Here is a 143799-nt window from a genome sequence, read left to right on the forward strand (position 1 = left end):
TGTTCTGGATTAATGGTGCCACTTTTATCACAGATAATAACATGAAAAAGATGTATATGTAGTTTGTATTTCTAGGTCAGGAGCACCTAAAGTTATTAAAATATTCTCTTGTCAATTGATAACTGTACATGTCTTTCAGCCATTATTCTTAAAAGTAGGCTAATATCTACTTAAGAAAACTAATTACTGTCATTATGGGGAGAAAAAGTAATCAGTGTGATGGGACTCTACAGTGGCCCTTGGTTTGTCCTGCAGATGAAGCCCTGAATCCTGGTTCTTCCAGGTGTACACACAGATTTTGGTGTGCTGCTACAATCTGGTTTTTTGATGACCTCACAATAGCGTCAGGTTTTGTCTTCTGGAGTAACTGCTGGGAAATGGAAACATTTTCAGTCTTGCGTTATTTTGACCTTTTCTCCCAGTGGGATTTGGTTTTCATGTGCAACTTTAGTTACAAGTTTTGAATTGGAGGCGATTAAATTTGGTTTGTTAAATCACTTCCAAATACTTTCTTCCATCTCTCCAGGAAATAGTAAAAGAAAAAATATTATAGCGTAATAATAATAAATGCATCTATGTAGTTATTCTGAATCAGTAGGATATTGGTCTATAAGCAGACTACATCCCTTAAATTGTAGCACTGACCAGGTGAGAGCCTTTGTTAACAAAGCTGTTAGTAAATCTGCTGTTGGGTATTGCTAAACTTCAGCAAATGCAGGATGCAGTTTTTGGGGTAGAATGTTAAATTCTAAACCAGATTCTCTTTGACCATTTGGTAGAATGTTCCTGGATGTATAAGCTTCTGTGTGCCCAAGTGTGAAAGTGCCATTTACTCTATTATCACTGCCTTCTAGAATGAAAAAGATACTACGGGTGACAAGGCTGTCGTGGTATTTCTTCTTGTATTTCACATACTGCTTTATGAAACCAGGTGAGTTGGGTTTGGGTTTGGTTGGTTGGTTTCTGCAGAAAAATAGATTTTCAAAACTTATAATTCTTTTTTATCTTTACAATGAGTGAATCTTTATATCTTTATAACAAGTGAACAACAGGCGTCACCCATTTCAGTGTTTGTGTGGTACTGGACTTGGTTTTGGTGGTCCACTCTGGTTTGGTCGCGTGGGGAGCCGGAAGTTTACACACCACAACCCCAGGCAGCGGAGCGCTGCAGCGGAGCTCTGCAGCCTGCTTACAGAAGCACGTACCTCCTTTCCTTCCAAACAGGGATGTATTCCAACCCTCTTCCTGCAGATTTTAGTATCTGACTGGAATGTAGAAGCTGCCAGTACAAGCAGGGAAAACTGTCTCAGCACGCTTACGTGAAGCTGTCAGCGGCGTTTCCTTATCTGGTTTTAAGACGCTCTGGGCTGAGTGAAGCTCTAGCTGGCAGTGTAACCGGGGTGTTGAGCAACACGTTCGATAATCTTCATCTAGCTTACATTGTTCAGACCTTGCTCTCTTCGTACTCGGTACCTGCGAAACCATCTCCAACGCTTGCTTTGAGTCTTGACTCATGCTTTGAGCCCGGTGCTCCCTCTGAGGAGCGGGGTCATCCTGGTGCTGTTGCGGCAGCGTGGTTGGCCCCGCGGGGTCGCTCTTCGTACGGTGGGTGCCTCGCGGTGCCGGCGCTCACTCGGCGGTGCTGAACTCGGGCTCCGGCGGCGATGGGCGCCTGCGGGCGGGGCGGGCCCGTCCCCGCTGCCCCGCCGGGCTCCCTCCCTCCCTCCCTCCCTCCCTTCCGCCGCCTCGGCCGTGGCGTCACCCCGGGGCTGGCGCCCCCTGCTGCGCGAGCGCGTCATTGCACTTTGTTTTGAAGTGATGTCACGGGCATCGCCGCGTGACGCCAGGCCCCTGCCGGTGATGTCAGCCGCACTCCAACCAATCAGAGCGGGGAAGGTTGGGGCGATGACGTAAACGCCCCTAGCAACAGGCCCCGTCGGAGCCGCCCAATCAGAAAATAGCTGGGGGCGGCAAGGAGCCAATGGGAGCCGGCGAATGAGGAAGGCGGCGGGAGGCAGGCCTCTCTCAGCCTCCCGCCGATAAGATGGCGGCGGGGTTGGCGATGGTGCTAACAGTGGCTTTGTCTGCTCCCAGCGCCTGAGCCCGGTTCCGGCCCGGCCGCACCGAGCAGCGGCGGCGGAGACATGACCGCAGAGCCCGTGAGGTACGGCCCGGGGCCCGCCCCTGCCGCCCGGCGGGGACAGCGGCGCCCGTTTTCGGCGGGCGGCCTCCGCTGCTGCGCCGCACGGCCCGGCCCGGCCCGGCCCGCGGCGGGGGTGGGGCGGGGACGGGCCCGGGGGGTGGCGGGCGCCGCCGGCGGGCGGGCAGCGCGGGGGGAGGCCGCGGCGGGGGCTGCGCTCGGCTCGTGCGGCCGCGGCGGGCAGCGCCTCCTCCCGCGCGCCGCGGGGCCGGGCCCCCGCCCGGGGCACGGGTGGGGCTGGGCAGCGCCGTCCCGTCCCGTCCCGGTGGAAAGCGAAGGGAAGGCCCGGAGGGGCGGGGCCGCTGTCCGTCCCCCCCCCCCCCCCCCCGCCCCGCCATGGGCCGCCGAGCCCCGCCGCGGTCCGTGTCCTCCGGCTGCCCGCCGCGGCCGCACGTGTCTGTGCTGTAGTAAAGTGCGTGCCGGCCCGCTGGGCCCCCCGCGAGGGGTGTGTTTTCACGCGGGTTTGCAAACGCGTCCCTCCGCCCTCGGAGCGCTGTCTGCTGCCGCGGTGGTTGTTAGGAACGGCTCCCGTTCTGCTGCGTGCAGTGAGTAAGCTGACAGAAACCCCAAATAAAGTCGGCGTTAAGGAAGACGCCATATTAAACTATTTATCAATAGTTGACTTTGTGTGCTTTCGATTTATCCGTGGTTTAAGGGGTCTGGTCAACGCAGTCCGTCACCGACAAATATTACAGATGCCTGAGGCGCTGTATAAACAATAAAGCATTGTCACTTGACCCCCACGAATGTCTCATGTATCTGCAACAACAGACAGTGTTAAGGAAGGGTAGCGTCATCCTGGCTCCAGTACTGGGCCTACGATGAAGTTTTTCCTGTGGTCGTGTGTGTGTATCCTCACCACCCAGTTTCAGATTGATTTTCGAGTCGTTAGTAGCTACTGTTTAGGTTCAGCTAAAGGGATGGTAGTTTTTCCTCCTCTTGGGTATTGCTTGACTTTAAAGCCGTAATGTTTCTCAGGAAGCAATGCATGTGTAATCTAACAAAAAGATTTTACAAAAGAGTATCATCATTGTCGATGATCATCAATGTGTGCTGTGTGTAAGCCATGAGTATTGCAAATGCACATTATCTGGTGTGTGACTTTCCAAGTTTGCACGTTCTTCTGCATGTGTTTTCTTCCTTATTTTATAAGACAGGGATTGCACCTCTCCCCTTTCTCACTCCCACTTTCTCCTCTCTGGGTTCTCAAAGTACTTTGACAGCCTGAACCACTTTTGTGTTGGATCGATTATTTCGTGTGTAGACTGAAATACTAATTAAGGGGCTTTCTCCTCCTTCTTCCCCAGTCTCTGAACAGCAAGAATACAGTTTGAGTTTTGTACAGCAAGCACATCTGGCTTACTGCTACTTATTGGCTGTTTTATGGTCATAATTAGTATTGCATAGTCTGAATAACGCGCTCCCATTTGGTCCACGCTGTGGTTTATTTTACAGTGACTGTTGTATTTTGTTCCCCATTTTTCCATATTCTGCTTTGTCTCTTTTTGAGCCACTTGTGCCTGGGCTGCATGATGAAGGTTTGGTACTTAACTCTTTCACTATTCTTATGTTGTCGTTAGTGCAACAATTAATGATGCTACTAAGGGACTGCTTTAGTTGGTGCCTCAGTGGAAGAGGATACAGAAGCTCATACGTTTTCCATGCAGTTTTTCAGCTTGCCTGCAGACAGAAAGGTAAATTGGATTATTTCAGGTTATTTGTAGTTGTGAAGATGAAGAAGTATGTGCAAAATCTGTCTGAGATTGTGTGTAGTCTTTAGGTTGGATCTGTCCCACCTAATAGCAGGCCCTGTGGCAAACTGCTTCCAAGTGGATGGACGTAATACTTTTTTTTGGTGCTCCAGACTTTTGTTCATGAACTCAGTTCTCATTCAAAGTGCTTTTTATCATTCTCATCGTATTAGAGTTCATCTTGAGCAGTCTGTTTTCATTTCACAGGAACAGTTCCATGCCAGGAACTAGGCATGACATTGTTGAGTATCACAGTTTCAGGGTTAGAAGCTGATGAATGCGTTGCAAGGGCTTTTCCTTATATTCTGTGTTAATTTCATTTCTGCTTAAATTAGGAGTAGGAGAGAATGGAAAGGAAAAGCAAAACTCACACATCCTCTCCCTCTCTCTTTTGTTCCTATTCCCCACAAGTCCTGTTGGCCTGTCAGCTGCCTGCATTGCTGTCACCCTGCACAGTCGCCCTCCATGTTCATTTCATCTGCTGCTCTCTGCAGTTTTGCTGCTGTAAGACTTGTACAGAAATAAACTTGGGAGGTTGTTGTTGTTAGAATTCTTTGGAAGACAGACAAACAATAGAATTCTGATGGAAAAATCTTTTCCCAGCACTTCTGGAAGGATAACCTTACAGTGTTTAAAAGGAAAATAATCAATACTAGTCTGCTGGCTATGAAGTTTTAAACTTCTGCTATAAGGAGTGCTTTTGTTTAACATTAAAGGCTAGGATGAGAAGCTTAGAATGCTGAAAAATATGATGAAAACTGGAATAGCTGAGAAACTTCAAAATGAAATGCAGCCTCTGTAAATGTTTATAAAGATTTCGCTGCTACTTTTGCCCCAAGAACTTGATTATTATTCTTTTTTTTTTTTAATTAAAGTGGAGGAATCTTTGCCATAGTGCCCTGACCTCATCCTGCCGCTCAGCCCATACAGCGTACAAAATCAGCGCAATGATAGAACAGTTTTGATCTTACTCATCTGACCCTGTAGTTAGTGTAGTGAGAGTACATTTAAGTTGGCAAAATAAACTATTTTTGTTATGATTCAGACTTTTCACCTTTCAGTATGAAATTTTGGAACCTTGCTCTTAACATTTTGGTTAAATTTTTTGCATTTTATCACTACGTAAATTTGTTCCGAGTGGTGGTATAGAGTTGTTTGAGGCATGTCATCTGATGCCACAATAGTCAAATTGGAAGTAAGTTAATAGCAGTCTTAAACTGGAGCTTCAGAGGACATGGAAGTTTGTTGTCTTTCACACAGTCATGTGGAATGGGCACAAGCAGATGTTTTGACTCATCTAGGGAAAGCAAAACCTGAGGCTGTCAGGATGTGCCCCAGAGCCAATGTGTTTGCACTGCTTAAATGAAGGTCTTCACAGAGGAACTTGTAGCAGTGACTTCAGGATTTCTGTTTTAGTACAGTCCTGGCTCTGTTAAGGTTTTCTAAACTTTGTGTCAGGGTCTATGTAGGGCTTAACTGATGGTATCTTCATTTCCTATGAAACAATTTGGTGTGACACAGGCTGTATAATGAAACTTCTGCAGTAGGATGGCCTGAACCTCGTGGAAATGTGAAATTTCTGGTTCTGTTATAGGTGAGCACCTGGCACCTTCTGCTTGAAGGGAGGAAAAGTTAGTGCTTTTTACATGATATACCTCACCAACAGCAAATACCAAAAATTATACTACAGTGTGCTGTGTTCACCTTAAAAACAAATGCCTGCAGCCTGTGACAGGGCACATTTTTTAGACTGGATCACTAGATGTACCTTCTATAAACGGAGAAGCCCCAGAAACTGCTGAATCTCATGAAATCTCATTTCGTCTTACTGGAGCTCAGCGTGTGCCTGCAGGTGATCTGGAAACATGGATCGGTTCATGGATAGGTCAGTGGCAAGTTGTTCCACTTAGGAGGAGGAAGAAGAAATTGTACAAATTCAGTGGCAAATACGGTGGAAAGTTTTACGTTGGCTTGAGAGGATGCTATGTAAAGTGTCCTGATTTACTAAAGGAAGAAGATACAGCTTTCATGTTTTGTTATCACGTGTAGCCACCAGGCAGTTGTCATTTAGGATGGATGATGGATTGGTTGATGTTGATTTTTTTTCTTCGTTTTCTTGTTTTCTTTAGAAAAGGAGTAAAGTCTTCAAGGAATCAAGAATTTGATTATACAGGTTTGATTACTTCAGTGCTATTTAGGCAGTGCATTTACAGGTCTGAAAGCTGCACAATTATAGGAATTTCTATCTTAGTAGGTCCAAGTGTAAGTCTTAATAGGTTCAGCTGTAGGAACCACGTTGGGCAAATACATCCATCATGTAAAACAGAACCAAAAAACAGGCAGAAGATTCAGGACTGACAGTGGGGCAAAATGGGATATCTTGTGAAATATAAAGCTGCACTTCAGGTGCACCACAACTCTGCAAACCTGATTGGGAATATGTGGGAGACTTGAAGGGACACGCTTTAATTCTTAGACAGAGTTTGTAATGAGTGATATCTCGTTGAAAATCTGTGGAAAAACTCCAGGAAGCAAAAGGCAAAGGAAGTAACAGGGCAGTTTTAGAGTTGGATGGGCATGATGCTGTTGGATGTGTTTTCTGTTATATGCTAGTTTGAGCTTTCTTTCCTGTATTAGCATGATAAGGTATTCAGTTTGCCATGAGTTTTGTCTCATAAAGGTGAATATACTATATTTAGTTTTTCAAGTGGTTGACTTCAGTCTTTTTCAGCTTGCAAATTGTTTTGGCATTGATGTTAGAAGACTTCTGTGTACTTTGAAGGCAACCTAACAGTGAGATTGTCTTAGCTTTTTATCTTTTTAAGCTTCCATTAAAGAAACAGGTAAAAAAACAAAAAAAATTACCAGTTTTTATTGAAGCATGATAACTATCAGCCAGAGCCTGATATGGTTGTTTGGATACCATCTCAACAAAAAGAAACTGTAATCTTCCTTGAACAGAATAAAGGGTCTCTCAGTGACTTTGAACCATTGCTTTCTCATTTCCCTTGTGTGTCTGGAGGAAAGTAATTCTGTTTACTTGTCTGAACCTGTTACGCTGTACTTAAGCTCCAAAGTTACTTCGTCCTTATCATTGAGTGTCTTCAACTGTACAAGGTACCACTTGATGAAACCCCTGTGGATTTCAGGTCTTTCCTAAACAAAGTAGAGGAGTGAATCTGTGTTAACGAAATCTTAAGTGTAGAATGTCTTGAGTTTGATGAAGTTCTAGATGCCAGTATCTCTTTTCAGTCAGAGCTTTGGTGTTCAGGTATTTTGTGGCTGTATCAGATTTAGCAGGTTTAATGTGGTCCAATTCCATCTAAACACAGAGCTTTCTTACTCTGAGCATGGTCAAAACCTGAAGCAGATCACTCAGAGGGGTTGTGGAGGAACTAGGAGAGTGACTGAACATACTTCTGGGTGCCTGCCTGTAGCTGTTGCTGCTTGTGCTGGGGGTTGGAGTAAGGTTCCTTCCAACCTGAATGATTCTGTGGTTCTTGGTGTCATTCGCCTGAGCAGCTCTTAATTTTGCTGACAGTTCAAGCGCACATGGCGTATTGCTGCTCCTGAAGTTACGGTCTCTTCGCCTTCAGATCAGTGTCACCACCTCTGCTTGCAGAAACATTCATGCCAGTGAGTAGTGAGCTGAGATAGGAAAATCACCTGGATTCAGTAGGGTAAATGGCTGCTTCTGATGTGGATCAACTTCTGTTCATAGGTCAGACAAATCCTTGTCCTGACGTAGAGAAGGGGGAGACCTGGCATCGTGTGTGTGTGTTGATGAGTGGGGGTTTGCATCCTTTGACAGTAGAGCTGGTTAATGCCAACTTGAACAGGCTGTGTGAATCCTCATGGTAAAGCCTCACTTCTTTTGGAGTAATTGGTGTATCAGTATAAGTAAGTTACAAAATACTGATCTAATTTAGGCTATACAATGTCACATTGTTTTGCTCTTGGAGAACAATTATTGTGTTAAAAACCATACTAGGGTAGAAGTGTGTTTCCCCACCTTTATAAAGCCATATTCTTGTTCAACTGATAAAACTATAGCGGTTTAATTTTTTTTTTTTATTTTTTTTTTATTTTATATATTTTTAATGAGAGAAATAAGGTTTTTAGGATATTCCAGGTGTGTTCACACCTTTTTTTTGATTATGGATAAGAAAATTAACAACTTCCATTGTAGGTTTTATCATCTTTCACTCTTTCCAGCAGTCTTAAGCTGTTTCATTCACACGTGTTCAGCCACAAAATTGACACATTTTGTATGGAACCACTGTGTAAGTTCTGCCCTTGTAACTGACATCTTTGACTAGGGTTAAGTCCAACACTTTTCTTTCTTACAAGGGAGGACTGGGATGAAGGTTTGCAGATGACAGAATTCTGGCCTGGTTATAGCAAGGTTTGGGTAGTGCATCTTCCCACTGTCAGAATTAAAATAGTCCAACTTTTGCTGTGGATTGTTGCATTTCTGTCCTTTACAGTGGGATACAGCCTGAAGCAGAGGATGGCGGTTGCAGGCTGGCAGTTGTTTGAAAGCACATCCAGTTTTGGTTTTCTCTATTTTTTTTTCCGAAGGCCTGTTTAATTTTGTCTGCTCAATACTTATTGTTCTGCAGTATTTCATTTCAGCCTCAGAAGAAAAGTGATGGGGACTTGAAGCAACTGTAAAGATGAATTTAAAAACCTTGTGCTCTTGAACTGTTGTAAAAGTTCAAACATAGACAAAATTCAGACAATTGAACTTCAGGTGAATTCTTAGGAATTTTGCAGAGGTGTCTTTGTTAATATTGAGATGGATGAAAAGCCGGAAAGCTCCTGTTTCACTGACTTTCAGGAGCCACTTGAAATTCAGGTGAGGGGCGCTTACTTAGACTAAAAGTTGGTAGGAGCCTCTTGAAGAATGAGAACTTCATTTGGTTAAAGAAAACAGAGTTGAAAGTAACTGGGACATTCCCACCTACATTTTTGAAGTGTCTGAAGAAAGTAGATAGAAACTGAGCACGATAACAAGGTTTATCTGGTGCACTTTCACAGTATAACCCACAGCGTGACCTGGATTTGCCGCAGAAATGAGTGGTCCTGCTTTTTCCCCTACCCTCATCTGCCATCAGAGAGAGTGGTCATGTAAATGTGTGGCAAGTTGAAGCCAAATGAAAACTGTTTCTTAAGGTTGTATTTGTCTGTGGTTTGACTCACTTTGATTCATCGTGCTTCTGCAAACACAAGTCATGAAGTAGGGTGGTGGGTTGACCTGCTTGGATGCCAGGTGCCCATCCAGCCGCTCTTATCACCCCCTATATGAGCTTCTGACAGCTTCTTATAGAACCCACCCCTGTAGCCTCTCCATTATCAAAACTCGCCATGCAAGCCCAGTACAGGTAAGCATATACAATGGGACAGTAGTCAACAGCCACAGGGAATTGTGTTGTGTCTACATTAGGATACCACGTGTCCCTTCGTTTCCCTCTTACTGTATTCTATTGATTTGTAGAATCATTTGGCCTAATACGAGGTTTGCCTAATGTGTATATATATATTTTTATCCTTGTAAGGGCGAGGCATTTACTGTTTAAGATTATAGCCCTTGCTCTGAATTTAAGTAAGAAATGGTATTCTTACGAGATAGTTTCCCAAGGTCACAAATCAGGTTCATGGCCAAACCAGTAATAGTAGGCCACCTTTCCTTTCATTCCTGTTTTAATTAGGCTAAACTGTGTTGAAATAGCTCTAGACTGAGGGTGAAGTCATTTGCTCAGAACATGCAAGCCCCAAACCACTAATAAATAGCGTAGGGTGTTGCTGTGTGGTAGAGGGAGGCTGTTTCCTTCACTTAACTGCTTCCAAGATGGTTCCACATTTTTAGGCTCCTGTGCTTTAAAAAAAAATACACATTTTGTAGGTTCTTATCACTTTAATAGTGGATGGGTCTGGTCATTTACTACAAAGAATAAGGATTTTGCAGTAGAAGCTTTAAACAAGATGTTAGAGAATATATTCTCAACTATAAATGCATGACATGAAATTGCTTTTGTACAAAAGCAGGTAAAACTTTGCCCTAAATTAAAATTTCTTTGTGGTGAAGTATAGTAATACCTTTACTTACGTTTGACCTGGTATTCCTTAATGCAGGCTGAGGGTACAAAATGCTGAGTAATGGAGAGGAAAAGCAAGTTGAGAAGACTTTTTGCCATTAGTTTGTGTGTTATTTTTTTGGCTGTTGTTTGTCAGCACGGACACTTTGCTCTGAAAATGCTAATTTTAGGCTCATTAGGAGAAGAGTTAATAAATGGTAATAATGTTGCAAGTGTTAGTCACAAAGACACGCATACCATTGTGAATTTGGTTTGTATTGAGGACAATAATACTGTAACTCATCTGTAGTTCCCATTTTCTAACGTGCTGTTACCAAACCAAGTTATTTATAAACTAAATGAGCAGAATTCCATAGGAAGGGGTTTTTTTTTTGGTTTTGTTTTGTTTTTACTACCAAAACTGAACTTTCTTGTGGCCTTTCTTAGTGCACGTTAATTCTTCCAACCATCTGGAATGAATATAAAATCTCTTTATATACTTCTACCATCAGATAATTCTGAACAGTTCTTTAATATTTTTTTTTAACTTCATGTGAATAAATGGTCATTAAAATCTCCTAAAGGAGAGCACACAATCTGTTAAAACTCAACTATGCCATTACCATCTTTTGTAATGGTTTTCCAAGCATGCCCTGCGTCCATGACAAAAAGGGAAGCCCAGGTTGATGCACTGACAGTTGTGTAGCAGCATGAGTCCAGCAGTTAGAGGGAAGGACTTTCAGACAGATTGAGAGAAGAATTTTAAGATACACTTGAGAGTCAAGCAGGTTTTGTTACACTCTCCTTCCAAGTTGCTCAGGTGATTGATGGTATGTACGTGGTCTCAAAAGGAAAGTGTCCTTTACTCATGCAGAAAAATCTTTCCATTACAAAGTGCTGTTTTGTTTTATTTGGAGTACTTAAAGAGATTTAAAGAAATTACAGATTCTGTTTTTAATGGATGTTTTATGCTGCTTTGTATGTGGTTATTTTCACTGGTTTGAATCACATTTGCATTAATGTGATGGTGCCTTTTCACTCACCGCTCAAGAGAGTGCTCACCTCCATGTCCTTCTGATAACACAAGTGGGGATTTTTTTCAGCAATAACAGCTAAGTAAAAAGTCTTAATAAATTGATGTATTCAGAGTAGTAGAAGAGATGGGAAAGGTGAGTGGATTGAGCTGATAAATAGTGAAAAGTTCCTACAACCCATAAAACAGGGATGGAAAATCTTATTCCTTCTTGTTGTCAGAAGACTTAACTTTGAAAGTAATGGGGAGATCTGAAGTAAAAAGGATGGGAGGCTGTATCCTTTAGCTGAGTTAGCTTATGGAGGGGGTGGTGTAGCTGAGCAGTTTGGAAACCCGTGTCTCCCAGCAGAAGAGATAGGGTGACTCAGATGTATTGGCTGGCGGATTTGAGAGGCTGGATGGTGTCCAGGAGAGAAGTGGTGACAAACAGCTGAGAGGGGTAACCTTGGGTACAGGGGGTCCGGCAGGGTGACAGCCTTTGGCTCAGTCAGGGTGCTTGCAGCTAGGAAAAGGCACTTGTCTTAAGAATTGTGGAAGCTTTGGGAGAGGAAAATCTGAAATAAACAATGTGAAATGAGAGGGAATAAGATGTGGGTTATGGAGTGATACAGCTCTTTAACAAAAGCACAGGATAAAGGTGTTGCCTTTTTACTGTAATGGCTATATAAAAAAGACTAACAGTTCATGGTATCCAAAACTACCTAGTGAAAATTCCCAGGGTAATGCCCATACAAACAGATCAAGAAAGGATCTGATCCTACATGGTTAGGGTTTTGACAGAATTATGCAGGACACACAGTGTTTATGTATATGGCTGATTTAATAGCTTTGCATAAACATGTAGATCTGTCATACTCAATGGACCTGTTTGTTTCTATGATTGTTATTTCTAGATATTCTCTTGCAGAAATAAATATATAAGGATTAAGTGACTTTCTTTTGTAGGTGTGTATTAATTGAGATTAAATACAGTTTCTTTCAATTGTGCTAAATTAGCCCGAGATGTATAGGTAACTTCAAGTTTTACTTGTGTTTTTTGCAGTGAAAGCAAGTTGAATACGTTAGTGCAGAAACTTCATGACTTCTTGGCTCACTCATCAGAAGAATCTGAGGACGCACACTCTCCTCCAGCATTATCTAGAACCAAAACCACAGGTAAAAAGACATTGTATGGTTTTCTTTTCAATGTAAATATGATTCTAAAGTCAAATAACTTTTGTGATGTTATTTTACTAGATTGCACTGCACTGGGGCCATTGCGCAAAGGCTTAATGTAATTTAAGTGGTGATATCTTAACAAATATACAATAGGCCTTTGATACAAAAGATCTGAATCTTTTCCTGAACATTAAAAGAAGCTAATCTTTATGGTAATTCACTTTCAGTGGAGCATGAGATGGCAAACTTGCATGTATTTGCTGTGCTAGGGGTTCCTAGTTGAGTTTTCCTTGATGTGTAAGTGCGGTATCTTGTTTCTTCTGCTGCAAAAACCTACAAGGACTTCTGCAGTCTTCAAAGGACTGAATAATCTGCAGAAGTCCTTGTAGTTGTGGAAGAAGTTATGGAGATGATGTTTTCATAATTATTTGAAAAAGGTTTCTATGTGTCATCTGGAAACATTTGGAACCAGAACAATACTACTGTAAAAGCTTGAGTCCTAGAGCAAGGTCAGATTCGGTGTTGGAAATTTTTACTTGGAAGTTAGAAATTTAAACACTTCGTTTTGATTACAGTCATAAAAAGTGAAATTATTTTGTAACAGCACTGAATAAAATCTGTTTCCAAATTTAATTATGTTAAATCTGTTTCCTAGTTAAACTGGGACTGGATACAGGTTCAAAGCCTTTCAGTCTACTGTTAATGAGCTAAAAGTTATGCTGAAGTGCTAGAGTACAGGAGAATGAGAATGCGTTGGGTTATGTGAGTGAATTCTGAATGAATGACTCAGTGAATTCCTCAGTGAATTTTGGAACTCTTGTTGTCCTAAGTGATAAATTTACACAGATTTTCTGGGGTGCGGTTGTTATCTTTAGTGTTTTGTCTTGAGAGAGAGTCTGCTGCCATGTGGTGCCAACCTCCTCGTGTCAACATCAAACTGAACCGTTAGCATAGGAAAAAGAAATTAATTCATGTGGTACTTCAGCAGCACAATAAACTGAACCGTGATGTGGGTGCTCCTCGGAGTGGAATTTTGTTGAGGAACATGCTGGGAAAAAGGAATCTTTTCCCTTTATCCTGTGTAGTTATTATGTAGTTTGGCTCCTTCGCTTAAAATACAGATTTACTTTGAAACAGGAGCACGTTAGGAATCAGTAGCAGGCATGTTTCAGTGTTGGTTTTGAGATCTCAGATTTTATTTCTTAAAAAGGAACGTGTTAAAGTTAAAAAGTCAAGAATTAAACGCTTCAGTATTAGGAAATGCCAGAATTAACACTGCAAACTTACTTCCCTTCCCAATTTCCTGTGTATAATAATAGTGCCTTTAGCCACTGTGCTGTGTTGTTTTTTTTAATTCACATGATGTTCATTCAGTGTAAAAGTGATAGACATGACTGGGGCCAAATTAGGTTTATATACTAATGGATCTCATTTTATTCTATCATTTGGAGGATATGTGAGCTACTGGATAGTGTAGGAGGGAGATGATGATGAAGATGTTTAAGTGTGGCTCAGGAGAGCCACATGGCCATTGCACACACACAGGTCAATTAAAATATGAAGCAATCGCTTGCTGAGTTATTCCATCTTGTGCGCTGCTGTGGTCCTGAACTGTACCATAATGCTGTGTGCAAGGAATGATAAGTAAAATGAAATTGCACCAGAAACTTTCATTCGGGCTTTTCTTAATTCTTGAGTACTTGATTTTACAGCTTTAGTAATGTTTCTTTACCTTTTCTGAGCAACCTGGTGTAGTGGAAGGTGTTGCTGTGTCTGGCCAGGGGGGTTGGAGCTACGTGATATTTAGGGTACCTTGCAACCCAAACCATTATGTTATTTTATGCTTCTGCTTTCAGATTGGGTGTTTCCCTTCTCTACATTGCATGCATGCCAGCAGGAGAATCACTGGGGAGCAGGAAGTCAGTCTCTCCTACGCTCTGTGTCAAATGACCAGCCCCTGTCCCAGAGCAGCAGTGACAGGGGAGCTCCTGTGCTCTAAAGCTCTGAAATGAATGGAGCATGGGAGCTGGGTCAGCACTGGGAGCTGGAGGGGGATGCAGTATCCTCAGCCCTTCTGCAGGGGTGGAGCATCCACAGCCTGCTCACACGTAGAAACTGGAGCATGTTCAGTTGCTTTTGGAGGCAGTGCACATGCAGTCTGGTTCGGAGGTTGAATGCAGAGTCAACAGAGATTGGAGCTGCCAGTGTCAGAGATACCTCTGCCAAGCATGTACAAATTGGCATTTTCCATGGATTTGTCACTTGGACAAAATTGGTTAAGAGTAGAAGGTGGGCAGCATCCAATCTCCAGAAACAATGTCACCCTTCTGACAAATTTCAGGCACGTTAATCAGAATAGGGGAATACCTATTCCACAGGAGAAATTTCAGGTACTTAAAAGGCCCCAATTTTTTGTCTGTCCCATTTCCTATTCCCCCTACCTTAGCTTCACATGCTTAAGTGGCTGGATCATTTTAGCTGAAATTCACCCAAACAGTTCAGCCCAGGTCAATACCCAGCATCAGATTTTCTAATCAAAGTGATTTATTTTATTTTGTTTTTAAGTGTAAAAAAGAATGATTTGATTTTCCCAGAACTGAAGTTTAAGAATCATCCAGCAAATTGCAGTGCTTATGTTAAAGATACATCCTGTGATAATACTAACACTTTACTTGCATGTTTCTCAGTAGTGCCTCCATTAAAATACTGCTATTATTAAGCTGTTTAGGAACTTAGTGCAGGTATCACTGAATTTAAAATCTTCCATCACCTGGACTGCAGATGGATCAGTTTTAGGTTACGTGTCTTTAGTTTTTATATTCCACGGTTCCCAAGATGGAGAAATGGCAGTTCTGTGTCTAACCCTGCATCAACTGGGATTTTTGTCTGTGGTTCCATTATACCAGATTTAATATTGTGGCTTTAATGTCAAGATGTGTAAGAGAAAATACTTAAAGCTGCTTCTTAAAGATGAAAAGAAATGCACTAACTCTATTATTTCTGTGTATACTGTTGCACTTTCTTCAGTATTTCTTCACCAGTGGAGAAGTTTCTTGGAGCATATTAGCAACTTAGCTGAAAATTAAGACCGTGTTTTGTTGTACAACAGTTTGTCTTTACTCCCGATGGTGAAACGTAAGCAATGCTGTGATGTACAGTGTGATGAACTTGTAGCATTTCTTGCGTTTCAGTGGATTTCTTTAATTTCTCTCCATAGGTAAAAGTAGAGAACCTAATAGTAGTCCAGCATCAATGGAGAACAACAGAGAAGAGGTAAGAATAAAAATGTGTTTTAATTTAATTGCATGACTAATGCAGAATGGCTGGCATAGGAAGCGCTGAGCTGATTTTGTTGCTTGTTTTGTTGCTTGTTCAATGAATACTTAGAGTATTGTCAGAACCATGCAGTAGATGTCATCCCCTCTGCTGACTAGAAACTTTAGCTGTAAAGTGTTGCAAAAGAAATGTATAATTCAGTTTTAAAGTTTGAATTACTTTGATTCAGGCATATGCAAGTGTCGTGGTTTAAACCCAGCCTCGCAGCTTGTTCTCTCACTCCCCCCCTTTCTTTCCGTCCCTCTACTGCCAGAGGGACGGACAGGAGAATCGAAAAGAATGCAACTCCCACGGGTTGAAAGAAGAACAGTTTAGTAACTAAGGTATAATACAAATCACTACTGCTACCACCAATAGTAATAATGATAAAGGAAATAACAAGGGGAAAGAATACAACACCTCAGCACCAGCCAACCAATAACTCGCCCCACTCCCCCCAGCCGAGCACTGACCGATACCTCGTCCAACCCTGCAGTGCACCAGCCCTTCCAGGTAACTCTCTGTTACATCCTGGGCATGGCGTGCTGTGCTATGGAATACCTCTTTGGTCAGTTTGGGTCAGGTGTCCTGTCTCTGCTTCCTCCCAGCTTTCCCTCCTCCCTGGCAGAGCATGAGGCTCACAAAGTCCTTGGTCAGAATAAAACATTCGTGTTATCAGCTCTGTTCCCAGGCCGAAAGTCAAAACACAGCACTGCACCAGCAGCTAAGAAGGAGAAAAATGACTGCTGCTGCTGCTGAACCCAGGACAGCAAGCAAGCCTCTTCCCTCTCCCCTTCATTTCTAACTTACTGGAATACATGAATTTAGTTGGACAACTTCATTTTCTTTCTGCTGCACAATAATTCTGGGGAATAATGTCTGTATCACAGTTCAGAGAGTTGGGTTTTGCTCACCTGAGGGATGCAGTTGCTCTTTGGTTAAGAAATGCCAAGTGTTATAATTGATTCAGATCACAAATATTGCAAAGTGAGTTTTTTAAAGAGGTTTGGTTTATTACTCTTTTATTCTGTTCTTTGGCTTATGTACAAATAGGCTCTAGCCTTTGGTTTAAAAGAACTGGTCTCTACCCCTTATTTACACTTACACCCTGTTACTTAGATAGCAGGGGGTATTTAGTTGTCCTTTTAGGCAAATATGCTTCTTTTTTAAAAAAGACAAAAAGATGGAGATGCAGGATCTTTATTAAACATGAGCAGATTTCTTCTGTATGCTGTTGTATACATTAAGGACATACTTCATGTGGTATGTCTTATTAATACCTACTGTCTTATTGGAAACGTTCTGGATGATAGTATGTTAATGTGTAGAGAAAGCACAAATGCCAGTGTCCTGCCTTACTTTGTCTTTATTGCAGTAAATTCAGGTATTTATTTGGTACTGCTCAAACCTCATTATATATTTGCACAGACCTTTGAAAAATCAGTTTTCCTGTCAAGACAGCAGCCCCTTCTGGCATATGAGCCAGGTCACAAGTGTCTGTATTTGGCTGGCAGTTCCTAGTAGTGATAGCTTCCTTCAAGAGCCCTTTGTATCTGCATGTCAGAAAAGATGATGGTTTCTTCACACAGTGTGAAAACCAGTCTTAGACCTGCGTAATCTTCTGTAGCACTAAGTGCTGTGAGGAATCCTGGTGAATTGTAAAGAAGTCAAAAAACAGCATGGAGACAGGCGTGACTAAGGCTGTTCTTCCACATGCTATTCATGAAGTTAACATCGCAGCAAAGGTACAGAGAACAGGAGATCCCAGGACTGTTCAGGATTAGGACCAACCAGTGATCATGAGCTGTTCTCAGTCCCTTGTCCAGAACACTAAGGGAACTTTCAGCAGGTAGGGAAAGTTGAGGATTGCAAGGAAAGAAGATCCTTAATTCTATGAAGACTCAGCGCTTGAGATACATGCAGTGTTTCTCTCTGAACATGTCACCTTACGACAGTGCCCTCTCAGTTTCTTTTAAGATACGTGCATAGGGGGGTTAGTGAGCATTAGTGACTTAGTGTTTAGTTATACCTGTTTTTTAAACTCCATAGATTTAGTTGGACTGAGCTGTTACGACTTTTGAAATTGTGTTTCACATTTTCTAATGCTTTTCCTGCTGTTGTTGTTGTTGTAAAAGTGATGGTGGCTTCTGAGATGTGTTCTAGTTAATGTCAGAAACTGTTTTTTGTTGACAGGTCACTTGGTCACAAATGTGTTGACTTTGACTTTTTTTCTTGTTTTTAGGGCAGTAGTTCTTCAGAAAGAACCAAATCCTTGGGGTCATCACGTTCAAAAAGGTTGGTTTGGAAAATAAAGATACTACTCTTAGGCATGTGCAACTGTAGAAAAGACCATGTGTTGTGGTAGTGACTTTTAATATAGACCAGTATAAATCCATTAAGTTAGCAGAGTGCTGGCAAAACAAATGCCTCATAGTACACTTAAAATTCAAATCATCTTTCAGGTTCAGGATCAGAAAGCTTGATTTTTATTGACAAAGACAACAGGATTATTCTGTATCTTCAGGACAAAGGTGTTTGTACAATTGTTCCTTCCTGCTATTCCTATACAGGGTTCTTCCAAAAATGTAAATTGGGTCATAGGGAAAAAAGGCTTTTTCTGTACCTCACTGTTGGGAGACTGAAGAATAAGAATGTGCTATGAAGCTGTCCTGTGCAGAAACTGCCATCTGTTGTCTCTCTGCTTAATCCCTTTTTGCTCTTTGATTTTACAAAAGTATGGAGTTCACTGTTTACCAACCAGTTTGAACCTACAGGAGGCAAATTGTGTGTGACCTAAGTAATAGCAGACTCATTGTAGCAGAACTCCTTTTGCTCTCAGCTGATGCTCATTCATGTTACATCCTTCATGACATTTTTAATCCTAGTCTCCTGTATAGATAGGTGAGCTCCTCTAATGCACAATTTCAACAGCTGCTGTATTACTCCTCTTTACAGGCGTGTATCTCTCTTCACACTCCCTTTTCATCCTTGTTTGTTATTTTATGTATACTGGAATTGAATAATATTCTTTCTCCCTTTTTTGTTTATGTTGATTCCATATTTGCACGTGTGGTTCTATATATGCCTTTAATTTCTACCTCGTCTTCAGAATCCAGTGTCCTGCTGAACCCTTTTTCACCAACATGATTCTTCATCATTTTTGCAGTCTTGTTTGGGGTTTTTTTTTTCTGCTTCCTGTCTATCAGTGAAGGTATTTCCACTCATACACCTATCATACTGTGCCTGAGACTGACAAAAGCAGTATCCTGCAGTAGTTCATTTATTACCTTCAGACCACTGAAAATTATGCTCAACATACCTTTTTCTTTCTTCTTTTAGAAGAAGAAAGAAATCTAATCTAATCTTCTTTAGATTAGATTTTCTTTCTTCTTTTTTCCTTCCCTCCCTGCTCTGACATTGTAAATTCATCCATTTTAATGGATTCATGCTCAATTATGTTCGTGTGAAATTCTGGCAACTGGTCCTTTTATTCAACAGTCATTTTTTTGTGCATTTCTTTCATTTCCTTGCAAGCATCTTTTCTGCCAGGCTGCTTACTGTCATTTGCTAATATCTGTGTGTTCTGTTTGCACTGCTGTTAAACTTGAAATGATGTATAACGTTTCTGAGTGGACATTTCACTTGTGTTTCATTTCAGCTTTTCCCTAGAGGTGTGGTTTTCCTGCATTCCTTCTTAAAAGCACAGCAAACCTTGATTTTACCAACAATATAATACAGCAAGCCTGTGAAACAAAAGTATTTTGTTAGTATATCATTTTATTTCAAATAGGAGAGGAGAGTTCCTGTTCCTAACAAGAAAATTAGTCTACAACTGATTACAGTAATTGAGAGCATCCCACCTCGTAATGTCTTAAATGAACTTAAAATGAACATAGGTTTCCCCAGTTAGAATGGTGTTTTGCTTGCAAAGCTCCAGGCTCATCTGCATTGCAATATGTCGTATTTGTCATGGTGTGGGTTTTTTTTTCTGTCTATGCAGGAAACCTACAGTTGTAACAAAATACGTTGGATCAGATGATGAAATCTTAGATGAAACTGCAAATGAAGATATTTCAAATGAGAACTCGGAAAACGATGTTGATATGCAAAGCTTGCCTAAAGGTAGTTCATGTCTGTCTTTGTTTCTGAATTCAGCAAATTAGCCAAGATGATGATGCAGCACAATTAACTAGAATGCACATGGATTAGTAAAATACCTGTCTTGGGTTCTGTATCTTTTATATAGAAACAGATGCTAGTGCACACACACACACACACACACACACACACACATCCCCTGTGCGCGTGCATGTACAAGAGGAAATCAGGCACCTTTAGTTTTGAACCCAGCATGCTTCAGGCTGTGGGTACACCAGGATGTGCTGGTGGCTTTGTTTCAGATGCCTGCTGATATCTGAATAAAACCAACATGAAACAGGGGAAGTAATTTATTTCAGTTCTTTTGTACAAGTCTCAAACTCTTGTCACTCACAAATCTTATTTTACTGTAATTAGATCAACAAAAGCAAAACTAAATCAGGAGAGCAATGTCATTATTTGATCTATTTTTAAACACCCTATTAAAACAGTTAATGCTATAAGCCTACATCCCACTCTTCTTAACTGCAGTGTGAGTTTGATTAATCTAATCTCTTCCATTTCTTAACTAGGAATGTTATAGGAAAACTTCATAGTTTTTATGAATACCACTGTGTACTGCGTAAGTAGTGGTATTTAAAGCATTTGAAATTATCTTTCCAGAATGTTAGATTATTTCCAGTGTCCTCACAACAGGAGTGTTAAATCTGAGCTCTTAAGTAGGAAAGATGGTTTTTTATTCACATAAGTTTGATTAGTATCTGTCTCTGTTTAAAAACAAAAGGGGATTTCTGGGTTAAAGACAAAACAGGTTTTATTCTATTGCTTTTTCATTGATTTCATGTTAAAATAAATTAAGATGAGGGAAGCTGGATAGAAGGGGAAAAGAGAGAGAGAACAGTAGTTACTCTAAGGCTTTCGATAGATGTGACCTAACCAAAGTCCTTTATTTGTAGCACTGCACTGCAAATTCCTGTACTACGCACACCAGCAGTATGACAGTCTTGTTCTGCACCACCACATCAGGACAGAGAGAGCAGGATTTGCTCCTCACAGCCCGTTCAGTCTTTGGCTTCTGTCCTGTGACTGCAAAACAGATGTAGATAGAAGTGTGTGGTGGTTTGGTTTTGGTTTATTTATTTATTTTGAATTTCTTTTTGCTGTGAACATCTGTGCATTCAAACTCGGAGTTTTAGTCAACAGATTGCACATGTTTTAAAGTACTGTGTTGGTCTTTATTTAAACAGGACTTTTGCACTTCATTTGGATGTGTAATGGTTTCCAATTTCTAAATAAAATCATTCTAGGTACAGTGGTTGTACAGCCTGAGCCAGTGCTGAATGAAGACAAAGATGATTTTAAAGGGCCTGAATTTAGAAGCAGAAATACCGTTAAAATGAAACCTGAAGCTCCCAAAAAGCGTGGAGGTAAATACAACTTAAAGCATTTATTTAAACGTGTTTCAGTTGTTGCTTATGACCACATTTGGTACATCTAAAAATCATTCCTATTTCTAATCAATTATCCTAAAAATACCTCCACTCTTCTGGCTTTTTGTTCAGTGAGGATTCTAGCTGACTGCAGTTAGCCTCCATTGCTGCCCCTGCAATGCAGCAGTGGAAGCTAAGATTAGTTCTCGTTAAACTTCATCTTTTCAGTAGCTATAGGATGCATCATTAAGTGCTCCATATGGCCCCTTCTTGCTTTGTATTCAGACCAGTTGCTTGGTTGCCATCAGGTGTTACAGGTATGCCTTTATTTTTTTTTCAGGATTATGTTGGAACACTGTTAATACATTCAGGAACATTCACTGACTCACCAAGAAAGCAACCATATTTGAGCAGGGTATAGGCATGTTATCAGTCAGTGAGCTAACAAGAAACCCCAGAACTCTTAACAATTCGGATACTTTTTTCTTGTTTTTGTATTGTGGGAAGTTGCATGGCCCTTCTAAGGATTATCTCTGAGGAGCTGCTGTGCCAGCTGGTTTTCCATAGCTGCTGCTAAAACCGAGGAGAAGTTAGGTAAATTATAGTGACAGCACAAATTAGTAGCTCATTTATTTTGCAAAATGTAAAGGAGAGGGAGGATTACCTATAAAGTAGCCTATAAGAAGGCAGATACTTACTGTACTGGGTTTACACATCTACAGCATTACCCAGGATGTTCAAACAGCTCTGGTCCATGTTAGGCATTCTCCCCATTGTACCATTTGAGGTACTTGCTCTCTTTTAAAGTCTTACTATAATTTAGTAAGTGCTGTTTCTTCATCTGTGGTTGAGGAGGAGTAAAATGTGACTGTGTGGAAATGTGCTTTTACATACCTATGGGCTCGTGCATGATTTTAATCACATTTTGAGCACTGATGTTTTCTGTCAATTACTAATCTTTAAAGTCAGATCTGTTCTGTTCATGCAAGACATCCTTGCAGCTTATAGGAGTGCTTTTTCCATTTGAATTTATAGTAATTTTAAAGAGGGCCAACAAAGATCTTCACGGGTGTAGTGTTAAAAAGATAGGACCTGCTTGGGCTTTGTGGCCTGTGTCTGCATCCCCAGGACACTTCATATGACCTGCCCTTCCCGCTTTTTTTCCTCCATCCCTAAAGAATTTTCAGGCTTTCCTCTGTGTAATCTGGAATGGTTACTCACATACTGGTGCCTGATGTATTAGTTTTGAAAGTGACATCAAGACTTTGTTTAAGCCATACCTTTATCCAGGGTAAGCTCAGTTGTATCTGTGTCACTACAGATAATCTTTGGCTTGATTTTTAATGCTGTTCAAGTCCGTGTGTTAAGCTCCTGTCAACATTCAGGGAAGTGGGATAGGTACTGCCTCCTCCTGTGCTGCGCCTGTTTCCAGACCAGAAAGGGTAGCCAGGCAAGGGACTCTGACTGCAGTCTACCTCAAGAGCAGCTGGATTAGGAATGTGTCAGACCACTTTCACTTGGCAGCGTGCACAGCAGAAGTAATGCAGATTCCTTTACACTTGTGTGCAGCAAGTCTGGTTGCATGAAATGGCACTTACCTTTCTCTTGCTGTTAGAACGAGGTGCCAAGCCTGTGCACAAGGCTAAGCACTACTGCTTTCAGCAGGTAAGCGTGTAGCCCTAGCTACTTGAGATCCTGAATTCTAGGCACAGTGCAAGTAGATAAATAATAGAATAAAAAATGCCAGCCTGTCTTGTTCTTTGTGGAGTGCATCTCCACATTTTTACTAGGAGTTACGTGTCCTGTGTATATCAGAGATAGTAGTAAGAACTCTCACCTTTCTAGCATCCAGATGCTCTTATCCAGGACTGTAAGAGGCATTGTGTCAATCCTTATTTTCAAGGTTCGTGTTTGCAGGATGGGTATGGCACTATTTTTGTTAATGAACTTGTAGTTAGCAATGTTTTTTGAGTAAGTGTTTTCTCAGTATTAGTAGTTGTTCAGCGTCTTTTGCTCACCATCATTTGTGGTAGCAGCATGGTTTACAACAGTTTGCCTCATAAATTATCCTGTCATTTTTTTTCCTGGTGCCAGTTGGCCGATTTTAGGAAGCAGGCAGTAGTGCTTCCCCTTAAAGTGGTAGAGAAGGGAATGTGACTTGGGACTTGGCAGTGAGCAGCTTGTTCTTTGGTTGGCTGTTACCCTCTGATCCTTCACCCATTTAAGGACTGTGATGTTTGGCAGAGCCTGGGTAGGTTTCTTAGCTGTTTAGTGTACTAGAATGTGATATTCTCTTCCAAGTAGTGTGATAGGATGGATGTGTTTATTTGAGGTTTGACAGCAGCATTTGAAACAGGCGTTTGAGCTGGTTTTGAGGTCATGAGAGGTGCTTTGCAAGTCCACAAGCTCTGCAGTGCGTGCACTCATGCATGCATTGAAGTTGGAAACAACAAATCTTGTATTCCAAATTTCAGACTGTTATTTCCACTGAATTGTAAGGGTGTATTAGTTGTTCTTACTGGTCTGTAACCTGTTTGAGATGGTGCTTCAATAGGAAATTGCTAGTAGCTTGTGTTCATAGAATCATAGAACAGTTAGGGTTGGAAAGGACCTCAAGATCATCAAGCTCCAACCCCCCTGCCGTCGACAGGGACACCTCACACTAAACCATCCCACCCAAGGCTCTGTCCAGACCGGCCTTGAACACTGCCAGGGATGGAGCATTCACAACTTCCTTGTCAAAGGGCAAGTCACAGTTAAGTGATCCCAAATTGAACCTTTATCTGCTTGATTCCAAATTAAGCTTGTACAAGTGTATGAACTGAGTGTATGAGCTTTCACACATGATCTTCCTCTTCTTGAAAGCATCACTACTACTGAAAACAAAATGGTCTCATAGTGTTAATGAGTCTGGTTAGCAGCCTGGCATGTAGCGAGCCTCCCAACCTCAAATTCACCACCTTTGAAAGCAAATTGGGCGATTGACATTAAAGGGAAGCTTTTCTGACCAAATGTAGATAGAGGAGCACAGTAGTACACAAAGTGTGGGAGTAATCAGGAAGATGGCAGGACTGTAGTTTCAGACAACGCCAGACAAACAGAAACAACCCCAAGCAAACAGAAACAACCCCAAACAAACAGAAACAACCCACCATCAAGAAGGGCATAAAAATTGGGAAAAAGATATTTTTTTTTCCAGGCACTACTAGAAAAATTTAATGCATTTTCTGTAATGATTTCCCATCTTTCTCTTTGAGAAACTAAAACTATATGTGAAAGAAATACCATTAATACAAACATGAATTCCACTGGCATTTTATGAGTAAAGGTTAAATGAGGAAAGTTGTACAAGATATCAGGGCTGTTCTGAAACAGTTTTAGTGATGACTCTTCTTTAGTTGTGTTCTCATGATGTGACCAGTTAATCCAAATTAAATCTCTCAAAGGAAAAAAGCTGTATCTTGGCCCCAAGTGGAGTGTAGAAATGAGAGGAAAATTATTTCAGTCTGTAATTGGTGAGTGGTTACAGAGAGATTTCCGTAATGCTGGGTGGTAAAGAAAAGGCATATGAAAAACCTGACAGGCCAAAACACTGTAAGAAGATGAAATGGTTATAGAGCGATTTCTTTAAGAAAATTAAAAACCAAAGCAATTAATGTGTGGTTTATAATCCTCTCTGTAGAGGAAGGACTACATGGAATTGTAAGCTGTACAGCTTGTGGCCAACAGGTGAACCATTTTCAAAAGGATTCAATCTATAGACATCCTACACTGAAAGTTCTTATTTGTAAGGTATGTGGTAAACTGTTCTGCAGTTTATTCCTGTTTGTTTGCATTTGAAATGTCATACTAGCTGACTTGGGTGGGATCTCTGTGGGAGTAGTTGTTGTTTATTAGCCAAAAAGCTTTTCAGTTGTTAACTGTTACAATTAAGGAAACTAAAAGCAAAAACCAAAAAGGCAAATGCAGCTTACAAATTGCTGTTCCTATTTTTGTATACCCCAGGTAAACTGATTGTGGTTTCTTTGTGATTTATTTTTACAGTGTTAAATCTCTCATGGTATTTTTTTAATGTTAAATGATCTATCTGAAATTTCTGCCTACTCATAATGTATTGTGAGAGCAGATTCAGTTCTGGATCTCAGGGTAAAGCATTTCACGTAAAATGACATTGGAATAAGAAGTGGGAAAGTAGCTTCCAAGCTACATCAGTTTCACCTGTGTACAGCTCCTGGACTTTTTGGATTCCCAGTTGCCTGTGTAATGATGATCTAGTACATAATCCCAAACCAACATCTAGGTCTTCAGCTATACGGTTTCGTGGTGGCTTCAGTTCGCCCTAAGTTACAATGGGAAGGGGTGGGGAACAGGAGGCAAAGGTGACATCCCTATCTCCTGTTATGGAGACCTCTCAATGTTCAAAGAGATATAGAGAGATCTCTCTCTTGCTTATCTCTACAGTTGTAAAGATCCTGTATTTCTAAGGATACCTCTAAAGGCAGATCCAAATCTGCATTACAGTGCACGTTTAGCATTCCCCTTCTCTTCCTGCTTCTCCCCCAATTCCCAATTGATGTTTCATATTCAGCTGATAGACTGTCTCAGGCATGTCCTTTTAGTCTAATGTTCTGGCTCATTTCTTCTGTTCATTCTGGCTTATTTCTTTTATTAGATACACTTCAGAATAATCAGCTCACAAGATGACTGTTTTCAGTCTTCAGTGCAGTCCCAGCTCTTTCCTGGACTTGGGAATCCTTAACACGTAGCTGCATGTGTTCTTGCGTTACATGCAAGTTACCTGGTTCATTTGGGAAACCTGTTTAGGGTGTTGGACTCAGTAGCAGCTCTCAGCTGTGCGCTTTGCTAGAGAATTACATCATGTGTTGTGTCCCATAAATTTTCTGTATCTTAATTGAATATGTCCTTATGTTAATGTGAGAGAGAGCAATGGAGATTCCTGATCTGAGTACTCCAAGACTTCCATTGCTCTCTGTGCCTAGTTCTTCCCTTATTTTTCTCCTGCTCAGGTAAACAGGTCCAGACTTGAGAAGCTGTTTTCCTTTAACTGTAAATGCTGTGTCAAATGTCCAAATGTCTGTTTTTACTGGCCTTTTTTTCGTTTGCTCTTACTTGTTTGCTTAGTTTATTTGGACAGTTGTATAACTCTGCTCAGGATCAAGAGGCATCATCATTTTAAACTCAGGTGCTGAAGCCTCTTCTGGATACTGAATTCACTGGGGAGAAGGACAGAATTTAGCTAATAGCTTGGGTTAGTCCCTGTTCAAGTAGAGCTTCAAGTCTGGGAGAACGTTCTTCACTGGTAACTGGAAGAAAAAAACCCCAAACCTTAAATTTGGTTTAAAGAATTTAGAAACTGAAGCCACTGCTGTGATAGCCAAGTTGTGTGTGTTTTTCTTACTATTACCACTTCGTCAGTGCAAATGCTTAATTTGTACCTGGTAATTGAAGCCTGGATGTTAACATCAGAATAAATACTGAAGACCTTTTTATTTAAAGACTTAAGCGATCAATTGCTAACACAGGGAGCATACAGCTGAAAACCGTAATTTATGTAGGATTAGTTGTGTCAGGGAAGGTGTGATGTTGATTTACCTGGGAAATAGATGGAAAAAGATTTGAAGAGAAACATTCAGTCGATATTCTAAAGCATGCAAATGTGCAGCCATCAAACAAAAACCTACATGATTTTTAAATAAACCTTGAGGCATCTAAATAAAAAGTCATGGTTTAGGACCTCTTGTGTCTGTGGAAGGCGTTTGTTAGATTAACATGAATGTAGAAGGGTTAGAATGCTGAACGCCTTGCAGCTGCTGCTTTTAATGACTTGCTTCTAAGACATGCAGAAACTTATTACTGAAATGTAATAAGAAGATTCCCTGACATACCTCTTTTCTTTACAGACTTGCTACAAATATTACATGAGCGATGACATTAGCCGTGACTCCGATGGAATGGACGAGCAGTGTAGGTGAGTGCACAAAACCCCATAGCTCTTCTGGTTGGGTTTGTGGGATTTTTTTCTCAAGAAACTATTTACAGATGTAGACCAGTACCTAAGAGTTTAATCAACAGTTGTTTATCTCCAAGAAATGCTCAACCAACCCCAGGGGTTTTGTCAATATGTTATTGCTGTTCTGGTAATTAACAGGAAAGCATTTTATAAAGAAACCCAATAGCAAATGCTTGTAAGACATCACATTTCTAGTTAAATGGCATTGCCACCTTACAAATGCTTTCAAGGTGGGTATAACATTCTAAATCTTGTGAGCCACAGAAACTTAATTTTCCAAGATTTCCACTTTTGAGGTACTGAAGTACTTCTCTGCCCTTATGTCCAGTATCTAAATACATTATCCAGTCAGAACTGAGCAGGCTGTGATGCCTGTGAGTGAGCTTGTCAGCCACTTCTCAGGTCTTCATCAAAGACTATGCAAGCTAGACATAGATCGAAACCCATTTATTTTTTCGTGTATGTCTGCAGTAGTGATACACCAGTTAAGGCTAGAAAGACTTAAGCTAATTCATTTTGCTGTAAAATAAAAGAAATCACTCCTCCATCCCCTCAACCTCCACCAATTCTCAGAAGAAACACTGAAAATATAATAAAATCTTACTGTATTTTTCTCTGATTCTAAAATCACTGCTGAAGTTGCATTTAGGTATTACTGACCTCTCTGTGCACTTAGTCTCATACATTTCCTGACTTCCAAGTTCTCAATTGAGTGCTTTCCAGTCGTGCTTTTAATAGTGTAGTGATAGAACAAGGGGGAATGGGGTTAAGCTTAAACAGGGGAAGTTCAGGTTGGATATAAGGAAGAAGTTCTTTACTGTGAGGGTGGTGAGGCACTGGAACAGGCTGCCTGGAGAAGTGGTAAATGCGCTATCCCTGGCAGTGTTCAAGGCCAGGTTGGATGGAGACTCGGCTGACATGGTCTAGTGTGAGGCTTACCTGCCCATGGCAGGGGGGTTGGAAGTAGATGATCTGGAGGTCCTTTCCAACCCTAACTATTCTCTGAGTCTGTGCTTTCCATTGGCAAATATCTGCTTATCACTTGAATTTTGAAAATGCAAGTCCTTTATCAAATAGTGAGAAACAGGTAAACTGATTTGTCACTTCGTTAGTACAGAGGTAAGACACTTCCGTCTTTTCTGTCTCGTTGCAGGTGGTGTGCTGAAGGTGGAAATCTGATTTGCTGTGACTTTTGCCATAACGCCTTCTGTAAAAAGTGCATTTTGCGCAACCTGGGTCGAAAGGAGCTATCGACTATACTGGATGAGAATAACCAGTGGCACTGTTACATTTGCCATCCAGAGCCTTTGTTGGACTTGGTCACTGCATGTGACAGTGTCTTTGAAAATCTAGAACAGTTACTGCAACAAAACAAAAAAAAGATCCGCGTTGAAAGTGACAAAAGTAAAATCTACGATCACACAGTCAAGTTCTCTCCAAAGAGAAACAATTCCAGTTGTAACGGAGAAGAAAAAAAAATAGATGATTCCTATTCAGGTTCCCTAACGTATTCTTTTAAAGCACTTATGGTGCCAAAAGACTTGCTTAAGAAAACAAAAAAGCTGGTGGAAACGACAGCAAATCTCAATTCCAGCTTTGTAAACTTTTTGAAAAACGCTGCAGAAAATGTAGAAAGAAGCCCAACTATGCAACTTTGTCAGCTGAAAGCTTTTAAATCTGTACTCAATGACATGAAAAAAGCTCATCTGGCACTAAAAGAAGGTCTGAACCTGGAGATTCAAGCATTGAATGTTAAACTCAAAGATAAAAATACCAAAGAGAAAAAATCTGATGTTAGATCAGAAAAAAACGAGGTGAAAAAAGATGAAGGAAAGGAACATGTGGCATTAAAAGAGGATGACATGGCAAAGACGCAGAAGAAAGTTGTATCAGAAGAGCCTGACAGTGAGCCCATGGATCAGAGTGTTCCAACAGTGGAACAAACGGGTGACAAGCGTACTTCTGGTGAAGAGAAAAAGTCTGGCAGAAGTGAAGAACCTCAGTATGAACCTAATAGTACAGAGGCTTTAGACATGGATATAGTGTCCATTCCCTCATCTGTTCCCGAAGATATTTTTGAGAATCTGGAATCCGCTATGGAGGTCCAGACTGCATCAGATGAACAAGACAATGGAAATACAGGCACTGATCACGAGACTTTAAATGCAAATACAAAATTGAACACTCCTGTGAAAGATGCCAAAGGTGGTACCAAGCTAAAGTCATCGGCTAAAGGAACAAAAGAATTGATTGTAAAATTGACTCCTGTTTCCATTTCAGAGTCTACAGTTAAAGCTGAAGATCAGGACAACAGTCTAGAAAAGGGAAGTAAGGATGTGGATGTAGTACCTAAAGCAGAAAACTGTGATTCTGCGAAACAAAATCATAATGCTGGCAGTGAGCCTTCCACGGAGAACGAAACCGTCTCACCTGTAGAGGAATCTGATCTCAGGAGATCGCCGCGGGTGAAGACCACACCGCTAAGGCGCCAAACAGACATCAGTCCATTAACATCAAACTCGGAAGAAGACAGCAACGACACGTGTAATGAAAAACGCAAGAGAAAATCATCAAAGCAACCAAGGAGGAAAAATGACAAAAGAAACTCCTCTGACAGTACTGCTGATGGCCCCAGGCCTAATAAACTTTCTAAATCCAAAAAGCCATATGTATCAGATCACAGCTCAGACTCTGATGAGGTGCCAGCTGTTCTTAAAGAAGTAGCTATGATGAGTCGCAGCTCTTCAGACATCGATAGCAATAGTGAAACACCAACAAATGATCAGAAGACTTCAAAATTTCTAAAGAATCAGCCAGTGAAGGATGAAAACGGCAAGCGAAAAAGAAAAAGCTCCAGCTCTGGTTCAGATTTGGATGCTAAAAGAGGCAAATCAGCAAAAAATTCTGCTGCTGCTAAAAAGAAACGTCAGAACTATTCGGATTCTTCCAACTACGATTCTGAGTTAGAAAAAGAAATAAAGATTTTGAGTAAAATTGAGGCTGCAAAAAAAGCTAAGAAAAAATGCTCACGAAAAGATGATAGTTATGATTCGTCTGAGGAAGAGCAGAGGAAAAAGGTAAATAGTAAGAGAAAGTTAAATCTGAAGAAACAGAGAGCTAAATCTTCTGAAGATGACGATGCTGAAAAGTCTTCCCCAGAGGAGACGAATCATTCTTCTAAAGATGAAAAACTTGGCAAGCGGTCAGCTGCTAAGGAAAGGACGAGCAGAGACTTAAAAGAAAACGCTGCAGAGGGAAAGCATGATGAGTCTTCTGATGTTGAGAAGTCTTCACTGGAGAAAGAGGAGAGTTCTAAAGGTGTGAAGCTAACTGAAGTTAAGAAGGGCAAGGATTTGAAAAAGAAAAAGGCACAAGAAGATTCATCTTCGGAGAGCACGGAGAAATCTGTGAAGAAAGAGCACGATTCTGATTCTTCGAAAGACAGATTGAAGAATAAAAAGGAATCCGAAAGCAAAGCGAAGAAATCTGAAAAGCTGAAAACAAAAAGTTACAAGAAAGAACAAGATGATTCCTCTTCTGATGCTGAGAAGTCATCTCCAGAGAAAGGAAGTTGCAACTCTTCTGAGAGTGACAAAACGAAGAATAAGCCAGTGGTGAAGGATAAGAAAAGGAGGAATTTAAGAGAGAGAGTATCTAAGAGAGTGCAGCTTGATTTGTCATCTGATGCTGAGAAATCTCCCCTAAAAGAGGAGAGTTCTTCTGAAGATGTCGTGAGGAGGAAAACCCACGCTGAAACTAAAGAAAAGAAGAAAATCAGTCACAAAAAGAAAATTTCCAAGAAGGAGCAGAATGACTCGTCCTCTTCTGACGAGGAGTCTTGTGAAGACAGTAAGAAAAAGATGAAAAGAGGGTCAATGAAACAAAGTAAAAAGGGTGACTTAAAAAAGAAAGTGTCAAAAAAGGTGGTTGTCACTTCCTCGTCTGATAAGGAAGAAAATGATGAACAGAATTCAACAGGTGATGGAAGCAGCGATGAGCAGAAAATTATGCCAGTGACTGAAAACTTAATGCTGTCTGCTGGTGCAGGATTTTGTCAGTCATCAGGTGTGCAAGAGATGTTCATTTACGTGTGCTAATAGATAGGTTTTCTGGTACTGATTTGGAAGCACCCCTTTCAATTTGTACAGCTTGTCACTCATGGAAAAGAGGATGTCAGTGTAAATGGAGAGGCTCGGGAGGCTGTAGCCCGTAATGCCAGCAGGTATTGCCTTGCAGCGCAGCTTTCAACAGCCTGTTCCTTTGCTCGGTTGCCCAGGTACTATTCAGCAGAAGATGGTTATAAGCAGTAGGTACCTAGTGAGCTCCAATCTGTCAGCCCGTAAGTTTAGTAGTAGTAATTCTTGCCAAGGTAGAACTCCTTTATCAGTGTGTTAGCAAGTTAACTTCTTAGGAAGTTAGAAATTCAGAACTGCTGAATTTGAACACTTGGTTTTGAAGGACTTAAAATAAGGAAGGTTATTTTCCACATTGCATGGACAGTGCACATCTTCAGCAAATGAATTTTGAACTAGAGAAAAAATGAAAGCTGTTTTCTGTTTTAATTACCAGGACAGGTAACTTTTTTACTATTTGTTTGCTTCTAAGAGTGTTTCATAGAACTTTACGCACATGTTGCATCCTTGTAGAGTAGCATTTGGGATGTAAGTTTTCGTGCTCTGCATAATATACAGCCCTGTAATGTTTGTTTTCTAAAGTCCCAGGTTTAATTGTGTCTCTCTGTGTGTAATACTGTGACCTCTGTGTCCAGAGGTCTCTTCCAAGCTTAATTATTATATGATTCAGTGAGAATCTGCCTTTGTCACATTATCTCAAAAGGAGGCAAACTTGCCCTTTCTCTTCAGTTTGCTTTTGGCTTCATAGGTGAATAAATGAAGAGGTCTTTCCTGTGTCTGAACGAGCTATGCAGGTTGATTGTTGAATAAGACTTAGAATCTGGTTCAACCAACAGGATATTACTCTTTATCCAGGCTTAAGAGTGAGGGACTTCCTGTGGTCACCCCTTACCACAGTCCTGTCAGTCATCTGGCTTGGTAATTCCAGGAAAAGCGTATGTTAAAACAAGTTGGAACCAACCTCTCGCAGCCTAATTATAGTCCTCTCCCTACAGGTAGAAGATAATCAATAGAGGTTAAGAATGAGGTGGTCTCGGGTCTTTAGGATTTTGCTTAATTTTGCTAAACAGCAGATTTCGTTGACTGATAACGTGAGTTAGAATCATGGGAGAAAAGAAAGGGGGAAAGGCCTGGGAGTGTGCTAGAAATAATCTGAGTTCCTCTCAGTTCAGCCAGTGGAGCGCAGAGGAGCTTAAAGGCAGGTATTGTACTCTGCTGTTTGCTCTAAGACGTTTCCCATGCTGTTGGTTTTGACGAGGTTTCCATCAAGACAATATGCACATTGTGCACCTGTGTTTTGATACTGGCAGCAAGGATAGCACATGTAGTTTCCAAAACGTAAGTCTTTACACAGGCAGAACAAATGTACATGCATCGTATTTGATACCCAGAAAGCAAAAATGGGCAAGAATTACTGTTCTTGAGTACTCCTTAATTAGCAGCAGGTAGCTTGTAGGTTTGGTGAGTGATTCTGTAATGCATTTTTTGGGGCCTTTTCAATTTACACGATTTCAGTAGTGGAGCTTTTGACATGGAGCAGGAACTTCTTAGGAAACTTAATTTCTGACTCATGGGTGGAGTATTCAGTCTCCCTATGTTTTGGTGTAAAAAAACCCCAATCTCATAGTGTGCAATAAGGAAAGAAGTGCAAGTTTTGTGTAGTATCCAAGCAAGTGCTGCTTGAAAAGCTAGAGACTTTTAACAATACAATATTATTTTAATAAAAATATATATCTAAAATATGGGTTTATATGTCAGGGCAGCTGGGTTCTTTGCTAGTAGAAAAGTGGTGGTATTACCAAGCTGGTTTTATATGGGAATTCTTGATGGAGACAGTCATTCATGTGCTGTGTTGTTTATTGCTGGTTTACATATATTAAGTGTTCATGTCTCCTGTTTCTTTGTTCCCCCTTCCTCCTCCAGGAGATGAGGGAGAGACTAAATCAAGGGCTGTTCCAATGGAGGAGGAGGAAGATGATGATGATGACGATCCTGAGAATAGGTATGATACCATCCGTAAGGACTTAAAAAAGATTATAACACACCCTAGGCGTGGGCGCAAACCGGCACAACGGAAGAGCAAGCAGGTTGTAAAAACCACGGCTGCCTGCCTTGTAAAGACTCGCTCACGGGCCTCCCGCAAGTTTGAACAAGGGGCCAGAAAACAGAGGCCAAAATCCAGAAATGCAAAGAAAGTATTTAGAAGTGTTAGCTAACACACCTTGCATAGGGTGTGTTATAAATGCACTGCAGCACTGTCCGGTTTATGTTCCCATTGAAGGTGGCAAGGATTTCACTCAGGCAGGTAAAAATCTACTTCTGATAAATGTGAATTTCAGCTAGTTACATGGTAAAAGTACCTTATAGAAGGTAAAAACTTGCATCTGTGCAATATGCAGTGCTAAAGATTTTTCCGACTGAACTTCGTTTTATCACTGTTACCTAATTTGCTTTTTAAATTGAAACACCTTTTCTCAATAAAGAGAAAACACAAATGTAGGGGAAAACAGGATTAGATATTTTCAGTTGTTCATTAAACTGAGTTTTCATCCACTAGAGCACATCTGAAGCAACTAATGTGAGAGTTAAGGCCCTGATTCTACAAGCACTGTGCATAGGCTTAACTGGTATCAGAGGCTAATGATACATACACACATTTTAAGTCTTTGCATAGGCATTTTCAGAATTGTGGCTTATGCGTGCTTCAGTTTCAAGTTCAATAAAAGTGAAGTGCCGCTGTAGCCATTAAAATTAGCCCGGTTAGAAAACATAGAAGCTTCGTTGCCTGATGCGTGAATGCACAACATGAAGTATCTCTCGATTCCGAGCCACAGTTTCTCTTTTTAGAAGCTATTGTAGTTAGCTAAAGAGTTGTTCAACAGCTTTTTATGCAGTATTTCAGAAACTGATTGATTTTTCTTGGCCGTATTGCATGTGTGGGACCAGCTTCATAGCTTTGCACAGTTGCTGCTGAAGTCTTTTTCTGCTTCTGAGCCATACTAGTTTAGAAGAGGGAATCTTTGTTTCACAGAGTTGTATGTTTTGATCTGTGGCTGAAGTAAATTTTCAAAACGCTGTTTTATATCCTTCACGGACCTCAGTTTGGCATCAGAACATTGCTGCTGATGTAGTTCTTGCTTGGTTTAAGTCATCAAATTTAATCCAATAATTCAGTTTTTAAAGAAGGATGCTCTTGAGGGACTTGACAGCACAGGGTCATAAGCAGAACATGTAAACGTTGGTCATAGAAGATTCTGGTTCTTTAATTTCAGTCCAGAACATGTAAATGTTGGTCATAGAAGATTCTGGCTCTTTCATTTCAGTCCTGTTTTGATTTTTTCCTTTTTTTTTCTTTTCTGTTTGTTTTTTAAGTGTTTCTTGGTTGATAACTAAGCAAATACACTTGTCAAAGTTCAGTGTTTACAAATGTCACTGACAGATCTTAAGTATTAATTTAAGAACTATATTGGGAAATGAATTAACCCAATTGATAACGATCAAATCATTAATATGAATTTGGGGTTTAAAAACCAGTTTCTGTACTTTGTTTTTAAGACGAATCTCTGTTGAAGTTTTTATTTAGGGAGTACTTTGACTCTATGAGATGGGGAGCTGTTTTGTCAATAAACAGTTTTGTCAACCTTCAGACATGTTAACTGGTAACTGCAGTCTGATTCTCAATTCATCATGCGTTGTACTTGGCACCAAAATCAGGTACATAAACTGTAAAAAGATGGCACAAATTTCAAGAAGTTAAAAGCTTGTTCTGTTTACTCAACACAAAGTGTTTAAATAGTTTACCTGCTATTCAGATAAGTTGCCTATTTTCTTCCAGGCCAAAGAGGGTACCTAGTACCTACCGGGTGTTTGTAGTGTGGGAACTCTCATGTTTGCAAGTCTCTAGTTTAGATGTTCTGTTATTTGAATACCTTTGGATGTGCATGACATGAATATTAATAGTCTTGAAATCATCTTTGCCAAAATGCAATATCCAAGTGGGTTATAATATGACATACAGTGCTGTATGCTTTCATCTTATGTTGTGTAATTATCTATTACTGGTCCTTCTGATCTTTTAAATGGTACTGTTTAATATGTTTGCAGTAGTTTTGTTTATTAAGAAGTCAATAGTGTATTAAATGCAGAATGCCTTTAAATATTTGATGGTTGCAATAAATTTTTGTAAAACGTTTTTCTTGTCCCAGCATTTAATTTAATACAACTCTGACAGCTTGAAAATCGGACTGTTTCAACAAAGACAGCACAGTATTTAGAAGAAGGTGTTTGGCAGTTCTCACTGTTTTCTTTCGGTTGGTTTTTTTTATTAACATCATTTCATCCAAATATTCGTCTCTGAAAGTATATTCTAAATTTTTTAGTAACATACCAAAGGCCCATTTAGTTCAGTAGTGCTGTGGCTAAGAGAAGTGGCTTTTATTAGCCACATAAAAATGTCCTCCCTGGCCCAAAGGCTTGTTTTGGGCAACCTGATTGCTACAGGTATTTAGTAGGTATTTATGAACACTACGTGCGAGTTGACATAATGCAGTTGGTCATAGTGCATCATGATCATTTACTAACATACAAAATCATGACTCTGAGGAGAATTACAGTTGTAGCATTGTCTCGCCAAGATTTTTGACAGTGTGTTACTGAGTCCATCATATCGGCACTCTCAAATTCCTGAACAAGAATGGGGCAGATTATGGTGTGAATTTAACTCCCCATCATGAGAGGCTGCACCTACTATTACGTTTTTGCTGCAGTGTCTGAAGGATAATTGAAAATAGTCCTGTACTGGGACTAAGCAACCCCTGGGTAACTTCCAGTTTGCTTATCTCTCTTTAAAAGTGTTTTCTTTGAGCATAAGTTGAAAAATACATAGTGACAAATTCATTATTTATAAATGTATATTGTTAGTGTCATTCTTACAAAGCTGAACTGTATTTAAATCCCGATTGATAGAAAATTATATGCTGTTATTTTATTGTAGGCTTGTTTTTTTATCATGTCCTGATTGAGATTACAGTCCCAGTCTGCAAGGCACTGTATAAATATGTGTTGAGAAAATGCCCTTTTAAGCAAATCTGACCATATGTTTAGAAAAGATGGAGCAGGGCAACATGACATGCTCGAGGTCACAGCAGATCAGTGACAGAAATGAGTGAAATGCAGGGGGGTGTCTGTTTGTTTCACTACCTGAAGCCCTGTGCTGGAGGTCATGCAGCTCTCTGTGCTTCTTAATTAAATTTGTTTATAGTGTTCAACTGTTACATCTGGTTGGCCAAGAGTATCTTTTACGTCCTTGACTCGAGTAAATAGTACGGTATCTTTTGACTGTTGTGGGTTTCTCTGGAAGAATGTGAGCGAGGGAGTTTTCACACTCATAGCTTGTTTTTCTTGGTACTTGCAGTTGATCTTAATGCAAATACTAAAATATTAAACCTGCCATATGAAGTTTCTTAGCTTAGAAGCCTGGTCACTTTAAATGGGTTTGTATCTTAAAATAGAAATGTGATACATCCTCCTGAGCCACATAGGATTTAATTTAAAACCAGTTTCAGGAGTCCAGTGCTTAATTTTTCTAATCCATATAAACCATGTGTTCTATCAGTCGTTTGTCATGTGCATTAACAAGGCTTAATCTGTTTGCTACTAATATTGCTTACACTTTAAATTCCTGTCAGATGTGTAGTTACATTAAAAATACGAATCTTTTAAATTCTGAATGTCTCAACAATGTCTTACATTTTTAGCCTAACACTGTACCAGTGGAGTGCATTGAAGAGAATGTGGCTTCTTTCATTGAACAGACAGTTCCATCTCAGTTTGGTTCAAAGGGATTGAATCCTTATCCTAGCTAAAAAAATACTTCTTAATTTTCTGTTGCAGAGTATAAAAGCAATAACTTCTTAATGTTGTTATAAATAATTAGAAACTAGTAAGTTTACCCAGTCTGCTTGGGGTTATGATGGTGATTAGTAGGAAAATAACAGCATCTTCCGGTTATGGGTAGTGCATTTTGTGCATGGTATTTTTATGTGGATGTTGCATTTGCTTTCTTTCCCCCCCCCCCCCTTGAAAAAATCTTTATAAAAGAACAGAGAAAACCATGTGTCTTCTTTTAAGAACCAAAGTCAACCTTTGTCTAAAAATATGTAACCAAATTTTGAGAGGTGACTGGTATGAGAGGTAAGTATCGTACATACACAAGTTGTGTTAACTTTGCGAATGCATTTGAGGACAATCCAAAGTAAGTCAGAGGCTGTGTTTCTAGGCAGGGCTTTCAGATTGAATGCTGAAATCTTGCAGTTCTTTTTAGTGTTTCTGCTTTTTCGTTTTTTTTTTTTTTTCTATCTCTTCCAAAGCAAACTTTGGTGGGAATATTGTTATTTTTGTAAACAAGAAAAGTAGCCAAATTGCTGCCTGGAGTAGGATTCAAGGTTACTAATTCACATTGAAAGCTCTTAAAGAGAAGCCAACTTGTGACATTCCAAGCAATTTCAGTTTGAAGAAGTTGTGACCATTAAGAGATGGAAGGAGTCTCAGTTTCTTATCTAAGGAGCTGTTTATTCTTGTTGCTATTATACACAATGTGATGGGTTAAAAAAAGGACAAACAAACAACAAAAATAACCAGGTCCCTTTTCCAAATCCTCTGGAAGGACCTAATGCAGAAAAGCATTTGGAAGAGGATGGTACTTATCTATAGACTTTTAAGTTTTCATTGGGTTCACACTCTGATCTGTTGATGTGTATGGAATCAAAGCTTATAATGAGTACTGCATTTTATAGGTTTAATCAGCTGTTTCTTCACAAGCCACTGCTCAAAAGGGGGGGGGGGGGGGGTGTTTCAATGCTGATGGGCAGTCTGTGACTCACTGAGCAATCCTTAATCTTTATGAAACCATTTTACTTCCATCTTTTAATAATAACTGAATATGCAGTAATTCTAGAATGTTTTGTGTGTTTATACTCCTGCTCAAAAAAGTAGGAAATAAAACGGCATTGAAAAGCTCCTGTGTTTTAGGGACACGTTACATGCTGAAAAATGAATTTGGATTTCTTAAAACCTATTTTACATGTGCTATATAAAAGTAACAATTTAATTTTCAGCTGTGTAAGAAGCTGTATGTACAGATCACTGTTCCTTTGGTGTTTCCAAGTGAAGCCTAGGTTGTGGTTCAGTTTCATGGGGTTTGGCTGGTATAAAATCCTTCCTGTTCTCCTGAAAGGCAAAACAGACCAGATTTGATCATTTAAAACTGATGACCATGGGATGAAAACTATAATATTTCTGATGTTTCAGTGAGGAAGTCCTTGTTTCATTCTTTCAGGGTTTTTTCCCCCTGAAAGTACAGGTTCTCAGAAGTCCACTATTTTCCTGGGCATTTGACATGTTTTATATCTTGCCTTCGCTAGATTGGTGTAAGATTATGTTGCAAGAGCATGAAAATCAATCATTTTTCCATAGTAACTACTTATACGTTAGCTGAAAACACTCTTGTGCTGAAATGAAACTGCAAGAAGCTGAGAGATCGCTTTGTGGAACAGAAAATAAGATTGTAATTTTTCTTTGAAGTTCAGGTCCTGTAACGTTCTATAAAATGTTTTGATGTGTCTGAGTATACACGCATATATTTTTTTGCTATAGTTGCTCTTAGGCAAGGGCTGGTAGTTACCCGAGGCATTCAGTGTGGGTTTTTTTCCCCTGAGGCGTTTAATACCAGTGGGGTGGGCCCAGGCAGCTAGAACAGTGGCACGGTTGAAAGTGCGGTATGTAGAGATAGGGCAATATACTCATTTTTGTTTCGTTTTTTAAACCTGTGAGTTAATGTTTACTGCAATAATCTTTTTCTCCTTGTTGAAAACACACGTTCAGTGATGCACTGATCTAAAAACTGTTACTGTGTATGTGTACACCAGTCAGGTAGATTCTGCGCCTCAGGAAATGAGTCTCATTGATTTAAATCAAGTAAGCATAATCATTGGTGGAGGGGGGAATGGTTTGAGTGTTAAGATTTGGTCTGCTGCATTGTCATGTTCATGAGCAGTTAGAATTCATTTATGTGCCGATCCCAAACTGACAAGTCTATTCAAATAGACCATGAATAAAATGAAATGTTTAGCTCTGTACATTTTATAGTTGTCTCCAGTCTTGCTGTACAGCCTGAAACGTTTTTTTTAAGAAGCATTTACACATGTTGCTTTCTAAAGTCAAGTTAACACATTACACTTGCGATTCTGCTGATAATACTGACTTAACCACAGTGATTCTTCATCATGTGTGTCTCTTTTGTTCAGCTTTCAGCCCCTTTTTTTTGACGTTCAGAATGGTATAGGATTACACTTGTCGTTCATAGATTGCCTTGAACAATGGAATAAATAGTTTTTTCTGTTTTACTTCAAAGAATTGCCAAGAAAATGCTTTTAGAAGAAATCAAAGCCAATCTTTCCTCTGATGAGGATGCATCTTCAGATGATGACTCGGATAAAGGAAAAAAGAAAACTGGAAAGCAAATTGAAAACACAGGAGACGATGGTGAGCACCAAAAAGCATCTGGGAAAAAAGTGGTGCTGTGTTGCCTATTGTCATGTCAAAACTTACTTGGGAAAATTATAATTTCTAAAGTTTCTTCAGTTTTCACCAAAAAGATGTCATTGATGTTAATTGGTAGTTGCCAGATAGAGGCCGATGTAGATGCCACGAAGATGATCATCCCTTTTACTCTCCTGCAGGTGTCTTTTGTTTTTTTTGTTAGTAATCTGATTTTTGTCACTAATTGAGAAGTCCTAGGGATTTGTGAGGCGTAATCTATACACTAAGATGTGCAAACACGCAGGAGAGAGATGACTAACATACGCAGTCATTGGAGCAGACATTCCCAGTGTAAAATACTTAAAATCTGAGGAAACAATAATATGTTGTTGCCTGGGATTTCCTGGAAAAGCGCAGAATTGAGCCTCAGTTAATTCAGCTTTTAATTCTTGCCACATTTCTGTAAGAAAAAAATGACCAGTGTGCATGTGTTACTGACTCTTATCTCTGACAGAAGAGAATGAAAAGGAAGATAATTCTGAATCAGATTCAGAGGAAGAAGAAGAAGAAGAATCAAAGAAGCCTAGATACAGACACAGGCTGCTGAGGCACAAGCTGACAATGAGTGACGGAGAATCTGGTGAAGAAAAAAAGGCAAAACCAAAAGAGAAGAAAGAAGGGAAGCGCAGAAATAGAAGGAAAGGTACGTAACCCAGATGTGCTTTGTCACAGCAAGTACTTGCTTCTGTAAAGTAAGTCCAAAGCATGTCCGAATGGAGATCTGGAATTCTGTAATTCCACAATGTGTGCATGAGCTTCCTGTGTATTAAATCTAGAATTCTCTTATCTGGGTTTAATAGCTTTATTTAAGATGTTGAATACAAATGCAGCTGTCTCCACTTACTGTATCCTCTGAATTGGATTAAGCTTGTTGAGTCTTAGAATATGAATCTTAAATAACAGAGGCCAGCCCAGTATGTCCACTTTGTGAAAGTCAGTCTTGTCCTTTGTGTAATTTCTCCCTTTAACGTGGACTGTTGGTAGGCCCCTTGTGCTTCAGGAATTTCTCGAGCCTAGAATTTAAATGTCACAAGCTGTAGTTGAACACCAGATGGCACTGTGAAATGGTGCTTGGCTTGGAGATTTCCATCCTTGCATGCAGGAACAAAGAACGTGTCAGCCCCTTGCATTTAACTGTTTTGAGCAGGGGAGTGGAGCGATAGTAAAGATAAATGCTTTTTATCAGTGGTCAACGTGGTTGATGTTGATGGTGTGTCATGGCATGTGGAAGTAAGGGTACATGGTACTACTTCCCTGTGCTTGGTGTTGCAGTACTGCCAGCCATCTTTTGTGGTGTTCCATAGACTAAAAGATGCAATGTGATTTGTTTGCCATTTTCCTTCATGAAAACTCTCATTTTTATCTGAATGTATATTCGTGCTTTCCTTCCTATGGAATTACAACTCTACCAACAACATTTCTTCCATGAATACTAATTATAAATTACAGCGGCAAATAAGATGCAGCCAGATTAATTCTCAGGATTCTTTAGTGTAAGTCTCTTAAGTTCACTAGTCTCAAGTAGAACAATATACTTATTTCAGCTTGATGGTTTTTGTCCCTGTGTCATTAATATTACATTTCCCCATGTATATAAAACAATGCTTGGTTTAAGCCTTGTTATTCATAAAACAGTTAAACTTTCCACTGCATTCAAGGTCAAAGAGAAACTATAAAGGTGCTAAGTGGCTTACTGGTCTTAATTACTTATAAATGCCAGTGATAGCTCCTAAAAGTAGTTACGGAAGTATTACCTAATGCTGCTAGTTTAGATGTATTTTTAATTGTCTCTTGAGTCCAGTTTAAATTTGTATTACCTAAAGAAACTTCAAGCCATAAATATGGTGATATAATTGCAGATGCTGTTAGTAAGTAAGGGTTGTTGCATGAATTGCAAAGTGTGATTATAAAATTGTATATAAAACATTCAAAACAACAGCTTCCACTTAACTAAAAATCGTATTTTGTTACCTGAAATTCTGTATTGTTCCCCATTGTGTTTTCTCCTCCTTACCCACTGTCTTTGAAATGTGTTACTTTCTAATGTAATGCTTTCTGTCATTTGCTTGTAAACTATACATAGACACATAAAGACCTCAGGTCTTTATGTTGGCATAATATGCTATCTGTCAGGGCTCAGGTAGCGCTTACACATGAAGCTTTTCTACTCTACCCCTTACATTCCTGTTGCTTATTATGTTTACTGGGTCCCGTCCTGTTTGAAATGAACTCTTACAGTGCTTGTTGATTGTAAACAGTTTGTTGTGTAATCAGAAGATACATCGTGTTGCTAACTTTGCAGTAACATTGAACATGAAATCACCCTTTATTTTTAAAGTGAGCAGCGATGATTCAAATGACTCTGAGTTTCACGAGTCTGCAGTTAGTGAAGAGGTCAGCGAGTCTGAAGATGACCAACGTCCAAGAACAAGGTATAAATAAAAGATACCTATGCTCATCCTGCTGTTTGAGTTTTGGGTTTTGATAGTGCCATTTAGGTAGTGAGATAGAAAAAGTTAAAGACTTTGCATCAGACCTTAAAACCTTTGATGATACTTGTCTATAATTTGGTATCTGCTTATTAACTTTGCAGCAAATGTATTTTGAATTCGTACCACACTTTGTGGTATGCAGTAATTTAGTGAGCCAGAACACACAAAAGGTTAGTAAAAAATGAGCATCTTTATGCCAAATGTGTCAGTACCAGTTGAGGAATGATGGGTAGCAGTAGAAGCAATTCTGAGATTCATCAGGGTTGTCTGGAATAGGCTGTTGCTATGTGTGTCCGGAGAGTTGAGGGGGAGGAGGGAATTTGAAAGTAAACACCTGATGCCATAAAAGGAGCATATATTCTATTATTTAGCAATAGAATTCATGTACTTTTTACCATTATTTTTCAGTGAGGCAGTGAGTTGTTATTACTAATAGTGCTTTTTTCCTTCTTTTTATAGATCTGCCAAGAAAGCTGAGGCAGAAGAAAACCAGCGCAGTTACAAACAGAAAAAGAAACGAAGGCGTATCAAGGTTCAGGAGGATTCTTCAAGTGAAAACAACAATAAGGTACTATATTGTGTTTTGAATTGATAGATGGGAAAAGGCGTTCCTGTCTCTTCTGGCTTAGGGACTTGGGTAGCTCCAACAGCTCTGTAGAAAGTACAGTCAAAAAATACTTTTCTCGAAGTCAGTTCTGTGCTAAAATTTGTAAAATGGCTCCATTATGGAGAAAAAACCATCACATATAACTAAAGCCATTTCCTGTCTAGTTCTTGATTAAAATGCGCGATATCTTTTAAATAAATGGCATTTTTAAACTAATCATAGAAGGTGACACAGATAGTAGATTAAGGTTTTCCTAGTATTAGGGTCTCTTTTCCTATGTGTGGAGTAGGTGATGGCTGATCCGATCTAGCACCACTAGAATAGAAAACTAATTCTTTGTTCATCATTAGTTGCTATCAGATTATAACAGTGCCTTCAGTACTCAGCTGGGCTTATCTTCCATATCTCAGAATACATTATAGTTGAGGTGGCACTTTTGTCATGCCGGCTAACTTGCTTTTTAAAGAGAAGAGTTATCTTTTTTCTTACAAGCTGAACTCCACCTGTGTGCGTAGAAATTTTTGGAAGCTTGTCTAAAACTAAAAGATTTGATGGTCTGTGCCATAATTTTCTTGCTAATGCTTACTTTGCTTAATTTGTAATAGAGTAATTCTGAGAATGAGGAAAATGATGATTCCAAATCTCCTGGAAAAGGCAGGAAGAAAATAAGGAAAATTATTAAAGATGATAAGCTTAGAACGGAGACACAAAATGCTCTTAAAGAAGAAGAAGAAAGAAGAAAACGTATAGCAGAAAGAGAACGGGAGAGAGAGAAACTGAGAGAGGTATGTTCTGTTTTCTTTGCAGAATGCTAGGAAGTTGAATGTTGATGTTTAAGATGATAGGCCTACCTCAATAATTTTAGAAGTACTTACATGTAGCCTTGTAAACCACAAATTTTATTTGTAGTCTAGTGCAGGTTAATATTGCTAAGTTTGAAGATTACTGACATCTTTAGAAAGCTGTTTCAATTGCCTACCGCTTTCCTTTCTGTGGGGAAAAGCATTCTTCCAAATGCTGGGTATTACTCATGCATGAAGTATTCCTGTGATGACCTGTTTCTGCTTTTAGGTGATAGAGATAGAAGATGCTTCGCCTCTGAAATGTCCGATTACAACTAAGCTGGTTTTAGATGAAGATGAAGAAACCAAAGAACCATTAGTGCAGGTTCACAGGAGTATAGTTACCAGACTGAAACCACACCAAGTAGATGGTAAGAAAATAAGAGCTTTAAATGTATTTGTTTTCCCCCTCCACTGGTACACAATACACAACCTGAATTAGAATCATGAGAAAAACTCCTTGGCAGGCAAATGTCACGTTTAATGCTTTTTTTTCTTGAACATCTGAACAAGGTGTATGAGGCCAGCAGTACATAGTTCTGTTTTACAAGCAGAGAACCTTAGAAATATACAACTGAAAGGGTCCTTAGAATCATCTAGTTCTCAGTGCTGAGGCAGAATCAAATACATGTTTACCCATTCTAGTGAGGAGTTAGTATATTCACTTTTTATGGTTTTCAGTGAAGATTTCAAAATCTCAGTGTTTTCCTGGTACCTGCCATGACTGCAAATCAGCATGACTTCTTTCCATACTTGGTTTCTAGTGCAAGGGGAAAGGAGAAGAGGCAATCAGAATTTTCTTTACAGCTTTATGCTGTTGTTTTACATTTTCCTCAAAGTTTGTAACCTTTCCGTTTTAGTGAGAAACTTAAAGGGAGGTGCCTTGAACCAGATACAAGAGGATAAGTTGAAGCCTCATCTTTGCCAAGTATAGCAGAGTAGAATACAATTCCCAGTAAATCTATTGCAAAGAACAAAAAAATCACCCAGCAGACCCTCATGTTAATGCATTTTGTTATGTAGCATATATTTCCTTTCCTTTTTTTTCAGCTGTCACAGTTCTTACATGACTTTTTTTTTCCCTCTTTAAGTATAGAACTTCACATCTGATGTGTCTGGGCAGAAGTTCTTACAGTTCGTTTCAGATAATTTTGCTATTATACCAGGGTCATTTTAGTTTTTTCATTAAGTCCATTCCACTTTTCGATCTGTCTTCCTCTTTTCTCCCTGTCCCCAAAATCAGAGTCATCTGTAGTCTGCACTGTAATAGCTTCTCACCCAGTTGCCACATACTCAATGAAAACTGTGTGACTATACAGTTTTGTGACTATACTGAAGTTCAAGACAAAGATCCACACACATACAAATCATTGTATCAATATTGTATTGTAATCAATAATTATCCTGAGCACTGCTTTTCTAAGAGCTACCGTGATGTTACAGTGCTCACATCTGTCTTTTACCAGGTGAATTTTAATAAACTGAGTATTTCATGAGAAAATTCTCATTTTCTTCAGGTGTTCAGTTCATGTGGGATTGCTGTTGTGAATCTGTGAAAAAAACCAAGACATCTCCTGGTTCTGGCTGCATTCTTGCTCACTGTATGGGTCTGGGGAAGACGTTACAGGTAAGAAACAGAAGTCTTGTTTTCTGGTCTATAGCTTGCTCTCAAATGCTGGTCCAGGAAAAGCCAATTTTAATGACTTTCTGAACATAGTAAAACTGACTGCTTCCTAGGCAGTGACTCGATGAGGAGGGTTGCTGGGGGAAAACATTTTGTAAAGAGGCCTTGAGGAAGAAGTTGTGTTTTGTAGCACGCGCCTGTGAGAGTTCTGATACACACTTGTGCCCTCTCCACTTCTCAAATCTCAAAAACTGAATTAGCTAATCATGATATTTATGTGAAAAGGTCATATTTAAGTGTAAGTGGTATGTAGCTCCCTTGAAACTCAGAACAAGAAAATAAAGCTAATAGGAGGCAGGCTTTGGGATCCTGTTTCCTAATCTTAAGCAGGTTGTTCCTTAAAGTGATTGTTTTCCACAGGGGCCTTTCAGTTCATTTGTTGCATTGATACAATAGAGGTTTATCAGGGTTGCTTGTTTTATATGGGTTCTTCATGCCAGACTTTAGGTGTCTAAAGTCAGATGCTTTATGTTTTAATATAAATGTGTTTGTACAGTTTGGGCTTTTTAGGGGGCATTTGTTTTCTATTTCAGTAATAGCCCACGTGTACATTGATATTTTTAGGTCATTGTGCATCACTAATAGTTGAGACCAGAAGCTCTCATTACTTTCAATCCCTTTTCACTTCTTTGGCTTTACAATTCTTTCCTTCCCGAGAAGGTTCAAGCCTCCATTGTCACTTCAGCATATGTTCCTTCTCCTTTACACTGCTGAAGACTGCTTTGTAAAAATCTTTAAAGCAGAATATTGTAACATTTCTTAAAAGTAGATTTCCATACTTTGTGGTCTGATACAAGTGGCTCTTCTGCCATGTTAAAAGGTGCTCAGTGAACAACTTGCCTTTTCTATCAGTCTTTGAAGTCTGAAGCTCATCCCCATCTTAAAATGTTTCTTCTGAAACTGATCACCCAAGCAGTTGTGAAACTCATGGCTCTTTTGTTTGGCCTCTTCTAATCATTGCAGGCTGCAGGACAAGTTTATACCCTTGACCTTCAAAACTGATTAAAGATCAGTACCAGTTCTCTTCAGTTCCCTGCGTCTCAGTATGCATGCTGCTACCTTCTCAGGGTGGTCAGCAGTGTTGAATTCCTTTTGTTGCTTGTTCCCAAGTATCTGTCTGTCTTCATAAATTTTGGTTTTGCATTTAGCCAGATGTAGCTTCCCCATGAATACTGTGAGCAGAGAACTGGGGTGACTTGCCCAGCATCTTGCTGCTCTGCTGCCGGTCTGTTCCCAAGAATTCTTTAGCGGAAGTCATTTGACAGAAGAACCTTTCCCTCTGATTCTGGGAAGGAGAAAGGGAAATTTTTGAGAACTCTGAAGAAGAAAGGAGGAAGGTAACAACCTTATCTGTGCTTACAAAGGCCCTCAGAAAAGCAGGGCCGCTTTCATCTTCCCTGTTGTTGGCCTTCACTGATGCTGTTTCCTCATTTCTGGAGGAGGAGATACTCTTGTATCTTTATCAGGACAAGTAGCTAGTTGTCATGGTTTAAACCCAACCACAAACCTTGTTTGCTCACTTCCTCCCCTTCTTGCCCTCCCCCTGCTCCTGGAGGGACGGACAGGAGAATCGAAAAGAATGCAACTCCCACGGGTTGAGATAAGAACAGTTTAGTAACTAAGGTATAACACAAATCACTACTGCTACCACCAATAATAATAGTGCTAAAGGAATTATTTCCTCTTTCCAAGAGGAAAGAATACAACACCTCAATACCAGCTGACCAATAACTCGCCCCACTCCCCCCAGCCAAGCACTGTCTGATACCTCGTCTCCAACCCTGCAGTCCCAGCCCTTCCAGGTAACTCTCCATTACCTCCTGGGCATGATGTGCTGTGCTATGGAATACCTCTTTGGCTAGCTTGGGTCAGGTGTCCTGTCTCTGCTTCCTCACGGCCTCCCCTCGTCCCTGGCAGAGCATGAGATTCAGAAGGTCCTTGGCCAGACCAAACATTCGAGCAGCAACTGAAAACATCGGCGTTATCAGCACTGTTCCCAGGCCAAAAGATCAAAGCACAGCACTGCACTAGCTCCTAAGAAGGAGAAAAATGACTGCTACTGCTGAACCCAGGACACTAGTGGAATTATTTACTGGGAACCTTTCTGATCTCTGGCTTGAGCTGAATCATTAGAAATCTAACCTGCAGCTTCTGCAGACACTGGAATTGATTAGGACTGTTTTCAACTAGGGATCAATCAGGACTTTCCTGTTCCAGGGAAAGTTCTTAGCTGTGAAATGACTTGACAGGGGATCTGTCTAGTGCTCTGGTGAGTTTGTGACTGGCAAAGTCTAGGTCATGTTAGCAGACAGCACTTGCACAACACTTCATTATAAATTCTTCCTTCACATGCTCCAGATATGGATGCACTTTACTCATTCCCTGGAGTTCAGTCTCTTCAGCGTGGTAATGATGGTTCTCAAAGAGGTTATTTTCTTCCTACAGTGAGGATGGGATCCTCAAAGCGTCTGTGAGGAAATGCCATTTCACCATCCTCTTCCATCTTGGTCAGTTGTGGTAGAAGCTTCCCCATTGGTTTGGGAAGCCCTATCACCTGATGTGAAGGCCCAGGAGCTGTTCATTCATAGAGAGGTCAGTATATCAACGTACTGGAATTCCAAGCTGTATAAAAGATGTCTCAGCGCTTTTGTACCATAGCTAGATTCATAGTCTGCAAGGAACAACAGCCAACTTCGTAACCTTGTTAACCACTTGGCAAACAAAATGCTGTAAGATGCTGTTGCCAAGCAGTCAGTCACTGACACCTCTGTGTTTGGAATGAGGCATCTCAGTAGTTTTTACTCTCTGTAGTGCTCACATCTGCCTTCCTAGCTGGTGTTTGGTGTGATCAGCACATCTGGATGCTGCTAGATAGCATGCTTGACTTGAAATCTGTCATTAGAGACTTGAAATGTGCTTCAAGAGAAAATCTTCAGAGAGAATCTAGCAGGAGTTATCTGTTACGCTTTGCTAGTGTTAGCTGTGCCTTACTGGGTCAGATGGTTTCCTTATATTCTTACGTCTTCCCTCTAAACCATTGCTGCCTGGGTTCTTCAAAAAGTGAAGTTGTTGCCTAATCCTGCTCTTCTCAAATCTAACTGAGACAGATTTCATTTAGGACTGTCTGATCCTGAGTCTTCTTTCTTGACCTGTGAATTGCAGGATATGGTCATGGAGCACTTAGGCTGGCATAATGTCTTCAGATTCTTTAGATCCTCAGATTCCTCTGCAAAGACGAGCTCAAGGGATCAAGAGAAGTTTGGGGTTTGTGGTTTTGAGTCTTCTGGTTTTCTGAGTTTGGGGATTTTTGTGGGTTGCAGGGTTTTTTGAGTAGCACAGAGCTGAGGATGGTCAGAGGGACTGTGGTCACTCACTGTATACTGTGTGGGTAAAACCAAGTGTATTCTTGGTCGGTGGTGGTGCATAGCATGTGGACAGTATGTTTTTAAGAACTCCAGCTGCAGTGTGTGTAGCTCTGCATTGTTCATGGAAGCTGGGGTGACAGACACAGTATTTTGACAATCTACAATCCTGTAGAAGAGGAGTTTTATACATTGAGAATCACCTTTGAAGAGTGCATTTTTACATGCTTAAATTCTAGCTCAGTTGTTACAGTTCTTCAGGTGTTATTTACACCTTTTGCTGTGTTTTGCTTTCATGTAGCAGTGCAGTTGAGATGACTTTGTACGCGTTTACACTTTATACAATATATATATTAGTTTGATGAAATATTTCACAGTAGAAGGTGTTTTTGTGTGTCATCTGGATGTGTGAATGACATTTGTTCTGGCTGTAACTTCTTGATAACTGAAGACATCCACAGTTACAAATATGTATATTGTATGCATAATAATACAAAAAATCTGCGTGTTTTTATGGCCAGTGTTTGTAGCTTAGGTACTTGTTTCTTTCTTTATGAGGTCATTTCGCAGTCCTTCTACTGTACTCTGCAATGCCATTTGTTGTCTAGCTTGTGTTAAATCAGTAACAAGTTTTAGCAGACTGTACACTGCAGAGAATTTCAGTAAAGGATCAGGGAAACAGAGTGATTAGGGTCCTCCTGGTTTTCCAGGACATAGGACTTCCGTGCTTAGTGTTCATGGGTAGTTTTTGCGTCTGAACATGAGATGCTTTTGTCTTGATTGCAAAACCACTAGGAATTCCTTTTGTGTTGCAGCACCTAAAAGCAGTTGGTTTCCCACTGTTCCAAGCAGTCATGCAGTTTGAAATTACTTTGAACAGTGTATTAAATCAGAGTTGCCAAATACCAAGATCTGAACCAGAAACAACTTCCTGGGTGTTGTATAGTCGCATGAAATAGAGTGCAGTCTTCACCATTGAAAGGCTGGTGTGAGAGCTGGAGCTGCCATGGGATCTGGGATCACTGATTCTTCCGCTCCTGGGATTTTAGAGGTCACCTCTAGTCCTGTCTTTACGTGCTGCAGCTCAAAACCAGGCAGCCCAGCAGAATCGCTGACTGACATCCAAAGATTTAAGGCTTTTTTTCCCAGCCCTCCAGGAGGTGTCACCATCTGCAGCATACAGCCAGCCTGGCTACAGTGTGAATACTTGGAAAGCATTTCGGTAACCTGCTGCAGAGCTCTTCTGAGAGAATTTGCCAATAAGCTGAAAACATTTGGAAAACACTGATTTAAGTCAGACTGAAGTTCACTTTCAGGAAACTTGATACATTAATGAAGCCCAAAGAGGTGAACTTATTTCATGTTTGGGGCGAATACTGGGGGAAAGCTTCAAAATGACCTCATACAAAAACTGAGTTTATGAAAATGATTGGTGAAATGTAGAAGGAGCATTCCTTATTTCTGAAATCATTCAGCTATCTGATGCAATTCCAAACTCTGCATATCTTAGGGTGTGAAGCACATATGCAGCCATGTAACACCAGATAATAAATGTATGACTTCAAAATACTCATGTATTAAATTTTAAGCAGGGAGTTGTTTGACAAACAGAAAGGAATGTTTCAACAAGAGTGTTGTTGGTAAGATCTAGATGTGAATATATACTTGCAGGTTTCTTTTCTAGTGTTTAATACTCAGTGTTTTAATGGACATTTTGTCTTTTTCCCTCTTGCAGGTAGTGAGTTTTCTTCACACAGTCTTGCTGTGTGACAAGCTGGATTTTCGGACAGCTCTTGTAGTGTGTCCACTGAACACTGCCTTGAACTGGTTGAATGAGTTTGAAAAATGGCAAGAAGATTTAGAAGATGATGAAAAACTAGAGGTATGAGGCTTTAAAAGACTTCTTTAAAATGAAATAAGTGAATGGTTTACTTAATCGGGGAAACTCCACCACTCAAAATATAGGCTAAGGAATGCACTTAAAGTATGTGAAAAATCTTCTTGCATTAAAAAGCCTCAGGTATTTGAAAGTTCCACCAGTACTTTGGCATTTTAAGAGAAATTCAAGCGTGTTTTCCCTGCTTTGAAAGGTCTGTGAACTGGCAACTGTGAAACGCCCTCAAGAGAGAAGCTACATGCTCCAGCGTTGGCAGGATGACGGAGGTGTGATGATAATAGGCTACGAGATGTATCGGAATCTTGCACAAGGGAGGAATGTGAAGAGTAGGAAACTTAAAGAAATATTTAATAAAGCTTTAGTTGATCCAGGTAAGTGAAAATAAATAAAAGTATGCACTACGTATAATGTGCTTCCTGGTTTATATATATGAGCTAAGTAATCTTGCAAATAGAAATCTTGTGGGCAAATCACTTTGAACAATAACGTTAAGATTCATCAGACTTTCTTTGTTGTTTTTTGCCGAGTTACAGAAATGGTTTTTCAGAAGCTACCCCATCTGCTTTTGTAAACAGACTTCTGTAACAGTCTTTTCTACCAAATCAAATATAGAAATGACCACAGGAATATGTACTTAACTTTTCCTAATAGGTATCCCTTTTGCTAGCATTGCTTTCTTTGCATGCTAATTTGAAGTGACTCCGTTGGGAAACTAAGGTTATTTTAACCTGCTTGTTAGTTAAAACCACAAGTTGCTTCATCCTTGGTAGGAATCTACTGTTAAGGGAACAACTACAGGTGAAAGATAGCTGAGAGTGTACCTTGGAAGAGTGAACAAATAGGTGTTAATGCAAGTGCTAATGAACTGATTGCAGATAAAGCGCTTAATTGATTTTTCCAGTCTTAAGAGTTAATCAAGCTCAGAAGATGCAGCACATGGAGCCTTGTAGGTTTTGAGTAATTTCATATGAATGTGGAAAACCTGTCATTCTCTTCATGGACTAGCTGGTTGGTAGGATGGAATTGGACCTTTAGGAAAAAATAACTCCATAATTATTTTCATACTTCATATCTTTCTCTATTTTAACTAATTACAAAAAGTCACGAGGTGTTCATCTGTTGCTATCCATTAGTTTTTGGAGACATTCAGATTGGCTAAACTGAGGAGAAGTATCTTGCAATGACTCTTACTTGTTTCTTGCTATCTTCAGCCATCAGCACTGGCAATATAACAAGCAGGCTGCCAGGAAAAGCGTTATGAAGCTTATGTGCTGGCTTACTGCTGTGACTGTAAATAGGAAAACCTTTGCCTCTGGGAGCATTTTTAATTTAAAAAGCTGCAAATTTGGTACTTGAGCGATAATTTAATGATACGTGTCTGTTGAAAATGAGTACTGCTAAGGTAGGCATATTATGTAGTAGAAGCATGTATTGAAGAGGGGACCAGAAAGGGAAGGTTTAGCCAAAGTTTATGGGTGGAGAACTGATTTCATTAATTAGCTAGCTCTGCTATGTGAAATAATAGCAGGATTATATACGCAAACAGAGCAACAAATGGTTTCCCATAATGCTCCATGCCACTGTTGAAATGCTGTTTGGTTTATTGATAGCTGTTGTGCTTTGCTTGCAGCATTTCAATAACTTTGTATTTTCTTACTTGTTGCCACTAATAAAAATTCCATCACTGTTTAACTTGGAAACTGCTCTTTAATTGGCAGTTGTATAAAGCAGACGTAAGTTCTTGTAGACCTCAGAGGAAAAGAACTGTGTATATCCATATATCACTGAGTATGTTTTATGTACATAAATACATCAACATGTGCAAGTAAGTACGGCAAGAAGGATAAGCAGATGAAGACTGTCATCTTTGAGGAAAGGTTGAGGGAGTAAGGCATTTTAGCCTAGAAAGAGACAACTCAGCTAACAGAGTTTCCACCATGGAAGAGATGGTTTTAGAAAGGACTGTTACCAGTTGGTTTTTACATTAGTTGGGGAAAGGAAAGGTCAGAATTTATTCTGATGTGCATTAAATTAAGTATTGTATCAGTGTTTTAGATAAGGACAGGTCATGGAGTTTCATACGTCTGTCAGGGAGGACATGTCCCTTTCTCATAACTCTTATCTCAGATGAAGAAAATGGACTAAGTGATGTCTTGAGGGCCCTTCAAGTTTTACATTCCTCTATAGTATTTGGAGTAATGTTCTGTCCATAATGAATTGCATTCATGTTTTCTAAGAACAAGGCAAAACCCCACAAATACATGAAAATCCCTGCCATTGAATTATAGCCAAGATGTTAGTTGTAGATACCAGTGCTCCATGCCTGCCAAACAAACCACAAATAATGTTCCTAAGGTAGTGTTTTCATATTTTTACTCTCATTCACATACTCTAAACAGAAGGTTTTGAGGTGGGTTTTTTGTTTCTTGTTTTGGTCTTTGGTTTTCTTTTTTACCATGTTAATGAATCACAGTCTTGACTGAAGCTGGTTTCTGGGGTATTTGCACAATTCTGATTGCTATCTACCATTTAGACGTCATTATGCTTGTTCTCTGTGATTCTGATTGCAAACACAATGTACTAGACCAAGTCAGTTTCTGAGAATGGTACATTAATGTGCAGGCTGTCACATCTCATGGGGAGATACTGCAAATCTTTGCAAATGCTTTGGTTCTGGAAACTGGTTCCGAACCATCTCAGTAGTACTGCACACTGCATGGACAGCTTCACTGCAGGGTCCTTTCTCTTCAGGAAACACTAGGCTGAGGACTAGAGGAAGGATCTGTCACTATGAAGAGGTGTTGGAAATTAAAGGAAGGCTTTGTGTGGAGCCGCTCTGTTTTGCATGAAGTCAAAACTGGGGAAGATACAGAAGCTGTGGAGTCATATGGGAAAATGTTTCTGTAGCGGGTGTGAAAATCCAGAAAGAAGTAGGCTTGGACAAGTCCAACTGTGTTTGGAATTAATGTGTGGATTTCCATAGTTGTCTTCTAGACTTGGTTAAAAAGACGTTATTTTTCTGCTTGGAAAAGATTATCTTCTTGATGCCTTTTCTGTTAGCATTTGAGATTCTAATCACTTCTTGACACTTAAAATGGCACTGGCATTAAATCCTGCCGGTGGTCAAAGCTCTCATTGATTCTCAGTTGTTGATCACTGCCCTAGAAAAAACTGTTCTTAGATTATAAAAGATGAGCTGGTACATGCTGATAAATACTTCTTTGCCATCTCAATTATCAACCTATTTAGAGCTGAAGAGATAAACCCAGCTCATGGTTTTATCTCGCATGTTTCAAAGGTGCATAAACTTGACTTTGTGGTTGATAGTACTGGAATTGAGGTCAGGTTTAGAGCTGGTAAAACATTCTTTCTAAGTTACTAGTTGGATCCTGGAACATATTTTACTTCCCCTTTCAAGGAAAGAGCTTCCAGAAATGGCCCCAAATCTGAAAACCGTTAGTGTGTGTAAGTCTGTGCTGCCAAGTTTAGCATTATTTGTCTTAAACCTCAAATTGTAACAGTTAATAACTCTGTTAGAGTTGCTTTGCATACTGGTGGAAATGTCTTGTGGTGTGTCTTTGACATTCCTTGTGCAGCTCACCTAAAGAAGCAGTCTAGAATCCTTGGGTTGATCTTCTGGAATAAAGCTGAGGACATTTCTGTGGTGACTTTCAGCTCCAAGGTGGCCATTCTCTTGTCTTTAGTTAAAATCGGATTTGATTGTGCCTTACCTTAGCCAAGACTGTTGATTGCGCTGGTTACCACTGTTGATACTCACCTGTTGCATTAAGGAAAACTTAGTGGTTACCCAGTTCTTGGTTTACTTCAGACTTGACCAAGTACCAGTAGATGGCAGCCTAAGGTGGAGTTAAGGAAGAGTTTCATGGCGATTTGACAGGGCGAATGGAGATGGAGCCATGCACATGCTAGCTGCATGGTAGAAAATGTTTACAGGAATATATTGCAAGGCTGTATTTAATCCTTCCCATGAAGACTTTACAAGCACCACCCTGTAGTTCACCAGAATGGCTACTGTGAATGCTTGTGCAAAGGCTGAGTGAGAACCTCAACTGCACTTAAAAAACCACCACAAAACACACACAAAGTTAAAAATGAACAATAACATCAGTAGAACAAATGTTGGATTCTTTAGGCTGCCACTTTCTGTGTGGTTATAGAAGATTGGAGAGATATAATCTTATTTCTTTCTAGGTCCCGACTTCGTTGTTTGTGATGAAGGGCACATACTAAAAAACGAAGCATCTGCTGTTTCTAAGGCAATGAATTCTATTCGATCCAGGAGAAGAATAATTCTTACAGGAACACCACTGCAAAATAATCTTATAGAATGTGAGTAGCTGTCTGGTGTTTATTTCCTTGGATGTACTTTTGCCTTTCAGCAACATCTATATAGATTTAGTTTGACGAGAAGAAAATAATTTCATACACTGAAGCTGTTTGCTAGGTTTCTGTGTCTGAAACAAAAAAGCCTGACGGTCTGGTTTTGCATTTTAAATCATTGTGTCAAGATGTGGCTCCATCATGGTTTAAGCCAAATGAAAATGAAGCTTTTGGGAATCTGGCCTTCCCTTCATCCTTTCCCTTGGCATGGCCTTGCGTACATTGGTTCCACAGGGAGCCTGTGTGAGGAGTATCAGAAAATTCACAACTCAGAAGTGAATAGCTTTCTGACAGTTTGGTTTTTTGATCTGGTGAACCAAAGGATCAGATGAGTCTTAGCATGTCAGAAGGGGAAGTGAGAATGTTCAGAGGGAAAATGGGTGGACCAGGTCTTGCAACAGCATCAATTTAAATTGTTTTAACCCATTGTAGAGCAGTATTTTTAGTGAGCTTAGGGAACACTGATTTATGTTACTGTTTTGGGAGTTTCATTCTAAACTAGCCTGTAACATTTGCTCCCATTTGCTAATATGCTGGAGTGATTTTTCCTATTCATTAGTATGCTGTTGAATCTACTTAAAAATCTTCGCAAATATAGTTTTCTTATATGATTGCTTTGGTGCACAGCAGCTTTCCAACTGTGTGTAACAAACACGGTGAGGTAGTTTTAAGTCTGACATTAAATTTAGATGTTACCATTGTGCCTAGAGAGTGTGTCAGTTCAAGATGTCCTTCCTGAAAATACTAGGGTTGTTAGGGTTTATTCTCAGTAGAAAGTCCGTAGTTGTAGATGCAACACATTTGTTTCCTGATGGAAAGTATAGCACTGGGATTAATTCTATTTTGAACACCTCACTTCTGACCTTTCTCTCCTAGATCACTGCATGGTGAACTTTATTAAGGAGAATTTGCTTGGTTCAATTAAGGAATTCCGAAATCGATTTATAAACCCAATCCAGAATGGTCAGTGTGCAGATTCTACTCTGGTAGATGTCAGAGTAATGAAGAAGCGTGCACATATTCTCTATGAGATGTTAGCTGGATGTGTTCAGGTAAGAACAGTTTTACTATAACTAATTACTTGAATTAGCTGCAGGGAGGGGGAGGGATTATTTAATCTTGTTCTGATAAAAGCACTTAGAAAAATGTCACAGCTTTTATCCAAATGTCAGTGCTTCCTAAGCGGGGCATGCATGTACCTTAGAGAATACAGCTGTTAAGAGACTAGAAAATTATATGGTAGAGTGGGACGTCAGTTACTTTGAAATGTTCTGTTTTAATTGCATACGTACATTTGAAGAATACAATTCAACCGCCTTAAGAACTGCACAGAAAGTTGGTGAACCACAGTTTGTTGCTTGGTTCTGAACTCCTTGTTCTGATCTGTGAGAATCAGAACGATGGGGATGAGGTCCAAAAGGGTGAAGAACCCTTAAAGACCTTAGATGAAGAAATCCAAAACTGCTTAGAATTTCAGAATGCGGGCTCTTCAGTTAACCTGCTATGGTACTGCACCTTCTGTGCTGTCAGCATGATGTTACTGCTCATCTGCTTTATAAATCCAGTCACCAGAAGCCTGGTTGAAGCCGTGACACTGTAGGCAGTGAGTGCCTCTTCTGCCTGTGCAGTTGTTGGTAGTTGATGAAACAGTCCAAGAGGGCGATGTGTAAGGCTGGTAGAGAACCTCCTCTCATAAAATTCTGAGGAAATATGAATAGTAGTGAGAGGATAGCGTGCACAATTCTGCACGTTTATACAGCAGTACAGGAACACAAACTGAAAGAACAAGAAGAGAAATGTAAATAGCAAGTAAGACTTAGATGCCTTCAGATGCTGGGCTCCCATGTTTACGCAGCGTTGGAAGGGGCCCAGAGAGATTTTCTCACATTGAGCTGCACAGAGCAGATCCTGTCCCTAGAGAGCAGCCCTCCCTTTTGGTCATTTGAGATACTATATAATTTTTTTCCTTAGAAGAAAACAACTGTGTTCCTAAAGGATGCTCTCTTGAATGCTTCTTGCTGCACTTGTAGATAACAGCAAGGCCATGCAGGTAGTGTAGTCACTGGTACCAAGTGGGAGCTACCTGCAGGCTCCTGTGTTGCAGTGTGCTGGCTGAGGTTATTCTGCGGGCAGCCAGGGAGTTGCGCAGGACAGCACAGGCAGGTTAGCTCTGATGAAGGCCACTTAAGTCAGAAACGCCAATGGCGTCTCAGTCAGGATCAGTAATACACCGCTCACTGTTTGCATGAAGGGGTGGGTGGAGAGAAGTAGACCACCATAAGACTCCAAAAACTGAGGCTAAAAGTCAATTGTGCATTGCCCCAAGCAAGTATTCAGAAGAAACTCTGTATGCTAAACCAGAAAATAGTTAACCTGAGTGTGAGTTCATCTGTGATACAGACACTGATAATTCGCTGCTTGACTTACCCACGCTTTCACAAACAAAGGTTTTAGTACTTTTAAAACCCCACAAAAGTAGTTACCAGAGCAGCTACTGAAGTTGCAGTCAACTGTGCAAGGACTTGGAACTAGGACATGGGGTTATCAGGTCATTTACTTTTAACCAGACAAGTGCATTTACTAGGTAAGATGGCCTTCTGCAGACAGTGCCTGGAATTGAATTGTATTTAGTGGGCTACTTATTTCCCTTTGTGGTTGGAAAGCATCTGAATCATTGTAACTTATGCATGGTGCTTTGTCGTTTAAGAGTTCTTAAGCTCTCCTTAGATGTTTTCATGTTTATGTGACTAAAGTACTGTTTGTAAAATTACAGAGGAAAGATTACACAGCATTAACAAAGTTCCTCCCACCAAAATACGAGTATGTTCTAGAAGTTCGGATGACACCTATTCAGTGCAAACTCTACCAGTACTATTTGGATCATTTGACAGGTATGTGCCTACAATTCCCTCAGGTAACAAGATCGATGGTCATTTAGTAAGGAGCTTTTTGCCATAGTTGGTAGGTGGGGTTTTTTTGTATCTATTATTTGCTCTACAGATGTCTTTTTCTGCTTCCTGTAAGATTCACCTTCACTCTGAGACTTGAATTGTAGCAAAAACCTTTGTTTGCAGATGAAAAGATAATTTTAAGGAATAATAATATTTGCATCTCTTAACAGTAGCCCTCCTCCGTGTTTTGGTTCATCTCTTTTTCTTCCTTTTCTAAACATAAAATGTATTTGATTTTATGTCTTACTCTTCCAAGAAACAAGCTGTTGGCTGTAAGACTGGAAGGAGAGAATGCAGAATTGAGACGCACTGATGTACGCCACTGCCAGGCCTTGCAATTTGCTTTAGTCATCATGCTAGCTGAAGCTGTGATTTGTTAAATACTGGCTCTTTTGTGGAACTCTCTCTTCTTTTGTTCTCAAACCCCACAAGTCTGGTTTTCACAATGTCCATGCTTTTCATCAGCTCTCAGTGGTGTCTTGACTGGTCTGTCCTCGGGGATTTGCATCTTCCCAATACATTGTAAATTTGTTTAATTGAAAAGGTGTGTAAGGAGAAAACTCATAACCCCAGAACATATTACTGTGGGCAGGTGTGCTGCTCACCTCTTATTATTGATAAGCCACTGCAGCTCATAACTTCAGTATGTCAAAATATCGGAATATCAGTACTTCTAAATGATACACATGTATGTACCATGTAGACTATTAGAATGGAAATCTCAAGGTTTTCTGTACCACTGTGCTTCAAAGAGCCAGATTCCTCAGCAGCAGCAGCAGTTTTTGGGCTCTGGAGCAATTCAGATTGCTTTGAATACCATTTATAATAATTGACTTAATGATGTGGGGTTGAATTCCATAGTCAAGAATGTTTAAGGCACTGCTGGTAGGATTTTGTCTGAAGCTTGAAGCATGTATTCACTTTTTGCAGTGATTTACTGTGTAGTCTGTTGTGCCAGTTTACTGTATTTTTCTTGCACTTGCCGAATCACCCGTCTGAAAATGCCTGTCTAGTGCTGAAGGATTTGGGGGTTTAACCTGTTCAGGTTACTCTTCCAAGTTTAATTACAAGAAAGATTAATTGTATTTCAAATTAAGCTATGATTTATAGCAGTATGAAATTCACTATGTTCTCTTAATGACTTCAGTTTCTGGACAGTGCAGTTTATGATCTCCTACATAAACTGCCAGCTAGACTTCATTTCCACATTTCTGTTGTCGATAGTGTCTCTTGGGTTAAGTTATAGAAGTAAAGAGTTTTGAAGGACGAGGGAAGAGCGCCAGTAATAATTGGATGCCTAAATGCCAACTGCCCCCTTTGCCCTTGTACTCTAAAGGAGTAAAAACTTTGTGTTTTACTGAAGCAAATACAGAATAACCAAACCAAACAATCTAGTAGCTTAAAAATGATAAGCATTAGCTATTTGCTTATTATCTTAAATGATTTAGGTTAAATCTTTGTGGCTCTTTATAGGAACTTCTTAATCACAACAGTACAGTAGTTCAGTAGGTTGTCTTTGGCCTATCTCCAGTACAGAGCCGGGCTGGTTTTGTAGTCTCAGGCTGCCCCAGCACTGGCTTTGTTGATGTGCCATGCGTTCAAATGGCAATATAAACCTTTTACAGATCATTGATCATTGTAAGAGCTTGTGCTGTGTGTTTACAACTGGTTTTACAGAAGTCTTTACATACAATGGCTTTCAGCACTTCCTTTCTTAATAAAGCAGGCAGCAGGTAAGAAGTAGGAGCCCTTAGTTCAGTGTCTGTTAAAGTTACAGGCAAGGTTTGCTTTGGCAAAAAGCCTGTTGCAGCGAGCTTCAAATTTGCTATGTCAGAGCCATTAATTTATTAACTGTTGTGTGTAACTAAGAAAATGCACTGCCTAGCAGGTAGTTTAATTAATCTGCCTAGATTCAGGGCTCAAATTCAGGTTTAACTAAGTTTGCATTTGTCAGAAGGCAGTGTACTGTTTCATGATTTACCAGCCCTTTGTGGGCTTCTTCTACTCCCTACAGGAGGAGAAAGTGTTACCTGCTTTCTCTGTCTTCATATTGGGTTAGTGTCCTGCCAGTTTGGTCAGCTCAGTGCCAGAAACAATATGAGAAAGAAGAGGGGAAGCAAGAGAAAGGAAAGATAAACGGCGTCTTTAGAGGGGAAAAAGCTGTCTAAGCTCCCCATGGCTCAAGTCTTCAGAGCAAATCTCTGTTAGTTGCTGATGTCCACATTAATTCTTTGTATTACTCTTCAAAAGAAGATTTCCATTAAATAAGAAAGGGAGGAGTCTCACTGCTGAAGATACAAAAGGGGATTTGCTGTTTCTTGTAGGGAAATGTTTAAAATAACTTTTTTTTTTTTCTGTGCACTGTAACAGGCATAAACTAAAATTCACATTTTTAAATGAAATGTTACCAAGTTTTTCCTTCCTTGAATGAAAACGATGCATGTTTTCTTTCACGTCTGTAATATAGAATATTAAAAAGTCTGTAGGACTTGTTGAGATGTGTTGACAGCAGGTGTCTCTGTGATGTTAGCTCAGGTTTAGGGAAGTTGAATCTCTTGCCTTTACAATTCCATTTCCTCAAGTCCTAGGAGAGCACAAACAGGAAGATAGTTGAAGCTGCTGTATGATTAAAGCATAGCAAGAACTTGCCTTGTTAAAATACCTATAATCTGTAGGCATTTACTGGATGCACAGAGTAAGTTCGTGCCTATTTTGATGTAGACATTTGATGATTATGATGCCATAAATACTATTTTCTTGCAGGTATACATGCCTTAAATTCATAGAATAAATATGAAAACAAATCTGTTCCAAGAACCTATGGTTAACGTGCTGCTTAATGAGAAATGGAGACTTCAAAACAGAAGTGTGACTCTCTGCACATTATACTACTTTGCACTAATATGTGCTTAGACAATGGAAAAATAGGCTGGGCTTTTTTTAGATTCTTTATTGCAACAGAATACTGCAGCATTACAGCCATAAAATAAAGGTAGCTCAAAATAGTAAGCCAAGTTCATTGAATCCTAAATGCAAATTGTATTTTGTGTTTTCTACCTTGGGCTGCTTTTGTAAAACCTAAATAGACAAGACTGCCATTTTAAGAGGATTTGGATTCATTCCTGTGCTGGGGAGAAATGTGCTTTTATGTAAAAATGTAATCATGTTTCTCATTATCAAGAAAAAGGGGAAAATCTAATTTTGACAACTTTAACTAGGAAAAAAATTCCTGTGACTCAGTAATTTGACCTCTTTTACAAGAGACATTACAATATGATGTGCATCTGGAAAGAACACGCAGTACCGCGCTAACGGGTTGTTCAAAGGGGGAATAGTATGCGGCAAACTGGCTTCAAGGTTTCATTCTAAAAGCTGAACTTTATTGTCAGGTGTAGGTGGTAGCAATGAAGGTGGAAGAGGCAAGGCTGGAGCTAAACTATTCCAGGATTTCCAGATGTTGAGCAGAATCTGGACTCACCCTTGGTGTTTGCAGCTGGACTATATTAGCAAAGAAAATAAGGTAAATTAGATATATCAAAATACGCTCTGTTGAGAACTTTCCAAATAAGCTTTGCCAAATGCTAGGTAAAGTTTCATCAAATTAATGGAAATCTTTGTTGCTGTGGGGTAATTTTGCTGCTGGTTTTGTCATATTTTTGTTTCTGGGATATTGTCATTCTTGAAACATTTTGCAAGGCCAACTCTTTGTAGAAGTTACCATTGTTTAAATGAAGAATGAGCAGATGGCTAAAGGTTTAAGAAAAGCTTCTGGACAAGCAGACTTAGTAAAATTTCTGTTTTTTCTCTTTTGAGGGCTATTTTGATGAAGACAGTATGGATGACTTCATCGCTTCAGATTCCGATGAAACTTCAATGAGCTTAAGTTCTGATGATTATGCCAAGTAATTGAGTTTTTATTCCTTGTTGTTTGTTGAATTTATTTCCCTAATAGAACTTCAGTGATTTCTATAAGCGTTTAATTTCATCTGTCTGTTAGAATACGTTCTCCAGCAGTAGAATTTGCGCAGACTAATGGTGCACGACGTTACCTTTCTAGGAAAAAAAAATCCAAGGGGAAAAAGCCGAAGAAAGAGTCTAGCTCAAGCGGAAGCGGCAGCGATAATGATGTTGAAGTCATTAAAGTCTGGAATTCAAGATCTCGTGGAGGTGGAGAAGGAAATGCAGAAGAACTTGGAAACAACCCTGCATCTGTTATAAAATCAGAGGAAGGTGAGTATAATGTAAAATTGAATCAAACACAAGGCAGCCTCATTTTGCAAAGGCGATTTGAGAGGGCTCTGTGGAATTCTGCTTCATTGCAAAATGGCAAATTCCTTAATTCCACAAACTGCTTCTCTCCATACAGCTCCCACAGCTGCTATATGCTTATCCTGGAGTAACAAGGGACATCAATTTAAATCTCAGGGGTCTTGGGTCAGGGAAGCTGCATAGTTAATTTGTTATAATTTGTAAGTACTAAATGATACAAAGTGAACAGTGGAACTGTGCTGCTTTTCATCTCTTTTTAAGCATATTGGTGAAAGATTAATGGATAGATTAAGAAATCTGCATGTCATTCGGTGTTGCACCTGGAGTTTGAAATGGATGTTGAGCAGGCATATACAATGCAACAGGAGTATGAGACCTTTTTAAGAATTTAAACTACTTACATCCGTACATTCCAGTTTTGGATTTTCCTTTCATTATCTAGGGTTTGTCTCTAGTATCATAGAGCAGGTTTTCTGATTGTATCGTTTCTTGTGTGTCTGTTCACTTTCCCTAAATAAATAATTTGGGGGGAACAGTTAAGGTGAGGAATGTTTTTATTTTGGTCCCCATCCAAATGACAAGCATACTGTAAACGTGTAAGAGGAAGAGTGTGAGTGTGTGTGTGTCCTGGGTTCAGTACATACACATGGTGTGTATAGTAAAATACATACGCATACAGATTAAATGTGTTAGGGCGAAGATTTGCATTATAGGCAGGATGACTTTGGATCACTTTAATGTTCACCCCTCTCATGCAGCCTTGTTCAGTTTAGTGCAGGTACAGAGTTTCTAAGCAGACATTTGGTGCTGCACCATCTGAGGTTTGTGGGCAGACTTGCTATCTCGCTGCAGCTCTTGGAGGCCCTTCTGCAAAGTTTTGGGGTAAAGACAGAAACAGATAGGTGGTGTGTATAGGATTTTCCCACAGCACATCTAGGTCTCTTACTCGGTTAATTTGTCCATTTTTCCTTCTGTTACTGAAAAATACATTCTTTAAAAGCTTGTATGAAGGGAAGCTCAAATGTGGGTTCTGTCAGCATCAGTTCTGTCTTGAACATAAGCTTTACTGTTGTGTCATGATTGATTTGCAGTGCGTAGTCTGAAAATGTAAATTATTTGAATTGTTCATGAGATAGAACACTTCTACTGTTTTAAGTAGCAGATCCAAGTTTCTATGTGAAAAAAGTTAGTTATGAATCTAATCAATCAATTTTTATCATTCTAATGGAAAGCAGGTTAAATTGAAGATCACAGAAATACCATAAAGTAACTTAAATCAAGAAAGCCATGGTTCTCGTCTGCCTTTCTGATTATAATGTTGAATGCGTGCTTTCTCCTGGTTGAATTCAGAGTGAACGTAATGGGATTATCATTAAAGATTGCCATAGTCTGCATCAGACACTGTTGAGAGGTGACCCAGACCCTAGAATGGTTGTTTTGCTTGGTGCAGAGTTAAGTCAACAAAATAAACTTACAGTAACATGTTAAAAATGGGATTGTTCACAGGTGTGTGTTTTACAGGGTTTATTAGTGTGTTAGCAGATGAGCAGACAAGAAACTTCCTCGAAGAATCATAGAACCATGTAATGGTTTGGGTTGGAAGGGACCTTAAAACTCATCCAGTCCCAGCCCCCTGCCACAGCAGGGACACCTTCCACTAGAGCAGGTTGCTTCAAGTTCCATCCAACCAGGCAGAACTTTGCATGAAAGGCAGAATATGATGGTGCAGTTTATTTGGGTGTTTTCCTCTATTGTGAGTTAATATAAAAGGCAGGGAGGAGTTGTTTTATTTTAGGGTTGAGGTATTTTTTTTCCTATATGCTAATGTTGTCTTTCAGATTAGTTTAGGGAAAAAAAAGATCCGAGATCTGCGCCTAACAAAATTAAGCTGCTTTTCACTGATTGCAATATTTATGGATGGGTTTTCAAACATGCATACTTGTTGGAAACAAAGCTGTTGATAAGTACTCTTGGGGAAAAGATGGAGGTGGTAGAAATATTTATCCTAATATCCTGCAACACAGAAAGGGGATTTGTGACTCTTACTGATGACTTGGGCTGTTGATAGCTGCTAATTTGGTAGTTGCTAATAGTGCAAATGCTGTTTTTTCTTTGCCTGTTTAACTCTTCTCATACCCGTTGATGAGGAAACAACTACGTAGTTCAGATGTCCAGAGCATTTAAATGGAGACCATGCCTTTATCTTTTGAAATTACTTCTATGTTGTTCTTTATAGGCAAAGCAACATCCTCTTCCAACCCTGGCAGCCCAGCGCCAGATTGGTACAAAGATTTTGTCACTGATGCAGATGCTGAAGTGTTGGAACATTCTGGGAAGATGGTGCTTCTCTTTGAAATTCTTCGAATGGCAGAGGAGCTTGGAGACAAAGTGTAAGGCAGTTTTTAATGACTTTATAAATGTGTTACTCGGACAGTGGTCTTCATTCAGTTTTCATAATGCTGAAGCTCAGTTTTCTGAAGCAAACATGCATGCTACATTCATTTTTTATCAGTGAGTTTTCCCGTACATGTATGTGTAGTCCACAGAACTCTTCCTCTGTGTCTGGAAAGGCTGCCTGTTTCAAAGGTAGTCTCAGAGTGAGGAGGGAAGAAAAATAAAGCAATGCAATAATTCAAATAACCTCAGAGGTCAATTTTATGTTTCCCTGTTTGTTTTCAGCCTAGTGTTTAGCCAGTCCCTAATATCTCTGGATTTGATAGAAGATTTTCTGGAGCTTGCCAACAGGGAGAAAACTGAGAAGCCCATTTATAAAGGTGGGTGTCACAAGTCTTTCTTCAGTCCAGAGGGAATAGATCTGAAATAATTGTTTTCATCAGAAGTACTGTATGCTCTGTACTATTCCTGAAGTTGGCAGGATTTTTGGTCTCCTCTGCAGGTGGGCTCTGCTGTCCCATTATGGGTTCACTTTTGATTTCATTCTCTATCATCCATGCCTAATATGGCCTAAGCAGATTCAATGTTCATCATTTGAAAGGAGAGAAGGCATTTTGTGATGTTACATGCTGATGCATGGCAAGTTCGGATCCTTCCTACTGGGAGAGAGCTAATGAAAGAAAGTCAGACTGCTTTAAAACAGGGTGTAGAACATGCAAAATGTGAATTTAGGCTTCAGGTGTTCTTCAGGAGATTATTTTATGTATTTCAAAAGGAAGCAAAGTATTGTATTAATTATTATCTTAGCGGTGCTCACATGGCAAGGAATTTCTCACTAGGGAGCCATGTCCTCTGCATAGGATGTTTTTTCGTTTCACTCTGAGATCCTTCCAGAGCTCCTGATGTTGCAGTTCATCCTTATGTAAAGTTTCAGTTCCCAGTACATCTGGAATGAAAAATTCCTTTGAATCTGAATTCCTTTCAAATATCTAAGTGTAAACATGTTGAACAGTTGTGTAAGAGCAGTGTGGCTTGGTGATACCAACACTGTCATTTGGTGAGGATCTCCACTGTCCGTCACAGATCTGTAGTTTCTGTCTGTTGCTTCCTTAGCTTCTGAACATTTGTCATCTTCAGATGTTATGAGCTGTCTGTATTCTATGGAGTTTGTGCCTTTAGTGTGATACAATGTTTTAAGGGGTAGGGGTTTTTAATCTGTGATTGTTCTTTTGTTAAGGACTTAGACCGTGTATCATAGCAAGGTTCACCACATAGAGGCTTTCCTGATACAACTCAACAATCTGTCGTAACTTGATTATATTGAGAAGTGCTGTCTCCTAAAAAATGCTATTTTGTTACAATTGATGGCACGGTGGGGTTTGTGTTTCTGTACCTTGATGGCTGATGAAAATGAGAGGTTACGTGTGAACTGGGGAGAGGATAAAATCCTCTGTCAGCTGTAATTATATTTTCCCCATCTGGCAAGAAGTATCCGTAACTTACAGGGTAATAAAGAGATTTTTCTGAATTTCAGTTCCCAAATGATCAGACATCGACTTTTGAAATGCCCTTTTCAGCATTTACTTCTGGATGCTGTTTGTGTGGGAGAGGCTTACTTAGACTAATCATGTAACGTCAAACCACACCGATCAATTTTAAAAGCACAGTTAGTACTATAATGCCTAAAGAGTACATGTAGTTACATTTTGAAATGAACATTGGCTCCAAGTTAAGGTGTATCTTTGCAGATGTGCATCTACAAGTAGGAGTAGTGAAAAATAAGAGGAACTACCCCAAATAAGCTCAGGCCTTTTCAAATACTTCAATTTAAAATTAATCTTGGGACATAATTTGATCATAAATTCATATATTTAAATTCCAGTCTGTATAAAGATGCTTTGAGGAGTTTCATTTCGTATCAGCTGAACTTTTTGTAAGAAATAATATCTGAAGAAGAAATGAATAGGGATAAATGCTGGATACTTTTTGCAACCTGAAATAATATTGACAACATCTATCTTAGTCTTTTTTTGAATCATTTTAGACAACGTTGGCTTAGGGTTTGTAGAAGCTATTGAGGGCTTGTGGATGATGATTGTCATCGCAAATGTTGTTGCTATTATTTTCTGTCATGTTACAGGTTTTATATATGTCACCTTATATACATTTATATACAGCTATGCAGGCTGTATTATTATCATTTTCAAGGCATGCCTGTGGCAAGCACCTGTATCCTCCAAAAATGTTCTCTATCTTGAATAACCTAGAGTCTTCCATTGTTTTAAAATGCCAGAGAAAAGTGCATTTTATGTTCCATGTTTGTTCTTTTACTATTTGGAGTTGTGTATATCCAGTATTATCAGTCTGGTTATGCAATCAGCACTTTAATCGTTTGACTATTAAATCTATAGGTGAAGGAAAATGGTTCAGAAACATTGATTACTATCGCTTAGATGGTTCAACTACAGCTCAGTCAAGAAAGAAATGGGCTGAGGAATTTAATGATGAAACTAATGTGAGGTGAGATCTCTTCTGAGATATATATGTGTGTGTGTATATATATATACACGCTTAATTTTCCCATTTCTCTTTCTTTTGTTCTGTTGTTCTTTGCTGTTTGTATTAGCATAATAACCTCTTAAGGCTAGGGAGCTAAATGTCACAATGTTCTCCAGTGCAGAACGTGCATAAACAACAATAGGTTTCTGGTTTCCTGAGATTATATCCATTTCTACTGATCAGTACTTGTTCAGTATTTCCTTGCTGTTTTCATTCTTACTTAGCTTTTAAACACTTTGGATCAGAAAGAATCTTTTTTATTACAATTACCTAAAAGGATATGAGGAGCAAGGAAGGTCAGAGCCCTGTGGGGTCTGGCCAGGAGACAGCAGTCAATTCGACAGTCAGAAGCATATAACTCTCCTAGCTGTCTCCAGAATTATCTCCCAGCCATCCACTGCTCATACAAGATGGGCCTTTCAAGTCTGATCTGGATAGGTAAATAGATACAAATTTGTACAAGTTTAATGAAGTTAAGGAGTTTCGCCTTTCTAGATATATTTAAAAAATAAAATACATAGTTATGTTGCAATCATTTATAATGGTAAGAAAATAATAATAGTAAAAGTTAAATGAAACAAGTAATTCAGTGTTAATACTCTTAAATAGTTTGTTCTGTCAGGTACCTGTCAAGAGCTCATTTGAAGTTAAACTTGAGATAATATTAAAAAAAAGCAGATAAATCAGAAAGACGGTGTCATTCCAGAGTTATCCTGAAAGTCTGCTGGCCAGGAAAAAGCTTCAGTAGCATGGGATATGCCTGTTTAAAATTATGCTTTAATGTGATATAACTAATTTTATTAGAGTTTGAAAATGCAAACCCAACCATTTTTTCTCCCCCCCTAGTAAGAGCTGGTTTGCAAAAGGCCCTGATCTGCATCTCTGGGAGTGTAGATTTTGCTCAAAGTGTTGTCCTTGTAAAATCTACATCTGTTTTATGCTTAATGCAGTGTTTTAACAAAGTCTTTGAGTTATTCCAGTGTATGAACAACTGCACAGTAACACAGCAACATGGGAACAATAACTGGTTTCCAAAATACTGACATTTTGCAACTTTTCTCTGTTCCAGAGGCCGCTTGTTTATTATATCCACCAAAGCAGGTTCCCTTGGAATTAATCTTGTGGCCGCTAACAGAGTAATCATCTTTGATGCGTCTTGGAACCCATCCTATGACATCCAGAGTATTTTCAGGGTTTACCGCTTTGGGCAGAACAAACCTGTGTTTGTGTACAGGTTTTTGGCTCAGGTAGGTTTCTGTCTGCTATTTTTGTGATACTCTGGTCCTGCAGTCAGATTTGTGAACTGTAACTGCTTGGACCTGTGTTGAAGCCTGTAGCAGTCCACACTGAAGCAGTGATCTTCCAGCCCTAAGCTGACAGCAGTATATGGCCACTGAAAAAAGCTCTTGAAGGAAAGATGGGTAAAATAAATCACAAGAGAAATCATTTCCTGTTAAGCCCACATTGGCTTTTGTGTAACCCAGATTCTGGAATTCTAGCAGTGATTCACACATCCAGACTCAGAAGAGTCTTCTCAGCTTTTGTCATTTGCACACCACTAAAAAGTCTAAATTGAAGACACTGTAGAGGATGTGAGCCCCTGACAGTCCAACTGGAATGAAAGCAGGGGCAGCTAAAGGATTTGTTACAAAGAGGCATCCAGCCATGATTTGAAAACCTGTTTCACCTGCTCTGTCACCAGTTGAAGATGTGTAATGATTCTGGGTTTTTTTAAAGTATAATGCCATTATTTCTGTTAGGAAGTACCTTGTGTCATCGTCTAGTTCTTCAGCTATTACAGAGTCAGCTGCAGACCTTTTCCCAGTAACCGTACTTAACTCTTGATCAAGTCACTATTTACTCGCCAACTTAAATGGATTACTTTTTGTGACACACTACTGTCAGACATGGGTTTTTCCTTCAGGCTTCAGTCTATTTTTGTACTTGTGCACTTCTGAACCGTCGGGATCCTTTGTAAATTACCATGTTCAGAACAGGCTGTGCTGTTCTCATACTTCTCACAGTCATCGTCTTTTTAGGAAAAAAAGAGAAAGTAATTTTCCTTTTTTCATCAAGGATCTAATTTTCTCATACACAGCTGTGGTGAATTAGACTTGACTGCTTCTCTTCCTTCTCCTCTCCACCCCAGTGATATGGTATCTGTTTTCCTTTATACAGTCTGCTCAAAGCAGCAAAATAAGGTACATGCTGAGGAAATTGCCGTTTTTTTTTGTCATAATCCTACTTCGGGGAATTGAAGCAAAACCAGATTGGTTCAAAACACTAATGAAAAAATACATTTCTCAGTCAGATGACATATGTCTTTGGGTTTTTAGGGAACAATGGAAGACAAGATCTATGATCGTCAGGTAACAAAGCAGTCATTGTCTTTCCGGGTTGTCGACCAACAGCAAGTGGAACGTCATTTTACTATGAATGAGCTTACAGAGCTGTACACCTTCGAGCCAGATTTGCTAGATGATCCTAATTCAGAAAAGAAAAAGAAGAGAGTTACACCAATGCTGCCAAAAGTAAGTTGATGCATATCACTAGGAATTCTATGCTGCAAAAATAACTTTCATCTGTTTAAGGACATGGGGTATTTGATCTTCGAAGAAGAGTGCTGTGTTTGCGCTTCAGCGCAGTGTTCTTCACTTTGAATGGAGGTGAATAGCAGGAAACACAGTAAAATATGTAATAAATACAACGGATGGTATAACGAGCTGGGTAATGAGTTTCCCTTCAGTGCAATTAACTGTGTGAGAAAAAGATCCTCAGATAAAAGACAGTTTTAAATCGGAAGAAACAAAAATACTGTTTCACACAGTTTGAGTGAATAGAAGTTTTACTGCAGGAAGCTGTGGAAACCAAGATTCCATTAATGTCTAATGTGAGTTGGTGGTAAATGAACTTTGAAGTTCACAGTGGTTTGCTTTCAGTGAGGCCTGCCTAACTCTATTTGTAATGGATGTGGCATGTGTAGTAGTGGTTCATTGTCACTGCTCTGGATAATGAACCACTATGCAGCAGGATAGTGGTTCGTTATCCTATGTGATTCTTCAGGAACTGAAAAAAATTCTTAACCGAATTTAAAACTAAACCCTGTAAGTTTTACAGGAGGGCAGGAGTAAACTTCAGGGAAAATAATAACTGTTTCAGGAACTTCATTCGTCTTTTCCAAGTCAGTTTGTATTTAAGATGAGGCTATGCTTTTGTACTTTGTCTAGTTTATATATTCTTGTGCATGTGGTCTGCTAAAGACACAAGCTGTTGTGCAGTTATCTTTGCTTCTTTTACTGGGTGAATAACTAGTAAACAGTAACACGTAAATGTGTGGCCCATAGTTAAATGGTTAAATTTCTAAGTTACAGCTGTGTTTAGGTCGTTATACAGTGCATGTGGGGAGGGTTTCCAGTTTGTAAGTCTATTCATTTCCAAGGAAAAATGTTATATTTTCCATTCTAGACTGTCTGTAGACGACTGTGATACCATGTAATAGATTGTGGTCAGGCATCACATTGGCCTTCTTAATAGTTAAGCCATTCTCTGAAACAGTCTCTTGGACCACCTACAGCGTCAGTGCAGCTGCCGGGGGGATTTAGGAAGTGTTAGCCCTCTAAGTGTTAGTAGCTGTTGCACATGCATTTTAAAGCCTTGAAAACAAACTTTAATGACTATATCTAAGCCTCTTTTTATTGCAGTGTTTCTCACTGTAAGCAGGAAATTGTAGATAACAGAAAAATTGATTCTACCTTTTTTATACTATGCTGTACATTTTTATTTGGGCAAATTGATTTTTTTTTCTTTTCCTTCCTAAAACATCTTCCTTTAGGTTGTAATTAATAGTATTTTGATTTTATGTTCTTAGTTCTTTTATGCCATGTACATCTGTGATCCACAAACTCCTAGATAGCGCATCACCCTTTGCTGTTACTGCTGCTTAAGAAAATAAAAACAGATTGAAAACCTGTGAAGCAGCTGAGCGTGTTCACTCAAAGCATTGATCAGTCCAATGCAGTAATTCCATTTGAGAGTTACTTGTTTTCTTTTACAATAATCAATTAATGATTGAAGTATAATATAAAAGAGAAAGATTATAAACTGCCAACTCCTATTATCATTGTTTGAAATATTAGATTCTATATTAATTCCCTTCCAACCATCAGTGTGAGATTAGTGTAAGTGAAGATCAATGCAAGCTTTTAAGCCAAGTCCCTGGCTGGAAATAGATCAAATCTGTGTACTGGAATTCTCTGTTTTTTACATGGCTTTAGCAAATAGTGTTGGCTGAAATTTTGTCCATTTAAAGATGCGTGTCTTTGTACACACTGTGTACGAATTTCTAATCCCTTTTTTAATTTGTTGGTTGAAAAGACTATAAATCATCTTGTAGATTAATCTTATTTTAGCAGTCCTAATAGCCTCATGGAATATGGGAAGCCATCCATTAACCCCCAAATACTCTTTCCTTTTCTTTGTCCCCCGAATTAGTCCTGGTAGTGTAGAATCATGCTGGAGTTGAAAGCTGGAGGTGTGAAGTGGTGGAGGATGTACCTAACTCCCAGCATGGGTTGGCAGAGTAGCCTGTGGCATGCAGTGTATCTGGTGTTTTCATGGGTCATTGGTGTAGTTGTGGTGAAAACCTCTCTAAAATGTCAGGGGGGGAAGTGTTCCTGGGAGTGAATAAAAACCAGGTGTCATCATGTCAGGTATTGATTGTGATCTGGGCTTTGGGCAGGGAGTCTGAGGCAGGAGCGGAGTGTCCCCTGTAAGGCCATCAAGTACACACGAGTGGTGAGTTACCATGAATGAATCGTGGGTAGTTCAGCCCAGGGGAGATGCCAAGTGAATAATTACATTCAGGGTGACTTCTCTGCTCGTTGGGCATTGACCTGCTTTGCCTGGATGGACAGTGCTTAGTGCCAAGGTAATATATGGTCACAAAGGAATTGATAGCAGAGAACTCCATTTCATTTGGTGCTTATGTTTACTATTTTGATGATCCTGCTTTTATTGTTACTGGTTTTGGCTGTGTTTGTCTTCCCTGTGCAGTTCAGCTGAGTGGGATAATTTACTTTCATTTTATCCACAATTAAGATTCTTGCTCTGCACACAAAACCTGAGCTAGCCCAGCAGTTGCAGTGACTCCTTCTTGGATTCCTGTCATCTGTTTAATTGAATTCTGGCTCATACCTTATTTATAATACTGTAAGTTTAACTTCTATTTCCTATTCTGTCTTTTTCTGATCTATCCAACTCCCTAAAATCCTACATAAATAATCAAAAGCAAGTATCAGCTGTAGGAAGTAGTGCAGTGGATGTTATTCTTAAGGTTATTGATCCAGAAAGTTGACTAATCCTTATTTCAGTGTAATTTTAGCAGAGATGCATGATTTACCTTTATAAAACTTTTTAACAATTAAATGAATTTAACACACTCATAGCAAATAGTCTATTTGTTGATATGCTTATGCGAACATTTTATTGTAATATAGATTAATTTTACAGCATTTGGGGATTAAAGCTTTCTTTTCATGGTGGTGCATGACATTCTGATGCTTTGTTCAGGGTAAGTTCAGCACACCCAATCTGATCTCTGCAGCTCTAGACTGGAAACAAAGGCCACTCCAGCTTTACCTGTATTACTCTTCCATCACTGAGCTGTCTATCCCTTGCTTACAAAGACTGAGCTCTTCCTATATAATTACCAGCAAAGCGAAATAGGCATTTAGGCTAAAAGAAGACTTTAGTTCTGCCTTTTACAGGTTTTGTGTGTAATTGTCTCTCTTTGTCTTCAGGCTTCTTTTTACATCTTCAAAGCATAGTCTGTTGAACAGTGTTATCATGGTGTAATTTTACTGTTGTGCAGACAGTAAAGTAAGGGATTACCTTTGTAATCCTTAGCATTGGTCTGAAATGCACAGTAAAAAGACATAAATATACTTAAAGCGTAGGTGTGCTCTAATGGTGGAGATGCAGCTAGGCTCTGAACAGGTATTCTCAAATACCTGTTCTTTCAAACGTTTTGAATGCACGTTAACCCTTGGAACATGGGTGCAAAGCTGTTTGAAAATAGCATTTTAGAATTGCCCACTTTGAAGCATAGGAATTCTGAATAGAAACAAGGTGAAATGTTTTCCGTCTTTTCTCCAGCCATCTAAGCATGAATGTGAGAAAACTTGACGGGAGAATAGGTTTTCTGCTGGATGTCAGAGAACGTCTTGACTTCAGTGACACCCCACAACAGGAAGGTTCTTTAGGTGTGCAGCCGGGAATCGTATATGTGGAGAAGGAAGAGGAGAGAGGTTGAATGTTTCATGTAGAAGTCAATGGCAGATTGTCAGTGTGCAGTTTTCCTGGAAGTTTATCAAAGTTTCATGTCCAGTTTTAATTTCAGCAGCAGTTTTCTGCCCTTTGTGGTCCGAACAAGACCTTCAGGTTGCCAACGAGTGCTGAAGAACCAGTGTGTGTGGTTCTCAGGGGAAATGCCTGTTGCCCTACAGCCATAACTTCATAGTGCCTTTTCTCTGCCCTTACCCTCTGAAACACCCTTAAATAATGTGAATATTTGGTTTTAACAAAGTATGTGTATTAAGAATGTTGCTCACATGAATTATTAAGTTGGTCTTAACTTCCACTGCTTGATCTCATTCATCTGCAATCCTTGCAGAGTTGAAAAGCACTACTTTAGAAATTCAGTCCAAAAAAGGTGTAACGGGTGTCTTAAATCCGGATAATCAGGCGAATTTGCTGTATTTAAGTCTAGAAATAATTAGTGTATATGGGCCATGAGTTCTATGCAGCTGTGGTGACTCATTATCTAACACAGACCACAGGTATAAGCAGTTTGTGTTACTATTTCTGTAGAGTAGCAATTCAAAAGGAAAAGATGGCGTAAAGTGAGAAAATCGCGTTTATTATGATTGTATTTTGGGCACTACGTTTTGCTTTGAATTTAACGGTGGATCTCAGGTGCCTTTTTTTAATCAGTCTGATTTATGACTGGGCTATTGCTTTGTTGTTTTGGTTTGGTTTAAATTCTTAACTTCGGCTCTCACAGGCTCTTAACACTCAGCTCCCAAATGATTGTGTGCTGAGGGAGCCTTGGCTGGTGGCAGCTAAGAGGAAGAAGGGTTTTCACCACAAGCACTGATAGCTGGACTCAGTGATCAGTGCAATACTTGTGGCTTGCCTTGGCCAATGCACTACATATTTCAGACCAGTGTGGGTGAGGTAGGAGCTGGGCAACGACAAAATGGGGCACTGCCTGTCCCTCGGAGCTGGCACTTTGCATCCTCTGTTCCTTGCTTATTCTTCCCCACATCAGTGTGTTTGGAGTCACAGTCACATTTTTATGTGGAAGGAAAAGTTGGCTTGGTTGAGGTCATGTAATGCAGATGGGAAAAGCAGATTAAAATAATAGTTGGGATTCAGTTGGATATAGGATATCATTACTTTATACTACCTCAGGACATAGCCAGGGCATGTGTTTTACTGTAGTTCCGTACTGGGGGATAAGTCTGTGAATTTGGAAGGCTGTTGATCTCAATCAGAATAATTGGCTGCTTATTTAAATTCATTTTTATTTTTAACCCTGGTATTAAATATTCAATTGGTTGAGGAAAAACTTGTTTATGAATTACAGCACAGCTCATAGTCCTTCATGGAAGATTTCCTTTCTAATACATTTGTCTCTCCATAGCATGTCCTTTCCATCAGCATTTAAAAAAGACAAACCTCGTTTTAAAATTCAACCCCTTTTTTTTTCACTATCTCTTCATATTTTCGTTCATCACCAGGATTCCATCTGAATAAACCAGTTGATAACCATTGTTCTATCAACAGGCTACAAAAAGGAAAGGGAATACTTATTCTGATGATTTTTTTTGTGTGTGTAAGGTAGAATTTATTGGTTTTATCATTGTAAAATTAAACAAACTCAATGGCAGCACCTTCCACATCCCAGTTTTCAAGCTCCATCATTAAAGTTAATGCAAAATAAAGTTTAGACAAAGAAAAGCAAACACACAGTTGGATGTAATGTAAACCACATTTTGAAGGCTGTGCTGGCTGGCTGAGTGTGGATTATATTCCAGTATTGTTTTCAATACTAGTGTTACCATGGAAGTTAATGCATATGCATGTCCGGGAGTGCTCACACGCTGATGTACAGCTATGGTATGCTGAGAGCACTTCACTTGTGTTAGCTTGCTTGACTTCTTCACCTACTTCCTCTAAATGTTTTCGTCATATCCTCTTGCTGCATCTCTTTTCTTGCTCTGCCTTCTCTCCCACCACCCCAAAGCCACCATTACTTGTCCTTGTGCCCATTAGTCCTGCAGATACTACATTGAATATTTTGCTGAGGAGCTGGTGATGAAAGCATTGAAAGCATCAATTCAGATTTAGTGAGACCAGATAGAAGGATGAAACAAAGACAATGGGTTAACACAAACACATGCAAGAAACCAACATCTGTAGCTGTTGTGACAAAACCACTGGTCAGGACTAGAGCATGCAGTTCCCAGTGTTGCAGAAATCTGTTTGCTTGTGGGTACAAGCCATTCTTACCAATCATTGTTCTGTCTAGATCATAAAATATCAGGGTAGGACAGTTTATATTCCTGTTTGCACAAATGCCTTGCAGAATAGGGGCACCGTGTGGAGTGCGTCCATACGCATTTGTGTACTGCAAAAAGTGTCTTCAGTGTATTCACTGTAATTCATTTCAGGGGTGGCCCAAAAGTTCATTGAGGTAATGGTTTTGTATTACGAACCTTTATCTGAGTGCTGGGGTGTATTGGAGCTTTCTGAATTCTGCAAGGTCATCAGTGGTACAAGTGCATTTGAAAATAAACCGTGTCCAGTAATGATCTCCAAAAGGGGCCTCCTGCAGTGCAGCGTGAGTTGGGTTTAGTAGTCTTGTAGAGCATATGTTCCTTCATCATCGCAGCATTACCTTTATTTTAACACAATGAGGCATCATCTTTGAAAATATTTTGTAGAGACTGAAATGTTTACTCAATGAGAATGAGTTCTGCAAACCCATTACTACCTACCTCGCAACACCAGCTTTTCACATTCGTTTTTTCTATCTGTTTTTATATCAGTTTTTCATTGAGACCACTATCTGTGGTCATGGGGCATCTGCAGTCCAGAACAAGGGCAGTAGCAACTTAATATTGTGCTTAGTGTCTAGTTTGGGTTTGTTTCATTTAGGGAATGTTGAACATGGTGGTAACTCTGCATTCAAAAAACACTAAGAGGATTTATGTATCATTTTTTGTATTAGGAATCTTAGGCTGAATGCTGAGCTATATTGGATATAAATACATATATATATGTGTGCGTGTATACACGTGTATATATAAATACAGATACATGTATGTAAAATGATATTATGCCTGTGGACAAAACCTTCACAATAGTTTGCCATTATAAAGGACATTGTAAATATCTTTGTTAACCTTAAAAGGAGTTAAGTGTTAGGGGTATTGTGGATTATAGAGGTCTAAATTGCAACCTGCTGATCAAATCCAGTTTATAGCAGTGACTTGACCTTTCTTAGCCCAGATGGGTAAGGGACTGTTTATCTTGACATGTATCTTCTGTTGAATGCTGATGGACAGTTGATGGACCAAAGTACTACTTAGCATTTTAAATCCAGTAGAGGTGTTCTTTCTGTATGGTAAATGCAGATTATTGATAGCTCCTCTCAGGTATCCAGCCTAAGCAAAGGAAAAATCATTGAGCACATTCCATTCTTTTTAGGTTCTTAAAGTACATTTATTGTTGTGGAATCCAAGTGCATTCCTGTGGTTCATTAAGTGATTGGACTGTCATCTCTGTAACAGATTGTTAATCCATTACCCTCCCTCTGAGGAAAACTGTACTTTTAAGTGATTTTGAAATTCTGTTTCTCTGTGGTCTGAGCTGCTCTTTGTGAAATGGGGTCGGAGCAGTAAGTTGGGAATGCACAAGGAGTAAATAGAGTAGAGCTCTTGAGTGACTTCTCGTTTTGTTGTCTCTTCATTTGAACAGGATACAATTCTGGCCGAATTGCTTCAAATCCATAAAGAGTATATAGTTGGATATCACGAACATGATTCACTCCTGGACCATAAGGAGGAAGAGGAACTCACTGAAGAAGAAAGGAAGGCAGCATGGGCAGAATATGAAGCAGAAAAGAAGGTAAAACTAATCAGGTTTACAGTATGAAAAAAAACTTGTGCTTCTTTTTCTTCCCTATTATTCCCTGTGTCTTGTTTATTTGATATTTAAGCAGGTGGCAGAATGAATAAAATGGTAAATTAGCTACAGGTTTGGGATTTTTTACTGCAAAAGGAATATGATAACTTGGTGTAACTGGAGTCTTAATAGCACAAAATTCCTGGAAAGGCCACGTTTGGTATTCAGATCTGAGCAGTCATCTGAAAGTACAAAAAGTCAGAGTATAAATTGCCAATGACCATCATGAGTGAACAAATGACAAATGAAATGGAGTATTGGAAAAAGGTTTTGTGAGGGAGAAGAAATAGATAGATAATACTGTAAGCACTGAAATTGCCCTATGAGAAATCCGTATGGGAGATGAGCTCTATATTTGTAATTTATTTATAAATTATGTATTTCACTTCATCAAAATTTGATTAGAGTCAGGTCAAACTCAGCATTAAGTAGTGGGTTTGCAGTATAAAAGTTAATCTTAAGGTATACTAATAAGCCTTGGTCATTTTCTTAGTGTACCAAATAATTGAGCTAAATTCTGGTATTAGTGAAGTCTAGAACTTTGGTTCTTTGATTAAAACGTCCTTTTGAGTTGAGGTTTGGAAAGGATCTTCAATATACTGAGGTTGGCCTTCATGGGCAGTGTGCAGGGCTTGTAGTCTTCCCTAAGGGCTGGTTTGTCTGTGAATGGTATCTAATGGGTCATTATAGAAGACCATGAATTATCAGAGTTATTCTAATGTAAGTGCATTTTGTGTCTTTAAGGGCTTGACCATGCGTTTCAACATGCCAGCTGGGACCAATATGCTTCCCACAAACTTCAACTCTCAAACTCCATATATTCCTTTCAATTTGGGTGCTCTGTCAGCCATGAGTAATCAGCAGCTGGAGGTAGGTACCAATCCAAGTAGTGTAACATGTCTGTGTTGCTCCAAGCCTACATGTTTTCTTTGTCACCAATAATGGATAATGTCATTCTTGAACATCTTGGTATTTACATTATTGTGTCCTATTTTTTAAAGGGCTTTTTTTGTGTGTGGCTATATTGAAGTCTAACTTGTAGGCACATAAACCTATACCTGTGTAGTAGTACCTCAGGATTCTGGAAGGTTACCTGCATTCTTTGTAGACATTAACTACCACATCTAGACATCTAGATGTCTCCATCTGCCTTCTGCCCAAGAAGGAATGGGAAAGAGGAGCACATGCTCTGTTCCTCAGTCCTCTCAGGTCCTGGTCTGCCTTCTTAGCTGAAGTAGTTGAGGGTGTTTCTTCCTAATAAGATGCCATGCTATAAACTGCAGAATGTGAAGCACCGTTGGCAGTTGTTATCAAAGTAGGTCTTGCGATACCTACTAGAGTCTGGGGAGGAGCCTGTGCTATAGAATTGAAAACCTCTAAAAAAGTGTGTAGATCAGGGAAACCTGAGCAATAATACACAATATATGCCAGTATTACGTTAAACCAGGTAATTTAACATAATATGTAATGTTTGAGCACACAGAATGAGTTGAAAGTTTAACAGCATCAAAGCCAGTACAACAGAAAATTTGCCTGGGTAGAAATGGAGTGCTCCTTTTATGATCTGGAAACCTTTGGCTACAAGAAGAGCTTTATACCAATACTGCCCACTGTATAAGGTGGCAGATTTAGTCATGCTGTTCAGTTACTCTATGCTGAAATTCACTTGTGTGGAAGCTTAGACTCACTGACTTGTGCAAACAGAGAAGAAAAAGTAATTAAAGTCTAGGTACAAAATGTAAAAATTAATAAAATTTATAAAAGGATGACAAATGTGTTCTTTGTACCTGTGCTTTATAATTAATTTCTGGTGTTTCCTCAGGACCTTATTAATCAAGGAAGAGAGAAAGTTGTGGAAGCAACCAACAGCGTAACTGCAGCAAGAATTCAGCCCCTTGAAGACATCATTTCAACCATAGTGAGTGAAATGGATAACTGTTTAGATCAGGACATGGGGAAAATGTTAAATAGTGTCAGAGAAAGATAATGACTATTATATATAGTCATTCAGCTAACTGATTTCATTATTAATGAATAAAATTTCCAGGTTGTATTGACCTTTATCCCTGCAGCTTGTAGTAATGCTCGATGGTATCTAGATGATATAGAGCTTTAGAGGACTGGCAGCTTAGATCCATAATTATTTGCCACACTCTGAAAATGCTGGTTTTCTACAAATAAGAATAATACTTACACATAAATAAGATGTATTTCCTGTAGCTTGTCCTTATCTATCAAGGTCTGCCATATTTCTCACTTGCTTCTAATAGTCAAGAGGTGTATTACCTTACTTAGCAGTTGGAAGAACTAGTAACTCATAGTTCTGATTCTGGTGAAGTATAACTTTGCATTTATTGGAAACTGGGATGTGATTTAACTCCTGATGCAACTCTGAACATAATGCAAGACCATTATGCTGCTGTTAAAATGAGTAGTGCCCATAAGGTTTTTGTTTTTTCCCCTTTTCAGTGGAAAGAAAATGTAACCCTCACGGAGAGCCAAGTACAGGCCCTGGCACTAAGCAGACAGGCAAGCCAGGAGCTTGATGTCAAGCGCCGAGAAGCCATCTATAACGACGTCCTTACTAAACAACAGATGGTAAAGTATCTCATGCCTATTTGACCAACTGTCCATGTGTGGACTGGGATGTTGAGTATGGACTGTGCATGTGTGTGTTCATAAAATCAGAGTATATGTTTAGGTAGAAAAATATGTACTTGTAGAACGTGTGTTTCAGTGGGCCAGGTATTTGCTGGCATTGTGATGTGGGGAAATGGTGACTTCTGCAGTGTGTTGGATTGCATTGCTCAGCCTGGTCAAAGGAGAATCCATGAGAAGTTCATTAAAAAGAAATACCAGTTTTTTCTGTTGGAGTAGTTTGCTTGAAGGTCACGAGGCTTAAAGAGAAACCTGATTCCCAGAGAGAGCTCAGAAGCCAACTTAATGAAACACAAATCTCAAACAGTATTGGTAATGGGCTTTCATCTTAGAATTATTCTGCAGAATCTGAAAGATGCTCACATGAAGTCAAAGGGAAGACTTTTTTCTTTGGCAAACAAACATTTAGTGACAGTCTGCACGCAGCACTTTGGAAGGGAAGATAAATGGTATCTGACAAATAATGTTGTAACTTATACCTGGGAATAATTTCACAGTATAGTGCATGTTGCCATAGCAACTTACCTAAATGTTGCAAGCAATACAATAGGCAAGTCATTAAGAGAACTTAGCCCTAAATGGTGTTACTAAATGGTTTCTACAGTAATCAACTTGTGAATACCATCACATTAGTGATGGTGATAACAATGGTGCTTTTTTCTTCAGCCACCCTATCCCTAACTAATTGATTTTAACTCTGAACTTGATACTTGTAGCACTGAGACAGGCACTTACAACAGCTCTACTTTCCCTTCACAGTTGATCAGTTGCGTTCAGAGGATACTTATGAACAGAAGACTACAGCAGCAGTACAATCAGCAGCAGCAGCAGCAGATGTCGTACCAGCAAGCAGCAATGAGTCACCTCATGATGCCAAAGCCTCCAAATTTAATCATGAATCCTTCCAACTACCAACAGATAGATATGAGAGGAATGTATCAGTCAGTGTCTGGTGGTATGCAGCCACCACCATTACAACGAGCACCACCCCCAATGAGAGGCAAAAATCCAGGGCCTTCCCAAGGGAAATCAATGTGATTTTGCACTAAAAGCCTAAAGGATTGTTAAAACCAGAGAAAGAACTTTTATTTTTTTAGGAATCAATGGCTTAACAGAACTCAACTGTAAAAAAAGGTAAAAAATAGTTTGGTCGGTCCCCTTTAATGCCATGTTCCATATTAGTGTTTCAGCTTTGTTTAACTAGGACATAATGTTTTCCCTGTTGTCAGTGATGTTGCCTAGAATCTTCTTACATATGTTGAGTACAGGAGATAACAAGTTGTTTTCAGTGAAAACAAGTCCTCCCGTAACAGTAGCATCTCCACAGGTTTCCTGTCTAAACTCCTATGCTTGCTTTTAGTGGCTGTGAAGCTGTCATCAGATTTGAGAAGCTTAGGAAGGACTGCAGGTCTGTATGTTTCAGTATATACCATATGTGAATTGTAAACAGCTGAGTTCTTGATTAGAGTTGATTCCTCAAATTATGGAATACTTTTCTGCTTACCCATTTCTTTATATTAATGGGAATATTACAAGATAAATAGTCTAGTTCCCTTTTGACTGAGGTCTGGACTCGTACTATATTGTCTATGCTGAATGAAACAGCAACTAAAAATACTCTTTGGAACAGAATTGAGTGCAATATTCTTAAGTACTACTACTATGAAACTTTTGAGTCGTGCAGTTATATCGAAACTGTGTACACAGCCTTAACTCTAGTGACTTGGGGAAGGCGATTGCTCTTCCCCAGGCTTCTGCCATTTTTTATTTTCAGTTCTGTGTGATGGAATAACAAGTGATGATCTTAGTTGGAGATGTTTTTCCTTCACATGCTAATTCACTCTACGTGGAGTCCAGTACAAAGCACATTTCTGTTAACTCCTTAATGCTGGTGCTACTGTCTTTTCCCATTGCCGGCAGTGGGAGACAGGCCAAGACAATTAAATTCCTGGTATTTTGGGGGTTAAAAATAATGATGGTGGCCAGGGTCAAACCCTGTTAACATAAAACAACTTTAAAATGGCAGAACCATTGCTGATACAAAATCGATGCAAAGAAAAGTGCTATTGCAACTTCCAGAGCTGCCAGAACAGCAAAATACCTTTTTCCTCTATTAGGTAAGAGTTTGGTTATGCACTCCTCCCATCCCCTTTCGTTTTGGGTGAAAACATGATTAATACACAAAGAGCTTGTTTTTGGTTTGTTTTGGTTCTTTTTGTGTAGACCATGGGTACATTTCTGGTTTGTTATATATCATTAGCACTCCCTTTACCCACTCTTTTTGTTCTTGTGAAGACCTACAAATAGGCTTTTTCTTTGCATATAGTTTGGTTGATTCTTTGCCTCCCCCCAAAAAAAAGAGTTTGTAAATCTGGGGATAAAAGTAAGTGACAGGAACATTGAGGCAATGGTGTATTGACTACAGAGAGCTCTGGAGGAACGAGCGGATGGAGGCGTTTGCTCCAGACATTGCTGGACCCTTCTGACTTGCTGACGTGAACTGAAAAGTGTTTTGGTTTCTGGGAAGTTTCTTGCAGGAGTTTGAGTTCTTGCCCTTGAATGGACACGTGGGTTTTTGCATCTGAATATGCAGATCTTACACAAGAATTCATTTTGCAATTGAAACTTGGTTTGCGATCTGAACAGTTTGTTTGTCCTGTTGCAAAGCCAGCTAACAAGTTGCTGTCTTGGACTCTTACTACAAGATACGGCAAGAGAACCTCAGTATGTTTGAGTGCTTTGCCAGTTCTGCAGTTCCATTTTATTGGGGGGGTGGGGGGGAGCAAAAAAGAGACGTGTTCACATGAGAAGAAACAAGACGCGAGACTTTTAAGACAAACATTTGAAGGCAAATGTACTCTGGGCAACTCTCACTGACACTCCTACGTGTCGTGAGTAAGAGAAATCCTTTCTACCAAACCTGGGAATGTTCAGTGGAGTTTTACAGTAACTCAAAGACTTAAATGTGGAAGTTTTAGGCAACATTTGAAGGCACATTTTTTTTCATTCTGGACACAGCTATGGATAACAGAAGACTAACCACGTAAGAAGAAATCAGAGATAAGCATTGAAATAACCCTTGGACCACTTTGCATACATGTTTCTCACTTGACATTTTAGCTGCATAACAATGTGCTTTGAGTATAACATCAAGCTTTAACAAATATTTAAAGACAGAACGTACATCAATAAGATAATAAAAGGCTCATTTTTGTATTTGTTTTTGATGTTTTAACTAGATGAAATGGCTTAAGATGACGAATAAAAATGTTGCTTGTAATACAGTTTTGCCTGCTAAATTCTCCACATTTTGTAACCTGTTTATTCCTTTGGATGTAAAGCGTTTTTGCTTAGTATTGTGATATTGTATATGTTTTGTCCCAGTTGTATAGTAATGTTTCAGTCCATCAACCAGCTTTGGCTGCTGAAATCATACAGCTGTGAAGACTTGCCTTTGTTTCTATTAGATGGCTTTTCAGTTCTGTATTAAATATCTTAAGTACTATAGAAAAGGTGTCCCCTCTTCCTCTAAGGCTGTTTTGTAATATATATAAGGACTGGAAATGTGTTTTTAAAGAGAAGAAGCATTCAAGTATGACGATATACTATCTGTGTTTTCACCATTCAAAGTGCTGTTTAGTAGTTGAAACTTAAACTATTTAATATCTCATTTAATAAAGTGACCAAAATACATCAACGTGCCTTGTGCTACATTCACAATACAGGGTTAACGCCGCAGGGAAACAGGCCGAGAGCAAACGTGGCTTTTGAGAACCGCTCTGCGAGTTGAAGCTCTGAGTTTTGCTGCACTGAGAGGTACCCGTTACTGGATGTAGCCATTAATGTTGTTGAGGGGAAGTGGTTGTGGTCCAAGTTTTCTAATTACATTAACTAATAACAGCTTCTGCAGCCAGTCTGTCTGCTAAAAATAGAGTGAGTTATCACCCAGCCATGATACAGCATTATGTGTGAGGTGATGGTCTACTTGGTCCAATTAGAAGAACCTAATTACATATTTTATCCTTATAATTGTACTTCTCCCTTTCTTAGTTATTAAATCTCACCTGTTGGGTAAAAAATAACCCTCCCTATGCAAAAACCAGCATGAAGGTTGTGTTTTGAATATGCCCCTTACTTGTTCCCTGTACCTGAAGTTCTCTGGTAGCTCCTGGCCAGGGTTGCAGCCCCATCGCTGCCTGGATGTGTCTGCTGGGGAGGTACAGCCGGATGTGCTGGGAGCTGAGAAAGGGCAGATGCCGTGGCAATCGTGTCTGGTATGAGAATACTCACATTGTGCTGTAAGGGGCAGTGTGGGCAACGTGGTTTTAAATGTCCCTGTAGCTTCAATTTGGTTACAAACTCATACAAGGCAGGGCTGCGAGGGGCTCCAGCGCTGAGCAGCGGCGTGCTGAACGCTTACCCTGTGGGGTCTTTTGTCTTTACCTCAAAAGCAAAACCACCCTGAGCAGAGCAAGTAAAAGTTAAATTCATCAGGTCAAGCAGAGAGATGGTTGGAGTTTGATAAATTGTCGCCATTTATGGAAAGACAAACGTCCTGAATGCGCCCAGCTGCAGATGTTTGGAAAAGCGTTGCCATGAAGTGCCCAGGCTCTTGAACTTCCCATTCCTGCTGAGGTGTGGACATAGCCCCATGCGCACCCTCTGGGCTGGGGAATCCACCCTGGAGGTGCGTCCCAGCACAGAGCAGCAGCAGGGCACCCCCCGGGCGAGTCTCTGGGAGAGCTGCGCTGCCCTGAGCTGCAGGAAGGTGGTTGTCATCCAGGCACAGCTCCCGTACCTGTTGCGCCTGCTGTCAAGGGCCTGGAGGTGACCAGAGGAGGGTGATGCTGCCCTGCAGAAGGGCAGAGGGCTCAGGTATGTGAGCACAGGGAGGTGCTCATCCCTCGGGTCTGTGCTCAGCTGCTTTCAAGGTCTGATCTCAGCTGCCTTGGCTTCGTGTTCAGTGGCTGGTGCACGTGGAAAGCACTGGACACTGAACGTGACATGGTTGATACCTGGTGCAGCCCGCACCTGGAGGGGCACCTTCCCTGCCTGTCAGCGCTGAGTTCATGGACTCTCTCTGCCGTTCGGGCTCTCCATCACAGACTCCAGAGGAGGTAAGTCCCTGGGGCCTCTGTTCCTTCCCCCTCCACGGAGAAGTGAGCCTTAAGCCACATGTTCCACCCAGGATAGCTCTCTGCAGTGTTCCCATAGGGACACCCCTGAGGCCACATGTGCGTTGCCCCTTGTAGGTCTGCGTCCTCAGTCCCCTCCCAGACCTCACACAGCAAAGCTGGGGAGAGGGATGCTTTTGCTGGGGCTGTGCTGTGCCTGGTGCTATGTTGGCCTCACACAGAGGGTTCCCTTCTGTTTCTGCACCCCGTTGTAGAGACACTCAAGACACTGCCGGGCTCTTTGCTGCTGACGTCCACCCTCCTGCTTTGCACAGCTGTTCCCGGTATAAGGTTTCCATTCCATCATGCACACCCCCCTGGGTGGAAGGGGAAGGGTTGAAAGCCTTTTGTCCTATTTATTGTGGTTTTCAGACCCACATCTTTTTGGATGTAAAACAGCACTGGGGGTGAAGGGTGCAGTGGGACCACGGCCACCCCCTGCACCAGCCACCATTGCCTTCCCTTTGGGAGGAGTTTTTCAGCTCTGTCGTGACTTTGAAAGACGTGGAAACTGAGCTGAGATTCCAAACACATCGATGGTTCCTTTTGGTAGTTTATGAGGAGGTCTCTTGGGTTGAAGCACCACAAACGTGTTTTCCTCTAAAACTTTCCCAGCAGGAGCAGGGCCCGTTGCTGGAGCAGACCCACCTCCGCCTGGCTGCAGGGTCCGTTTGCCAGCCCAGTGGAAGCCTCTGAGCTGAAGGAGCAATCGGCATCTCCAGGCACTGGTGGGATAACGGCACAAGGAGACAGCCCGCTCGGTGCAGGGACAGGACAAGAGGCAAGCGTGTCCCATTGCCGACTGCCCCCTGTGCTGCTCGGAATGCAGGCAGAGTCTGCAGTTGTTAGTTCTGCTGCTGCTCAGCTCCTGCTCAGCCAGGGTACTCCTATCTACAATGTCGTGTTGAACCAGAACCAAACCCAGTAAATTCCTGCTGAAAGCAAACCTCTGGGGGGGATTTTGCAGTGCTGAACTCCACTTTCATGTGATGTCCCCCATGGGAGGTGACACCGACCTTTTCCAAGGGGCTTCCAGCAAATTCTGTGTGGATTTTATTGTTTGCCAGGATCATTTTTCTGAACCCAAGTCCTGAAAAGGTGTTTAACGCCATCCCTTGCTCCTGTGTGTCCCTTCGTGGCAGGAGGCAGCTCTTCAATCTGGGTATCGAACATACAAGTCCACCACATTGTCCCCATGGACCAAATCAGCTCCCTTGGCAGTGGGTGAAGAACTTGGCATTGCTGAGGTCGGGTTTTGTCCTTCATTTTGAAGAAGAGCAGCAGGACCTTAACCACTGGGTTTATCTTCGGGCGCGATGGAAAGTGAGGGCAGAATCATCCCAGGGAGGCAGAGCAAAGCTCGAGGCCTGAGGGATTTCCCTTTGCACAGGGGAAGGTCAGAGGTGCTCCTCAGGGCACTTTCTAGGAGCAGTCGTGCTCACGAGGAGATGTCTCAGCAGTGACTCAGAGGAAGAAGGTAAATAAACACGTTTCCTTTCAAACACGGGATTACATTCCTTTGTGGCTGGATCGTTCCAGGTAAAGCTCCTGAGATCACCTTGTTGCAGTCACAGCCTGGTGGCTGCGCCCAGCTGCTGGGACAGTGAAGGGACACGGCAGGGATGCAGGGGGTGGCATAAAAGGCAGTGAACAGCCAGAAGCAGAGCTGGGCTCCTGGGCTGCTCTCTGTTAGCAGCACAGCTCAGGAAGAAGCTGCTGTGGATGGTCCCTCGGTCAGTGAAATCATCCTGGGAATTCATAGACTTGAAGCTGAAGGAGCCGAGATTTCACCTCGATCGCTTTGTTAGGAACAGCACTGTGAAAGGTGCAGTTGTGATAAGGAAAACCCCAACTCAAGGCCACTACAGCCGTGTTTGTGCCTATTTTTGCATGCTCTGGAGAACCACGTTTCATGCCAACCTCTCCTCTGTGCTGCAGAGTGCTTCTAGCAGCTACACTCTCCTGCTCGCACCACTGCTACAAACCCTCTCTGCTGGTCACAGGGGACAGAAAAGTGAACTGGGATCATTCCTGAAGCCTCCCTGGCAGTTCCGTGACATCTCGAGTAGGCAGCGAGGGCAGACGCGTGGCACGAGTGTCACCATGGGGTGAGCTGCAGAGCAAAGACTCCGCCATGAGCACCCTCAGCCTGGCCAGCCCGACAAGATGCGGGTGCAAATGTGGGGCTGGCTGTGACTACTGGAGGGCAGGTTTGGTGGAGCCCGATGGAAGGCAGGAGCTGCCCCAGAACTGAGGAAATGTGATGGGATTGTGGGACCAGACAGCTTCTGTCGAGGAAAATGCAATGCAAATGTGTGAGTCCAAGCGCTGCCTGCAGGGATGGTCTTCATCCATGGTAATTCCTTAAAAACAAGGGGGTTTGGAAATTGCTTTTCTTGTTTTCTACAGTCTCACCACTGACGGTCCAGGATGCTTCAGGTAAGTCTTGGGTGAGATGTGGTTTTACTGAAGGAATGATGGGTCCATCCAGATGCTCAGCGGATGCTCCAGCTGTTTCTCCCCTTGAGTTTTGATGGGACAGTCAATCCATAGCAGTTCAACACATGCTGAAGCTCCTCAGATGCCATCGAGGCAAATGTCTTTGCGATAAGGGGTGCTGAGGCGCTGGCACAGGGTGCCCAGAGAAGCTGTGGCTGCCCCATCCCTGGCAGTGCTCAAGGCCAGGTTGGACACAGGGGCTTGGAGCAAGCTGCTCCAGTGGAAGGGGTCCCTGCCCGTGGCAGGGGTTGGAGCTGGAGGAGCTTTGGGCTCCCTTCCAACACAAACCATTCCATGGCTCACACCAGGAGCTGCACTGGCGCTTCCCAGGCTCGTGGGGTCGCAGAGGCAAGGGACAGCCCAAGGTTCCTCCCTCCACAGCACCCGTGACTCGCGTTCCGGGTAAGTCCCATTCAAAAGCCGCAAAAGCTGAGCCGTGCCCGGTGCTTGACGTGGCCCAAGACCTATTTTGCCCATATCAGAGTAAAGGGCTGGATCTGCAGTTCTTGGGAATCCCAGTTCATCAGCCAGTCGTTTCCGTAGGGTCACGCTTCCAGGTACGTTCCAGGTATAATTTGATGTCATCTTCATACAAGAGTTTGGGGCTCAGGTGACTTCTCTTTACCACATAAAGCCTTTTTAGAGGTGGTCTTAATACTGATGGGGAAATACTGGGTTACTTGTACCAGAGCACCAAAAAATAAAGGGCTAGCAAGAAAATCTACAATATAAAGACAATTTTATTGCCAATAAGCTCTTAAAACTCATTTTTTTTTCTCCTGTTTCAGTAGGACCTTATTCTTCCTGATGAAAATCCGGTCATAGCATCTCTCATTAAAAATAAAATTATTTTGAAATAAATAAATATATAAAATAAATATCATATACATTTTATAAATAGTTTTGTCCCTATGCACAGTCTCCATGCTTACATCTGAATAATGTTCCTTGCCCCATTCCCACCCCAACAGCAGGAAAAAACCCCCACGCATCAGGACCAGTCCACGTAGCATCATCCTTGTAGCAAACTCCTGGGGCTGCTGGAGCAGGGCACCACTCAAAGGGCTGTTTTCTTCCAGGTCACCATCCCCAGCTCAGCAGCAGCATCTGCACCAGTTCTGTGGTCGTTTTCTTCCCTTCTCTTCATTTTTAGCTGATTTTGGTTTCTTCCCCCCCCACCCCGGGGATCAGGTTTGTTCACCTGCTTGTTCCTTTAAGCAACCGTTAACATCGAATACTCGGCCTCTCTTGGAGCGACCGGGTAAAGGAAGTGAATGAAAAGGAAAGATTATACGTAGGGTTCCCTCCCTTCCCTACCCCCTCCCCCATAAATAACCCAGGTTCGATATACGCTTGAAACAAGGAGGAACAGCAGTGTCTGAATTCAATGTAAGTGCTTTCCTACGTCATCTACGCTTACAGGAACGATGGAATGACTATTGATATAGTGCTCTGGGAAAAAGCTTGGGAGCCCAAGTATGTACAGTGACGGGGCAGCGGCAGGAAACATCACCTGTAGTGGAAGAGGTCTCTGTACATGGCAGGGATTTTGGCAGGGTCCACAGGCCTGGGTAAAAAATGGGTGAATTTCTGGTGTCTCTTAGTCCTGTACCCCTCGCGGGGGGAGCCGTCCTTGTTCAGAGCCACGTAGTAATGCCTCTCCGAGTCGGGGTGCTTGTAGAGGGTCGAGGCGTACGTGTTGTACCAGTTCTCCTCAAACTGCTCCCGGAAAACGCACTCCCGGGTGAGCTTCTTCTGCGGTGTGGGGGGGAGAAAAGACATGTGTGTCAAAAGCGACAGTGCAAACAGCTCTTTTCCTCCCTCCCTTTGCTTTTTCCCTGCCATTTTCCCAGCTGCCTTCTCCTGGCTCCTGAGGACGGGGACTGCGCTGCTGGGGATGTTTCCCCTGGGTGAGAGCTGGACATGAGCACAAACCGGGACCCCAACACCTCTGAAGCTGGAGGGGGAAGGAGATAAAGGGGGAGGAGAAGGTGGGTGTGCACTCTGCAGAGGTGCCCAATAACAAAAACCCAAACCAGGGCCATAGCCAAAGTCTGAACCCGACAGCGAGGTCTCTGTGCTTCGGGGTGCGAGTTCTGGGCTCAGCAGCCCCGTCCACAGGTACCACACACCCCAAAAGTGCTCCCTTAGGTGAGAGACACCCCCGGGCAGTGCCGCAGGAGGGTTTATACAGGAGCCAGCTCTAACGGTACACACTGCAGCAGGAATGAAAGCATTCCTGAGGCCTTTCATCTTCTGAAGCGCCAGAAAGCTGAGATACGAGGCCACAAGTCCTGGAGAGGGCTGGATGGGGATGTCTAACCCTGGGGAAGACGTACAGCAGCGATGGGTGATGGCATGTGTGTGCCAGCCCATGGCTGGGATGGGTGGCCCCAGTGTCACTGCAGCCGCAACCAGCTCAACCCTCAACCCTTCCAGCCAGGGGCTGTTGGCAGCAGCCATTTGATGATGGGTTTCCAGTTCATGCTCATTGCGCTTTCCATGTGCTACAGGGACGTGCCCAGCCCGTGAGGAGGGGGCTGTCCCTCTGCCCCACGAGGACACGGGTGGCTTTGTGTCGCAGAGGGACCCCCATCCCCTCCCAACCCCTGGGGGGATTGCTGTGGGTGATCTGGGAGTCCTGTAGTGAAAGGCTGTCTGCAAACTATAGGATGCTATAGGATTACAAACACTGCACCTACACGGTGAACTACTCAGAGAGGGAATGTATGTTATCTAGGGCATACAGGGTGCTAAGTAAATGCTGTGGCCTGCAGTAGATCTCCTGTCATAAGACCCAGAAGCTCCCCTGCACTCAGAGCCTGTTTTGAATGGTTTGCTCTTAAATGAACCCTGAGGTGAGTTGGGAGCCCTCCAAAACACCACGGCCTTTGCCACCTGTGAACCAGGCACCGGGGCTTTCTCTTCCCAGCCCTATCAATAAATGCAGACTATTTTCTTTCTTCCCCTAGGATGTCTTTGCTCCGAGCGCATCCGACACTGCTGACCGGCTGCACTCACGTGCTGCTGCCTCGCCCCGGGTCACCTGCTCTTCACTGGGCTGCCAGAGGTGCAGTGTGTGTGTCAGACGCTTGGAAAGCCCGGGGTGAGTCAAGGTGGGATTCATTTCTTTCCAAGCCCTGGGGTGTCCCCACTGAGCCTGACACTGTACGGGCAGCGTGCAGGGTGCTGCCTGTGACTGTCGCTGCTCTAAGCATTCGTTGTGCTTCTGAAATCAGGGGGGAGCTTAACAGTAGCCTTGGCACAAGGCAGACAGGGGCGGGCAGGGACACTGCCCCACGGGGATTCCAGGTGTCACTGGGGATGGCTGGCTCAAAACACACATCAAAACTGGCACAGAGGGAAATGCTAAACTGCTGATTACAGCTGTACTGTAACCTCCTAAAATGCCAGTGTGATGCTGCTGTTTTATGGACCTCTATTTAGGAATACTGGCGTGGCTTTTGATGCTGAAAAGCCACCATTGTATTTCTGTTTCCCTGTCGTAACCTGTACTCAGGCCCTAGAATTGAATTAACCCATCATGAAACTGCTGATTCAGCAGCAGAGCTGCAGGGTTTGGAAGCAGGAAGGGAACAGGCAGGGCTGTGTCCTCCTTTCCACCAGTAAAAGCTGCAACTCCAGGAGCTGCTGAGCAGGGTTTGAGGGGAGAGGAGCTGCTCTAGGCTCCAGCCCTGTGTTCTGAACTGTGCTTTAAGGTTCGTTTTATGGAATCCTGGTGATTTTGCTTTTTATCTGTCTTGAACATTTGTAATTTAACCACTGCCTCCACATTCAGCTTCAGTGTAGGGTAGATGTTATTACAAAAATGAAGTGGAAAAGTAAGGTTTTGATGCATGTTAGTGTTTGATTCTCTCCTATAGACATCAGTAACTGCATCTTAAATAGCGAAAGGGTCTGGGGCAGTCTCAGATGGGAATGGGAGAAGAAAAGATGATGGAAACTCATGGTTTGCTGTTTGCTAAGCAGAGGTTTTCAGAAAGCTTCTCTATATGCAGAGTACCCAAGTTGAAGTCCCTGTGCTATGAGATTGATCTGGTCTGGTTAGAGGAAGTATGTGCCTCCCACTTTGGTTTAAAACTGGTCTGGTTTATTATTTAAACTTACTGTGATCCATGGTTAAAAATCAGTATCCTCATCACATACAGGGTAGTGCTGTGATCTAGGAAGAGGCATTTAAAAGACCACACATGGGTGGTGGGTTGAATTAAAGGCAATGGGGCATCTGAAGAGAAAGCACCAATGAAGCACAGCAGCTACCGAAAAGGAAACTTCAACCTGGCTACCTAGAATGCAGTTAATGACTCAAAATAGAAGTGATTCTTCCAGCTAAGTAGAAGTAACTGGTTTACATTAAGTAATTAGGAACTGAGTTAAATTAACCAGTAGGAAGCACCTCTGCCCAGCTGTTAAGATCTCAACTCAGCTTCCATTAGTTAAAGAGCTGGAACAGGGATGTAACATCTGCAGACGGGTGCAGACGCTGACCATGCAGAGTGCAGCACTGATGTATTAGGCACTGGAAGCCCAGAAGCAGCCCCTGCCTTTATGCTGTATTTCCCCCCCTGCCTTTAGTTGACTGTTCCCACACCATTTCTGAAAGGCAAAACCTTGACAAGCAGCCCCAGTTCTCCAGGCACGAGTGCATCCTCCCTCCGCAACCCTACTGCACTTACATCATTTATGTTACAACAGTGGCATCAGGGTAGGATGGAGGCATGCGGCAGCCCAAGGACTTTGGAGGCATGTGACAGACACAGCTCATGACACCGATGAGGGCCAGCAACCCCATTGCTGCGGATGTTGTTTAACCCCGTACACTTACCGACCCATAGAGCTCGCCTCTCTCATTCATGCCGAGGTAGAGTCCTGAGTCCACGCCACGGATGCTCACCAGCCCTACTGCCAGGCTAATAAACTCCAAAATCCCTGAAACAGGAAAAGTCCAGATCATACAGGGAATAAACCAGCGCCAGGCTGCCATGACAAACCAGCCTTTCCCAGCCCTTGCAGAGCTTCCTACAGGCCCTGTTTCCCTTATTTGTAACAATACAGTTCTTAAATCTATAGTCCATATGTGTGCAATCTTCAGATTGCCGCACAAGGCTTCTCCCAGCCATTTGACTTGCCCAAAGAGGAATTGCCTTTGCTAGTAAGAAAAGGATTGCTTGGTTTTGGGGCTTGGTTTTCCCTAGTTATCACCAAGAAGACACATGTAGAAACTTGTCCCTAACTCACTAGACATTTCAGAAGGCTGTTACCAGGCTGGGTTCTGCTCTTCACTAAAAGGAGAGTGACTTTTGTCACCAAGGGTCTTCTGCTTTGAGGTGATAGTCCCATGTGTTTTAAAGTGATGAGTTCAACAAAAGAAGTAAAAAGCCCTAGAAGAGATGTCTGTGAGGGCCACCTTCATCCTGGCACTCCAGTGGGGTACTTGCCACCCCCAGATGTGTATATAAGCCACAGGGATAAAATCCAGCTTCAAATACATGTAGGTAGAAAAGCATCTTCCTCTGCAGCCTGTGGTGCCATGGAGCTGCCGGTCCTTCCTCCATCACCCCGAGCCTCGTGCCAGCCCCTGCCTGGTCCAGGAGCATCTGTGCTCCGTGGGCTTCAGCCTACACCGATGGTGTCAGACGCTCCAAACAATGAGGGGCAGCCTCATTTCCTCTGGCAAAAACATCAGCAGGGTCAGCAGTTGTTCTGATGGAGGGAAGACTTGGAACAGGAGAAGCCTTGGTGAAGCGCTTAAAACCAAACAGCCCCTAAGTAGCTGTGTCTGAACTGGTAACTGCTCTGAACTGGTAACTGCTCTGAACTGGTAACTGCTCTGAACTGGTAACTGCTCTGCACACCAACACCACGAGTGGTGGAGACCTTCAGACTCCACAGGAACACCTCCTGAAGGCATTGGTGGGGCTGTGTTTGACTCTGGGTATCACACTCTCCCTCTCTACAGTCACGGGCAGCCTTTAGCTGGGAAGTAGCAGCAGAGAAAGGAAGAAGGTTTTCGACATCCCATCTAATGGCTGGACGAGACGTCGCCATCGCCAGGAGGGCAGACTTGCCCTAACCTTTAGCATGGCTCCAGGCCTCTTAATATAGCTCCCAAAACGCCCGGTCCTGAGCAATTGCTGCTCTGATCAGGTTACCTCCTCTTAAAAGTCTGCCTTGAGTCTAAAATCACTGCATGACAGCGGCCACCTGAGCCGACTGACTCCAGTCACCCCTCGGCTTGAGGCATGTGTCTTCTGCTTGGCCAGGCCTGGGTGCGACAGCTCTCAGACAGTAACTGCATCACCACCTAAATATAGGACAGACCAGATGGTGATGGGCACCTCTGTCCCACTTTGCTCAATGCATGCTCATCAGTCAGAAGCTGGCTGCAAGAATTAGTCTTCTTACCCTGTATCAGGCTCTTTATCCTCCTGCCCTGCCTACTCTGGTTCTTGCACATCAAATCCAGCCCTACTGCAGCCACAGGGTGATGGGGGCAAAGGGAGATGAAATACAGACTTGGGAGCAGCAATTCCATGAGGCAAACAGGGAAGCAAACAGCAGAAGACATGCTTTATGGACTCGTGCAGGTATTTTCTCAGCTGAAACATGCCTGGAGACACATTGCCTTCAGAAACAACAGGAGCAGGCAGTGCGGGCAGGGACAGCAGCCTTCTCAAGCCAAGCAGGCAGACCAGGACCCTGGCTCTGCTCTGCTTGCTCCCTGGTAGTTATCGTGGTTTCTTATCTGAGAAGAAGCCCACAAATGGGGATGGAAGAGGTGCAGGATGAGGGATGTTCTTCTGCCTCTGCTACCCACCGGTTCTGACACATGGAGGGAGTTACTGAGCTGCTGTGTGCTTCCGTTTTCCCATCTGTGGGACAGAGATGATGACAACCACTGTTTGCAAAGAGAGTGAAGGAAGACTGACAACAGCTACAGAGTGTAAAAAGTTGTGCAGGGAGTAAAGGAATACCAGGATACCCAGAAACGGGGGAGTCTTTCCCAGGCTGGAGACAAGTGGATGTTCATATGAAAAACATCTGGTGACTGGAGAGCAATAGATGGACCTTCCTATAGGTACAGTTCTTGGTTGTCAGCATTTTTGTGTCTTATTTGTCTTCTGTCACTCCAGGGAAGCAGGCAAATGCTACTGGTCTCATTTAGAAACCAAGGGATGTCTGAGGCAGGGAAATGAAGAGCTTTGCTTGAGCATAGCCACAAGCACGCTCTGTACGTGGCACATGAGCCCAGTTCTCCAAAGACCTGGTAAGGAGCAACTTGGAGCAGCATTAACATCTCCCCTCCCTGGGCAGGTGGGTGACACCCCTCATCTGGTGCAGTCTGGGTAAATACATGCTGGTTTTGCAGACGAAACCTCTCCAAGGTGTGCCCATGCCCATCTCCTCTGACAACATCCCTTGCAATACTCCCCTTTCCTGATCTCTGAGTGGCACTTGGAGACGTGCAGGGAGGACAGCTCTGCCGAAACAGCATTGAGAGTGTAGCTTAAACCCACAAAAGTGAGGAGACAGAGTGAAGGCTGGAAAAATGTGGGCGGATATCCATCCTGTCCTCAGCTCACTCCAACTGCTGCAGCTCCGTACATCTGATCTGCAGCAGCACAGGGAGTGGTCACTGGGGCCAGCTCAAGAATTCTCTTCCCACTTGTAGCGGTGTGTGTCTGTGGTGAATGTGCCTCTCTTTAACTTGTTTCTGCCCCCCAGGCCTTGCCTTTTCTCTTTCTTTTCTCCTTGCTTTGATTATTCACTGTTTGTTCCTTGAGCCTTTCTAGAGAATTATTGGGAGAGATTTGATTAAGACTCCGACGGGATTCATTTACCACCAAAAGCACAGAGTAATCTCCCAAGCTTTGCTCTGCAGGGACCTGCACGCTCTCGCCTTACTATAAACCATCCCTCAAAGAACAGTTCAGCTCCTTGCACCTGTCTCTTCTTACATGACTGACTTCAGGAGCCGGGTACAGAAACATCAGATGTTGTATTAATGGCTGCAAACCTAAAGCTTCGGCTAAAAACCTGAACAACTGCTCAACAACAGGTGCACCGTGGTCTGAATGGCAAAATCGACAGCAAAACTCTCCCTGGAGGTTTCACTGGCTTCTCTAGGAGCCGACGTTGCAGATCCATTAGCAGGTTTGTACCCCAGAGCAGCTTCGTTTGCTGCCTTTATTAGTCTGCAGTACAAAGTCAAGGCCTTTTCTCTCTCAAAGAGCCATTGGTGTCACTTGTTTAACACTGCTGTAAAACAGGCACGAGGCAGAGAAGGAGCAATTCCTCCTGGCATGGATTTTCCTGGTGAATTTGTCTTGGTTTCATTCCAAGAAGGATTCTCACAGGGCACTAATGTCAGTCCAAACCCCCTCCAGATTTTGACTGTCCTTTATTTCTTTGTACAGGTCTTGGCAGATGCAGGGGGCACAGATACATTCTTGAAAACACTTTATTCTGTCTGGGATGACTTAGGTGGAGCTGGTGGTTCAGAGCATGAATCTGGGCACTTCAGTGTGAGAAGAAGCTTTCTTCCAATAGTCCTGGAGGGCTTCACCAAACTCTGTGTTAAGCCTCCTCTAGTGAAAATAAGCTGTGCCACATTGTTCTTGCATGAAGCTGTGTTTTTACAAGTATGAAATATCATGTTCCAGAAGACAGGTGTGATTTAGGAGTGCTCCGGCCCTTGACAGATGAGAGGGGATAGTTACAGTGGTGGCTCAGGCAGTGTTTGTCCTGTGGTCACATCCCCTGTATGCTGTGGTACAGAAGAATTCCTCCTTTTAACCCTCGCCGTTAGGACCTCGGTTCTCTGCTCTTCATCACCAGGCCTTCAGCTCTTTGTTTTCCTCTCTGGAAGACCTGGATGTCCTGTACCTCTGGTAGCTTTTGGCTGCGCATGGGAGGGTGCAGATACTGTCCTTCTCTTCCTGAACCTCTTCTAGTATTAAGACACAGAGATGCAAAGTCCAGTTCTGTCTTACATCCCATCTGCAGCTGGATACGTGCCTCCACTGCAGTGTCACAGCCATCCATGGAGCACGTTAATGGTATCTGGGAGCACTTTCCAGGCACTGGGGCTTGATCCACCGCATCACCATACTGGATTGAAGTATTTCCCCAGATGCTCCTAGATTTAAGGCAGCTTTAAACTGCTGCCCTTAAGCCCTTGTCTAGCTCTGTATCTCTCTCGCCTAGCTCTGTATCCCTCACCACAGTTGTATAGTTCCCCAGAATCACTCAGGCTGCCTGTTTCTGCAATAAGTTACTGCTTTCTGATTGCTGCATGCAAGATTTAGGAATGCATCGATACATGACATCCTAATACGAACCATACCAGTAACATTGGAATTTAAATATTCATGGCTACTGAATGCAGATGGTGAATGCTCTGTGCCAATACGTTATTGCTTTGAGTCTCTGCTGAAGCGAGGTTCAGTCCAACTTGATCTGAACACGAGGATTCCAGTCTAATCCCTTGGGGCTTTGTCTTGCAATTACAACAAATAACTATTTATTTTACACTGCCTCTGGGAAAACCCTGAAGCAGAAAACTATAATATCTGAAGTCTGGTCTAGTTTACGGAGCTGGATGCTGACTGCTAAAGCACTTAGGGAATGCCAATGCTTCGATTTATTGGATGCACTGTGCGAGTTAAGCTGAAGCACGCAAAATTCATGAAAGGTTTCAGCCTGTTCAGTGTGTTTTCCCAAACTTTGCTGGAAAACACACTTACTTTACCCAATCTTTATAAAAAAGCGGAACTGAGATAAATGCTCCCACTTGAAACTGGCTGCTTACTTAATATTATACATATAAAGAGCTAATAGAAATCCTACGTGGCAGATTGAACTAAGCCCAAGCAGATGCAATGGGTTTGCTTTCAGTTTCCTTTAACATGGAGACTCGTCACGGGTTGTAGCATGAAAGGTTAAACGTGTGTGTCTTTGGGGAGGTAATTACAGAACGTGTGCCCCACGAGCCTATGAGTACCTGCCTCCGACCCTCAGGTTATGACTTTCTTGTTGATTTAGGCAGGGACATGCCATGCACACACCTGGTGTTTATGGAAAGCACCCTACGGAGATAAGCTTCTCCAGTTGTTCCAAACCCTGCCTTACACCACCACCACCAGCAGCAGCAGCGTTCCTGGAGTGTCGGAAAAGACTGGTTGCAAACAAGTAAAGGCAAAAAAACCCCTCCGAATTCCTTCCACTGAGGAGTTAAATCACCTGAAAGCCATAAAAGCTCTTGCGAGCACTTCTTGCAACCTGCTGACAACAGAGCTGAGGTCACTGGCATGGGACTCGCTGATAGCTTACACAGACACCTGCACTAGATGCTGAAGTAGCGGGAATTTTTCTTAGCTGTGCTCAAACTCACTGTACTCCTTCGCCTGCGGCTTGGGATGCATTTTTTGAAGCTTACATACAGTCTCATTAGAGATCCCAGCTCTCGTGTGACACTGATACAGGCGCTGCCGTCTTCCAGCTGTACCCCAGGCAGCAAGGTAAATCCAGGGCGCTCTGCCTATTGTTCCGTCTTCTCCTTTCTCTCCGGGGTCCCCTGAGCGATTTTCCCCCTCCAGCTTCCCCATTCCCTTTCCAACAGCCTCCCTGAACCAAGCTTCTGACACCCATCCAGCCAACTGCTGCCTGCCCACTTTGGGGAGACGCTCTTCTAATGAGACTCATTGCAAGTAGAAGAAATCAGCTCGCAAGTATTTGCAGAGACCAAAAAAAAAAAAAAAAAAAAAGAGGAAAATCATCATAATAATTTAAAAAAGCTAGGAATTTCCTTTTCCAGCGTGCTCTCCCCGTTCCTTTGCCTCCCTCGCCGCTATAACTTCAGAGGCACACTTAGAGCTGATCCTCCCCCCCGGTAAACTTTTCTTTCCCGTTTCCCCCTGCTAAGGCACGTTTTTGTGCACCTGCAGAAGGGCTGAGCGCCGGGAGAGTAGGAAATTGGAAATAAAAACTCCCGCATTGCCGGGGAGTGAGCGCATTTGTTTAGGAGTCTAATTATATCTGTCCCGGGCTGATTTATATTAGCGGGGTAATTAGCTGCGTTCGCGGGGCACCTGCTCCCGGCCCGGCCGGGCGCCCCCGCTCCGTTCCCTTCCCTTCGCTTCCCTTCCTTTCCCTTACCGAAGCGGCTGTGGTCCTGCCGGGTGCCCTGCACCGTGCCGTTGGGGAAGATCTCCAGGTGGAAGCCGGTGCGGCAGTAGAGCTGCCGCCGCCGCAGGATGCCCTTGAGGTGAGCGAAGTCGGTGGGGGAGCCCCGCTGCAGCCGCCCCTCGATCTGCCCCAGGCGCTCGTTGAGGAAGCCGGGGGAGTCGGCGAGGGGCAGCGCGGCGCCCAGCGCGGGGGGGAAGCCGTGCAGGTCGGGGTCCAGCGCGCCCAGGAAGCCGCCAACCTCGGCCATGGGGCCGCGGGCGCGGGGTTGGGCGGCTGAGCGGAGAGGCCGCTCAGAGCGCGGGCTGCGGCCGCCCGGCCCCGCGCTGCCGGCCCCGGCCCGGCCCCGCGCCTCCCATAGCTGGATGTGTCCCGCGGCGGATGCAAACTGCACTTTATATACGTACACACTCCCCTTACATTGACATATTGGATATTTAAATGCAAGCCACACCTCACTGGCATCCCCTTCGGCTATTGCTGGGGTTTTTTTTTTCCTTCTCCTCAGATCCATTTGCCTTCCCCCCCCCCCCCTTTTTTTTTTCTTTTTTTCTTTTGGAAAGATTAAAAATCCCACCCGGCTTCACTCCCTCTTTTATTATTAAAAAAATGGCAGGAAAAAGCTACACATCGCAGTGAGGCAGAACAGCTCTTGGCAGGTCCCCGCGAAGCCGCCGATGAAATCACGGAGCCCCCGCACGCACCCGGCCCCGCACCGCCGGCAGCCCCCGGCCTCTCCCGCATCTCCCCGCCGGGGAGACCCCCGGAGCCCCGGCACGGAGCGGGGCGGGTCTGCCCCTCTGTGTGTGTGTGTGTGTGTGTGTCCGTCCCCCCACCTCAAACGGGCACGGTGGAAAAACCACCACGTGAGGAGCGGGCCCGGGACGCGTGTTTAGGGGAACGTGTAAAGCCGCAAGCGGGCTGTCTGGAAAGCGGCCCCGCGGGCTCTGCGCCGCGTTTACGGGCGGCGGGGCGGCCCGCGGGGTCCCTCCCCACCTTCCCCGTGCTGGAAACAGGTGTTTCCGCGCTCTTCGCGGCCCGCCGACACCGTATCTGCGAAGGCAGCTGCCGGCCGCGCTGCCGGCAGACGGAGCCGGGCTCCGGGAGACGGGCGGGGGGGGACGCGCAAGCACGGACGGGAGCGGACGGAGCGGACCCTCCCCAGCCCCGCCGGGGCCGCCCTGCCCGCCAGGCGGCGCTGCTGCTCGCGGCACGGCCCCGGGGCGCTGGGCTCGCTCCGTGCCGCCGGCTGGGAGCTGCGGGGGCCCCGGTAGACTTCGGAGTGGGGCTGGGATTCCGTGTCTCTGAGGTATGGTGGTGCCCCGCTATGGGCGAGGGTGAGCCACGGATAAACCCCCCGAGGCACCAGCCCGCTCTGCTGCTGGAGATGCCGGGGGCAGGAGCAGCTCCTCTGCGGAGCAGCAGTGTCCGGAGCTGAGATGTCGGTTGTGCCGCCCTCAGCGGGTCTTCCCAGTCGCGTATCCCCATAGTGGGTCTCTTCCATCAGTGACAGGCCCCCGGTGGATCTCTCCCCTCAGATGGTCCACCATGATGGGTATACCCTCAGTGGGTCTGTCCCCTCAGTATCTTCCTTCAGCAGATCTGCTCATGGCAACTCTACCCCATGGTAGGTACCTCTTCCATGGGCTTGTTCCCTCAGCAGGTATTTTCCTTCAGCAGGTCTCTCCCCTCAGCATGTTTATCCCCTCAGCAACTCAGCCCCATGGCAGGTGTCCCCTCAGCAGGTCTCTCCCCTCAGCTGCTCAGCCCCATGGCGGGTTTCCCCTCAGCAGGTCTCTCCCCTCAGCAACTCAGCCCCATGGCAGGTGTCCCCTCAGCAGGTCTCTCCCCTCAGGTGCTCAGCCCCATGGCGGGTTTCCCCTCAGCAGGTCTGTCCCCGCAGAATCTCTCCCCCGCCGGGGTTACCCCACAGTGTGTGTCTCCCCTCAGGAGGTCTCACCCCACAGCAAGGTACTTCTCCCCGCATCCACCCCAGAGGGAGGTTAAAAGGGCCGTGGCACGCAGGCTCCTTTCCTGCAGGCCGGGCAGTGCTGTGTTGCAAAGGTACGAAGGAAATGGTGATGTTACATGGTCGAACAGCGCACGTGTGCCTGCAGTGGGTGAGGGATCTGTTTTTGAAAGGGGGGTGAGGGTGATTTTTCCTGTCAGAGCGGTGGCTGTAAACTGGGTGTATTTGAAGCAGACCTTGACACATGAAGCCTAAACCCATGGGTTTTATAGAAATCCAGTCTGCTCCAGAGGCAGTAAAATCTATAGAAGTGTGTTTGTTGACTGTTTGTTTATCATGTATGGTTACATGGAGATACCGCTGCCTGAGGAGTTCAAGCATCCCACTGCATAGAGTATGATTTGCTTTCGGTAGTATCCATATGAAGACTTGGGTGTGATGAGGTAACTGAGGGAAATAAACCATGCCTTGGTGGAAATGTCAGAGGTGCAAATAGATAGGGGGGATGGACACAGGGACAGGGCACCCCAAACCCAGAATTACTGTTAGACATAATCCTGTAAATGCTGTGAATTTAACACATGAAATTCATACAGTGTAAATGGTCCCACTACAAGCAGATATGCTCTTCTGTAAAGCTTGGTTTTGCTGGAGTAAGCGTGGGTTTTGCCTCTGGATTCATAGCAGCCATCTTATTTGTGAACATGTCTGAAGCTTGACCCCAGGTGTATTAAGAAGGGAGAGGATAAAAGAGTTTCCTCATCAGAGGGCTAACTCTACAGAGGCTTCTGCACTGACTTCAATAGCCTCTGGATCTGCTACACTATTCTTAAGCCCAAATCCTTACAAGCACTTAGACGGACAAGGACTTAGACGGATACTGAAAGAGGTAACAGAGTTCAATTAGATTACAGCAAAATCCAAGATAAACTAAAAACCACAAACCTGCATGCTTAAGTAATGTGTAACAACAGCAGTGCAATCCCCCAACCAAGCTGACATTCCTCACTTAACTCTCATGATTATGGTCAGCTTTTGAAGTGTCCACAGTATGTTTTATTGAGAAGTTGTCCAGGCTGGTACAACGTGTTCTATTTATGCACAACGGGATGCGGAAAAGGTAGCTTTCTCTCTCTCTTTTTTTGTCTTTAATTTCCTGGTTTATTTATGCTTTTACTAAGCTGAGGAAAAAGCAGAGAGATTTGTATCCTGTGTTGTTTGAAGAAAAAAAAGGCATGTATTTTAAATACTTGAAGGTTATCATGTTCAGTGATTTTTTTTTCATGTATTGCGTATAGTTCTCCACTCAGTGATTTCTTAAAAGAGGACAGAAACTTGTACACAGTTTGAGTCACACAACGTAATGTGTTGCCGAATTAATTTTCTGCTCTTCTTTGTTTCATTCAGTTCACCCAGGTTTATTTCTTGATTATACCTTGTATTGTCTGCCTTGGGAACTAAAATGGTTACTGCCAAACTGCTCTGCCTTTCCATTCACAGGAGAATTAGCAATGATATTAATACCCAATTTGCTAAAATGGACCTTGCAGTCCCCTTCCCATACACTGTAGAAGAGTGTGTTTAACAAAGTAGTAAAAATATTAATAGCATTTGTTTGCAAAATGATTGCTATTCATGGAGAGCAGCCACATTTGATATCTGATTATAAAATCAAAGGGACAGCAGGGCTGGGGTCAAAGCAGTAAATTAATTAGAAAAGAGCAAGACAAATAAATGCAATGAGCAGATCTGGATACTGCATGTCCTCTGCCTGGGGCAATCCCATTTGGTAAAGAAAAGATCAAGACAGCTGAAAAATATTTGAAGTAACAATGGCCGTGAATGAAAAATCAGATGTGAAGAATATCTGAGGATAAAGGAGCTTTAATAAATAATACTTCTGCTTCCTTAGCACTTCCCACCTTCAGGATCTCAAAACTGTTTATGTGCACTGATGAATTAAGACTCGCAACCAAGGTCACTGCTGTGCATCTCCTTTTTCCCAGGCAGTCGCTTTTTCCACTAGGAGATGTTGTTCAAAGGATATTGATGGCATTCTATATTTGTTTGGGATTTCAGATGCAGAGCAGCCCTGCTGGAGCAGTAGCACCAACCAAGTTTCTGTGTATCCAGAAACCAGACACGTGCACTGTGACTGTGCAGGGAGCCCTTCTGCCTTTTATTGTGTGGCGACCATCTGTGCCGCACATGCAAGGAATGTCTGAGGTTTCCCGGCAGATAAATAGGGCAACCTCCTTTGTGAGGGGGTGAATAAACACATTTTCTTAAGGGGAGCAGAGGATGGTTTATTGGTTTTCATCTGTGATTGTTTTTACTTAAGCTACTATTATTATTATGTTTTGTAGTACCACTGCCAGGCCCTAGACCCTGTTTGTGCTGGATACTGTGTTAAGATGTGCGTCACAAACCAGAGTCCTTGACCTGAGGAATCTCACTGCTGTCTTGTGGAAGGATTTCTGATGGAAGGCAACACGAATGAGACAACAGGATTTCAATCATTGTATAGAAGTATGTATATATTTCTGTGGCAAGTTTAGAAGTGGTGGCAGAGTGAAAGTTAAAGGTCTAAGGAAAAACCTTTAGACTTCCCTACCTGGGACTTGGGATCAGGTATCTGAATAAATGAAGTGATTTACAAAAGTGGAAGTACCCACCTTTTCCAGTTATTGTTTATTTTGGTGTCAAACATAAACCTGCTGGTTTTAGTAATCCCAGTATGATTGACAAGTAGGAAGCAGAATCATTTTGTCGCACCTCTGACTCACAAGAACCCCCATTTGGAGAGAATTGCTGTAATTAAGATCTGTAGCCCTTAGGGGAGCAAGTTATGGACAAGCACCTGCAAACAAACATCAGAGCTTTGCTGACCTTCATGAATGCAGTTTTGCCTTGGTTCTTCCTCATTTGAAAATTTCAGGTACTTACTCTCCCTGAAAAATTACACCTTTCTTGGCACAAGATTGAGTAAAATGGTGAAATCCTGTCACTGACTTATTTTTTTGACCATGGTTTGAGAAACAGTTAAGAAAAGGGTAGTAAGTAATCTGTTAGAGCAGAGTTGTCACCTGATTCATAGGCTCATAGCTGCTGAGGGGCGGCTGGGTGTTGAGTTAGCAGTGAGTCACTTCCTTCTCTGTTTTCACTGATGGAGAAGAAAAAGATAAGGAGGCTGTTCAAGTTGCAAGACATTTTCAGGTTGCTGGGGTCTGTAAGGTGTAAGATCATAAAGCACCATTTTACTCTGTTGTTGAAGGCTTACCGTGACTCCAGATTCTATCCTATGCCTTGAGCATGACTTGAAGGTTTAATCTGTGTTTTAAAGCATCTGTCTGGCATGACAATATTCAATAAACTTGATAGGCAGTTCCTTCAGTAGTTCTCCAGAGTTGCTTAAGCTCAGAAGCTCTCAGTCACCAGGATGTAAGTCACTGTGTGGCTTACAGCTGAAATGTACTAGATAGAGTAGTTTTATTGACTCTCGGAGATAGTTCTTTCTACTGGGTTTGTCTCTTTTGCTGTAGTTAGGTAACGAAAAGGAGGATAAAATATAACTCTTCCCTGGAAAGCACAGACTCCGAACATAACTAAGGAAACAAAAACGCCAATTCTGCTCCTACTCAAATAAAAAATGCTGTAATTTCTTACGTTACTCTTCTAAGTGTGCACCCTATAGCAGCCTTCTACAGAATTATCCGTGACCATGCAGGGGTAGGTGTTTACATCTGCATCACTTAGTAATGGCCAAATATCAAAAAGAGTCACAGCAAAGGTCTGTCTGGCACCATATCCTGCCCTTGATAATGGCTAATAACTTGTGTATGGAAAACAGGACGAGTAGAGAGTGATACTTCCTTTGGTAAACCGTCCCAGCTTCCAGCGGTTTCTGGTTTAGAGACCTTCCTGAGCTGGAGCCTGCAGCTGTATCATTGTTTTTGATATTCCTTGATGGACCTTTTTCCATAAAATTGTCTAATGGTTTTTTTGAAACCCACTTGTATTTTTGGCTGCCATAACATCCCGTGGCAGTGAGTTCCACAACATCATTAGGTATTGTGTGAAAACGAACTTCCTTTGTTTGCTTTTGAACCTGCTTGCTGCCTGCCAGTTTGAGTTGGTGCCCTATTTTTTCTGCTAAGACTACTTTAAAATAATCATTGCTGTTTACCTTTTCCAGCTTGTCTAGAACTTAATTGTTATTCTCCTTGTTTTCCAGGTTGAAAGGCTTTGGCTTGCTTGAGTTCTGCCTGTGCTAAGGCTTTCCAATGTTTCTTGTCCTGCTTCTGTTCACCACTGTTCTTGCCCTTTCTTCAGCTTTGTATTCCATGATTACTGGAACTGTGCTCAGTATTGAAGAGATGGGCATATTATGGATTTATACAGAGCAATAATGCCATTTTCTGCTTTGTTCTCATTCTTCTAAAAATTCCTAACTGGATAGTTTTTCCCAAGTGCTGACACTGTGCCAATCTCAGAGTAGTGTCCACTTCTCCAGGATTTCTTTCATGACTGGTAACAGCTGATTCAAAGCGCAGTGAGAATGGCTTTTCCCCCGTACATTATTTTTCAATTATGAACTTGGAGTTAAATTTACTATTTTAATATCCACTCACTGAATAAATTTTAGGTTTCATTTTGGGGAGTGGCCTTGTATCATCAGCCACCTACCCACAGCATTTGCAGATCATTTATGGAATATGAAACAGCAGTAGTCACATCACAGAACCTATTCTGAGCCCACTGGGGAGTCCCCCATCACTGACTCTGAACATCTCTGTCTCTTGGTTATGATCTTTTCACCAGTTATGTATATCACTTATTCTCTCTTTCATTTTTCTTGCAGTGAGGCTCAGTTATGAGCAAGGCTTCATTACCATAGTTAATAGTCTGGCAATTTCCCATGTGGTATTGGTGGGGATTGTCAGTTAGTCCTCATATCATTTTGTTATTTTCATCTGTGCTGCTGCCTTAAATTCATTCTCCTTGCAAGAAGGCTGTAGATTTCTGTGTTAAACATAGATACAAAGATTCATTAAGCTTTTGTGCTATTGCCTTATCACCTGGGAGCTTTTTTAAACATCTCACTCATCTCTTGGTACTGTGAACGGTTCAGACTGAGGCACAGATTTACACAGTGAAACAGAGGTCTGCATTTTCCTGTGGTCAAGTTGCTTGGAGATTTTTGGCCCAGTAGCTGAACTTCTCTGTATCTCTCCTTAAGGGTAATGACACTGGTTCTGTCACTGGAGAACCAAACATGAAATGTATTAGTGTGTGGGATGGAGTTAGGAATTCTGAGCTCAAGGTTCTAGAATAAGTGGGTGATTAGATGGGACATCCTGAAATAAAGAACAGAGGTGCAGAGAAGGGAAAAATAAAATAAATAACCCCCCCCCTTTCCTAATGATGCTAAAAGTTTTGGCATTTTTGCTGGTTGAAGCTTTTTAACTTAACAGCTAATGGTTCACATTTGTCGTGTGACTTCAGTTCATTATATAGTACTGGTCAATTTGTATAGTATGATTATAGAGACATATACAAGTGTTTCAAAATGTAAATAACTTGATTTGCTAATTATTCTGTGCTTTTTCTTTTCTGTGTATAAATTCTCTTCACCTTACTAGGTTTAGGGTTTTTTTTCTCTAAAGAATTAGTAATTAAAGTACACCACTATTCTCCTGAGGTGAAAAAAAGCATCCAGATACTTTTCAAACTTCATTAGAAAAATGTTAACTGCATGAGAATTACATGATCAAGCAACCAGCTGCCCTACAAGCAACGTTGCTTCATCACTGTATCTCTGTGGAGAGAGGAACTAGCTGGTTATGAAAACCACTGTAAAGGCTTATTTTTGTATGAGTTCTGCAAGTGGCCAAAGGATAGGGAGGACATATTTTAGAGAGCACAGTCTTGCTTGCATCTGATTAACACCCACTGAATTAACCTCCTTCAGGATGAGATGTGTTTCTTTTCAGGATGGCTACTTGAGTTTCATAACATGAGTTTCATTAAAATCTGTCATGAGGAATCAGGAGTTAACAGAATCCAGTTTCTATAGCATTATCCTTCACAAGCACAGCATAGAGTAATCACAGTTCATGTAGATCGAGTTTCATGTGAGATCTCAAGATGTTTATTTTACAGCATCCTTTGCTGTGTTTGTATAGCATTGCTGTTGCCTTGCTCCAGATGGGAAGGAACATGTAGGAATGCAAAAGGCAGGTGGTTTGCTCAAGGACATGAGAATCTGCCTTCAGTGCCTTACTAGCACTTGTGTTAGCTGTGCTTCTGCATAGTCACCTGGATTGTGTTGCATTCCTTTTGTAAGCTGCTAGCATTCCTTAATACCATGTCTTGCAATGAAGTTACCTTAAGGATATGTAGTGCCCTGAGCAACACGCTGCAAAGCCTTTTTGTCCAGGGATCCTGTAAGTGAAAGACAACTGTGTCGTGTGGATCTTTTGCTGAGGAAGGATGAGCCTCACTTTTGTTTTCTTTCTCAGTTAATTGTGTTAGGATTTATCTGTCCTAAGTATGGGAAATGGGGAAGGCACTAAGGTCTGTATCCTTAGTGAGAAGTGGTTCGAACTTCAAAAGTCAAAGGCTTGTTTTGGTGTTGAAAGCTGGTAATTCTGGTCCTGGCTGGTGTAGCTCTGTCTGAAGCATCACCAGCCTCAGTATTTTGCCCATGGATGGGAAACAGAATTCAGGTTGTCACTAAGAGCTGGTGTTGACAGTAGCGAGGACAGAAATGCAGAGCATGGCTGAGACCTCACAGTCTGGGTTCTCAAACCTCTGCTTTCATAGCACGGGATATTTATGGCCTTGATTAGAGAAGAAAGACAAGGAGCATCTTGTGCAGTAGTCTAAAAATGTTGGGAAATCCTGTTGCTGAGGTTTTCTAAAAGATGAGGAACTTCTCAGATGTCTCCTTCTGCAATAGATGTATCAAAACGTGAACGTTAGAATATCCTTCTCAGAAAGTGGGAAGTCCATCTCAGTCAGTTGCTTTGGAGATCTTGCTGATGCTGGTTTAATGTAGTTGGAATCTGATTCTTTTGTCAGAGAAAACAGAATCAAATGCTAAAATGAAAATAAAGTAACATTTCTGCAGCTTTTTTTGGTAAACAATTCGGAAACCTCAAGTCCAGGATAAGAACTTGGTGGCTACCAACTAGAATAACTCAGTTTAGGCTTGATAGAAGGAAATGATAGGTCTCAAGTATATGCTACCTCACAGGAAGATTGTAATGAAACCCAGCCAGCTTCAAGAGAAAAACAAAACCTATTGATTTTCTTCCAAGGGAAGAAAAAGAACAGATGTATGGAGTCTTCTGTCCACTTACTGCAATCTGCAGTGCTGACTTAGAAGCAGATAATGGCTCAGCCTTCCTTTCTTCTTGTGCTTCTTTCTGTAGAAATGCCCTGGCTTAGACACCACAAAGATTCAATTTGGGGTAGTAGAGAGGAGAGGGAACAAGGACCTCACACAAGAAGTGACCTAAACTGTGAGGAGGTTTGTATAATCTAATTTACAATAAAATGGTATTTACAATGTTATCAGACAAAGCTTAGCAGTGTTAAGTTAAACAGCATATAATGTGATTAGCGGGGGAGTCATGCCTATGATGTCATACACATTCTCTGAACTCTTGGAATGGGCAGATAATGTCTCAGGCATTTATTCTCTTGTGACACGTAAGAAAAGCTCTGTAAAGATTTGGGGGATGGAAAGGAAAGTGTGTGTGCACATGCTCAACAGTGCACACAGCTACAGTGGAGCTGACAACACTATAGACAGCTTCTCTCTTTGGCACAGAGCTCGACCTGTGGTTGCACCCTGCTAGCATCATACTCTGTAGTGGTTAAATCAGGCCTTTCGGGAATAGTTTAGAAGCTACAAGTTCTATTCTTGACTTTGCCACAGACTTGGTTTTTGACCGCTAAATCTTCTTTGCCTCTGGTAACTCCATTTTTAGCTAGTAAAGGTAGTCAGCCGTATCTGTGAAGTACCCTGAGTGAAGAGCTGTATGTAGATGGAAACCACTGGCATTCTGTTCATTATGCAGAACAAATACAGCTAAACCACAAAGAGCTTTGCTGTAGATAACAGCAAGCAACTTCACAGTTAGTAATGGCCCATTCATAGAACATGAAATCGTTATCTTTCTGCCTCTCTGAGGCATGCAAAATGGTATTAAAAATTTTGGCTAGTCTCATTCATCTGGTGAGCAACACAAATCTCAGCTATAGGTTCACGTGAAAGACCTTATTTATTTTAAAGCATGTTTTGGTGTAAGAAATCTTTTGCTAAAAGCTTCTGAATCAGGCAAAACTCCCCTTGAATTTTAAAATTGTTGTACTGGTTGTGAAAAGACACATTCTGGACTAATTTCATTGAAGACAGTATTTTACTCACTGTGTCCATCAAGGATAATACGCTCAGAATCCAGCCCATATCACTTCATGCATGTTAATGTTTAATAGAAGCCCAAAGATTGCATAAACATTCTTTCTGTCATGGTGTGGAGGCAGTATAAATTGTTTAACTCTGGTGTAGAGATTGACTAGATAGTATTCCTGGTTTCAGTGATGCATGGAATGAATATGGGCTAGACTGGGGTTCAAATGGGAGTTGCAGGTGTGGAGAATGAGATGGGGCCTGCAGACAGATCTGAAAAAAACTTGAAGAAAAGTGGTGGGCAGGAAAGAACAAGTGAGGTTGGAAACTATGGCTCATGCAATGTCAACTCTATTATATGTTAAAATCAACTGCAGCGCTCGCATGATACCCGTCTTTTATCACAATGAGCAGTCATTGTCTTGGCTGCAGCACTAATGTATGTTTATGGCATTAGTGTGGCTTTGTTGAGAAATGTGTACATGGATTTTATTTGACTGCAAAGGGGTGTCATCAAGGACAGATCTGTGTTGTTCAGAAAGTGTAAGCCAAACTTTTGTCTCTGTGGCTGATAAATCAGGAGCGGGGGCCCGGTGTAACATGAACAGAGTGGAGCATTGGCCAGTCTGATCAGACATGTGGGATGTGCTAATAACAGCAGTGAATGAAAGCAAAGCCTGCAGGTAGACACCTTTTAAATAATCAAAGCTGACAGTTTTACTACAGTAGCACAGTTTAACACTTTGTAGGTATGTGCTACATCGTAGGTGCTGCTTATGTTAAATAGTCTGCAAGCATTACATAGCTTATTGAGAGGAGAACTTTTATTTCAGGCATTTTTACATTTGTTAGTGTTTTTTTCCACTCTTACAGTAATTACAAATGGAGCATCTTGTTGTTTCAGATAGTATTGCCAGCAGATGACTCTGACTGATGTAACAGAAAGACATTTTAAGTGACCTAGATTAAACTGAAGGGGGACTGGGCATCTCAGATGTGTTCTCAAACACAGAACATTTCCAGGAACGAATATTTCTGACACTCCTTACTAAAACTGTGTACAAATAGTTATCTGATACCTGAGCAATCAGAGAAGCTGTGTGAAGGCAGATTGCACACAGTGCCTCGAGTCTTGAGACCTGGGCTATGTTATGGACACTGCATTACTGTGGTAAGAAGTCCTGTGCCTCAGTTTACCCATCTGTAATAAGTGGGGTGTGATGCTTTGTGTAATGTCAGGGCTAGGAAAAGTGTTTTGAATGGCTGGTGACAAATGCCAATTAGGGACATACACAGTCCTTAAAGTAAAAAGCTTCACGAACTGCAGAGCCTGAATATCTCAATGAACAAAATGCCTTCCTCCCAGCTCTCACAGGAAGCTGGTTAATTGGTAGGCCAATAACTATAATGAGGCAGAACCTGGGGTTTTGCATGTGTATAGTGAGATCCTCCCCTTGGGGCCAAACTCCTGTTCCATATTATGAAAGCAGTAAAAGGTCCCCTCAGCAGGTGCTGCATAAAGGCATTTCAGCTTTGCCTTTGCAGGGCTGGAATTGCCAAGCTATTGCTTTCCTGAGTCTCCAAATGAATTCCCCAACTCAATGTGGAACAGCTGTGTGATAGATACAGCCTTGAGAAAAGGGGTGTCAAAAAAAACACAACAAATGGGGATTTAATCAAATAGCACAGGGCTGCAAAACAACATCGGCATGTTCCTACTCGGCTTTCCTTTGGGGAAGGGAGACCCTCTCAGTATCAGAGTTCAGAGTAGAGAGGTAATGTGTGATCCTATGCTGTTAAGGACCATATTGTGTAGTGAGAGTAAGTGAACAGAACTGGCTGTGTTCATTAATGCAATGAGTAACAGCATGGTTTACCTAGAATGATGCCCAAGAACTTTACATCCTGAAGGAAGATCTTATAACTAACTCCCTGTGTATTGCTACTACCTCTGTGGAGTCCCTGGAGGAGCAGTTTAGCAAAGCACCCTGGCTTTAACCATATGAGCCAGGAAGTGAATCAGAAACTGCAATGAGATGGGGCAAGTCTGAGAGGGTGGAAGTAATTCTTCTAGTAAAATTTAATTAGGACAGGGTAGCTTTTCTCTTCCTTCATATATGATTGTAGAAGTAGTTGCTTTCTTCCTTATTGAAGCCTTCTGAAACAGTTCGCACAAGAAATGCTCTCTCAAGTAAGGAAAGATTATATTAAGGGCCTCTAATGGTGAGTTAGTGTTTTGAACTTGGCCTGAAAAACAGTACTTCTAGCAATGCTTTAATTTCATACTTTTTGAAAGGAAAGTTTGTTGTGTGTCAAGTCCACCGACATGAGTGTCCAGAGGATAATGTCTTAGAAAAATCAACACCATCATGAAACTGCCAATTTTTCTTGTTTCCATATCATAAAATTTCCTTGCAATCTTTTGGGTTTGAGTGTGTGCACACTTTACAAAGTGATCAGAAGCTAAATGGCAGCATCTGTCAGAGAAGATAAATGACCTACCAGCAAATCATCTCAGTTAAAAGGAAGACAGAAATCTGTGGAGTAAGGGAATGAGTTTTAAATTAGCCATTTCGCTTAACTTTGCCCTAATGAAGGGCTAATCTTTGGACCCCTGCAAAACAAATGAGAGCATCTAGTTAGATCCAGCTGAAACCAGTCATTGAAAAGGCTTTTTGCTTATGAACCTAATTGGAAGCAAAGTAATTCCTTTGATAGCTGTCTTCATATAACAGTATCTTTCCTTTTTTTTGTGATTTATACACAGTAAACTAAAGACTGTGTTAATGACAAACACATTTGCCTTTTTGCAGATTGACAACTAAATATGCTTGTGTGAACCTGGCCAGAGCACTCGCAAACAAGGGGCAAATTTCTGCAGGGTTCTTTGGAGATTGCCTGAGAAGAGCCTCATCCCAGGGCAGTAAGGTAGCTTAAGAAACTTTCTCTGTACATTGAGGCAGCAATATGTGCAGGGTTAAGTGGAGTGAGGGGCACTGTGGAAATTAGCTACATTTACAGAAGTTAAAATCTGACCTGGGATTTCAAGGATATTTCATTCATTAAATGAGGTCTTTCTTCTATTTTTATATGTAACAGCAAAATGAGTGTTTATTTTTCTAAATTCTGAAGAAATGGTCAAAAACCCACTGGACACTTGGTTGCTGTAGAAGCAGGATTGTGCCTTTAAGGCAGAAGGAAGGAATGTGTCAGTCATGGCCCCTCTAAAACAGGGACTTATCTTGATTATAGTATTAGCTTGGTAGTAGAATATGATCTCATCACTGTGAAAGATTACATGAAATATCAACTTGGCTGGCCTTGAGACAGCTTTATTCTCAGTTGTTCTTTCAATTGCTGCAGCTGACAGAGGGTTCTGTAATTTGAAGAGATGGCCATAAAGATGTTTTGCAGAATTTGGTCTATGTATTCAAGTAAAAAAGTTCAGGCATGGATATAAAAGCATGACTGCCTCTGATGTTTTCTCACTGACTTGTTGGTTTGGTGGTTGTTTGCTTGGTTTGGGTTTTTTTTCTTGAGAATTTCAAGAGCAAGCAAAACATGAACACCCTTAATTCAAGGTATTCAGAACTTACATCAAACCTGGGAAAACAGATACCTGTCTGGGGGAAAGTCACTGAAGTCAGTGTCCACCTGTCCACCTTCAAAGAACTAAGTGCATGAGACGGTTTTAAGCAGTAGATGTTCTGGATACTGAAATCACAGGGACGTGGGAATGCTGTTTGTGGAGCACATGATTTGCTGTGCTCATGTCTTCAGCTGTGTGTTTGCTCTGGAGCCTGGAAGCCAGATGGCACCTTTCTTGAGCGAATGAGTATTAGGTGTCATCTATTCTTGGGTAGTTTTGGAGAATCCATTTTGCCTTGAATTTCTATCCTCCTAAGTATGTTTCCACATTGAAGATGGTATTTTGAAAGGAACTAACTCAACTTCTACTTGAAATGAAGCCATAGACTAATCATTTTATCAAGCCACTAAGGGGTCCTCTGAGTGCTGGAACTGTCATTTTGGCAGATAAGAGCCTACCTGGAAAGTAAATTTCAGCTGAGTAGTCAGTGATGTCTGATATTTCTAGGGCAGATTCAGAAGGTCTATTATTAATTTGCCTTTTGTTTTGTGTCAGCATCTGAAATGCTTCCTAAAGTAAGGAAAAATAGGAAAAGTATTTCTCTGCTGAATCACATGGATGCATAGCATGTGTGTTATATATTTACTTGTTTTCCTGAGTTTAAATTCAAAGACCACACAAATGCCCTTGCCCAGAAGTAAGAATGGAAAAAGATACAAAAACCCCACAATGGCCATGGTGTTCTTACACACCGATTCCAGCCAGATTCTCCACAGAAGTTGCTGTTTAGAGAGACACTTATACCCCTCAACTTCATATGGAAAGAGGGTATAGAAAACCCCAATATTACTTGTGCAATGTTTGCCCATCCTTCTGTCACTTTTTCATCACTCAACTCCCCTGTCTGTCCATTTATCTCTCTGTTTTTTTCCTAAATTCGATTTTCTTCCCCCAACCCACTTTCCTGCTCAGTGCCTTGATGTCTTCACCTTCCTCCTGTGATATTTGCAGGCATAATCCTGCTCTCAAAAAGAGTTTGTTCTCTTTTTGTGTTGTAAGTGTGGGTAAAGCCCTTCCCAAAACTTCATTTGTAAAGTCAAGCCATCAACAAGAAAACCCCAAAACCCTTTTACAGAGGAATACTCTCACATGTGCTGTCTTCCCCCCCACACTGCCTCCTTTCAGATCCCTGCCAAAGCTTGCACTTGCATCCTGGCTGGATCCAGGGCAGGTTCAATAGCTACTGCACATTCCTTTCAACTACCCACCTCATCTGAATACTTTCAGGCTAGAAAGCCTTTCAGCTATTCACTCTGTGCATATGCAGTGTGATCCATTTGGCTCCTGAGCATTTCACTTAATGCCCAAATTGAGAGCCAAACACTTTCTTTTTTAAAAAATGCTGGGTTTGGTTTGACTTCTCCAGTGGGGTAGGAGATGCCATGCACTGAATGAAGAAAATGTCTAGTGATGGAGGCCATTTGGGCATGATTGGAGCCATGGTTTGAACCCTGGGGCTGTGCAAATCAAACATCAGGAGACCTGCCAAGCCTAAGAGAAACTGTTTGATTTCCAGGAATATATCTCGGGAACTGCGTTTGGAACATAGGCACTATTCTGAATTACTCTTGTAGCAGATTTTTCAGCATTTTGTGTATCCTTTCAAAAGCCCAAAAGAATTGCTTTAAGCAGGTTCTACTGCATTTCTGTATTTCTCTCTGATTCTTACATGAAGGCTCAGTGTTAGATTGGAGCTAAGATTGTGCATGAAGACTGAACTGGGCAGCTAGTGGGCTTTCTCTGCTGTAAAGAGTAAATCATCCACATAAGAGGAATGATTCCTGGGTTTTGTGTTTTATGGGCAGTTAATTGAGCTAAAAGGTGGTGCTATAGTCTTTTCTAAACTACTCTTTCTTGTAAAATGTGCATAAGAAGAAAGCTCTGATTCATATAACTGAAGTTGCATAAAAGGAAAAAAGAGTGAGTGATAGAGCAAGGTAGCACATAGTCCTGTATCCTGTAGTTCTAGATAATTCTAGAAAAGAGTGCAAAGAGGTGAACAATGACAAAAAGAAAGTTAATGCAGAGATCTCCAATAGAGTGCAGTGGCTGCTGGCTCGTAACCATGGTTCATTTGACTTGTCTTTAAATACCCTGATTTTTCTGGCTATGTCATTCTCAGTGAAGATGCTCTTGGGAACCTGACCAGACACTTGAGAGGTATTTCCTCTGCTATGAAGCTGCAGTGGCTGTCATGAGGTGCACTGGCAGGTGCGGGATGGTGATGAAGCATTCCCCTGCAGCTCCGTGCAGTCTGACAGTTCTTTGGGATGAAATAGAGTTGTGCACTAAGGATCTCAAAATTCTTTCCAAGGAATCTCACAGATAGTTGAGAATGAAGGCAATGACTCATTTCTTGGGAGAGGATTTTGTTTTTATATCCTCAATTTAGGGTGTTGCCATAATAGTGATCATGATTATGGATAGAAACAAATGCATCGAGGCTGTAGTTTTGACCCAATCCATTTTTCTGGGTTGTTTGGGTTGTTTTTTTTTTGTTTGTTTGTTTGTTTTTTTGCATTAGTATTTGCCGATGTGAATTGTGTTCTGTGTTTTTTCTATTTCTCTCAGTAACAGTATTTCTAATGATGCCAAATGGGAACAGCAAGAAATAGCACGACCCAAGTCTAGAAGCAAATCAGTTTTCTAAGTTTTTGTATTGTAAAGAAAATTGATTTGGTTTCTTCTCCCTGGATAATCTGATGTTAATGTAACTGCAGGGTCATTTGTTTCCTCTCTGTTGTACTTCCATTGAATCGTGATCTTTGAGAGTTCAGTCTAAATGAAAATATACATTTCCTTGTTTTAGTTGTTTAAAAAAAGAAGATCTGTTAAGATTTAGGGGAAAAAAAGTTGAGTCCTTGGAGACTGGGGACAAAACTGTGTTTTTAAAAGGTGGCTAACATTGATTAAGCTCTTCATTTTCTTCTTTTGCTATCTCCTGTCAGACCTCTTCTACATTCCCCTGTCACTCAGCTCCCATATGACAGGCTGGTGTCCTCTTCTCTTTATGATCTTGGGAAGAGGGGGAGTGTCTGGCCTTTTTTTTTGCCCTGTGTGCTTGTGTTGTGAATTTAACCATATATCCTTAGTGAACTGAAGGGGGATTGCTTTGCAGCATCTCTGTCTGCTTGCAAAGAGCTGCTGCTGCTTCCTCAGCCATGGAACAAGGCTGATCTTCTCTGAGCCCCTGTGCATACTGAACAGCTAAGAGGAGGAAGAGAAGAGGCTGGAGTCTCCAAGATTGGAAGACTGATAAGTCCAGGAGTGGGACCAAGGGCTGAAATCTGTCTTGATTGATGCTTTGAGATGAGCAAAGTTCTTTGAGGATTACAGTATTCATCATGATGACTTTAGCAGCAGTAAGTTACTTGAAAACTGTGTCTAGTATATCAAGCCCTTTTGGTGATCTACAGTATGAGAATTGAGGCATAAACTTATCTTTCTTGGAACAGAAGTACAGAAGCTTTTGCTACAGAATTAGCAGTAAAAGAATCTTGTGTGTGGACAAAACATCAACAATCTGCATAGAATAACACATAGATTTAGAAGATCTGTCCCTTTGCGGGCAGAAAAAGCTTTGGCAGGAGTCAGGGTTTGTCCTCATTGCTTGTTTCAGGAATACTGATGCTATTTTTATGCTAAGCATGGCTTAGCCACCCCTGCTTGAGACGATGGCTGTTACTCATTCTGTTCCCCAAATGCATCCAAATACACTTCAGCTGAAGTGTGGGCAAAGTATTCTTTGCACTAGAGTGCAGAGGGGTTTTGTGTTGTTTTTACAGACCCAAACTACATGGCCTTATGACTGTTTCATGTAGATCAAGCCTATGCTGTAGTTTTTTGTTTCTTCAAGGGGTTTGCATTTTGTTTAAATAAATCCTGAAGCATCTAGTTTTTCATTTGTGGATTAGAAATGCGCAGCCTGTGTTACACTGGCTTAAGGGAATTTGCTTTTCTTGAGCTGCCGAGTCTCTGTACATTTTTCATTAGCTTTTTTCTCTTTTTGTTTTCTAGTTTTCTTGGTCTCTGCCAATCAGACATGAACTTAAGACTTGAATCAAGTCCTAAACTCTGATGGTCAAAGTAGATTTGTGATTGGGCTGAAGTAATTCATTCTGTCCATGTTGAACCCACCTAATCTACTTGCAAGCTGTATTCTTGCCCTTTGTAGTGCAACATTTCTGTCACCCAAGCAAGAAAAATAGATCTTCACATGCTTGGCCGATTCATGTAAGCCACTGTTTAGTGAATAGGCCCTTTGGTGTGTCATTTTTTTTCCTGCTTGTTTGATAAACTTGAGACATAGTTACTTTGAAGATTGGGCATTATCTACCTGCTCTGGGAACAGTTCCATGAAAACTGAGATTGGATCTCTGGGCTGCTGACAAGCTAATTCTGGACATTATTGCAAGCCTCAAGGTCAGTGTGCCTTTCAACAGCAGAATAGAATTTCTGGGGCATTCATCTCTCATTTGAAATAGGCCTCTCTTAACCTGAGCTGGGCTTTCCTACTGCTATGAGAATTCAAGCTTCTGTACATTGTAGAGATTTTTAAAGATATTGAGATGGGAAAGGAAGATGACCTTTAAACTCTGGAGAGGTTATTAAATAACAGAGGGAATCTTCACCCTGATGAACCTCCATCCAGCCTCTTGGCTGAAAAAAACAACTTACTGTGCTATGGTAACTGATGTGAAAAGAGCCAGTGAACACTAGTTTTCGGGAGACAAATAGAAGGCACTTCTTGAGTGATGTTCTTTTTGTTATTCACAGGCAGAACTGCAATAAGCCCATTTCTTGGCAGTTTCGGTAGGGAGGTCTCAGAGCAACCAGAGAGTGCTGATCTGCAGCCGAAGGCAGCAGTGTGATTCATGGCTTCTGCTCTTCTCTCCCACCTCGGGGGAGCATTTGCCTCCAGAATTCACTCCTGGCACTTGTGCAATTAGGGGACTGTACTGTCTTCATAGCAGAGGTGCTCCAGCCCTCTGATCATTTCTGTGGTTCTCCTTTGGACCTGCCCCAACAAGTCCATATCTTTTCTGTGCTGAAGACTCCAGACCTGGATGCAGTACTGCAGGGGGGGGTGTCTCACCAAAGCGGAGTAGTGAGCAGCATCACCTTCCTCAGCATGCTGGGCATGCTTTTGCTGCAGCCCAGGACACGGTTGGCTTTCTGGACTGCGAGTGCACACTGACAGCTCATGTCCAGCTTCTTACCCACCAGTACCTCCAAGTCCTTCTCCACAGGGCTGCTCTCAAGCCCTTCAGACCTCAGTCTATACTGATACTGGGAGTTGCCCCAGCCCAGATGCAGGACTTTGCGCTTCTTAGTACTGAGTTTCTGCAAAGAAGTTGAAATAAAGGTTAGACTACTTAGTGCTTTCAAATGTGTAATGAGGCCATCTCCTTACAGAGTGTAGCCCTTGCCCTAAGAGATCAGCATCCCTCCACAGGTGCTGGGTGTTCCACAAGAGAGCATCCACCTCTTGAAGTTAGCCTGGAGGCCTGCTGCTTTCATAGTGCAATCTCCTTTGTCTTTCTGACCAGCAAGTAAACTCCAGGCTGTAAATACATTCACAGCAAGTTGGAACCAAACAGAATTGTGAATAAAAAGACCAGCAGTTAGAAGCCTTTTCGTTTTCAAGCAACAGGGCAACAAACATAAACATGATAACACATAAAGCAGGAGATTTAGCGGTGTAGAGTCTCCAGTGCACTCATTTCCTGGCCATGGAGAAACAGCATGTTAGGAGAGAGAGAGGTTGTGTCCTGCAAACCAGGAGAAACCAGAATTCATTGCGTGTTCTGATACACTCACTAGGCATGAATGTGTGCAAATTGTTATCTCTTTGTGCTTTGGTTTCTCCAGGAAATAGGGAAAAATTGCAGTCAGATGAAATATGCCATGTCAATTATTTTTCTTTCTTATGAAAGATCCTTCCTCTTCATCCACACCCTGCAATGTGTGCCATGTTTTGCATGCTGTTTCTGAACACTCTGACTTGCTGACCTTCTTTGGGCAAATGAAGGTCTGATGTAACTTCCCACGAGTCCCATGTGATGCAGCTTCCTTTTGATCCCATCAAAGCTGGTTCATGACAACTGGAGGTACTGTTGCAGAGCTCCCGAAGTTCAGTTTCTGGTCTGACCACTGTAGGCCCCGACTGTCTGGAAAATCCAAACCGCTTCTGGAGAGAGTCTCTTTGCCTGTTGGAAAGTAGCAGAGAATGGCAGCTATATTTAAACTTTAATAAAGGTCTTGTGAGCAGTATTAGGTGTTTATGGAATGTCTGTAATAGTACATAGCATTAAAGTATATGTTAACAGTATTACTACAACGTTCAAGCAAGGGGGAAGATACCACAATTTTTAACAAAGTGCTTGTGGCTTTGTTAATTGCAGGAGTGTCCAGCTCCCTGTGCTGTGGGACTGCAGAGCTCCTGAAGAAGTGGTATTTAGCTTTGGGTCTGGGTGTTGAGGCTGATGGGGCTGAGGTTGAGATTATTGACTGCTGGAATCTTGCCTTCAACTTTGCAAGCTTTGAGTAGAAGATGGCAGAAATCTTGCAGGAGTAGTTTATTCCTTCATGGATGGTCCTGTCAGCTTGGGATGAGATTTATTAAGATTATTTTTGGCCATGCTAGAATCAGATCTGTGTTTCTTCTGAATAAGTGGATAAATTAAAACCGAAGCAGCATGATCCTTAGTTTGAGGGATTTAAATCCAGATTGTTCATCCCCCAGTTTTCAAGACATTCGCATCTGAGGGTCGAATTTCAGGAAATTTCCGTTTAGGGAGTGACTGTTTAAAGAGTTGCAAGAGCCCCCGAAACCAGAGTCCTTTGTTCATAAGCCATGCACACAGTGCAAGCAACAGCAATCCCTTTCCCCATGAACTGCGAACAAGCTTAACCCCGAGCTGGAAACACTATATTTTGGAGAGGTGAAAGGAAATTCAGCATCTGAACTAAGTGCATTCTGACTTCCTTGGCAGAACTGCCAACTGTACAAAATGATGATGATGATGTGACAAGGACCTATCTTTCACTGATGTTCATGGGGGACAGCAAAATAAGCAGTCTCACAGGGTGGGGGGCAAGGAGAGAGGCAGCAGGCCTTGATTAGTCTTATCCCCACTGTACTTGGATGCCTTGGAGAGCTTGAAGGTAAAACTTTTGATGTCTCTTTTACAATGATCTGTTTCTCTACATATTTTGAAGTATCTGGTTCCAATGGTACTAAAAATTTGCTGTGGCTGAGAACTTTTCCAATGCAAAGTCCTTGTTAAAATAGAACACGTGTCCAGACCAGATTCAAATAAAGATTCTACTATTCTTCAAATTATATTGCAAGTTTGGCAATTTTCTTGAGCTTACAATGTAACTTTCCATTGAAGTCTAATTATAGACTTAAAAGTAAAAAGTCCTTCCTGTTTTATAAAGAATAATAGTGACCTTTACCAAGTCCAGTCTGTAGTTTTGAAGTCAGATATTCAGGGATGTGTTGCTATTTGTTGTTTTTTTTCTTGTTTCTTTTCAACAAATGAGTCTAAAACCCAGTGTCATCTTTTCCAACCTGTTTTCTGAGCAATGCCATTTCTGTTTGTCAGCCCAAAAAGTCTGATAAATGTTCCTGCTGGACTATTGATGTTACCTCTTTCTGTGCCCTGTTTTTGTCTCCCTTGGTGCAGGTCTCGTCTTTTTATTCTTAGGGTGTGCTGTTTGGCCCTGGCCTCTGTTTGTCCTCCCAGCTGGAGGTGGATGTTGCAACTAGTACTATTGAATCTTTCTTGTTTTATTTGACACCAGTATCGTCTTCTCAGTCAGGCATTTGGAGTTTGAGAGTGAAAATGCTGTTTTTTATTTACATGTTGCTGTAGTCTTAATGCAACTCCCTGTGCCATCAGCCTCTTTAATTCAGTGAAAGCTCTGGGTCCTTAGTGCTGCTGAAACAGAGTACTCGAACTCAGTACTAACCCAAAACTGTGTTTGATACATTTACATCAACTGTTTTGTGCCTGAGTTTATCCATTAGACAGATTGATATGACTGACATGTCATTAGGCAGAAGAACCTGCATTTGCAGTATGTTCCTAGTGTTTGTGAGTCTTTTGGTGATGAAATGTAAGTATTCTGGGGGCAGTGGTGTACATTACTGCTTTTATTCAGTACTCTTTCACATATTTTCCTAATGACAGTATTTTAAACTCAGAAGCTGACTTATTTCATTGGTTCAAGGAGATTGTTCTCACTTTGTCATTTGCGGAATACAGGTGCCTGGAAAGTCTTAAATGTCTGTCTTGAGCAGCTCCACTAACATCAGCTTCTTGCAGGACTGGGCCTACAGTCTGTGGCTGATAACCCAGATGTGCTGCTTGTTGAGCCCCTACTTGTAGGGGATACACTGGACAAACTGCTTGCTTTGATTCTGAGGATCTTCACAAAATTCCTCTGTTCAAATTGAGTTTATTATTTTATGGTTTTCCGCTACAAGTCAGATTTATACTGTGCAACTGTGTTCAATCACTGCAAGAACTCAAAGCCTTTAGTACAAAATATTTTCTGTGAGTGCTTAATATACCAGATAAATTTAATCAAGAGCAGCTATTTAAATCTTTCTGTAGCAAATACCAGCCAGATTTTTCAAGGAAGGTTTCTGAATGTGCTTTCTTTTCCATTTTATTTTCCTTTTATTAATGTCTTTTTTTGTCTGTCTTTACCTTAAGTATGAGAGGCCGGACATAGTACTTCTGTTGATGCCACAGACTTTTCTTTTTGGATCCGTATATTCTTAATGGCTCTTGGGAAATTAATCAGAAGCAAAATCCTTTATTGTAGTTATAGGAACTTGATGAAGACTCGTTGCTGCTGACATAATATGGCTGGAGAGGTACTTTTTCTTTTGGTAACCTTGGATTCAGGTCTTGAATCCATTATACTAGTCAATAAAATACTTGCTTGTGATGCCATAAGGTTTTGCCATTATTGAAAGGGGAAAAAATAGATGGAAAAAAGCAGGTGAGGAGGATAGAAAAGGAAGGCTGTGATATTTTCTTCTTCAAGAATTTATAAACCCTGGTGCAAATCTTATCCAACATGAGGTATGTAAAATATTGGAGGCATTCCTTCTCTATCAAAGTTCTTTTTTTTTTTTTTTTCTTATAAATGGTCTGTATTTGTGCTTGAAATCCTTTGTCCTTAAGGTAGCTAAGCCTTGGAACAACTCAGTCTCGGGAATCTCTGTGGAGCTAGTTTTCACAAAGAAATACACAGTCCGATTTTCAAAACAAAACAAAACAAAAAAAAATCACAGAACAATTTGAGGTTCAGTCATCATTCCTCTTCTGTTGTATGCAAAATGAACTAGCAGTGTTAGAGATTGGTGCTTTCCGTTTAGTCATGGGCTGCTATTATGATTTACTATATTGTGGCGGTGCCAAAAGACTGGGATTCCCCTACAGTGGGCAGGTAGAAGGTGAAGTTAGTTTCTTCAGTGAGGACTTTGTATTTGTATGCACCAGCCCCCCCTGTGGAGGAGGTGGCCTTGCTGCTGAAGTCACCCAGAGGGTGGAGGTTTGTATTGTCACTGCTCCTAAAGCAGCCTGGTCTCCTCATATTATTCACTTGCCAGTAATCTGACAAGTTAACCTAACTAAATGGGTTGACCGACAAATATGTTGAGAGTAACTTCTGTGAATGAATATGTGGGTGTTTGTGTGCATTAATCCTAAACTCATGCCAAGAGATGCAGTGTTGGAGAGTATGTTCTCTTGTGTCCTTCCAGTGCGGGTGCTGGTGTCTGATTTTGCTTTGAGCAAGTGAATGACCATAGCCCATTAGCGAGCATTTGACCTCCTGTGTTCCCCATTTCCCTTTCCAGCTTTGACACTCTGTATAATTTATTTAGCAATTACACTTCAGTTGTAACTCAATTCCTGGTTTTGTTCGTTTTACAGAAATTAGTACTGCCAGACATCGAGGTGATGGAGGGCTTGGAATAACCACCAAGCTATTGGTCCATTTAGTATACATTTTTTAAAGATAGCATTTTAATGCCTGGGAGAACAGGGCTAACTGTACTTCAGAAGTTCAGCACTGGTTTTCAGACTTCAGATTTCAGGCTGCACTGTCAGTGCTGAGTGATACCACTAAAGAACTGTGAAATGGAGAGTTACCCCTTTCCCTCTCCTCATTCGCCTTGCAAAATAAAAAGCAGGGGAAAAAAACCAATGCTACTCGGACTTATTTATCTTTATCCAGTTCCTCTGTCAGGAAGGGGATGACGTGAAAAATTCAGAACAAAGTAACTTAAAAAATCAAAGGATTAAACCCCCATGTACGTGATCCTGATGAATTGGATGATTCAGAAGATGTTAACCAGAGCAACAGCTGTAATGGAAGGAGAGCCTGTAACAAACAGGTTTGCTGATTTATCGGGGCAATCAAGCATAGAAGTGGGCAGGCACTGGGTGGTACAGAATAGCAACATTTTTTTTGTGCTGCCTAGGAGATAGATTTGAGCCTCTAGGGAAGAGTTGTCCCCTCCCCCTTAATTCCCCTTGAGGCTTTTTTCTTTTCCTGAAAATGGAATGGGCATTTCCCTGAATCTCATTTGAAGTTCCGAAGTTTAAAATGGTCACTGCTTCTTTATTAATGTTGGTAATGTATCTGCCCTCACAGGAGACTAATCCTGCTTGTTGGGGACATAAGAGAAGCAGTAAGTGAAGGGAAACTGGCAAATAAATCCAGTGATGCTGGGCTGCTTAGAGAAATGCCACAAGTGCCCTGTGCTGGTTTCAGTGTGGTTTAGTTTGGTGGCCACAAGTGGTCTTCGGATTGAAGGCTGTAAAGAGAAACTAACTCTTAAACCCATCTCTAATGCTCTTTTCCTTGCCTGCTCGTGTGATGTCCTAACCTCTCTTTTATGTGTAAAATCAATGGGAGTATGATGCAAAGTTTTAACATTGACTGTGCTCATGTTCTTAGACATAACAGTATGTGTTCAGTGTGGTGCGACTGAGGCTTTCATCAAGTTTTGTCTCTTATAACACACATTACATTTGACCATGCTCTGCAGTTTGCATGCAGGGAGCCTGCCCCACAGTGCCGCCTTTAGTGATATTCCCTGGAAACCCTCAAGCTGTATCTGCTGAGAAATACCAAGTCTCGATAGTTATCAGCCTGGGAGGTTTCTCATGCATGGCTGGTTTCTTCTGGAGATCAAGTCCCCAAAGAGAAGTCCCATCTAGCCTTGATTGGGTGTTTTGAGGTTATAGGTATCTGGCTGCATCATCTACTTGTTCCTCTCTATTACTTCTGGTTATTTTCCAAGGTCCCCCCAGCAGCATGAAGTACTCATCTGGGTGATCTGATTTCCCATTCGCTTTGCAAAGCTACCTCTGTGCAACACCAGCCATAAGTAATGGATGTACAGCCACTTGTGACTGGAAGAAACATTGAATTCCATCTCCCCCAGGTTCTTGTTTTCCTCAGGATCACCATTTTCCTTCTTAGCCTATGATCTTTCTCAGTAGCGCTTTTGTCTGGTTTATGTTTGTAAAGAAAATAACTCTTGTTTGCTTGTTGCAAGAAGAAAGAATTTCACGGCACACATGGGATAAGATTTGTTTGATTTCCTGATGTGGTTCCTGAAGCCAGAGTGTGGAAATGTTGATACAGCCTCTTGAGATGATTATCACAGAGAAGCAGTCATTCCTATTGTATGTGCATGCAATTGCCCAGATTTACTTACATTTTCAAATTATTGTGATAATTTTAGCATTATAGGCCCCTTAGAACAGGGTTTTACTGGTGGTATTCTTTGTGGTTGCTGTTTGTAGCAAGATGCATGGTGGTGTGGTCAGTTATTTCTCTGCAAGTGCTCTACAAAGCTGTTAGCATGTTGTGAGTGTGCTGAGTTTGTTGAAAACTGTTTCTTTTTCCTAACTGTATGCAAGTTCAAAACCATTGCCTATTCTTAGCTTTTGCCTTTTGCTGTATCTGCTGCTGGGTTAGCTGCACTTACTAGTGTGAAATCAGTATTTCTTCAAGTGCAGCAGTGCTTGAGAATTGGTCACAGGCTGAGAAGCTGTTCCATGAGTCTGAATTCAATATCTACTTACATGGGAAACTGCTCAAAAATAATATTGGAGTAATATCACAGAGCATCCAAACAAGCAAAAGAAATAAAACCAAATGAAGAAACCAGGCTGCCTCCTGTGCCTTCAGGTGGAGCAGATCTGGGCTTCAGTAAATGTTTTCCCTGAGTCTGTGATTTCATTTCTCCCGACAGAGCTACCTCTTTGCCAGCCCTGAGCTGCTCCTTTACCCCTTGAGCCTCCCTAAAACTTTCCTGCTTCAAGAACCCCCAAGTCAAAGCCCCTGAAACTATGGTGATTTCCTGTCAGGCTACAGCTGTTGTATCCCCTCTTCACTCCCATACTGTTAGCACCAGCTCTTTCCATCTCATTGGCCATTCTGGTCAACCGAGTCCACCTATTAGTTCACCTTTCACCACAGAAAGCAATTCCCTGTCTTCTGGGACATTGCTCTGGTAGCAATTTATCAATTAGCTCTGGTAGGGATTGAAGGAAACCTGAACGCCACCTGGGACTTCCAAGGAAGAAAAATAAGATGTGTCTGAGAGAAAACAGGTGCACCGTGCTCTGGGTTTGGTGAGCTCCAACAATACATCTGATGAAGCAGCAGAAATGTTTTGGGTAACCTTAAGAAAAACTGTCTCCTGCACTACATTATCATTAGTAATGGCACATTCCTGGTTTCAGTAAGTATATCAAGGATGTTTATTTTAAGGAGAAAGGGCACAGCTTATTTTGCACAGAACATGTTTGGGAATGTTTGTCATGATGTGTCAGTGACAATCCAAAAGACCTGGAGTTGCCCCTTTTGCATCTCATCAACTCCCTTGGCTCCCATCAGTTTGCATTCTTGGTATTGAATATGTCTCCCCCAGTGAAATGTTGATAATATTTTTAACAAAAAGAGCCTTCATATAATTGATATCTGCAAGAAACTGAGCTCCAAAAGCATGTTTTAACCTGTGTATTTTGTAAACACGACATGAAAAATTCACAGAGAATTTCTGTTACATCCTGAGGCAACTGTGAGCCTTTTTCCAGAGTAAAGACTGGGAGCTCTATGGTGTTTAAGGAAAAGAAAGTGAACAAAGAGAAAGCAGATGGGAATGTACAAGCAGAACTGGCAATTAGTATGTCTTGTGCACCCAGCAAAAGCTATTTATTCTGCCGTGGCTACGAGACAGACTGCCTTATAGAAGCACAGTATATACAGTCAGAAGGTGTGATGCAGGTTTAGGGACTTCACCTTCCTAAACAGCAGAAGTTACACTGACATGGACTCTGTTGCTAGCACAGATGTTATCAGTCCCTGGAGTCCCACCAGTGTAGCAGTGTCAGCTACAGGATGTGCATTTTCCATGCCCTGAGCTGACCTTGGGTGTGCAAAACTTTGGCAAAGCTTTACAGTGTAGACATGGCCTAAGGCAGGTGGAATTTGCCAAATGTAGTGTTTAATGAGACAGCCAAAGGAGTGTAATACACAGCAAGTTCAGTAAAGCCCCTAAGGGCTGGGGTCCTAGGAATGTGCTGTGATGTAGTAAAATAAGCTAGTGATCTTTTTCATCCACCTCCCTGGTTCCACAGCCTGACTTCTCAGGGGCTGCAGCAGGGAGAAGGTAAGGGAAGCCAGCAGCCCTGCTTTTCTCCCTGGGTGTTTAGTGGGACCTGCCTGTGATGCTCAGACACTATCCTGTTCTGGTGGACACAGAGCAGCGATGTCCTCAACCCCCTGTGGCCAAGAGGAAAGGCCACAAAACACTGCTGTACTTGACGTGGACAGGGGAGCAGTGTAGAGTGACTGCAGAGACAGGCAAAGGGCATGTGGTATCAGGGAAGAGAGCTGTCTGGCCAAGGGACGTTGTACTGGCAGAGAGATGGGACACTAGTGCAGAGGGACCGCATACAGGAGAGTACTACAGGCAAATGGATCAGGTGTAAATTCACTCTTACTACAAGCTCCTGTGATAGGATGTTTTATGTGGGATTCCCAGATTTGAACACTGTAATTTGGCACCATTATGGAACAATCCAGTGTGTCTTTTCTTTTTTGTTCGTTTAAGCATGGTTATTCTGTTATTCTGAAAAGTGTATTCTCTGGTTTGAACAGGTTTAATTTCAAGTACTTGAGGTACAGTGGTTGCTTATGATTGTGTTCCCATAAGAATGTTCCACTGTCACTAGTTCTGTACCTCTCTGTGTAAGTTAACCTGCACCTCTGCACAAATGAGTGGGTCATGTCATACGAACACACTATTCAGATGTGCCTATCACCCTGGAATTCTTAATGTTTCTACAACTGGAAATATGAAGAAAAGACTTGCAAGTGGATTTCTGAAATCTTCTGAAGGACAAGAGAGGGTTTTGTGGAAGGGTCTTTGTTCATGGATGAGGACCAGAACCCACTGATCCATACATCAAAATTTTAAACCGCCATGAGAACCTGATGGGAATGCAAAGACTTGCAGTGCTAAAAACTGAGCTCTGCGAGCAAAGTCTCTTTGAACATAAGAGAAATTAGTTCTATTTCATCAAGGAGATAAGAAAATAAACGTGATCATTCCTTGGCTCTGAAATGCTTTTTATTCGACAAAATAATCTCTGTTTAGAAAGACATTTAGAGCTCGCCTGCCTGACAGTAGCTGGCTCTCTGACACTCATCTTTAGATTGTAAGAAATAATAGACTAATGCTGTTTGTTTTGTAGCATTTGGAAATGTGTTGAGAGATGACACTGTGAAGCAAGCAGAAGTTGAAGCCAGAAGGAAGCCCTGGAGGATGGTAGCATAGCCCTGGAACAGGCTAAGGGATACACTAACATGGGAGGAGGGGAGAAAGATTGAAATCTTAAGTGCTGCTTGTTTGGCTTCCCCTTCTCCCGTTTCTGCTCTGGGAGCACAACCTAAACCAGATCCCCTGCAGATATGGAGGTCACACACTTTATTTCTGTCACATTCACGTGGTCTTGCCAATAACAGGGAAGCATGAATCAGAAGCTTATTTTAAACCTAAAATATATGGTGTCACTTTTATTATGATAGCATCCAACGACCAGTTAGGATCAGGGCTTCATCTGCCACATGCCAAATCTATTACGAGTTGAATGTGTTGTGGTGTTGATCCTCTGAGAAATTACAACCCAAGATGCAACAAGCTGTAGGAGGAGAAGGAAGGGAAAAGGAGCTGAAGTGTTGGGTGGTCTGCATAATGCTAGGAAGGAGATAAAGGCTATATGCTAAAAACTGTCACTTATAACTATGTAGGCAAGTAACTGAAAGATAAGACTTGGAACAGAGGAAAAGATCTTCTTTGTTTAAACACTAAAGACATCTGAAAGATCTTGAGTTGATGTGGGGCTGGGTGGGAGGAGGCAGGACAGGCAGGTGAGCAGATTAATGGCATTGTTGCAGCTTGCCCATATAGTGTTTGGGCTCTTTATTTCCATAACTGTATTTATTTGGTGAGATATTGTTGATACAAGTTTGGTCTGGAAAAATAAAACCAACTTCTTTGACAAGATTGGCTTCATGAAATGTGTATCATTGTGTGCCCCCACTGTTTTTCAGGGCTGGTGACCTATATGTGAAAGTGGGATGTGACTTCAAAACATACTGGAGAACCAGAGAAACCCCTCATGCTGATGATATGAGATGGAGGGGAGAGAGAATGAAACTAGATTGTCACACAGGGCAAAAATTCTCTCTAACATCCTCCACTTATCAAAGGCAATATTGTTCTCTCCAGACCCCGAAGTGAAAACTCAGAAAGGCAGTTGAGTGATCTGTGCATGGATGCTTCTGCTGTCTCCAGAAGAAAAAATGAATGCTTAATCAGAATCATAAATGCATAAAGCACTGGTTAGTGGGACTCTCCTTCAACCTGAGCACTTCTGCTGGAACAGAAGAAAGACATTCAAAATCATCCTGTCTCCTGGAAAGTCCATGGAGTTGGAGGCAGTGTCATGGAAACCTTGGGGAGGTATGTAGTGTTCAGCAACTTCACAGATGAGCTTCCAGGAAACCTTTACAGCCCTCATAATAAAAATAGCATTCATATATGACTTTGTTTATGGTGGGGCCGCACAGTGAATTGTTTGGGTTTTGTCTATAAAACTTCTAGCCAGTTGGTCTTGCAAGAACAAGTGTAAGCTGCAGCCCTGCAGCATTTCAGCTCTAGGAGAAGGAAATAGTATTTTAAGAGAAATCATATTTTGGGCCCAGCAAATTTGATGTTGGCTTGTACTGCCAGAGTTTTTAATATGATCGAATTCAACAATCTTTTCCATCAAATTCCAGAATCATCTGGAACATTCCCTCTTATGTGAAATGAATGCTTGTAAGCTGCCAGGTGATTAACAATGTTAGCTGAGATGTGAGGGTGTCTCGGGAGACTCTGCTTTGTTTTGCTACTGTAATTTCCAGTAAAGATTTGGTCGAGACTTGAAACCATCTCAAATGATGTATTTTGCAGCTTTAAGTTAAAATTCAGACCTGCCAAAAGGTCTTGATTGTTAGTTTTTCTGGCTGAAAGCGCCTAATTTTTCCAGTGTGTTTTGTACATCTGGTCATGGATGACCATTTTATCTCTCTGGCTTCAGAAAAGACAAACACTGTAGCACTTCCTAAGTGTGAGGGGGAAAAAATCCTACTTGAGTATTAGTAAGAATTTTCAAAGGGTTACAAGTGAATCAGTTATTGTACAAATAAACACTGCAAGTGTAGGCTCTGGTGAAGAGAGTTGCAGCCTGAAAGAGACAAGCCATTGGTTATGTTTGAAGGAAAGGGTAGAGCTGGAGAAATTAATGGTTTTGAGGAGGACTCTAAATCGAGAGGGCATTTGGCAGACAAAATGAAAGACAACTCAAGTATGAAGAACAGCAAAAACTCACAAAATAAAGCGAGGAAGAAGCAAATTTAAGGAGGGAGAAATGGGAATGCCATTAGAAATAAAAGTGTAAATGAAGCCAAGGATACCTGGGCCTGGTAAGGGATATCAGAAGGACCAATAATGAATTGTGTGACTTCGTTAGCAACTTACTGCAGATGCAGGAACACCCCTGAGAAGTGATCCGGTGTTCTTTTCAAGCTATGAGCCACGTGTAGTGCCAGGGCAGCACCTGCTAATGCAAGGGGATGCTTAAATGGTGCTGAGTCTTCAGCATTTGAAACTATGCAACCCTCACCGTGCCAGTTCATAGGGATCTGCAGGAATTGTAGTGTTCCCGTGGGCACAGTCAGCAGCTGTGCCTGCAGTGTTTTAGCTGTCAGCAGATTGGGTCTACTGAGTAACTGGGATATTTTGCAGTCGAACTGTTTTGATTTCAGTGTTGTTTATACCATACTCTCAAAATCACTTGGAAAAGCTTCTGAGTATAGGCAGGTTCTGCTTTGGTGGAACAGATGAATGTGCATAGGCAGCCATGGAAAACTGCAGTCATTGTGAATGTGACAGGAGGGTGAACTGCAACAGTGTTTGTTTCACTGACCTGGAACCACGATCACTCAACACTGATAGATGTATTACACGTGTGTGCACATGCATGTGCATGTACATTTAAACTTTGTACATCTAAACATGTACATTTTAACTTTCACATATTTATAGAGAAAGTGAAATGGAATCAGCAGAAATGACATAGTGACTAGCATACTGCACAGTCGTCTTTCAGGTAAGACACTGTAATTTATGTGTCTCCATTGGGTGTGTGCGCTTGTGTATAATTCATTACATAGAACAGATTTTTTTCATGGTGGTAAACCATTCTTTTAAAGTCCTTAAATATTCTAGACTATAAAGTGTAATTAATAATAAGTGGAAGTTTTGTTTCCATGATAGGAAGTTTTTATTATTCTTTTTCTGTTCCAAGATGTGCTTTCATTTGTTTAGTATGTTACAAAACCCACACAAATGGTCTTGTGAAGTGTGAGGAGAGGTGGCTCTGTTGGTTTCTGTAAGAAAAAGAATGTGAACAACCAAAAACCTCTGCACTGGCAGCTGAATGGAAAACTTATTAGAAGAATCATTTGATCTGTGATTTTTGAAACTGAAAAACTATGCCTATACGTGGATTTTCATTATCAAGTTAGCAAAATCAGTTGAGTCATTTAGTCACTTTAACCTGTTCACAGCAGAAATACAGTTAAACATATTTAAACATTATTTATAGAAAAGAAAGGCATTTTGTATGAAAAAACAGTTGTTGCATTTTAACATTGCTGCTTCCTGAGCTATGTAAGTGCAGGTTTATGGAGAGATGATGACTGATACAAGCAGTTTTCTTTGTCTTTTCCTTCAGCTGGAGACAGCAATAGTTTTCATTCTTTTTATAGTTTTAGCATGGTTTTGTGTTTTAACTGTGCAGAGTATGACTTACTGTGCCCTAACTGAAATGTATGTATGTACTGCAGTGTTGGCATAGTAAGCACCCATGTGCACATAAATTGTGCCCCAAATAAGAGTGATTCCTCAGAGTAGTATTACGATATGACCTCGTTCTGACACTGCACAGAGGTTATTTGTGTCACAGTATTATCAACTTGTGAAGAAAGGTGACAAGGCAGCAAGAAGGATGACAGGTCTCACTTTCCACACTAGTTAGAGTTTGGAGATTTCCCTGTGTGAAGAAGGGGAAGATCTATTTGAGGAAGCACCTCAAATAGATCCTCCATGAGAAGAGCCCGTTTAGGTTTCCCAGTCAGCCAGCTACATAAAGCTCTCAGCAGCCTTCATTACGTAACTTATGCAAGCGATACTGTAGTCCCTTGGGTTGTGAGCCAGTGTGGAGAGGTGCCGGGTAGCAATCTTGCACTAGCAGGAGTAGGAAGACATGCACTGCTTGACCTAGCAGGTATTTCCCCTACTCATCGAAAATGAATAGGCATGGACAAGCCACAGGCAGCACTCTGCTGTTAAATAGCCTTCTGTCTAGTTCTAGTGTCTCACCTTCTATTTATAAGTGTCTTATGGAAGTGCTAAAGAAAAGCAATAGAAAAGGGAAAGAATGTAAATATTATGGTTCAGGGATATCAGCCCCAGTTCAAGTGCAAACCCTGCCTTACAGTGAAAGCTTTGAGGGGCTTCAAAGGAGACCTGGAGAGGCAGCCATATGTACTACTTACTGTTTCTCTACCAGTTGCCTATTGATGGCAGAGAAGTTTAAGTAAGGAAGGGGATGCCTCCTAAGCAGCTCTGAGAGAAACACTGGCATGGGAAAGAGCAGCTACAAGGTGATAAACACTTTTTGAAATGAGAGGATAGCTTTTCTGCTAAGGCTGGAAGTGTTAGTGTCAAATCAGCTTTTGCTCATGTTTTAGACCTCGTGATGCAATTGGCTATTTCAGTGCATGATAAAATGCTCACTTAAAATCTCCCCCCCAGTTTTAAGGCTTTTTGCTTTTCATAAATGTAGTGATCTTACTGTGGTTTTATCTTTCAGGATTAAAGGACCACAGGCAGATATCCTGGGACTAGAATATAGGTGAGACCTTGCTTTTTGTTTTGCTTTTTACAGAATCTGATATAAGTGGGAATATCTGTGAGTTGGAAAACGTATCCACGAGACCACTGGAAACTGCATGTTTTTATTTAAACTCAGTCCTGCTGTGTTTAGTGTCAGAGCTAAAATGTGAACCTGATATGAATGAAAAGTGAAGCAGAAAACTACAATTTGACTTCCCCAAATCACCTAATGGCAAAATCAGGTGATATCTTTAATGTACAAAGTGAACGCTTAAAATGTTCTAGACTTAATCACAAGTTTTATTGTTAAAGACTTTTGAAACTATAGCAATTGCTCAATAGTATCTTATATATCTACATACTAGAAAGCAGCCTGCTTATATTCTAGTCAGTTAATTCTTTGCTAAAGCAGCATAAACAGAAGTTCAAAGATTTTGTTACTCTTCTGCTTTGTTTCTCTCATCTGGCTTTGCATAAGCTCTCTGTGTTGATGATATTAAAGTGTTTTCTAATTTGTGATCAGTGCATAGTGGCAAGGAGAAAGAAGAGTTGGCATGAACAGCTCCTAACAAGTAGGTATGTGTTTCTTTTTTATCTCTCAGCCAGGGCTTTGTCAGAGTGGAGGAGCTCAGACTGGTTAATACTCAGACAGGCTGTTGAAGTTCCAGTCTGGTTTTCTAATTTAGAAGTGCTACTGGATGACATACATGGTAGGAATAATTGTAAATTCTATGTGAAAAAAATAACATGGGAGTCCTTGAGACAGTAAAGAAAGGTTTAAAGTATCCTTTAAAAGCTAAAACAGCTACAAAAATTATTGTAGTCCCACTTCGAGTGTCTTGCTTATGTTTCAAGTGACTGTTTTTCTCACTGATGTGCTGTTTAAGCTCACCCTATGATATTAATTTGCCATCTAGTTCAAATGAAGGAAATGAAAAAGACTGCAGGCTAATCAGTGATTTACCCTTGAAAAAATACAGAGCTGGCACTGGACAGAGCCAGCAAGAACAGATGAATTCTTTATTTGAGCTTCAGAATTTTTGTTGTTGTTGAGAGGTTTTGAGATGGAAGTTTGTAAGAAAACTGAGTCTGTGCTGCTTTCTGAATGCTTTAGATACTGTCATTCCTTACTCTAGTAATTCTTCCTTTTAGCATCTGCCACTTTTTCTTCTCCTCCCTGAAAACAATACACAAAAACTAGTACTTAAAAGCTACAGATGTGACAGGCTGACCAAGTCCTACCCTGTGATCATGTTGTGTCATCTGCTGGGTGTCTTCATCTGCTGTTATTCTTCTTTATGCTGCAGAGTACCCCCATGCACAGTTGTCACCAGAAGCTTTAGATGGAGAAGGATTGTCCAGCTCCTCAAACAGAACAATGTCCTTTTGTTCCACATGAGGCATGAAATGAATACTTGATGGGCTTCGTGGTGTTGGCTGCTGCATTCATTCACTGTAGTTCCCTTCCATCCTGATGGACTGTTAAAAGGATAGATACTTGATCCACAGCAAAAGGATGTTTAGTCTTTTCAAAGCCCTTCTCATCTCTGGGAAGCCTTCACAGGGAAAAAAGTTGAGGATGAGGGCAGATAATGGCTGGTTTAGCGAAAATATTGGTCCTATCATGTTTCTGTTTTGTCTTGTCTTTTCTTGTCTCGTCTTTTCCTTTCTGTTTTTCCCCCTGTGCAGTTTGAATGGAGAGGAACATAGGAGAGCTAACATGAGTTCGGTAGCCAAGTCTGTAGTGCCATACTACTTCACCACAGACTCTTAGGAGATTGTTCTCTTCCTTCACCCCTGTAAGTAAGGGTGATTTTAGTTTATCTTGCTTCTCAGCTAACCTGTCACAAAAGCCACCTTAGTATTTGAAAATTACCAAGTTTAGTTAAAAAACATCGTCATGCAATGGATTACATTGGAAGAGGGGCTGGAGATGGAGTGGGTGGACTTTGAGCAGTCTTAACTGATGGAAGGAGAAGATAGTAGGCAAGTTAAAAAACTCCCCTGCCTACTAAAATGCCATGTACCTAGGACTGGTCCTGTGTAAACTATCAGAGCTCCCAAGAACTGGCTTTTATACTAAACTTCAAGTGAGACCGAAGGATGGAAAAGTAGTTGTCTGAGTTATTTTGAGGTTTTTATTATGTTCAGGCATTAATTTGGATGACAACAATGGTGTTTTTAGTGCAACAAGTAGAATTAAATAAGGAGTCTGGCAGAGGATCTGAGAAGCAAGAGGTGAAAATAAATAAAACGGAGCAGCAAAGAATGCAGAAAGAAACAGAAAGTGTTCAAAGGCGTGTAAACGCAATGCAGGCTGGAGCCAAATTCATATGCAAACATCTAAGGTACAAATCCTCTTCCCTCCTTTTTTCCCTTCCCTTGCCCATGTGCCTGTACAGCCCCTGCCTCCTCTTGTGTTTACTGTCATGACAGAATTTAAGCGAAGGAACAGAGGGGAAAAAGAGACAGATGTGCCTATGTGGGAAGTTGCTTTGCCACTCAGTTGTGCATGGGAACCACATCTTTTTATGTAGTTTGTGGGAGAGGGATTTATTCTTTCAGCATTTTGAGAAAGACTTATGATTCCACCTGGATTTATGCACAATAGCTTTCCTGTCTGTACTCTTTATCTTTCTTTGAGAGCTCTCTCACGAAGTTATTTTCCTCCTGGGATGTATAAAGTATACTCTCACCTACACTGGGATAAAAGACTCTTGAATACAAAGGACTCTGCTGAAGGCCTTCTGCAAGTATTGTCCATTCCCATCAAATTTCACCTGGAGCTCATTTGTAGGGCCTTACTCAGGTTGGGTCATGTGGTGGGGCATTTGAAACTCAAAAGGGTAGGGCTATATGCTGTGATACTCTTTATAGGAACTTCACACTGAGGCTCTAAACCTGCATGCCATTTAAGCTTGTTAATTGTAATGATTTTTAAGTCATCTCACTGCAGTCAGTGGTGCAGTGCCTGAGCTTAAAGCTGAAATCATGCTGAAGTGCTTTGCTGGCTTAAAGCCCAAGCTGGCTTTCAGTGTATTATAAGCAGCCTTTCTTGGGATGATGGTGAATTAGAATTGTGCTAAAGTATTTCTAGCAAGATGAAAAATCACCTCACATCTGAAAGTTTTATTGCTTTTTCCGCTTTCTATGAACTCAGAAATGAGGCCATTTCTATGAAAAATGGCACTTGAGAATATGAAATTTCCAGAAGTGGGAATCCCTTTTCTACCAGAAGTTGAATGCAATCGTTTTTGGAGAACACGATGCTGTCTCTGGAAATGGTGGTCCTGTGTGAAGCTTTAGACCTAAAAAATTAACTAAATGCTTTGAACAACATCTGCTTCTAAACTATACTTACCTTAGTGCCCCCATCCTGTGCTGAGGTCTGCCCAGAGCTGGTGTTATAGGGCTTCAGAGATGTCTGCATCCATTTGCTGCTGGGGGCCTATATAAAAGGTGATGCATTCTCAGTGCCTGCTAACTGTTGTCTTTGCTTCTCAGTACAGAACCGCTTAGTGGATCCATCCAAAATCCTGCTGCTGAAGAAGAGATTGGTTTGTGTTTATGGAACTGAAAGTAAGTCATGGCCACCAGTTAAACAGTATGTGATAGTTTCTGCTCTTCTAAATGCCTTTCTTCAGACACATTTGTCCTGCTATAGGCAGGGTACTCCTGCAGAGCCGTATTCTTCTGTAGTTCATAGTTGCATACTGAGTAATTTGAAAGCACGTAATTTATTTAGTGCCATTTCACTCCTTAGCTTGCAGAATCGCAGTGAGAACTATTCCAGGTCCCTTGACCTTATTTTTTTCAGCTCTGTTTTGAACAGTGTGTCTGAAACATGTGTTTCGTGTGTAACATTTCCTCTGTGGATTCATCTTTGACATTCGATGTGTGAACTTTTCTTATAATTAGTTCTGATCAGTAGAACTGGTTCAGGTGCCACTGGAGATAGTTTAACTCAGTTTTCTTGTTGGCAATCCCAAAACACATACAGGATGCAGTCCTATAGCTGAGTGGGAAGGAGTGGAATTCTGTTGTTAACTGATCTCATTCTGAAGTCAGAGGATACTCTTGCACACTTTTGTATGTCCATAGCCAGTCCACAAAGGCAGGGATTTAGCAAATGCATTCAACACACAAATTTCCACAGATCCTTGGGTTTATGCATTAGGTAGATAAATCTGCCTCTCAGCTGGGTGAGGTTTTATTTCATGATTTCATGAGCACTTGCTTTACACACATCTGTCAATTTAAAGTGGACTTACTTTCAATACCTCTGCCAGTTGGATTTGTTTGTTTCAAGTGGCACCTGAAGAGTGAACATCAGAGTGGTTACTGCAGACTTGTTGCAAATGGAGATATTCCCTTTTTCCCTTTATTTGTTTGGGGTTGGGGTAGGTTTTAGGGGGGATGTGTTAATCAGTCATAGAAAATACCCAAAGCAGCAAGAGAAAAAAAATCCAGACTGCTTTGGAAATGGTATGAAGTTCCTTCTTTACCTTTGATTGTATATCTTGCCTGCTCTTTCTTGCCAACAATTGCAGAAGTCTCTCCTGTTTCAGGAAGGGAGGAGGAGGGCATTGGAGAAATGATGATTGTTTTATTTATGATCATCTTAGTCGCATTAAATAACACACTGTACCATCCACGCTGGTATCCGATGACTTTTGTGGCTTTCAGTCCAAGGGCAGCGAACACAGGCTGCAGTTTGGAAATGCCTTTTGTCGGGCAACCTGTTCCACATGGGCTGGGAGGCTGCTCCTGCAGCCCGGCCCGGCGCAACCGGCACACCCTCTGTGTACATTCTGCACATTCCACCAGTGACTTTGCTTATATAACCCTCCCCACGCTGCCTTCTTCTCCCCACATAGGTGAACTGCTGGCTGCCCTCACTTAAACAGCTTCGCCACCCTCACCCATCATCCAGGCTTGCTTTACGCAGGTCAGTCTTCATTTCTGATTCCTTTTCTCTTGTTCCTAATAGCTAAACACAAAGAGTTTCCAGCCTTGGGGTATTTCTTTTCAGGGCAGAGCTAAGGCAGTTGTCTAGCAGCTGCAGAAGCCAAAGTGACTTTGTATGTTACTGTGCTTTCCTGAATTGAATCTTAAAAGCTGTTCACACAGAACAACTGCAGAGCAGTCCCCCTCAGCAGTAAGGCTGCAGGCTGGAGCTCAGCGTACGAGATGGCTGCTGCTGTTTTCATTGAAATGCCTTGTGTTGGGCAAAGATCTGCACTATCCCCAGCCACCCCTTCTCATTCCACATGGAAGGGAATGCTAACACCCAGCTTGTAAAAACAAAACCCTAAAAAACCAACACCCCAAACACCAAATGTCTGGTGTCCTCACATAAAGATGTTCTTTAGGTACAAAGCGTACCTACACACATCTCATATAGTGTCATTAAAATTGATTCATCCAGGACATGAGTTCAGGTTTCAGCTCTTCTTGCAGGTGCTGGTGATTTTTTTTCTATTTGGATTGCTCTATCAATGCTGTCAATAATCCGTCAGGAATAGCTGGTACTGAATGATTGTGATGATGCTGTTGTCAATGCACATGACATTAATAAATACAGAATCTGCTACTCACTGGCAGGCTGCACAGGTAAAGGGAGTAGCAGTCTCAGCAGGCTGTGTTCCATAAAAAGCTTATTGCATTGGGCTGCTTCAGGAGTTTAAATTTTAGTATTTCCAAAGATTTTGAAGTGTCACTTTTCACCATCATCAGCTGCCTCTAGGAATCTCTGGTGGAGCACATTGGGCAGGTTTCCTTTCAAAGCTTCAGCGCATTTCTGGCTCCTGCCACAGTCAGTTGGAATTGTGGGCATGCAGGAACTTTAGGAATGAATTGTTAGTTGTTGTTATTAATTTATTTGGGAAACACTAGCAGTATGACTCATTAACTCATGTCTTGAAAATGCTGCACTCTTTCTTCACAATAAGCAAGCTACTGGAAAGCACAACCTTCCAACACTGACTTGAAGTAGAATTTGAGCAACAGAGTTATGAATGGGGACTTAACTTCACTAATCTGCACAGCTGGAAAGCTGATAATATACAACAGAGACAAAAGCACAGGGTTCAAGATCATGTGCTTTGTATCCTTAATGAAACCACCAGAATATATCTGAATGACATAGGACATACATAAATATGATGTCACCAGCTTGACAGCATGTTTTCCTGAGGGTTTTTGCATTGGTCCTGGTCTGGGGTTCTAATTTGATGTCATCTGTTTGATCATTATATCCTGTTTCTTTTAAAATTCTTGGCTAATTTACTTTCTCTTGCTGTAATTTCCATTTCCAAATTCTTTGATAAGTGTCAGCCAGTGCCTTTTCAGACATTTCCTCTGTATATAACCCAGAGAGCTGCTTAATCATAAGTCATATGTGCTGCAATATGGTTTTATTATTATTCATGTCTTTCTAAAAGGCAAAGCCAAATCTTAATTTGAGAGCACAATAGCTGAGTCTTTGAAAAAAGAGAATAGTAAGTCAGTCACTGTAGACCCAGCAATTTCCTTAGCAACCTTTCATAATAAAGGGCTCTGTGAAGAGCTTTTCACTCTTTCTGTCACCTGTGTGTCTTTGGGGCTGCCTTTTTGCTCCTGTGACAGTCTTTGCTTAGGCAAGCTCTGTTCCGGAATGGAAGGACTGTGTTACAGAAGGCCAGACTGTAGAGGACATCTTCTTTCTGACTTCTCTTGTGTCTTTTTCTCTTTGCCTTGTGTCTTTTCTGAAAGGGCAGACTTCCCTAGGAGGGACCTGTATGTGACCGAGGGCCCACAGCTTAGTGTCATCTCTGGAGGTGGCAGCATTGCCAGTACCTATCAGCACAGAGTGCTGTAAGCACCAGATTTCATATCTATCTCCTTAGTGAGGAGTATAAATAGAAATCAAAACCAGTTGTGCAAATGCGTTCTGTAGGGAAGCTGAAAAGAAATGCCTCCTGCCTGGATGTACCTAACTCCTCTGTAGAGATACTTCCACTGATACATTCTGTTTGCTGGTTGTAAATCTAAAGCACTGGGTCTGAGACATGTGTACTCATAATATTTAATGGCGTGGAATTGCCTGCAAGGATGGGGCCATTTTTAATACACCTTTCTGTGGCTCCTTGGGACATATGTGAACAATTTTAATGAAAAAAAAAGAAGTTGCTTCTTAGTGATTCTTAGATGTCTTGTGGTTGATCATCTGTCCTGGACAGATGGATTCGGTCACTGTAAACCAAATAAATAAATTAGTACTATCTTTGAAATGTATAGCCACAATTGGCATCTGGAGTTACCATACTCCCTCCCCTCAGTTCGGATGCCTTCACCTATACTGCTGAACTGGCCTAACTTTATATTCTGTTTGGCCTTGAGTCAGAACAGAGGACCACCTGCATGAAAGAGATGTGAAATGTTATGCGTGCCTTTGTAATGGGATAAAGTACCAGAGTACCAAGTCTGCAAATATTTTACTGAGCAGGTCATATATTAAGTAAAGTACTGAAAGGTAAAATGATAAATGATGAGGTCATTGTTTCAGAACTGGTGTCCAGGTGCTGAAAAGCCAGAGGGCTGAGAGTGAGTAAAAAGTGACTTCCTCTGAGCTTCATTGCCTTGGTGTGTTGCCTTCATTGTGCAGGGTGAAGCTGTGCTGTCTCCAGTATGTGTTTTTGTGTAGAAATCTGCCTGTAAAACAAGAACGTGTAAAGGAAGGACAGAGATGTGCTCTTCACTCATTATTCACCTTTTCAAGTGGCTCATGGGCTGAAAAAATACATTCTGTATAAGGCTAGAATTTTGCCTTATCTAATATAATTATTTATGAAATGCTTTAACTAATTCTGCCTGACAAGCGAGTCATGGAGGCTGTATGTATTCAGACATTTCCCCTCTCCTCCTTCACCCCTCAATTTTAACCCTTAAGCTGTGTATCAGTAAGTACCTCATCTCCAAACCAACCCAGCAGTTCCAAACTCACTGGAAAGAAATTCAGGTGAAAACTTTCTGTCCTGCCCTGACTTTTGGGATTAGCTTTGTACCAGTTTACTTGACTGCAGAAGAATCTAGTAACTGCAGAAGATGTGGTAAAGGTAGTAGATTAGATCTGGGCACTTCATGCAACTTGTCTGTCACTGTCATTATGAAGTGTTGGTAGTGTAGCTTAGAAGGAAACTGTCTGATTTGAAATTACCTCTCATTTGTGACTCTTCCTTCAGTTCAGTGTGTGATCTAGATGCCCGGGTGTGAACATATGCATTTAGACTGATGTGGGTAGCACAAAGGTATGGGGTGGAGGGCCTATCAGTCATTTTTCAAAGCACTCATGCTTTGTCAACTATGCAACAGGCTGCTTTATTCTCTTTCTTCTGCCTGGGGCAGTGGAACATCAGTCAGGTATTTCCAGAGTCAGTTTTCTGGTGGTCTAGAGAGCTGACTGTGCTCACTAAAGGGTCAGTTCAAAGTCAGGGCTGATGCAAAGGGAGAAGTGAGATGGCACGGGCAGGAGGAAGGCAGGCTGGGGGAGAAAGCTGAACTTTCTGTGGCAGCAAGCTATGAGCAGGTAGAAAAGATAGACTTGTAAACTGGCATAATTTAAAGAGAAGTTCAGGAAAAGAATTTGGGTTTGAATTATATGCATACTTAATTGCTGCCCTTAGGCTCCAGTATTAAAGAATAAATGGCACAGATCTTCAAGAGCAGTAGGTTTCCTTATTTCTCAGGGGCTTGGGTTCTGAGGGACAGAATTAATCTCCTGGTATTAGTTGTCAATGCCCTAATAGGATTCCCATTTCAGTAATGTCATTGCCTTCTTTCATAAGTGGAAAGCTCATTGCAGATTAAGAGACATGAGTAGTGGCCTATTGCCGTTTTACTGGCAGTGTGTTTTACCTGAAGCCACTTGCTTGCTGCAGAAAAGGGCTTCTCATGGAAATAAGTTCTTTGGTGCCCCTGGCTTAGGCCCAGCACTGGCAAAGGGTGAGAGGGTTGTGTCCAGCCCGGCTGTGCACTCGCTTTGATGCCGAGTGTTGAACACAGTCCTGAACCTTCTTTCTGTTTTGGGAGAGGAGAAAGTAAGAAAACGCACACCTTGCCCAGATGTAGGTGGGAACTAGTCTTTGGGCAGGAGAATCACACAATTACCATCTGAGATTTTTTCTCTTTCTGGGTATAAAAACCCTTGGAAAGCACGCAAGCAAATGGCTCAGCTCCGAGTGAGGCAGCGTTGAAGCACAAAGTAGGCAAATTTGAAATTGTTTGGAGACTTTTCAGAGCTTCTCATTATCTCATTTGTGAATTTAATGACTATTGTGCGTGCATGCATCAAGAGCTTTTGAGGTTTGGATGCCACTGGCAGTAGTTGGAAGGCCAGAGAGGCCTTATCTGCAACACAGGCACACAGCAGCCAGGCAGCTTGATCCCCTGGAGAGGAATCCTCATAAACAGTGGGGACAAAGCTGGTGTGTGAGCAGTATGGGGGCCCAGTGGCATGTTTGCTACTTAATGCAAAGCAAACCCCATTGTTAAGTAAAGACAGACAGGCTTCCAGCTTGAGGGAGAGTCCTGGTGGAAGTGAGATGTTTCTAGAGAGGTGAGCTGTCTGTCAGAACAGCATCTTCAGCTCTCTTTGAGCAAGGTGGGGGAAAGACATCAGAACATATCGGTGGTAGATGTTATGTGTTGATAGCCTGGGGCATTCTGTGTGGCCAGAACATCAGTCTGAACATGCGGAATAGATGATATGCTCATTTAACCTGGTAAGGCAGGAGTCTGAGAACAGCTCAGGTACGTTAAGGGTAGAAATACTCCTGAAAACCAGGGAGCTTTCAAGATTTTAAGTCATGTATGAGACTTTGAAACTTACATTGTCTCTGAACAACTTAGCAGAAGCTCTCAGCTCTTAAAACTGTTCAAAGCAGAGAATGTGGTGGTCAAAGTGGCAGAGTCCTGTGTGCCTTGTATAGGTACTTGGCAGTGTGGGCTTCACTCTGGAGTCTGCGGTGCTGAGACAAGCTGAGTAACTGTCAGGGTTAGCTCTGTTGGCACCATTTGCCTGAAAGATCATGAAACCAGAATAGGATTCTCAGGGATATGTCATGAGCCCAGTCGTAGCTAAAAAGAGAGGCTGGATAATGAGGTTTAGAGGGTTTGATCTGTAATTTGCTTTTATCATGATAAAATATGCAAGCCTGAAACTGAGCGCTTCTTATAACTCCTGTCCAAGGCACTACTTCCTTCTGATTAATATGGCCAAAATACTGAAGCAATGGGATGCAGTCAGGTGAAGAAATGAAACCACAATAATTGAGTAAAGGTTTTGATGAATTAAAAAAACAAATGAAAACCTTATGTAAAAAATATACACTGAGAAATCAATCCTTTCTTTCTGTCTTTCTTTTTCTGTCTTTCTGTCTTTCTTGGAATCCACCCTGAACCAGATGTTGGGAGTCTGTACTTTAGTGTTTTTGGATCACTGCCCAGACTTTTACCTATCTTTTCAGCTATTTACATGGGTTTTATTTCTCCAGCTGCGCTCTCACTGATACTGTACAGCCACAGAGCTGCTAAGTTGGGAGTCACTAATAGAGGGAGTTACTGCATTTTCATTGAGAGGAACAGTGATACAAAACATCAAATGGAAATAATTTTGTCTTTGCTCAGCAATCAAGAGGATCAGGCTTAATGAAGGGTGTGAAGAAATCTGCTGAGGACAATGATAACACAGAAGGAGGGAAGGGAGTGGCCTAAAGAATTTTCTTTCCAACACCATCACAGAGAAGGAACAGACAGCTGCTGCTGCTGTGTATGGGAAAAGGTGCAGGGGAATGTCTTTTGTTTAAAACAGACTCAATTCCCATTGTGTTCTTTGGCTTTAAGTGGTTTTTAGTTTGATGGTTTCTACCCTCACTACCTGTTAATTTCCATGAAAAATTATTTTCTTAATATGTTAATTAATTATTCTGAATTTTTAGTTGGATTTTTGATCCATAAAGATTCAGTATGGAAGAAAGAGAAGATTGTTGGCATAAATACATGTCATTTTTATGCTCTCGGCACAGAGTAGTTCTGTCATCTTGTGTTAGAGCATGTAGCAACAGCAAAATCATGAGTGTACATGCCAGTCCTCCGACAGACCACTA

At 41.6% G+C, this 143799-nt stretch overlaps 2 protein-coding genes and 1 long non-coding RNA gene across 6 annotated transcripts; 2 read left to right on the forward strand and 1 right to left on the reverse strand.

The window, feature by feature from the left end:
- The first annotated feature begins 2000 nt into the window (after positions 1 to 2000).
- ATRX (ATRX chromatin remodeler) lies at positions 2001 to 83881 on the forward strand. Of its 2 annotated transcripts, none has more exons than XM_065689148.1 (35): positions 2001 to 2164; positions 12104 to 12216; positions 15437 to 15492; positions 17777 to 17829; positions 19535 to 19656; positions 20940 to 21059; positions 24745 to 24854; positions 26984 to 27051; positions 28247 to 31158; positions 33150 to 33228; positions 39637 to 39767; positions 40279 to 40467; positions 42163 to 42256; positions 42776 to 42884; positions 43529 to 43708; positions 43995 to 44136; positions 45283 to 45392; positions 50547 to 50693; positions 50902 to 51079; positions 54921 to 55058; positions 55986 to 56161; positions 57883 to 58000; positions 61450 to 61580; positions 61874 to 61962; positions 62118 to 62290; positions 64566 to 64719; positions 65009 to 65103; positions 67135 to 67243; positions 68352 to 68529; positions 69619 to 69813; positions 77324 to 77473; positions 78275 to 78400; positions 79353 to 79448; positions 80000 to 80128; positions 80948 to 83881. In XM_065689148.1, the coding sequence occupies exons 1-35, from the start codon at positions 2145 to 2147 to the stop codon at positions 81224 to 81226; spliced, it is 7269 nt and encodes a 2422-aa protein (XP_065545220.1). In that variant the 5' UTR covers positions 2001 to 2144; the 3' UTR covers positions 81227 to 83881. The 2 variants fall into 2 exon arrangements, with proteins under 2 accessions (XP_065545220.1, XP_065545221.1); XM_065689149.1 differs by having other exon boundaries at positions 40282 to 40467.
- A 4752-nt stretch (positions 83882 to 88633) lies between these two features.
- FGF16 (fibroblast growth factor 16) lies at positions 88634 to 99316 on the reverse strand. Its single transcript, XM_065689476.1, has 3 exons — positions 99040 to 99316; positions 92708 to 92811; positions 88634 to 89616 (listed from the first exon to the last, which is right to left on the reverse strand). Exons 1-3 carry the CDS (start codon positions 99314 to 99316, stop codon positions 89371 to 89373), a joined length of 627 nt encoding a protein of 208 aa, XP_065545548.1. The 3' UTR covers positions 88634 to 89370.
- LOC136019360 (uncharacterized) lies at positions 98938 to 129087 on the forward strand. Of its 3 annotated transcripts, none has more exons than XR_010614846.1 (3): positions 98938 to 99148; positions 103402 to 103564; positions 128764 to 129087. It is a non-coding gene; the product is annotated as an uncharacterized LOC136019360 (long non-coding RNA). The 3 variants fall into 3 exon arrangements; XR_010614845.1 differs by lacking the exon at positions 128764 to 129087 and adding an exon at positions 112268 to 112323; XR_010614847.1 differs by lacking the exon at positions 128764 to 129087 and adding an exon at positions 108472 to 108564.
- Positions 129088 to 143799: the final 14712 nt, after the last annotated feature.

The sequence above is a fragment of the Lathamus discolor genome, chromosome 9, assembly GCF_037157495.1.
Source record: "Lathamus discolor isolate bLatDis1 chromosome 9, bLatDis1.hap1, whole genome shotgun sequence".
Taxonomy (NCBI): domain Eukaryota; kingdom Metazoa; phylum Chordata; class Aves; order Psittaciformes; family Psittacidae; genus Lathamus; species Lathamus discolor.

Excerpts from the sequence above, each read along its gene's own strand:
- ATRX (XM_065689148.1), top strand. The coding sequence starts at position 2,145 with ATGACCGCAGAGCCCGTGAG. Across the intron at positions 12,217-15,436 it reads ATCTAGAACCAAAACCACAG|GTAAAAGTAGAGAACCTAAT; the intron begins GTAAAAAGACAT and ends TTCTCTCCATAG. Across the intron at positions 67,244-68,351 it reads AATGATGAAACTAATGTGAG|AGGCCGCTTGTTTATTATAT; the intron begins GTGAGATCTCTT and ends TCTCTGTTCCAG.
- FGF16 (XM_065689476.1), bottom strand. The coding sequence starts at position 99,316 with ATGGCCGAGGTTGGCGGCTTCCTGGGCGCGCTGGACCCCGACCTGCAC. Across the intron at positions 92,812-99,039 it reads GCAGGACCACAGCCGCTTCG|GGATTTTGGAGTTTATTAGC; the intron begins GTAAGGGAAAGG and ends TTCCTGTTTCAG. Across the intron at positions 89,617-92,707 it reads GAGGCGAGCTCTATGGGTCG|AAGAAGCTCACCCGGGAGTG; the intron begins GTAAGTGTACGG and ends CCCACACCGCAG.